The 105,509-nt window shown below is 42.9% G+C and overlaps 2 protein-coding genes and 1 non-coding gene across 8 annotated transcripts; 2 read left to right on the forward strand and 1 right to left on the reverse strand.

The window, feature by feature from the left end:
- Window positions 1-3,655: 3,655 nt before the first annotated feature.
- On the reverse strand, window positions 3,656-10,691 carry GLRX5 (glutaredoxin 5). Its single transcript, XM_074584094.1, has 2 exons — window positions 10,315-10,691; window positions 3,656-5,040 (listed from the first exon to the last, which is right to left on the reverse strand). The coding sequence occupies exons 1-2, from the start codon at window positions 10,631-10,633 to the stop codon at window positions 4,862-4,864; spliced, it is 498 nt and encodes a 165-aa protein (XP_074440195.1). The 5' UTR covers window positions 10,634-10,691; the 3' UTR covers window positions 3,656-4,861.
- Window positions 10,692-10,912: 221 nt separating this feature from the next.
- On the forward strand, window positions 10,913-94,392 carry SYNE3 (spectrin repeat containing nuclear envelope family member 3). 6 transcript variants are annotated; one of them, XM_074584099.1, is made up of 18 exons: window positions 25,534-25,713; window positions 49,222-49,379; window positions 52,286-52,458; window positions 52,892-53,201; window positions 58,222-58,383; window positions 59,137-59,481; window positions 60,651-60,787; window positions 62,688-62,835; window positions 63,608-63,790; window positions 64,071-64,214; window positions 65,164-65,298; window positions 66,265-66,426; window positions 67,140-67,303; window positions 68,267-68,393; window positions 68,566-68,718; window positions 69,428-69,577; window positions 70,947-70,985; window positions 83,212-94,392. In XM_074584099.1, the coding sequence occupies exons 2-18, from the start codon at window positions 49,236-49,238 to the stop codon at window positions 83,398-83,400; spliced, it is 2,865 nt and encodes a 954-aa protein (XP_074440200.1). In that variant the 5' UTR covers window positions 25,534-25,713; window positions 49,222-49,235; the 3' UTR covers window positions 83,401-94,392. The 6 variants fall into 6 exon arrangements, with proteins under 6 accessions (XP_074440198.1, XP_074440200.1, XP_074440196.1 ...); XM_074584100.1 differs by lacking the exon at window positions 25,534-25,713 and adding an exon at window positions 27,251-27,345; XM_074584098.1 differs by lacking the exons at window positions 69,428-69,577; window positions 70,947-70,985; window positions 83,212-94,392 and adding an exon at window positions 27,195-27,345 and having other exon boundaries at window positions 25,693-25,713; window positions 68,566-69,252.
- LOC141743225 (small Cajal body-specific RNA 13) lies at window positions 12,602-12,874 on the forward strand. The gene has a single exon (XR_012586992.1).
- Window positions 94,393-105,509: the final 11,117 nt, after the last annotated feature.

Genomic DNA, 105,509 nt, shown 5'->3' on the forward strand with positions numbered 1-105,509 from the left:
AAAAGTCACCCTTGAAAGGTTTTCTTTCTTGTTGAGAGGGGAGTGCAAGCCAGCAGCCTGCTGTCCTACAAACTTTTCTGCTGTCTGATAAATAAGAAACAATCTCTGAAATGGCGATGAAATGACAAATGCTTGCTCGTTATAAACAGCACTGCACGTTCCTCTCCACCACACCACGAATTTTTACACAGTACAATTTAGTTTTTCTAACTAAACCCCCCTTTGCTCCTGGCCTACTCCCTTACTTCCAGGGAAACAAGGCACGTGCAAGAAGCTGGATGAAAGGGGGATGTTTATAAATCAGAATCTCGGTAACTTCAGTCGTATTTTCTGCGTAGTTAAAACCTGTTTTTCCCTAAAAGCCATGTCGGGATAGGCCTCAAGCAATTAAATCAGTCAGGGGTTTCTGTAGCCATGGTGAGGCCACGTGAGGGGCAGCAGTGCTGCGAGACAGAACTATTCAAAGAAACACACAGCAGCCCAATAATAAAGCCAAAAACCAAACAACAAACAGCTTCTTCCAGAGCAGAGTTTTCATCTCAACCCTTTCAGACAAAAAGCAAGATGGACCCACCACAGTAAACCATCCAAAACCTTCAAAGTCTCCTTACCTTTCCTCACTGTCTTCCTGCCTTTGCCCACAGAGACTCTTTAACAGGTAACACGTATCTTGTAAACTTACAAGGGTGGTTTGTTTTTTTTTTTCTTACACAATCCTGTCATTCGGATGCTGAAAACCCCCATGTAAGAAGATCTGGCCGCTAAGGCCGGTCCTCGGTGTTGCCCTGCTGGGTGCAGGCCCTGCCAGGGCCTCGGGGGGATCCTTGGTGCCAGCTGAGGAGAGGTTTTCCTCCGTACGATTCTTCCATTTCACCTTCCCACACTTGATTGCTGACACAGTGTGTAGGAAACATCGACAGACTTCTGGAAAAAACCCTGCCAAAGATTTCTAGCCGGCTTCTTAAGAGAATCGCAGGGCTCACTCAGAACATGAAAATCGGCCTCTGTATCGTCAGACCCAAATAAAGGCACTTCAGATATTTCAGGGCATTTAAACTGTATAAACTTCTTTTTTCAGAGTAGACAAGCAACGGAGAATATTGACCATATCCAAACATTTGCTAGCAAAATTAAGGCAAGGAAAAGATCATTAGAGCTGAGAAACACACTTACCTTATGACCCATTCCGATGTCCTGTTGAGCTGTTAACAGCTCGTTTTCTCAGGGAAACCACTTTTGGTTTAACCAATTTGAAATCTCTCAACTCAAAACTAGCAGCACAGTAACAAGTGTTTGTAACCTGCTTCCTCCTGCTCCTGCCACCACCAGTTCAAGAGAGCAAAGAAACCCTCCCTCCTCTTCAGTGAGGGTTTAGGACACCAGATGGGTTTTGGAATACAAACAAGCTCATTTGCTTAAATCAAATGACCTTGCTTAATATGTCAGAGGTGAGAAGTGTTAGAAGATGCAAAGGATTAGCTTGATTTATGATCTGGTGAATAGGTTGGTCCACTCAGCTCAGCCTTTTGCCACAGCAGCAGCACTAAGGGCATCCTCAGAATAAAATGTAAATAATTACGATAATGGTTTTCAGCTTGGCAAACATTCATACTACAACCCTATAATAATAGAATAACAATCACAGATAGTAGTTTACATGCATTCACCTCATCACAAGCCCTCAGCAGTGAAATACAGCCAAAATGAGCCCAGAAGCACCTCACTGGAGGAGCAGCCAGCGAGGGCGCCTGCCTGGTACAACGCACTAAAACCTCAAATAGCAGGAGCTGGAATAAGTGGTATTTTGGATCTGGCAGCTCCATTCAACCAGCCTTGAGCTAAAGAATGGCAATGCTGCCTTGTTCTTACCCAGCAGGCCAAACTCCAAACCAGGCGGCTTTGCTTCTTTCATCACCAAAGATGGCAAGGGCAGCTCCCAGTCTTTGCTGTTGGCTGTCCTTCTCAGCAACTTCAGCCAGCCTTCCCAAGACCCGTTCCTGAGCAATATTACCTTTTCAGTCTCTGTTTTATTACAGAGTCATCAGGGAAGCACAAGCAGTGCCAGTGTTTTCCCCCCCCCCCATCTTTCCCCTCATCTCCTGTGACAAGCTGCTCCTTCTGGGGGGAAAAAAAAGTCACCCTTTGCATCCTCCTGACCAGGGACCCCTCATTGATCTTTCCAGTCCCCCAGTATTCACTCAGCATATCACCGATTGTCACCCCAGACTCCCAATACTGTCAGTTGCCTTCTCTCATTGCCAAAGAGCACTAGAAAAACAGGGGCAAATCTCTCATCAATGAGAGGCATGATTTTTTTCTCCAAAAAATCCGCTCATTTGCTGCAATATCCCTTTTGGATTGGAGGCATGTGCTCCCTTCTGCCTCTAGTTTGAGGGACAGCAAAAGCTGACAAGCAGACTGATGAATACTGCCCATCTTTTAAAACATGTAATATGTAAAACAACTGCTTGTGCACACAAAGCGTGGAGATATGGTTCATAACGGAATTCAGGCAGAGGTCATATTTTATATCCCCATTTTTGTGGCTTTGTCACACAGGCTTTATGGTATTGCTGTTTTTACCTGCTCAGTCACAACACATTCCAATCAGGCAAAGGACTGATATAACCACATTGATATACATGTTATACAAAATTTTAACCAATTAAAAACCTAAAAAGTCTAAGAGGAACGAGGTAGAGAAAGTAGAAAAAGTATTCATAGTTTTGGCAAAAGCAGGAACTCATGCTGGGAGAAAAATGTTGCTGCTTGGAGAAAGAAGAGCTGACAATGCTGAGGTTACATTTATGTTAAACTACTAGCAGATACTACTGAGAAATGTTAAACTTTCGCAGAAGAATAAAGAAGAGAGCTCTATGGAACAGCAGCTCTGGGGTTTTGGTTTTTTAATAGATTTATTTAGTATCCAGACTAAGAGTTAACCATTGAAGCAGAAAATAATTCAATTGTCTTCAGGTTACCTTATTCTTTATTTACTGTGTACATCCATTTCAATAGGTCTTTTGACACAAATTAACAAAGACATTTCTAAACGTTGTTTTACATTCTGAACAGCAAAAACTACTCAGGAAAAGATTAGCCGTAAGAAAGTTTGTTTAATCGGAGTTCAGAGAGGTAACATTGAAATGCTCAGAACTAACCTTGGCCCATACCCAAAGCTTTGCATTTCATGAATGTGATGTGGTATATGAACAAAAAAACCTTGCACTCGTATCTCCATGCCCAACGGTCACAAGTGACTGCCCCCGAGTGTAACTGACTCGCACTCAGTGGCCATTCAGTCACCTCTCCTGGTACTGGCAGCTGTCACGAACAGTGAATGCGTACAGCATGTACTCACTGCATTTAACCCTGGTGATACTGATTGCATTAAAACTATACAGTAAGCTTTCTGTAAGCAGGTTGGCAAATTCTGTAAAGAATGTACCAGTCTAGTTTCTCTACTGGACAGGAGAGATTTAGAACTGGAACTTGCATCAAATCTCTCGTCTACAAGTTCCAGTCCTGGCTCCCACTGACCATTGATAATTTTTCCTTTCTCTAAAACACATTTTCTATCCTATGCAGTGGAAAACATTCCGTGTTTCAAATCAAAAGTGCCATCAGTCATTTAAAATAAAGAGGAACTATTGGAGACAATCAACATAAAATACAGTTTATTTCCAGTCATTTGCCTAATTCACATGCAAACTGGTTTATATTAATAAAAGTAAACTGCATTTAGAAACAGCTTGGTTAGCTTTTAACTTTAGCAGTATTGCTGTACAGGTGAAGCTACACTGGTTAACATAATTTGTGTGACAGGGAAATGAGGCTAGATGAAGACATCAGAGACCTTTCACAAATACTTCTCTCTGCCCTCTCAGCTGCACTTATCTTAGCTACGTGAAGCATTTCATCTGTTAATCACGTTTGAAGACCATATTCTTCAAAGCACAGCACTCAGGAGAAAATACAACAAATATAAAAAGATAACTTAGTAACTAGCAAATAATACAAGATTACAGTAGTAACTGAAGTACTGTCCCCTACTATTTCAAGCTAGAATACTGAAGCCTTCAACAATTCCCATATTTTAGCACTGACACAGAACTGCAATACACAAAGTATATAAGCAGGGGGAAAAGCTGCTTTGCAAGAGGTAGAAAAGGCTTTATAAAATCTTTAGGCACAAGTCTTAGCAATCTCTTAAAACCCATCAGAATGTTATAAAGTAATAATGACCATTATACATGTATTTGTACAAGTCTGTTTATTTTTACCCTTTGGAATAAAAGTATATTTCATGCACTCTCATATAATCTTTTTTCTTCTATATTGTTTGAAGACTATTTTTCTCCTATATCATAAGTGATTACAAAAGTTTTACAGGCTCTCAGGAAGTCTCATCACCAGCAGTTATACAGCAAAACTGATGCACTATTACTTAACACTTCTTCCAGACGAGCAAGGGAATGCAAACACTGTTTGCATAGGTTTGTGTAACAAAGAACAGAGAAACACGCACTCAAAATCCATAAAAATATTTGTTCTTTTGGTTTTCTCCTGCTTCAATCAAGAATTCAATGCTTTTTGAGTGATTTTTTTTTTGTTTTTTTAAACACAATTTCCACAAATGTACGCTTTACAGTGCAGTGGTTATATTCAAATTTTCACAATATCCATAAATCAAAATACCAAGATCACTACATTTACCATGAGCTAACAGACATTCACAGATAAAACTTAGTGTCAGTTCAAAAAGATGCCTTCTTTGAGCTAAAGTACATAAGGCTTTACTGGTAACAAGTTCTTAGCGAAGATTTGCTTTATTCCTATCACAGCATCTTTTTCGCTCGTTTTACTTTTTGTCTTGGTCTTTTTCTGCATCCAGAAGCGCTGAACGGATCCCCAGTTTCTTCAGCTCTTCTACAAGATCTCCGTTCTGATGCATCTGGAGGAGTATATCACAGCCACCAACGAATTCACCATTGAGGTATACTTGTGGGATGGTAGGCCAGTTAGAGTAGTTTTTTATTCCTGGATAAGAAAAAAATAAAAATATTAAAGGGTCTTCCGCCCCCTCTCTAAACAGAATGGGTTTTTAAACAGAATACATTGCTTCAGCCTGACAGAACTACTGATATTTTCATTTCTTCCCCATTGAGGCAAAAATGTATCTATGTAACAGGAGCACTATTAGAAAAACTATATTAAAGCTAGGTTTGGTTCTCATTCCAACTCAAAGATGTGGGCTGAAAGATACGGAGTTGGCTCCTATACTGACTTCAAACAGGAGCTGGAAAAATTTAACGTCTCTTTTCCCTCCAAGGAAACAAGCAAATATGATTTTTCAATCAATTAAAGAAATGAGAAGTCTTGAAAAACATTGAGAAGTGTTTACATTCAGTTATCCTTTGTATTTCCCAAAGGAACTTTAAAATATTTTATGATCTTACTAAATTCTTATACAGTTATACTTACTACTGCAATTTCAATTGCAAGATACATTTGCCCCTCTAGAAGCCTTATGAATTTCAAATTGCTTTATCTTTCATTGCCAGACCTTACAGCCCATGGGAGGGGCATGAAGGTTGAAGTCTCTTAAAAGTACTCACTGAACAAAACAGAGCTCGAGTCACAATTATGAAGTACAGAATTAAAGTTTAAGGCTATACTTCCTAGAAGGCAAAGGTAGGACCATCCAAAAATACTAGCTGATCAGCTGGTGTAAACTGAATCACAACTTGCACTTAAAGACATCACGAAAAAAAATAAAAAGGAGAATAATAACTAATTTGACACTTCTAAAATGACACTTCAAACAAAGTCATTATTTCTGTAGCAGAGGAAATAGTTGAGTTTTGCAGCTGCATGCTCTTATACCAACTCCACCAGCGCTTGCTTAGAATTCAACTTTCTTAAACGTTTTCAATATAGACAGGGGAATTTGCTTTCCCTTAGAAAACACTTTAACCTCTAAAGATTCAAAAATTACCTCAAAATAGAGGTAAAACTCAAAATATTGAAGAGGTAAAAATACCCATATTAGCAAATTATGCCTACTTTATTGGAACTTAAAACACTTTATTTTTTAATAAACATCCATAAGTGCATATATATGCAATGGGATTACAATTTTAATGCATAAAAGATGAAAAAGAGCTGATAATTCCCATTAGTCAAATACCAGTGTGTTTTTAAAATACACTGAAATAATAATAATCTACAAAAAATTTTGTCGTGACAAAGCATTCCTACCTATGAAGTACAACATGATCTATGAGATTCTATTTTAACTCAAGATTTTGTGCATGGACAACGAATGCTTCCAAAGTGTAAAATAGCAAGTTTAGCATACAAATCAAGGCCAAAAAGAATCTATAACCATCTAACCTAGTCTCCAGCATCACCACCTGTAACTTCTTCCTTTGCGTTTCATTAAAACCTCTCAGTTCTTTAGATATGGTTTGCAGAAATTAGTAGTTTTGATGTGAACCTGGGTTTAGCACTTAAACACTCGTTGGCCTTTGAGCACTCAGAGGTGCTCTGTTCTAAAAATCTTTTAACCTACAAACAGTTGCAATGAAAAAACTGAGTCCCAATGCTAAGGCACACTTAAGGATAGCCCTTCTCAAAGAAACCACTGGAAATAAGACATAAGGTTTGATTTTATTAAGACACTGCAATACTAAACATGAATTGAGAAACAAGGGCACTGCATATAAACCTAAGCATTCCAATGCTTAATTATTTACACCAATATTCACACCAAATTATTTACTTCAAGGACCCAATTGCACATACATCTAAGCACTGATAGAACTTTCAAGAATCTATCCAACTTCAGATAAAAATATTAATACAATGAAGCTTAGTTGCTCTGTATGATGCATTTCATGTACTGGACAAGCTGCTTTAAATGCTTGCGTGCACAGGGCTCAACCAGGTAACAAACCAACACCTCCTGAAGCGGCCAACCAATTCCCGGCTTAGTAGAGCAGTTAGTGACAGTATTTCAGCGGTGTTAAGGCAAGTTAGCCTGGGCTAGGCTAGCTGCAGTCAGGCTGCGCGGTGCAGACACCCCAAGGGATCTCCTCCCCACTCCCTGAAGGTTTAATACCTCCCGCTGTGCCTCAGAAGGTTCTGCTTGGAACCACCGTCTGCTTTGTAAAACCCCACTCCACAGATCAAGTTTGCAGCTGGACAGCTGAGCCAGAGCACTTTACAGTGACTGTGAAATCAGAATCAGTGCAAAGTGCTACCAAAAAGAGCATCCAGCGCACTCCCACACCACTTCCCCAACTCCAGTGACCAGTTCTCAGCCTCTCTCTTGCCAGCATTAGCACTAACGAACGATGGGCCACACCAAAGGACTGACTCAAGCAACCACTCTCACTCCCACCACGCTTTCTGCAGAAAAGCAGCGTGTTTTCATTTGTTTTCAAGCTCATTAGTACTGGTGCAAGCATGACTGAGGGAAAGGTAGCCCACGGGTGGGAGGAACGATTAAGACCACCCTCTTGGCAGCATCCCACACTTAGGTAACGGAAAGCAACAATGAAAATAATCTGAGGGTGGACTACTACAACAGTTCAAACCAGTTTAAACCACCACTTTTCCAGTATGTAATGCCAAGCTTCTCTGCCACCTTAGTGACCTGAACCAGCCTAACGCTGTCTATCAGCTGAGGGCAGGATCACTTGTGGCACAGCCAACTCAGAGAAACTTTAACAGCCATGGAAACACAGTCCAAGAGAGGGCTGAGGTCTCTTAAACAAGCTTTAATAATGAAGGATCTGTGTCAGGGAAGCATATCCTCAAGCTCAAGTTTTCAGATAAATCACATGAAGTAGCAATAACTATTTAGTTTCACAGATCTGAGTGCGCTTTTAGCTGAAGAGGCAAGTCGGGGAGTTGTTTTGGTTTTACAACTTGCCATAGGTTAGCGCAGGGCAAGTTTCAGCAGTTGAACTATAACCACCTGAAAATAAGGTGTTTCAATAGATACAGGAAAGAAACCAAGCTGCACTTCAAACGTGCCTGAACCACCATCCCTGCAAACAGCCAGCTCTTAACTATAAATGGTGTAGGCACAGATGTATTCAAACATTTAAGTTATTTTCAGCTAAACACAAAGCTGGTTACCAGCTCACACACAGGAATCTCAACCTTTAGTTGATCAGATCTTTGAGATATTTTCACAGCTAAAGGCTCAGCATCCCCTCGCTAACCCCACACGCGTGCAGTGCAGATTACGTTCACAGAGAGGGTTTAGGAAAGCGTCACACGTTGCATAGTAACTTTTCAGCACCTGAGGTCAGATCCCAGCGGAGACTAAGAGGGCCTTCAGGCAGCCACTGCTGAATCACACTTGGCAACTTACAGAGCTACAGCTTCCAGCGGCCCTGCCCTCTCCTCTGTCAGAGGCTGCTATCCACAGAGAGGGCATATACTGGGTTTTTAGGCTGCAGTAGGTAATACAGTTGCAGTAATATGACAGCCCACTGGCCTTGAAAGCGGCGGTGTTGTTCCCCAACTCTTCACTTCAAGGGTCCATCCCTGCTGCTGGCTCTGGCACTCACCTCACAGTACAAGAAGCTAGTTCAACTCGCACGCCCAGCAATCCAGTTAATAAATGGAGCTGGCTCTCCGTGCGTCGGACAAGTGCCAAAGCTGGTGCATGGAAGAGAACAGAACAACTTCTTTAAGCACCTGAGAACCAGCAGGATATTGTGCAAGTGCACGCTCCGTTACTGCATTCAGCACAGCTTAGCCAAACAGTCCAGATCAAACCACTAATTTTAATTTAATGCTCAGGTAGCCAGGAGAACAATAATCTCAGATGACTTAGCACAAGCCAGAGCTCACGTGGAGGAAAAATTTGCTGTCCTCAGAAGGGAGATGCTCCTGTTACATAGGAAGAAAATACTATATATTCCCATGGTCGAGTCCCCAGAGATTGTAACTGACAAACGTATTGCCTGTTCAACAAAGGCCCATTCAACCAAAAGTGAAATGCTAATGGCTCGATTTCAAAGTTTTGTTTCCTCCCTTTTAGTTTATGAGTTTGTTCTAGTAAACCATAAGTTGAATAAATTTAGATATGTAAACAAAGCTTAGAAAACTACCATGATTTGCTCACCTGCCAAAGGCAGGAGATTTACTTGAACAAAACCAACATTCATGAACACAAAATATCATCATACCCAAATTCCAGTATTTAAGTTTTTATACCATACCAACTATTATACCTGTGAACTGAAAAGCAAGCAAGGATTGGAAAAATCAGCCTTTCAGCTAAAAGCTAATGAAAAACTGAATTAGTCAGATGACACCAGAAATACAGAAGGAATTCACCTGATACATGCCAGCATGTGGATTTAAAGCACATTTTAGCGTATTCTGGACAAAACCTGTTAATGCCATGCACCTGCAACACTAACTACTACATGCTATTACTTTTTTTGTTTGTTTTAAAACTTTCTCAATTAGCCACACAAAACCTTAATAATCAGCTATGCACGTATGCACATCGAAGAGGGAAAGAAGAAAAGCATTATGAGAACAGAGTAACAGCCTTCTACAATTAGCAAATAACCTTATGTAGAATAGCTCCTACCACTTGAGCAGTAATGGTGAAACTATTAATAAATATTTATTGTGCAAATGACTGGCATAATTTTGTACTTTATCCAAAGAACCCTGGCAGGCAGTGCCAGCAGAATACAGTGGTATAAGTCTAAGCCATTCACGAAATTTCAACAGACTGTTGAAAGGCAACATAAAAATCTGACTACATAATGAAGTACTTCAGGGGTCTTTTAATGGAGCTTTGTGCCTACTAACTAGGCAAGGCACCGTGGCACGAAAAGCCTGATCTCCAAGAGTTACCCCCTAAGCAGAGCTGCATTCTGCAGATAACTACACTGCTCTGGGACACAGCGAGGGGACGGGGACATCCAGCCAAAGCCACCTCAACCGCGCATCTCCGTGACACGCTTCAAATTCTGTAAACCCCCAAACCCTGTGATTTAGGCCTGCTTATAGAACGCAACAAAAACAAAGCAAAACAAAAAACCCAAGGAAGGGAGCAAAGCGAGGGGGTGTGTGGTGTGCGCCACCGGGAGGTCGGCGGTGCTGCAATAACCCCCCTGCAGCCCAGGAGCGTTAAAGCAACCCCGACCCGCGCCCCCCGCCCAAGGCTGACACACGCCTCAGCCTCCCGAGGTGAGGCCCGGGACCGCCTCAGGCTGTGAGCGAGCCCCAGAGGCTGCGCCCGAAGGTGACCCCTGGCCCCGGCCCACCGCTGACCTTGGCGGAGGTCGGGGTCCTGCAGGACGTCGTGGGCGCGGTAATCCTCCACGCCGTGCAGCCGCAGGATCTGCACGACGGCGTTGCTGAAGCCGCAGAGGGGCTGCGCCGGGCTGCCCTTCATGAACACCACCACCGGGTGGGCCCGCACCAGCCGCTCCACCGCCTCCCGCGACCCCGAACCGCTGCCGCCGCCCTCGGCCCCGCCTCCGCCGCCCCCGGTGCCGGTTCCCGCCTGGCTCAGCGCCCGCCCGGCCCGGCCCCGCCCAGCGGCCGTAGCCCCCGCCAGCCGCCAGGCCGCCCGCACCAGTCTGCTCATGCTGTCCCGACTGTCGGGCCCCGCCGCGCTCCTCCGGCCCCAAGCCAGCGCCCGCCGTCGATTGGCGGAGAGTGGGGTAGGTGGGGGGGTTTCTCCTTCTCATAGGAGGAGTCACCCGCCAATCAGTGCTGACAGCCAGTAGCGTGGGGACGCAGCGCGCCTTGGCCCGCCCACCAACCCTGAGGCTACCTTGCTTTCCTATTGGTGGAGGGAACCGCGCCGCCGCAGTTGCATTGGGAGGAACAGCTGCCAATCTAGCGGGATTTCGTTAATCCCCGCCCACTCCGCCGTCGCGATTAGTCTGACTCTCCCGGTGCGGTATTTTGCTCGGGAAGCCTTGGGAGCGCGTGACTTCCGGTTCCGGGTAACGGCCGCAGTGATGGTAGCGGAGCCCAGCGCGCCTCAGCCACCTTCTGCTAGGCCGGCGGCGGTGGTGGCGGTGGGATGGAGGTGCTACCCTTACCTGCCCCGCCACGGGGTGCGGAGCCTGCCGATACCTCCCGTTCCTACCGCCGGCTCCGCGGGGTGGCCGGGGTGCAGGCCGAGCGGCATCCGCCGCATTCAGCCGCTCCCCTTGGGGCTGGCGTTTAGTGCTGGGGGAAGAGGCCTGAGTAACCGGTAGCTCTGCGCGGCCTGGAGCAGCCAGCGGGGCCGGCAGCGGGATGGGGCGGGCGGGGTCGGTGCTGGAAGACGGACGGAACCGGCCGCCATCAGCCGGGGAAGCACTGGGTGCGGAGCGTGGTGTGGAAGCGGCCGGGTGTGCAGGTAGCTGCCCCTGAGCTCCCGGGCAGGCGTCGGGTTCTTTCCGAGAATTCAGAGCGGAGCGCGGAGGTCTCCTGCAGCAGCCAGGCCCATCCCGTGAGTAGAAGGAAGCATTGAAAAGTTTTCCTCTGTGCTAAACTACAGTCTCTTACAATACCAAATTAAAGTCTGTTTCTGAGTATTTATATTGCAGCTCTGGCATCTGGGCTTCTGGTGTATTAGTGGCCGTTTGGATGCTTGCATTTGTAAGGAAAAGAATTTTTTTCCACACAATTCCACTCATGGGATCTTTACAAACAAGACCACCTTGACTTCACTGTACAGAAGACTGTTGTCTAGTTCTTGATTTTTGTGGCATCCAGCTCATGCTTGAGTAACAACTCGTTTTTCATTTTCTATGAAACTGCCTTAAGGCATCACTTCTATTGCCTCTTATTTAAATTTAATTAGAACACATTCCAAAGGGAATTGTGGTAAACTTAGTTGTTTGTCACTTCATGTGAATAGCTTATGAATAAAAAAGTGTTGCTGTAGTATTTAAGAGTACATGTATCTATGAAGAACACTTTCTATCATGAATTTAAAGGCAAAGTTCACATTGTTGATGAACATTATGCATTTTGTGTGTAGGTACGTTTTGTTTTCGACAAAACATCAGAAAACAGACACAGTCATGCTAATCAAGACACAGAAAAGTTATTGCTTTCTGTGGTTTACCTGTTGTGATTATCATGGTACAAGATTGTGCAATATTAAAAAAAAAAAAAAGTGCCCAGTTCATGCTAGATAAAATCTCAGTAAATTCTGCAAAGCAAAAGTACGTGTTTCTCTTTTAACTGGTGTGATATACAGAGACTATTATAAGTGTAATAACCCAAGTGGTCTAGTTTGTTGTTTTAATCTAGCAGAAAGACTCCTGCCACTTTAAGATCCTGTGGAGTCAGAGGAGAATTAAATGAACACTGAGTAAAAAGAAAGAGATCTTTCTATTTTTAAAGGCAACTAAATGTCTTCTTTCAAAAAAAAATGCTGGTCTGTGAACAGAACTTTGTAGTATTTGCCTTCCTGAGTTTCATTCCAGCTCTTTTTGCAAGGACATGGTTCATTAGAAATTATAAGTGAAATAAGAACATCAAATTGAAGTGTACTAAACCCCTGTGAGGATGTGCTCCTACCGGAATAATGTAACCACAGCTGTAGTTTAATCCTCTGTAGTCCAAGAGGTGCCCTTGGTTGTTGGTACTCTGGGCATACCAGGCTTGCAGAGAGAGCACCTGTGTGAGGAAGCCGAGGCATGCCTGTAAGAGTCACAGCAGCAACATGCGCAATATTCCTCTAACAGTTCTAATTCTGTTGCCACGGAGATAATGACTTATCCCATGTCATTATTGATCTATCAACAGTAAGAGCAATTTTGCAGTCTGATGTTGTTTAGCAAATAGAGTAACATCTGCTAAACACTGAAAAACTGCTATAAATGTTAGAAAGCTTCTCTGAAGTCTGTGTACTGGGCTAAATAAAAAAAATTTGTAGTTGCTCACTGTACTTCTTGTGAGATTGGCCTGTGAGATAATGTTAAGCTTAACAGAATGCTTTTTAATGAAGTATTTAGTATGTTCAAATGCTTTTGGATTATGCAATATGCAGCACTCTATTAGTGGATAAACACTCTTCCCTTCTGATAAGACAAAACAATTAGCCCATGTACACTCTAGAAACAAAGAGATAATTGTTTGTTATCTGGTCCAGTCTTCTATCAGTCTAAGTGAAACTTCTTGTATTTTCCAGATAATGATTTAAATCATCTGTTCAGAAGAAATATAAATGGGACTTCCATAAGACTCCTGACATTTTGCTGATGTTCCTGTTAGAAGACCTATCGCCTCATTTTGAAAATAGTCATAAAAGCACCAGTATTCAAACTGCAGGGCTTACGTGCTCACAGTTACTTGCAAACTAGGTTACTTACAGGCATTCTGCTGCTGAACAGAATTCCTAGTTATGAATTGGTGAAGTTCTTATACAGTGCAGAACAAGGCAGATGTCTAAGAACAATACTGTCAGCAGAAAGTTTTTAGTTTGGTTTGCTTTTAAAAAGGGGAGGGCTACATTCGCTGGTGAGAAAGATCAGAAGAAAAGTCTTACTTCAGCTTATCGGAACAGGACAGCTCTTCGTGTCCAAGTCTGATATCTGTGTGTGTCTCTGACTTGTGATAGTGCCTGGAAATGAAGTCCCTTATTGTGCCATAACAGTTGAGCTCTACTTAGCTGGTTTTATTGTCTCTTGAAGCTTTTTAGTGGGATGGCTTGAGCTCTAGCTGTTCTGCATGCCAGGTGAATAATTTCAGTATACCATCAAGGCAACATCTGGCAGCACCAGCATACCCTCAATTTGAGAGCATTAAGAATGCTTGAAAGGTACCTACAGTTCTGGACTGCACAGTTAAAATTTGTGTGGGATACCTAAATTGTGAATGCTGAAGAAACGTCTGTGAAAAGTTCCTGGTTATTTTGAAGATATACTAGTTTGAAAAAGTCAAAGCCCCACATTTAACAAATAGAATGGAAGATCATGTTCAAGCTTGAATGTGGACCTTTAAACAAGACACTCTTTAGACTTCAAGCTTGCTTTTAATAACACTGATCTCAGTATATGCCTCTTTGTAGTAACGCTCTTTGTGACTTGTGAAGCTGTCCTGGAGCAAGGACATGTAGCGTGGCCTTTGTAATAGAGGAGGCAAATTATTCTTTGGGATAAGCAAGCTTCTTGACACTATTCTGCCTGACCAGAGTCTGTTAGACCCTTGTTCCTTATTTGCAGATGGTAGTGGTGCATAAGTCTTCCAGTATTACAGAGGAAGCATAATTTTATATGCATCTAGCTTATATGCAGAGCTGAGAAATGTTATCTCTAATGAGAACACCTCTTGCCGCTTTTCACCCAGGAGTTATGAATGCCAGAATCTTTCATGGGCCTGAAAAGAGACTGGGTAAACTCAAGAAAGTTAAATTGATCTGCTGAATATAAAGATGTCGTTATTGGATCAAGTCTTGAGCCACAGCAAAATAGGGACTGGGATTATGACTATATGCATGTCCTGTTCTTTGCTTCCTCTGCATTCACTTTTGACCAGTCTTGCAGAATCAGGGTCCTGGGCTCGAGTTTTTCTGATTTAACTTGGTATGTTAATTCATACAAATTTTAATTTTCGTAAAATGCTGGAAATGTTTTCTGGTCTTTCATAATTGTGGGAAAACCCCAGGGCGCGCTCTGCCTGTAAGAAAGATTCTTGTGCCCTGGTTAAGTTCGACTGGCATACTCTGTGTATAGCTATGATGACAGGAGTGCTTTTGTTGGTGTAGTCTGTTTAATGAACGGGCTGCTGCAGTGAGGCAAGAAAAGGTCCGATGAGTTTTGGTGTCCGGGAGGGGGCTCTGGCGGCTGGTGATCCCCAAGGTAGGCACTTCACTAAAATGGCAGGCTGTAGTGACTGAATGCTTGTTGCCTCTGAGAGCGACTACATCTGTTCTTCTTCAGCACTTTTGAATTCCCTTATCTACTCTATATAAAGTTAAACAGAAAAAAATATTAAAGTAAGGTACTTTTCTGTCTCATTTTGAGGAGTGCATCTCGTGTTACAAAAATTTTCCTCAACTTTAATAAACAGCACCAGCCATTTGATCTCCTCTGGCTGAAGACAGGTAGTACTGAGCAGGTATCATCACACGTGAGTTTCGACTGTATGAGGTATTTCTCCAAGTAAAAATTCAAGTCTTACACACATCAATGTATTTATAAAGTAGATGGAATTATTGTGGAGTATCTAAATTATAAGATCTTCTTAAAATCTTAGTATTTTTAAACTGGGTACTACAATATTTCAATAAAGATTTTATTTTTTCATCACAAAGCATTTAGTCTTTTTTTTTTTTCCCTAGGAATGCATGTACACATTTTAAGGCATTTTTAAGTTCTCATAACGTTCCTTTGAAAAGGAACTAAAGTTTAGCCAATGCTGTGACCCTAAATCACGTGAATTGCTGTTGCTTAATCTTTGCATGACAAATCTGTATTAAAGAAATTCTGGGGAGCCTGGAAGCTTTTTGTTAAAACATTAGTCTTCAGTTGCTAGTATTGTCAATGTAATTTTATATTAGATGTAGTATAAATAAGCTGTCATTACTGTAAAAATGTTGAGGGTAATTCTCAGCTATATACCACATGCTTGCGGAAATGCAGAAGTGATATTTTAAAGTGGGGATGAAGAAGAGCTTAAGTGAGTAACTAAAATAAAACTAGTCATTGCAATTAATGATACTTGTAAAAAGATGTTCCTACTCCCACTATTAATAAAGTGATATGCAGAATAAATTGACCCTCATCTCACTTGCTTACATCTTTTCATATGGATTGAAGCTTTCAAGTCTGTATGCCAATTGGAATTGTTTGGAGTAAAATTTCCCACAGGCTTTGGGTAATGGTTTATGCTCTACTAAAGAGAACCTGAATGTGGACGAGGCAGATGTAAAGTGTGATGCCTCACAGAAGACAGCTGTGGTGCGGAATTTGAAACTTTACTGAGAACTGAGCTTTGACAGGAATGTGCATGGAAATCTGCCCATGTTTGGCTGTGGTATGAGGTTCAAACTCTTATTTTTGTATGTACAAACTAAGTTGAGCTAAAAGTATGTTGAGATTTTTCCTCACTGTATGTGATACTGTCCCCATATTTCTGAATGTTTGTGGGCTGGGCTAAAGTCTCTGCCCAGTGGTTAAGAAGAGGGTGAACAAAGGTGTGGGAAGCTGGGACTCGGACAGGCGGAGGGGAACTGTACTTCGCATCTGATGCAGATAGCTATGTGGGTTGCTCCTAGAGATGGATGGGAAGGTGTCTTCTGTCCAAACCTGGTCACTGTCCCTCCCTTCAGAGTGGGGAGATTCTCAGACCAGACGTGTAACCTAGCAAGGGACAGTGAGTATGGAGGGGAGAGGGAATTGGACTGATTAGGAACATGGGTAAGGCTGTAGCAACTAGGTCTGATGGCACAGACAGCAGAAACTGTTGGGGCAATGCTGGATAAGATTAAGAATAGAGGAGTTCTGGGTAAAATAAAAATTGGTCCCTGCCATGAATAAGATGGAGGGGGATAGGACTGAAAGGGCTGAAGTTAAGTGGCGCATGCAAAATAGTCTTTCTGAAGAGCACAGAAATGAAACCTCAGAGCTCGTAGGTGAGAATCTAGCAGCAGTATGTCTCAGTCTCTGTGCTGCTGGTCACCTTAGTGACCACCTTATGGTGATGAGTAACTGGCTTTTGATCTTTCAGTCACATTCTGATCCAAGATGGTTTGTGCAAGGATCAATGTGAATTTGCATTGTGAAGATTTTTGTTGATTGATTCCTAAGGAAATAAGCATGAATGCGTGTTGTTAAAGGAACACTCTTAAAGTTGCAAAGTCAGCTGCTCAAGAAATGTTAGATTTAGGCTGAACAGCTTTCAAAGGCATGTGCATGGGAAGTCAAACCAAGATTTTCATTATGACATGAGATCTTTTTCCACAGAAACCCTGCATATTCAATGTATAGGCATTGGTTTTCTTGGTGTGCTCTGAGGCTCAAACAAAAGAGGGCTGCTTGCAGGAAGACAGTATCAAAGCCTTTAATGTGCTGTGCTTAAATAGACATTATTTCAGTCTCTACTATGGAGGGAAACCTGGAAATCTGGTTAAAGCACAGTCCTCAACAGTGCTCACTGCTGGTGTGTTTCTCTTTGAGCATTCATGCTGATGTAGTTTGAAGGCTGACTTGGAAAAATTCTCAGCCTTTGCAGAGATAATTAAAATTAATAAAGCATAAAGTATGTGAAGTTGGAAAATACAAAGTACTGCAAAAACTATTGTGAAAAGTTGGGTGTCTTAAACTGGGTTTCTGAAATAAGTGGGTGCTTTGAACTCACTGTGTTTTAAATCCCTGTCTGCTAACCACTGATATTGATGATATAGGTAAGTTGTGAGCTCCTATATGTGAAGCTCTCCGAAAAAGTGTCCATGACTAAGTGTGGTAGGAATATTTTGGATAAGTTGGTTTTCAGAGGAGTTTTTTTCTAATGTGAAGAAAACTAGACCCAAAGTACTAACACAAACTTCAAATGGGAGAGGAGGATTGCGCGCTGGCATACTTGCATTTGTAATATATGGACTAAAAGCTGAAGAACAGACTCAAAAGTATCTGTTGTGGGAGGTAAAAATACAAATTCTTAAAGGAGAGGCCAGAAAATTGAGACTTTTTTAGATCTCTACAGTTTGCTTATTTAATAAAACGAACAAACAAAAAACCCCGTAACAAACCTACTTGCAAAGCCAGAAATACCAAAATAAAGATGAGGGAAGTTTTGAGGGGGTTGATGTTTGGAAATGTTTTTTCTCTCCTTTTGTAAAGTATGAAAACCTGTATCTCTTGAAAATCTGACTGTTCTGAGAATAGGAGAACTACTGAGAGAGCGCTGCCAAGTGCCCCAGGTAAATACTGCGATTGCCTTGATTCTGACTGTTGACGTGCAGTGTTTTTAATGCTCATATTGCATGACAGAAACATACAGGTTGGTTTGGTGGTGGTTACTAATCGTGCACTTCTAGAGGGCAAGCAGTTCTTTCACAGAATTAGGTAGCTTCTCTACCAATAAAGATGTATGCGCCTTTCCTAATTCCATGGAAGCTCTCCCTAATTTTAATGCTTACCTTTAAGTTAATTTCTTGCGATTCAGTGATTGAAGTTTCAGTGCTGCAGTGCTCTCAGCTCTTCCTCTGAAATTCGTAGTAGTCTTCTTCCCTTGCTGATGTCCTTGGCAGCTGAGATTGCTCAGTACTGTACTGTACTTGTACTCTAAAGTTATGTGCCATTTAATTGTAGCACTTGTTGGGCTTGTACAAAGGCCTGTTTTATAATCAGCTTGACTTCATTTAAAAAAAAAAAAAGGAGGAAAAAAAAAAGGCTCATTTGCACCCTGTGAACAAAAGCCTGAGAAAAAGCTCTGAGTTTTAGAACAATCACTTTTCTTGTGACAGCGTGGCACAGGTCACTCTGAATCATCCTTGGACTCCCTTCCCTATCAGTAGCCCTGTTGCTCTTTGTCCAGAGATTTGTTAGGATACTAGTTTTCAATTGCTGCTAGTCCTGGGAAGCATGAGGAGACAAAGGTACATCCCACCAGCTGCTTTCTGTCACTGAACTTCACTTTGAGACACTCGATCGGAGGAAGCTGATCTGCACTCTGATGCAGTTTCATGCTGGACTACTGTGGTGAATGATTTAAGGTCCACATGCCATGGAAAGAGGAAAGTAAAACTAAAGACTTCTAGTGTCTTTTAAACACTGGCATACAAGGGTTGTTTTGTATAGCGTGTGTTTCCCAATCCTTAAAAGACTAGATGCAAACCAATAAATTGTTTCAAAAAGCTGGCATATGTAGAAGCAGGGAGACTCACATAAATGAAAGTGTAGGTCCAGACTAATGAGCCTCAGGGAAACAAGGATAGCAAAACCGCATTTGTGGTGTGAAGGAAAGCAAGGAGAGTCACGTGTAGTCATGTGTGGTTCATTTTCATAGTAGGAAGTTCACGGAATGTTATATTTCAACAGTTGTCTTCGCTATTTATCCAAAGGACTCCAGAGAATAATTTTTTTAAACCAGTTTCTGGCATGTCCTTCTGTGACTTAAAAAAAAGAAAAAAGAGTATGTGGAGAGGAGCAAGGAAGAAAACTGAATCCACTGGAGTTGGGCATAGATTTGGCTTCAAATTGAAATTTTTCAATGGGCTTTGGCTTCTCCTGGCTTGTCTCTTGCTGATGTCAATGGGGGCATTATTCCTAAACCTTGCATTTTGTTGCTGCTTCCTTCACGCTTTCAAAGCAGGAGTCAACATAACCCTTCCGTCCTCCGTTTTCTGGTGTGGCTAGATTGTTGCTGCTCCAGAACATCTAGTCTTTTTCAGATTCCCTGGGAAACTCTGCATCTGCCTGCAGTTGGAGGTCTCCGGGTGCTACTGCAATACAGTCAGTAAACCTTTTTCAGTCCACAGACCATTCACAGCGTAAATCAATAATTGTATAAAATGTGAGTCTTCTTCACCTGCTGTCTTAGAAAGGATTAAAAATGCTGCTTATATGTAGGACTATTCATAAATCTAATTTTCATACTTTTTTTTAAAAAAAGTGGATGAGTGTTGATTCTTTTTTTCCTGTTTAAATACAGTATAAAACTTATGCAAAACAGAGAATATCTTTCATTTCAAAATGTGGGGAGACATTTGGACTTGTCTTTATTCCTATACTAGTTTACCATGGATGTCAAGGCTGTGTTCTTTCATTCACTTTAATATTAATTAATCAAATTCTCATAGATGAGTAACATGAAGATTTGCTGGTAAGATTCTGGGTTTAATATACCAGCTATAATTCGTTTGATTTTTAGACTACCTTTCTTGGCATGCGTAGGCTTGCACAGGATTCACAAGTGGTGTGTGTTCTGTAAGTGCAGTGCTGCAAACCACACAAGCCTCAGCAATACCACTGTCTTATCTCATCTGGAGGGAGACACGTCATATAAGCAAGCTTCTCTATTTCTATTTACAAGTGGAGGAACAGTTATCTTTTTTTTTTTTTTTTCCTCTCTCTATTCTTAAAGACACTTTTACACTCTACTTGTTTGCAGCCTCCTTCTATTTCCATGTTAACTTATCTTCCTAACTTAAATAGGCCACAGAGGACTGTAAAGACACTTGGGGAAAGAGAGCTATGCAGAATAGTGCACTTCAAAATATATTGTGAAGAAGGTAGCTGAAAGCCGGGGAGATTTAAAGAAACAAAATAAATTCAGTCTTTTGTTCTAGATGCAAAATGTTGACAAGTTATAAACTGTATTTCCTGCAGAGCTGATGCCTAAGTGTTTATCCTGGATTGAGTGACACAGGACTAACTTCTCTTCTAATGCTTGGGAAAACTGCACTTTTGGAAGACTCTAGTGTCTGAATGTGTGAAAATATTTACTTCATAGCCAGCTATGGTATGTGGGTTTCAAGGTCTCTGTTTTTGAGCCTTGCCAGGTGTGGGGATGAGGAGGAGCGAGACCCAGGCACTTGACCCAGGCTGGCCAACAGGATTATTTCATGCCATGAACGTCACATTCAATATAAATTAGAAAGTTTACTGAGAAGTTCTCTCTCTCCTGTGGTGGTGGCAATACTGAGAACTTCTTGCCCCAGTGCCGGACCCCTGAACCCTTCCCGTCCTCCTGAAGCCGCAGTGCTCGCGGTGTCCCACATTTGCTGTCCCCTGCTGGGAGTGCACAGCTTCTGCTGAGAGAATGGGCTGAGTATAATTTTTGTATATCTTATATTAGTATCGGGATCGATACTGGTTCTTTAGTATTAATGTTAATTATTTAGTCTTATCCTATTAAATCTATTTATATTTCAATGCTCGTGTTTCCTTGTTTTCCCCAAATCCCCTTCCCGGTGGGGAGGGGTCATCAGGTGATAGAATAATTGTCTAAAGGACAAGAAATTGTTATGGGTTTTCTCAAACCATAACAATGTTACAACTTGAATTAAAAAACCCCCACCCAAACTCAAGTCACCGTGGGGGATGGGGACACAGAGAGTATGGTGTGGGACTTCATAGCCTGCTAGTGAAGATGCTCCTCCAGGCAAGGAGAGTTGTGGCTTGGGGTTCTGCCCTTGCCCCATCCATGCCTCCGACTTGCTGTATGTTTAGTTGTTCTCTGGTTGACACTTTTGCTTGAAGAGTATTTTTTAAAACAAAATAATTATATTGTACTCAGATACATAGTCTTAATTTTCTTACATATAGAAGCAGTATAAAAAAAAGCTTCCTTTTAATAAAGCCAATATAAGGACTTTCAGTACTGCGGATGCATCAGGAAAACTGCACCAGTGTGATTAAGTCTACAACAACCTTTTACTATTGTTTTTCTGTTCACTAGCTGTGAAGTGACACTGTCTCCAAAGTCAGAGTCTGCTCCCTTTATCAGCTTTGAACACCCCTAGTGTATTCTGTTGGGCATTGAGTGTTTCTTCATGTATTTTGGGAGGAAAAAAAAAAAGCTTTCTGAGTGCTTTCAGACTGTTAAACATGTGTAGGCACCACAGTGAGAACAAATGAGAGGAGCCTGCGAGAACGTACAAAGAAAATGGGTAGAAGAAATAACCATGCTCAGGAAAGGGAGAGTTAGGAGTGTTGCTTTGCTCTGGAGACAAAAATTGTTTGATATCAACATGGAAGTTGAATGTTATTTATGAGTCTTTTGATAGCGCTGGAGGACTCCAGTATCATCAGTGACAACTGTTCCTTTAGAGTGCGTGTTCCAAATAATGGAGTGTGATTCGAGCAAGTGTTGTTTCCATGAAGAATCCTGATGTCTAGAGTGTGTGATGCAAACAGTCTGGTTTGCTCATAAATAAATGGAGCGGTGCTGGTTCATACTGGCTTAAGTCTCTTTGAATTCAGTGGACTTATGTCAGTTCTTGTCTGCTAACTTTGCTCCCACATTCTTTTCACTTGCTTCTATCCATTGCAGCAGCTGCAGAGGCTTCTTTGGCAGTATCTCGCACCTAATGGGAAACTTGAAATAAATTTCCTCTGCATACGCTTACTGCAGTTCTAGGAGTGATACTGGGAGTTTTAAGTCCAGATTTAAATACCTAACATGCTGAAGGCTCCTATTCTCAGAAAGGTATATGGGTGTGAAGGACTTGGTTTACAATAATTGATTTAACAGATGTTGTTAACGCTTTTTGTACTTAACATTGTGCAAACTCTATTTTGACTGCACAGCCTTCTGTGATATTTGTTAACTTCCAGTTTGAGATGAAATTCCAAATTTAAAAGCTAATAAATAAGGGGCACCAAGTATCACTGTTCTTATGTTTTCATAGAAGCATACTGACAGACAAGTATCCAAAAATCAATTCATTTGGAATCTGTCTTGTAGAATCTGTGCTTAAATTTCAAGTGTCCTTGGAGGGTTAAAATACCCAAGTCTGCCCACGAGTCGGAACTCAGGTGAATAGTAAATGTTTAACTATGGGAGAGTATTCGGGCCATGGGTGTCAGAATTGACCTGTGTGTAGCACAAGGTCCCACTTCAGTCTGCCTCTGCCCAGGATGTGGAGCATAATTAGACAAAAGGTAAATTTCAAAATGTGCAGCAGGGAGAATGTGAAATGCCAGTTTAAGTCTATATGATCTCCACATGAACGCAGGGCAGGAAGTTAGCCTGGTTTACTGGTGTGATCCTTGCCCTAGCGCTCCTAAAGATATGCTGGTTTGACGTTAGTATTTAGAGTTTATGGCTCTTCAGGAGAGAGTTCTTCTGTAGCAAGTCTTACCACGACCCACAGAAGCTTTCTGTCAAGCAATGTGCAACTCTTATTAGCTATAAACAAACACTAAAAAAACCCCCACAGACCCCTGAGAAGCCCTAATGTTGAAACCTGTCATGCTGAAGACATATGTCGCTGGTACGCTGCACCCAAATGTTACTCTGCCAACAAGTGCTGTTCCTCCCACCCCACAACTGCCATTTGACTCATTTGAATAATAATTTTACATTGCTGTACCCAAGCAAACATAAAGGGAGACATCTTGTAATACTTGTTTGTCATCGGTTATGAGTGTGAATAAATGGGTATGCGACACTAATAAGAGAGCAGCTGCCCTGCAGCATTGTAAGTGCTTCTCTATTACCCTTAAGATGTCGTGCAAGTCCTCCTGTGGAGTAAACATGCCAACACCATTGTTACTTTTGTGGTATTTGGTGCTTTCCACCCACTCTCTTGGGTATTCTGCTCATCACAGGAAATGTCTGAAAACGCTGTATGTTCACTGACAAATATTCGTGGTTTGGTTTAGAGGCTGAGCCAACTGATTCTAAAAATACATTCCTTCCTTCCAAGGAAAGAGAGGTAGAGCTGCTGCTCTTTCCTTTTCAGAAGTTCCTCCACCCTTCCACGCTACTTGCAGTCATTCCAACCTCTCCTTTGTTGTTTAGGTGTGGTGTGTGGGCAGCTTTGTATTGTTTGGATAATGCACTGAATGCTCATTTACTTAATGCCTGCTGTTTGCCTGTGTACATTGGTTTTTCTTACTCAGCATGTACAAAGCTGTTTGAGGTAGTAAAATCACAGCCATGAAAGCTGCCGCATAGGGAAATGCAGAAGAACTTTATGCAGGCAATTTTTAGATACAGCGATGCATTGTCCAACACCAGCAAGCTTTTTGAATACAAGGGGCTGTTTTTATTTTGGACTTAAAAGATCTAGGTATACAAAGTAATTTCCCAGGGTTTCATAAGGAATTAACTGCTGACAGTGAGGGTTGCTTGCATGCTCACTGGTGACTGAGCCACTTCTCCCAATGCAAATTCACAGATAAGATTTCCCGTTCTCTGTCATCTACCTATTCCAGACACATTCCTTTGCAGTCCAACCCTTTTGGGTTGGATCCAGTTCCTCACACTATTCCAAAGGTCATTAAGAGATAATCAGCTCTGAATTAATATGGGGCAAGAGCAGTTGCATAGGCATAGATCCAATTTTACACACTGGTGATATAAACTTTACTCCAAGTAAATAGTCTGTTAAAACTGTGCTAGTGAATAAATTAGATTTTCCAAGTTAGATGATAGGCTTGTCCACAAACAGACAGAGATTACAGCATTCAGTACCGCTCTCAGCAACAACTTTAAAGTTCATAGTCACCCCAAATTGTGCCACTACAGGACTGACTGCGGGCATTCAGAGCTTCAAGATCAGAACCAGCTATAAAAGCACACTCCTCACCATTAAGTTCTGACAAAATTTGCATTTACCTTTTCCACTGCTGGTGAGGGATGGTGAGGAGCCCATGAAGGCAACCCCGGCTGATGCAGCTGGACAACACTATCGGTGAGGGCCAGCCCACCCCAGCCAGCACTGGAGGGTGGAGAGCTGTTGTCCCCTGCCTCCCCCAGGCTCTGGGAGCTCATGCTTTTGGGAGCTCTGGGAGCTCTCCGCTTTTGAACTGCAGCCCTCGAGGGTCTTGGCCACAGTACTGTTATGTGTGGTCAGAGACTTTTATCACAAATGGCCCGTTTTTCTGATCGTTAGGCAGATGAACGGCACAAGTTCCCAGCAGCAGAGGGCAGCAATATAACCTCTGCTAAAGACTTCTTCACATGCTCATTCAGTTTGTTTACATCATATTATTGTTCAAATATGAAGAAGCTGTTCATTCTTTCCTCCTTCCCTCCCTGTGGCTCGACGTACTGGCTTTTCATGTGATTATAACTTTCTGATGCTGCAGATGGAGCAAAAGATGTTGACGACTCTCTGGCTTCTCTCGCTACTCTTGATTCTAACTCATTTTTCCAGAATAACCTGAGCATACGCTGCAAACCTTTTGCTTGGTTACAGGGGAGAGAGTTGCCTGAATCAGACTACAGTGGAAACAAGGTTTTGTTTCTGAAGTTCTTGGTTGTTGCAGTTTTTTTTTCCCCAAGTGTCAGCTACAACACTCCATGCGTCCAAATGAATTCCTGTTTGTACTAACTGGGGTTGATTCATTCACGTATAACTGCTGAAACGCAGGCCACCTTCTTGCTTTCTGGGCTTTCCAAAGAAACGTGAAGAAACTTGCCCACGTGTTGGCATGGACTGCTGGGGCTACCGGCACCTATAAAGATGCTCCGTGGCTCGCCACACACCTCCTTTGGTGACTCTCGAGTCCCCCAAGAACACGATACTGTGAGAAAGTCAACTTTTCCTCTTCTAGTGCGTTTTACCCTGCTAAAAATAGCAGAGTGCCGGTGCTCACCTGGTGCCTGTGGCGGCAGCCTGCCACCGCGCAAGGACAGCCTGCAGCGCGCCGGGCCGAGCCGCCCCGGCAGCAGGGCCAGCCTGGATACTGCCCTCGGGCGGGGATGAGGCCTTGGCAGGGCTCCTGCCCCGCCGCCGCGGCCCTCGGAGGGGTCTCTCCCCTCACGGCGGCTCCGCTCCCTCACGGCGATTCCCCTCAGGGCGGGACGGCGGCGCCGGCCGCAGCCCGGGTTACATAACGCCGCCCGCCGGGCCGGGCCGCGGCGGTGAGGGCGGGCCCTCGGCGCAGCCCCTGAGGTGGCGGGGCCGGTGCCGGGCGGCCCCACCGAGGGTGGAGGAGCGTCCCAACGAGCGAGTGAGCGGCCGCAGCGTTGGGGGGGGTTGCGAAGAGGCACCGCGGCCCCCTTGGGCTGCCCGCGGGGGAAGCGGCGGCGGGTGCCGCGGCGGTGAGTGGGGCGCCGGCCCGCGGGAGGGGGTCTGGGGGCCTGTTGCCGGTGGGAGCTGAGGGGTGGGGGGGAATAACGGTGAGGCGGCGGCGGCGTCCCGGGACTGCGGCGTCCTGTTCCTCCTGTGCTGTCCCGTCCCGTCCCGTCCCGCCGGCGAGGGAGGGAGGGCGGCGCAGAGGAGGCTCGGCTGGGTCGCCTCACTGACAGCCCGCCCGGTGCCCGTTGCCCAGACCCGCCTCCTAGTTGCCCGGCGCTGTGTTCCCCCCTCTCCGCCCCCCCGGCCCGCGGCCCGGGCCCGTTCCGCTCCGTCTCCGGGATCGGCGAGGCGGGCTGAAACGCCGCCGAGAGAGCGGGGCGGCCGGCCCCGGCTCCGGGCCCGCCGCCGTACCCCAAGCTGGCCGTCCCGGGGCCGTCCGCCGCCGCCCGGTGTAACGGTCGCGACGGGTAGATGGAGCCGCCAAACAGAAGGGCTCCCCCTCACCAAGGTAGCTCCCTGGGCGGTGTGAGAGCTCCCTCTCTGCTACTAATATATATATAATAACCTGGCCCCAGTAACTGCAGCATACCTCCCTAAATAATACAAGCTAAATGGGTAAAACCTTTTCTTTAACTTTTTTTTTTTTTTGTAAAAAAGCACATCTGTGAATGGGTACCGGCCTGGTGGAAGTGTTCCACTTGCATTCTGAAACTTTTCCTTCCCAGGTGTCAGTCTCTTGCCAAAGCCGGTTGCTCAGCGTTGCTGTCAAATTCCTTCATCTCGGTCCCCGCTGCCAGGACACTGCTGCAGTTTGCGAGCTCCTTGTTTCTATTCTCCTTCCCCAGCCTCTCTCCCCTTCAAATACATCCTAGCTCACCTCTGATTCCCCTTAAGCAGGTCTGGTATTGTCTCTCTTTTTCTTCTTAAACACTTAGGTTTCCCAGTTTTTCTATGATAAGAGCCACTACCCTCATTTTTAGATTCCAAACAACTTCCGTATGTAAACACCCCCACCCCAATGTGTAGTAATGCTTCAGTTTCTTGTACTCTTGTTTCTGCCATCTCTGTCATTCCCAAATCCTTATTGGTTTGATGTGTATTAATTTAGGTCTTTGTCCTGGAAAACTTTATTCCTAGAAAATAGCTCTACTCAAATAGGTTAACAGACTGAAATCTGCAGGAGTTACAGATGTATATGATGATTAATTGTGAAAATGATGGTTGCAAGACACTGGGGTTTTTTGCAAGTTCATCAGAGCAGGATGCCTGCCTTCTCCTTTGCCTCAAATCTAAGCCTGGCTATCTTAAATCATTAATGAAACACAGTGTCACTATGCTACTCTTAGCAGCTCCTTGCTGCTACTTTTAAGCCCTTGGCATGCTGTGTGCCGTTTGAAAATCTTTGTACGCAGTGGTTGTTTTCTGGGGAAGGAATTTAAAAAATGCAACAAAACTTTACAAGCTGATTGGTTGCCTTCAAATGTTTTCCTTCTTTTTCTAAAAGTGTCTCAAATCTGTGGGTTGTTGAAATGCACATCAACTTGGCACAGTCTTTGTGGTTGCCAAGTATGAGCCAGTTGGATCTCAAGGAAATGTAACTTGCTGCAATCAGTCCCGTGGCGACTTTTATTTCAACGAGAAGCAAACATCTTTTGGTGAGTCATGGGGCATTGTTCCCTACAAACTAGCTGTCAGGAAGTGGAGTCTGACAAAGCTGATGGACTTTATAAAAACAGTTTTCCCCTACACCCAGTGCTGTTTTCACGTTCTTCGTGAATCATCAGATCCAGAGTCCTCTCAAATTCCCAACGAAGGCAGAATTAGCTACCATTCAGAGTGTGGTACTGTGGTACTTGCCTCTCTTCTTGTATTCCTTCTTCTAATAGTTCTAGTTCTTCCCTTCAGCCATGTATTTCACTGCTCCTCCTTTCCTTCCCGTCCTGGTCAAGACTTTTACCGTGCATCCAAGTCTGTTCCTGGTGTGTCTGTCCTCTGTGTGGCCTTCGTGCACCGACCTTGTTGAAATGAGTGCCTAGCCTTTCCTCTTGTGTAAGCCATTTTTCTGTGCCTCTCCAGTTACCTGTGGCTCCCAAATCATCCTGAAAAGCTCTGTGTACACTTGTGGAATGCTCAGCCTCAGGTTGTGGCTGCATCCACAGGACTTTGAAGAGCAATGACACTGGCTGGGGGGATGCTCTAAACCTAGCCCCTGTATCACAGCTTCAAAAAGTAAACTAGCCTTCATCTTTTGGCATTAGCTTCTGCTGGAAACAAGGTTTATGCCATCACGTAATATATGTACACACATGCATCTTGGTATTTGTCCCTTAAAAAATATTTTATTGCCATTTCCCAGTTTCAGCCAATTGTGACACAAGGAGGGGACAGCTCCAAGGTATTTAAGTTCTTGCAAATTTCATAGAAACAGGCCAACAGGAAAAAACAAGTCTAGAGTCAGACACTTGCCAGTTTTCTCCAGTTTTTAGGTTAGTGACTGAGTGATACATTATGTGACTGTCTCCATTTGGCAATAAGATATTTGGTGTAAATGCAGTTGTAAAGAGAAAAGGAGGATTTTCTGGGTGAATGACCCTGAACTGGCATCTCCCTCAAAACTTCAAAGAAGATAAATAACTCTGATTTAATACATCACATTTTGAACATGGAAACAGAAAATCTTAGTATAGTTCAGTGTAAATGTTTAATAAACCAAGGAACACAGTTTTGTAAGACATCTGATTTCCGGAGTTGTGCTGGTCACAAAGCGCTTTGTTTTTATGTCTCTGCATCTCCAGGGCACAGCTCCTGTCTTTGTTCTGCCAGGCACGCATTTGCGCAAGTACATCGAGTACAGAAGGGCTATGATCTCAGCTACTGCCTTTAGATCTATTATATTTTGACAAAATTGGCCAACAGTTTCAAGACTTATTGAATGTCATCACATAGGCATAATTTCCTTGAAACCAAGCAAAAGTGATGATCACTCATCCTGACTCAGAATAATGTATTCCTTGATGCGGTTAGTAGGACAAATCCCGGATCATTTGTAGCCATGACAAGATATTGTTTTTTTGGTTTGGTTTGTTTTTTTTTTTAACTGTTAGTCCTTGTCAACTGTAGATGGGGTTTCATGGCACAGCTATGACCTGTCCTGGCAAACCTGTTCTACCATATATACAGGTGCAATGATATCCTTAGAAAGTGTCCCTTCACAACTGCATTGCATGTGTCCACTTAAGGATTGTAGGATAAGCGTGAATCCTGGCAATTCAGGCATGTGAAAGGCAAAAGCCACACGGTACAGGAAAAATTCTTGAGCTCCAGGGATGTTAACAGAGGGTGTGACTGGCAAAGAAGTTTTTTACTTGGCACAGTTATATGAAAACAAAGGTATTCAGGCACCTGAGATCAACAGGAATGAGTATCGGGTTCTTAAGTATCTCTTTCGAGTCTGGCTAAAGACCTCCCTGCTGTCTTTGGAGCATAGGCAGTGGAATACTTCTATTCTTCAAGGAAAATACCTCTTTAGGTAGCGCTTACTGATGGTCAGTAATGTCTCAGCTTTCTCAGGCTTCATTTGACTGCAATTCTGTGAAATTTAAAAATGCAAGCCAGGTGTTCTGAGTCTTTTGTGATCATGTGGTTCTGCTCTGCAAACAACTGAATGGTAGGATTTGTGCCTGTAATTAATATTGATTAAATAAAAGTACTCTGAAATAACACAAGAAAAAACTGAAAAGTGTTTAAAACTCAGGGTCTAAATGTCAGAACTCAGCCTAATATTTCTTAGTGATAGGCCCCAAACTGCACATCCTTGAATTTTCCTAAATTACTTTTAAATTTACTTTTCGTGTTTGTTCTCTAGTGTTTGACAATTTAGGGCATGGCAGTCAGAGTTTTAAAGAAACAGAGTCTTTTTAAATGCAGGGCAAGCAGTAAACATGCTGTCTGTTAGACATGGCTGTTGGATTCACCCCTTCAAAGTAGCATGAACTGTTGCTTATAATGGTATGTCCCTGTATTGCAAATAAATGGAATCACGAGGTGGTACTGCCTTTTTTACAAAAAAATGACTCAGGGAGTTGTAAACCCTGGGGTAATTAACTTCAGCTATCTGAAGTGGCCCCAGCTCAACGTTGAGATGAAGGTGGTGGATCTGACAGGGAAGGGCATTCTCATTGACACCACCTGTCAGGTTAATAAGCAATCTTTGATAGCTCTGTCTGTGCACACAGCTTAACTGTATTCCAAGGAAAAGTGCGTGGATTTTAAAGATGATGTGGACTCATTTGTTTCCCTTTGGCGGAACTGACTTTTCACGTCTCTGTTGGTACAAGCATCATTTCTATGTTACACTTAAACAGAAGACATGGGCTTGATATGAAGGACTTCATATCAAGAGATTTCAGGGGAATTTCTGCTTTGACTGCAATAGGTTGAGGATTAAGTGGCAATATGAACAGATGCACAAAATACCAGAAGAAATTGAAGGAGACAGCAAGAACCAAGGAGATCCATGAGATTGTAATTTGCTTGTTATTCAGATATCAAGCTGTGGCTTGCTTGTTTTGTTCTTGATTAGTGTTTCTTTAGTGGTATTAAAAGGTGAAATAAGTGTTGTTACAGTTGTGCCATGCGGAAAGCCTTTTCAGAAATGTGACAGGGTGCACAAGATGAATGAGGCCCATGTGGGTTAGCGTGTGCCAGGGGACTTACTGTTATACTTAGTAGACATAGTGCCTGTCACCAGGGAATCCTAGGAACACTCTACATAGGGCTTCATGCTGCTCCCCTTGCAATTATGATGATGATAATAATTGAATAGAATATTTCAGTTGGATGGGATGTACAGTGATCATCTAGTCCAACTGCCTGACTACGTCAGGGCTGACCAAATGTTAAAGCATGTTCTTAAGGGCATTGTGCAAATGCCTCTTGTACACTGACAGGCTTGGGGCATTGGCCACCCCTCTAGGGAGCCTGCTCCAGGGTTTGACCACCCTCTCAGTAAAGAAATGCTTCCTCATGTCCAGTCTGAACCTCCCCTGGTGCAGCTTTGAATGACTCCCATGTGTCCTATCGCTGGATCCCAGGGAGAAGAGCTCACCTCCCTCTCCCCGTCCCCTCCTCCAGAAGGTGCAGAGAGCAATGAGGTCGCCCCTCAGCCTCCTTTACTCCAAACTAGCCCAAAGTCCTCAGCTGCTCCTCATAGGACATGCCTTGAAGCGCTTCCACCAGCTTTGTTGCCCTCCTCTGGACGCATTTGAGTACGTTGACACCCGTCTTAAATTGTGGGCCCCAGAACTGCACGCATTACTCAAGGGGATGCTGCACCAATGCTAAGTACAGCAGGATAGTATAAAAACCTCATTGGCTTTAGTAGAACAGCAGTCAGATCCACAAAAACCTTTGGGTTCCTTTGAGGCAGGTGGATATTACTGTATCTATGGGATAGCTGAGCAAATTGAGGCATGTGTTACTGTGGTGTTTGCCCAGTTGATGCAGGAATTCATTGGCAGAGTCACAAACAGTGACAGAATTCCGACTGCTGGCCCAATTTGCAGGCTTCCTCTCCTTAGGCATGTTCTTCATTGTTGGAGAGTAATAGCACCTTGTAACCTCCTTTCAGTATTGTGCCTTGTGGGACTAAGTAACAGAATATTCAGGAAGTTGTTATCTTTGATGGAGTGAGAGATGTTCTTCAAGGCTCCTTGAAAATACTGGATTTTCAAGAATCAGTGTACCCATAAATATTGTTTTGATCCAGGCTGGCGCATACAACCAGAGTTCTCATGAATTCTGACACTGTTGCGTAGTTTCTGCTGAGTAAACAGCATAGTCGTCAAGGCCTTAATCCATGATTCCCAAACAACATACAGCGCATATTCTTGAGCACATGGTCATCCTTCTTCTCTTCATGTGTTGGACTGATTCAGAAGAGCTATGTTCTCCACCATAGGTTTTCTCTGAGATGTTGAAGGAGTATATACAATCAGAGGTTTAAAATGGGACCAGTGATGTCAGGTACTTTGTGTGTTGTTGAGTGTGGCAACATCTGTTGGAGGCTACGTTTGAAAGATAGGTGCTGCTGAGACCATCAGCGTCTGCGACAAGGGGACACGAACATCTCATCTCATCGGGTACATTCAATGTGTGTGGCAACTGTGTTGTAGGTACTAGGTTGGAGGGTATCACATGTGAGACAGTAAACCACCCGTAGTGGATCTGGATACTTGGGTTTATTTAAAACCCAGCAAGATTGGAGCTTTTACCCTACAAGATTATCTCACATTGTCTCACCCACTCACTCCACTGGACTGATACAACAGCAATAAAAAGACAGGGCTGCGAAAAAATTGTAGGGTTAATTTTGGCTGTTTTCTCTCCACCTTTCATAGAAGTGATATGTAATTTAAAGCATTGCATGCTTGTCTTTTGTTTTCCTGCCATTATAATGAGGCAATCCTCACAGAAAAACACGTGTAGCCTCTGATTGAGGAGTAGTTTAAGAGATGTAACAGCTGGTCTTTATCCAGGCTGTGTACCCCGTTGTCAGTACAGCCTGAAGAAGTTCCGCAAATCCAAAGGTGGAAAGTATAGAGGCACTGGCATACCCACTGCCTGTTAGTTAGGTGGAAAGTCATGGTCATGTGAGGAAATATGCCTCTGCCTTAAAGATTCTGTGAGTAAATAAAAAACAATCTTTGGAGCTGTCAGTTCTTCCCCAGGCTGTGCATTTCCTTTAACTTATATGACTGATTTTTCTTAATGCAGAAGTCTCTATGCATGAGTGCTCTTGAGCCTCCATGGGAACATGGTAGTGGTTATATGAATGGCAGATGACAGTGGTTGACAAATATAGGTGATGTTTCTTATGTAAGTCAGCAGAAATGGTCTATAGCTGCAGCGGGTTAAGCCCAGGCTTTGTGTAAAGTATATAGCTAATAATGCTAGCTCAGTAAACACCAGAGAAGCGCTCGGATTAATTTAGATCTCCAGATAAAGAGAGCACCCAAGGAAAAATTTTCTTCTTACCTTGTCTTTTAAGTCCACAGGAGTCAGGGTAGAAATCTTGGCTCTGTGACAGTATTGCCCTTGGCTTCACCAAAGCCTGTGATTTTCCCTTTTATTCGCGGATTATAGACCTGCCGACTCCATTAGTAGTTCCTGTCAGTGTGTACATGCTGCTGGTGTGAGATATCAATCTACAGAAAATGTCTTCAATCTAAAAGAAAGGAAAAAATTCAGGCTTCTCTGTTTGGTTTGGTTTTGTGTTCGTTTTAATATGCAAGCTTCAAATTCCTGTCTTGTAGAACTTTTACCCCTCTCCTCATGTCCTTTTTCCCTAGTTACTACTTAGGTTTTTTAAAACACTTTCAGTGTAGAATTAATTTCTTTACCCAGACTTTTCTCAAATCGAACCCCAGGTATGACTGCTTCTCCTCTGAAGCACTTCAGTTGGAAGGCAGTGCCATTGGCACCAAGCTCTTGGTCTGCAACTAAAGGTCCTTGTCTAGAAAAATGGCCCCATCACGGAGATAACCAAAATGATTGTTCCCTGCCCTGAGAGAAGCTCATGGATAAGTGTAGAATGAATAAATTATTAGGGAGACGAAGAAGAAGGAAGAGAGAGAATGATGGTAAAGCAGTGAGAGGGAGTTACTGCAAGGAGGTGAAGGGAGCAGGAGCGCGTCCCTGGCAGCTGCTGGCACCTAGACTGTGTGAGGCAACCATAGCCGTGCCGTCTCTAGCTGTCCACAGTATGGCTAGCTTTCATCACTGCCCATCAGCCTAGACCTCGCTGCCCACATCCCTGGTTTGTCTGCAGCACCATGTACCTTCTCCAGTGCCGTAGAAGACAGGTAGGAGCATCTTCTGTTCATTTGCAAAATATCCCTTCTTCAGACACTCCCTTGGAGGCATCCCTTGTCATGATGCTTGTACACCATAACCACCTGATGGCAGTTACCTAGGCTCTACCAGCAACACTAAAGATATTCTTGCCTTCAGCATTAGTTTATTTCTCCCCTCAGCTGTTTGCTTGCCCAGCAAATGGTTGTGAGAATACATAATCATAGAACCATAGAATCATAGAATGGTTTGTGTTGGAAGGGATTTTAAAGACCATCCAGTTCCAGCCCCCCTGCCCTGGGCAGGGACACCTCCCTCTAGACCAGGCTGCTCAAAGCCCCATCCAGCCTGGCCTTAAACACTTCCAGGGATGGGGCATCCACAGCTTCCCTGGGCAACCTATTCTAGTGCCTCACCACCCGCACAGTAAAGAATTTCCTCCTGGTATCTAATCTAAATCTCCCTTCTTACAGTTTAAAACCATTACCCCTCATCCTATCACTACAGTCTCATAAAGAGTCCCTCCCCATCTCTCCTCTAATCATGGAGGAGGGCTGGTACTGTCATTCTGGTCTGCAGAGCAAAGAAGCATTTGCTGTCTGACGAAAGAGCTGAAGGTGTTTATAAAAAGCATTTTTGTAAGTAATTATATGAAGACATTTAATCCCAACACTTTAAATGTCACACCCTTTTTTTTTTTTTTTTTTTTTTTTAAAGCCCTGCTAGTGTTTAATAGTTGTAGTTAGTCAGTGCTGAGGAATTTACCTGGATGTTAACAGGCTGCTTCAGTGCTGCACGTGTAATTGTTTTCTATAGTGTGCCCTTCCCGTGTCATGTGTCAATCACTCTGGTATTTGTGAAGTGCTTTTAGGTTATTGTTGCTAGCAGGTTACACCTTAGTTTGGTGATTTGCAAACAGATGTTTTTTTCAGTTAAGCAAGTATACCAGCACCTAACCCACATCTTGGTTCTTTTAGTCTTGCTCAAACCAGATCTGACATTTTTCAGGGTTTGGTTTTGCGTGTGGGTTGGGTTGCCTTGGTTTTGTTTTTTCTTAATGCTAACTGGTAAAGCCAAAATACCTTTTTTCTTGTTGAATGGGACAGACCATAATGACTACCTCAGTCTGATCTTTCAGATGCTCAGCTGGCAGGTGGGACACCTGAATCATTAGGCTGTGCCTAATGATTAGGTTCTGCATAATGATTCATTATTTACACAGAGTGAAATTGTACCAGAAAGAGAGACCCAGAACTTGACTGTGCCAAGTCTGTGCCACCCCTGCCAGTACCTCCAAGCCCAGTACTTAGGACAACTTGAATGCTTGGTGTGGGTGTTCCTTTTCTGAAAAGTCCTTTCACAGCAATTCCAAACCAGATTCTTTGGGGAATAGCAATTGCGTGGACAGTCCTTCATACCAATGTTATTCTAATTCAGAATTAAAGTATGGTTAGAAATACGATCTTTCCCAGAAAATGGAAATGTTGATTCCCATACATCCCCAAGCTGCATTTCATTTGCTACTGAGAGAGCAGCTTCCACCTATGGCCAGCCTATGATACCAACCTCTGCTAATCCTTGGTAGACTTCCACCTGAGCACTTTCATCCTTTTTCTCCCAGTCTTGACCTTACATGTAATTCTTCCCAAATCCACATCATGACCATCTCTCAGATTCCATCTTGAAACTCTTTTGCTGCAATGTCTGTGGAAGTTTGACTGTGATTAGACAGCTGCTGCTCTGCCTGTGGTTTTTCATGCTGGCTAATACCGCCTCCCTCCTCCTATTTGTGTCCCCTCTGTCTGTATCCATATTCTGCCTCTTCTGCCTCAGTAGTAACCGTGATAAATTGGGGATGCCACTGCTGTTCTACATGTGCTACCCTGCAGCATGGTGGAGTGCTGGTTCCCAGCTAGGACCTGAGCTTCTGCAGAGTAGTAGGAATATATAACACAGTCGTAATGGTCGTCTTGAAAGAAAATTTTTTTTATACTGCCTCTCTGTTTCCTACCTGAGGGGTTTCGTAGCTCTTTGTCAGAGCTCAGACCATGCTTTATAATTTATAACCCTACTAGGGTGACAGCTTCTGTCTCTTAAACCATTAGTGGTCTGGTACATCATTCAAAGAGGCAGACGATTAGTGAGCAACGAGACCAGTCTGTCCAGAGTATCACTTAAGTACAGTAGGTTAATCGGTGGGGCAATATAGTCATTTAACTCATTGGCTGCACCGGGTTTGCAGAAATATGTTCCCTTTGCTGTGCCTACAGACTGTCAGGTAATCTAAGATCATCCAACTGTTTTTCTTACAGATGTAATTTAATCCGTATTTAAACATAGAAATGTCAGGCTAAAGAAGAGGCCATTCAAATGCTTTCCACTACCACAACAGAAATTATAGTTGGGCTGAAGAGTGGGAAAAACATTGTTCCATCCCTCGCTGAAACTGAAAGTAGTCTTTTTTGTATGGGAAGGAAGGCAGTGGCAGGTCAGATGTTGTGGGAACGTTTGGAATATTTTGCTGAAACTGCAGTTTCCTTTTAAAATATGGAAAAATGTAAAATCAATTTTGGTCTAAAGGGAATTATGCTCAAGTGGTAATCTAGGATTTATATATTTAAAATATGTTGTGATACTAACTCACAGAAAGTTTTATGTGGAATGCTGCATTTCTTATTGTTAGTTTGATCCTTTCATTGCTGCCTCCGGGTTGTGGCTGGCTGTACTCACCAGGGTAGCTGCTGGGCTCCTTTGCTTTCTAGGCTAGTCATCCAAAGGGACCGCTTCTTGCTGTGTTTTAGAAGCTGCTGTGTATAGCTCATGTAGCCATATATACTCTGCTTCCTCAGTTCTACCAGTTTCAGTCTTTTTTTTTTTTTTCTTCTTTTTTAGACAGGATTATGGCAAATTTACAGTGACTATGGGATTTACCACAGGAGAGAGGGAACAGAGGGAAAGTGTATTTATAGGCCTTTTAAACTCCGCCGTTCAAACAGCAACACAATCCTAAAACAACCCTGATTTGACTTTCAGATAGATGGACCACTTTTCAGTTTGCATTTCCCCAGGCATCATATAGTCTAGGCTGCAGGCTGATGTGTTTTGAGATGTTCTTATCGTTTCTAAGGATTATTCATGTTTGCAAAAGGCTAACAAGACAGTTGGAAAATAGCTGGTATATCAGTTCCCTCTCTAGAGGTACTGACAGCATTGCTAACTCCTGAGACATTCCTCCCCCCCTGTCCCTTGTGTTTTTCACCATTGGTGGCAAAATTCTGTGTTCAGTTGGCTGCACTGGGGTCACCATTGCACATGGGGGCCATAGCCTAGTTAAGGCTACTGGTCTTCAGTTAATCGTCTGTATTAGCAACTTCACAGGGTTAGCTTGATCGACAGTTAACCATTCCACTCCTGTTCTTCCCTAGAGTTTCATCCCATCTTTGTTCTTCTCATCAGTTCTTCCCCATGCTGTTCACTTGCTGCCTGATTCTGAAATGGGTGGAGAGGTTCATAGTTTTATCGCTGTTTGTATCTGTAACTTCATATTTGGAAGTAGAATTTGAACAAACTTTTTCCCCCATGTTTTCTTTTCACTAATATTTCCACCTTTCCTCCTTACTTTTATTGTAAGCCTAGAAATGCTGCTCAGCATAGTACAAATTGTGATACACAGCAATTGTAAAACTAGAAAGATTGTTGGCCATATGGACTTGCTTTAGATTTACACTAGCCTGAGTGTAAGTGGGATCTGGTTTGGTCCTGGAGCATATTAACTAGATTTACACCATTAGGATGATGCAAATGGCAGTGGGTGGATAGACCACACCAGTGTGTTTCATTGAACATCTAAGAGCAGACATACCCAGCAGAATCATAATTAATTGAGGGAGAATGCTGCTTTATATTTTCCAATAGTTTGAGGGAATCGGGAATGGAGAATTCATCGTGTGCTCCATCATGAGAGACAGCTAACGCCTACAAAGTGTATTCCATTCAGCCAAATTGTGCAGCAGTGGTATTGCCCGAAATTATCGGCTAACCTCTTTTTTTGCATTGCATAGTTGTAGCTGAGAGCAGAATCCAGATTAGCGTGTCAGTCTGTGAAGCGGATCTCCTGCTAGAGAGCTGAGAGTAAAAAAGAAATAGAAGATAAGGTGGATAGAAAGGAAAATTATAATGTTAGAGGTCGAGCTAATGATTTCTAAAAATCTTGGCTCTGACATGTACCCGTCTGCAGTTCTACTTACTGGTTTTCATGCTGCGTATTCTGGACTAATTCCTGTTCAGCAAACATCTGTCAGGCATTATAATTTCAAGCATTAATCCTTACAGGAATTAACCAGCTTGTCAGTTGACGACCTGAACTAGATAGTTTCTGGGGATTATTGCTATTTAAATCTTACCTACCTTTCAACAGCATGACGTGCTGGTTTTATCTCTTTTTTTTTTTTTTTAATTATTTTTTTTATTTTTCTGGGCTGATATGTCTGTAGATTGTCATCCCCTTTTTCACTCCTACCATGCCGTAGGAGGCAGAGAGGAAATCCTGTGCTGCCTCGCACATGTGTAAGGAGGAAGCCGCTGGTTTCTCTTCGCGCCAGACTTGCTCGTGCTGCCAGCCCTGCTGAACCGCTGTCCTTACGCCCAGCAGAGGCCGGGCTAAACTGCACTTGCCATGCTGGAAACCCATCAGGGGACTTTGGTGAAATCGCTGTAGACTTTTACCTGCTCTTTTTTTCCAGAATTCCCAGGATTTTGGTAAGGTTTTTGCAAGGTTTGTTACTTTTATTTCATAATGAAGTGAGGTGGTCATGACCATGCAGTCTGTGTTTGTATCTTTTGGCTTCTAATAACTTTTTGAACTCATTTCCTGCTTTCCATTAAATTTGCCAAAGAGATAGAAGCATCAAAGATATTAAGTTCCTTGAAATTTCAAGGATTTGAATTATAATGAAAAAGAAATAGAAACTAGTGCCCTGCTCGGGGAGGGCAATGACCGAAGGCTACGGCAGCACCCGGCTGGTTGCTGGTGACATGCACAGACCGGCCCATTCGCGTGCTTGTCTCTGGAGAAAGCCCTCGCCTTGCCTCCTGCTTGGTGCCTGTGCTGCAGGGGGGTGGGAGGATGTGGGGGCGAGGGCCCTGTGCAACAAAATAAAGCCTGATGAACTGTCTTGTGAGCAGTGGGTCAGGATGAGGAACTCCTTCATGTAAGGCAGGAAAAAAGAAGTGAAAATATCCCTACCATGGTGCTCACCACAAGGGTTAGAGATAAGGGGCAGCCAGTGGAGTTAACAGGGAGAGTGTCTGTTGGGAGTGTTGCTGGCACTCAAGACATGATATCAGCTTTTACAGCCCCAAAATGTTAACCAAATTGGGACTGCTGAGATCTCTTCCCTGAAGTTTGTTAAATAGTGTGGGTTTAAGGTGCCATATACAACTGTTGAAACATGACCTGGGTGTATACAGCAAGTTAAAAAGAGATTAAAGAAATTCAGTTGTGGGTGGTTTTTTTTTAAGTAGGGGTTATAGGTTGTAAAAGCATTGCTGCTTGTGTCGTGCTCATTGAGCCCAAACGCGGTCGTTGGAGGCTCCGTTGTGCCGTGGTTTAGCAGTGGTCCCCTATCACAGAGTTGGATGCATTTTCCTTTAGGAAGGTGATAACCTGCTTCTCCTGTTTTCGGAATCAACCTTTAGCAAGGTGCCTGCTGAGCCCTGACCTACGAATTCAAAGGGGAAATAACAAGGAAAAATTCCAGTGACATGAAATGCCTTTAAAATATAACAAGTGTTCATGGTATCTTTAAAAGATGGCTTTGGAGACTACAGAGCAAAGATTATTCTTTCTTTTAGATCAAAGTTAAGTTTGTGCCATGATGTATATTACTCCTTGTAGAAGAATGATATATTACTTGGGTTATAAGAATCTATGTCTCTACACCTTTTCCTTCTTTCAGGTCTTTGAGAATCATTACTGCTAAGACATATCTGTCAGGAGATATTTGTCAAATATGCCAGTGTGTGTGTGTGCAAATCCTCAGCTGATATAAACCCCTGTTGCTCTAAATGTATCTCTGTGTTAGCTCTCTGGCACCCAGCAACCCTGCGATATATCCCATAATATTTAGGGTGGGATTTTCAAAATTGGTGAGAAGAAATAGGCCCTGAGGTCTCATTGGGCTCTAAATAGAGCTGAGCTGCCTGATCTTTTTAGGTGCTCACAGGAAAGAGCGAGCTTTGGCTTTTTTATAGTATTCCATTTCTAAAAGGTAATTAAAAGTGGATGATGTAAGAGTGAGAAGAATAAGCATCGGCTTTACTCTCTCTGCTCAGCACGGTAATTATCTGTGATCACAGCTTTAAATAACTCACTAGTCGTCCCCACTGGGGGTGGACTGCTGACAAACGTGGCTTACTGTTGGGCCCTGCTGCCACTTTACTCTTGTTTTAGTTTTTATCAGTCTCAGGAGGAGGAGGTTCAAATCCCCTTCAGCTTTATAAACTGTAGGACTTCAGTCCTCAGTCAGGCTGAAAAGGCTACTAAGAAGGCAGTGCTGCTTCATCTCGGAGGCATTCTTCATCCCTGTTGTGAAATCCTGGGCTATGGGAGCACTGGGGTTGTGGCCATGCCGGTCTCTTTAGAGAACTGAAAGCGTTGCTGGTGCTGCAGCGGCTGCTGGGAGGGGTCTCGGCAACTGAAAGCAGAGATGCGATCTTGCTCTCCAGCCCACAACGCCTGGCGAGCACGCACAGTGGGAGGGTGACGAAGACGTGGAAACTGCAATAGTTCAGGCAAAAATGAGTCACGAGAAAGCAGCCTGTTTTATTCAGTTCCAGAAATGTTCTCAGCCACTCAGAATTAATTTATATCCACCACTTTGCAGTGGTCTACTTTGTTTCTCAGCTTGTGGATGAGGTTGCTGGCAGTTCCAGTAGTGTATTTTGTTGGGACACGGGCAGGCCTTGTTTGCCCACAAGTTTGTCTGAACACAAACCAGTGCCGTTTTGCGATATAAAGCCTGGCATTATCAGCTTAATGCAAATATTACTTAAAATTATGTCCAGAGTGCTGGATGTTTAGGTCTAGCTTTACTTACCCTGCTGTATGTTTTTGACAGCATTTCAAGTGTTTAGCTCTTGCAGTGGTCGCTTTTCTCTTTATTTATATAAACAGATATTTCCGTTCTGTACAAATTAAAATATGCTATTTTTTCCCATAATCATGTGTTTCACCCCATGAAAATAACTCTTATTTTAACCAACAACTTCAAATTAGTATTTTCCTACTTGCTAACTACTTTTTTTATCAATTCCAATGAGTCTTGCTTTCACCATATAAAAATCTTATTAGTATCATCCTAGTGATAATGTTTTGAAAGATGTATCTGGGAAAGCTTATGTTTTGGGGGGTTAGTCCTTCAGCTGTTCTTCTAAAGGGGACGAAAGATACTGTGCCCTTAGAGTACACTTGTTACATACTTGCAAATGACTTTATTTCTAACAAATATTTCTAGAAAATACTTGACTTAAAAGGTTTATTAGTTTAGTTAGTTTAAAAGCTGTGTGCCTGTGCTCCCATGTTGCATACAATTGCTCACTCGGAAGCATTTGACTGATTTTAACACTGGTTTTATCAGGGGAAAAAATTGTATGAGCAAAACCCCCCTAGATCCAAATGTGGAAACAGTGATGTGGAAGAGGAAGGGTTGCAGACTTGGAGACAGATTGGCATCTCGTAGCCCTGAGCACCCGTGTTACAATTGTAGGCCCCTTCAGGACATGGGATTCTTGTAAAAGGCAAGCTGTCCAACCTCTGGCGTGGATCCTTGCTTGGAAATGCCCCTCTCTCGCACCGAGAGCCTGAGGTTCAGTGCAATGAATCCTCTCTCCGGGTGTGAGTGACGCTTCTGAGTCCCGGCATGTTTGCAGACCCTGTGCTAAGGCCACGTGCTGTAGCAGGGCTGGAGGATCTCTTTCTGAATATCTCTGGCTTCAGGGGATGGGCGGAGGACGTGGGTGGTGGAACCACCACAGCTTGCACAGAGCACTGGAAATGCAGCTGTGGTCTCTAACCACCCTTTCTTCTGTCCACCGCTCTGTCTCCCCAAGTACACGCTGACGATTTGCTTTCATTGCTGAACCCTTTCTGACATGTTGTCTGTAATCTCTTTGGGACAGAGGTATTATCCTTTTAACTGTAGGGCACTTGTGCTCAGCGCAGAATGCTGTGAAAGCACTCTCTACGTACGCGGCTTAGCACGTTGGGGTCCAGATGATGAAAATGGCCCCCTCGGGAGTTACCGTGGGACAAACTGCGCACAAACGAGAAGAGCCGCTGTGCCAGCCAGCCGGGGAAGACGGACAATTTCTTACTAGGGTTGTGATGCCAAAACCAAAATTAAGCAGCGCAGCCAGGTTATTAAGAATCACAAGGAAGAATTTCTTGGGAATAGTCTACAGAGCAAAAGTCATTTGCAGAATATATTTGGCAAATAGTTAGGAATAACCACACCTTTGAGAAAATGAGATTGTCCGTACACAATATATGACCAGCAAAAGAGGATTGATTTATCAGATATATTATTCACTCTGAATTATTCACTGATCTCTAGCCAAGAGGCAGATACCACAGAGGTTTATTAGCCAGTATATCAGCGCTGTGACCGGCACCCAGTGCTGAGGGATCATACAGTCTGTGGAGGACAAGCTGGAGATAATTGAATACATAAATTCTGGCCTCCAGAGACTGTGAGACTAATACTGTTGGCTTGCAGTGCTTTCTTGTTGGCTGATTGATGGTAGAACTCTCAGGGAGCTAAGCAAAGCTGAAACCCAGCCTACTTTAGCAGCTGGGACAAGTTCACGAGGTGTAGATTGCTGGTAAGCCCGCAGGTACCTTTCAGGGGCAATTTCTGAAGCAGATTCCCTGGATGTGAAGAATCTCTGCTGAAGTTGTACAGCAGAGGTGTTTAACCTGTGATTTCCCAGACTAAAAAGTCTGTGAATGATAACTAGGAAAGGGAAGCCTCCTGTCATTAAGTTTAAAGTCACTAAACAGAGATCTGCATCTCTGTAGAGACACTTGAAAAGGGGTATGTATTAGAAGAGCTTGAAAATCACTCTGCAGTGTTTATTAACTGAATTACCAATTTTGTTCTTGTCCTTTCAAGTATTTCATTAATGCCTAGAGGCAAGAAACAAAGTGCCTTTGAACCTGAGGTGTTACCTAGAAAGAGGATAGAGATAGCTTTACTTCCTGGGGGGGGCGGAGCTGAGTGAATAAATGCTCTAAAGGTTGTTTAATACCTCAGTAACGTGGGGACAGAAGAGCAAATCTAAACCAGACAGATATCTAATATAGATACTCTGTCTGCATGGTGGTTAAAAGGAATTCTAGACCAGTACTAAAACGTGCACTTTGCTTATCTAATTGAATCATGGTAGACAAGTCTGTCTCCTACAGTGACCTGGAAATGTGGAAGTGTGTGTGCGTGGAATGTATGGAGTGAGGAGAGATCTGTAATTAAGAGTCCTCACCTATACTTTCTACTTCCAAATGAGTTGAAGATTGAAATATAAAAAATAAAAATGCTGCGGTCAGATCTACTGATTGTCATTCCTGATATTAAAAGGGAAGATAACCCAACTCTGCCTTACTTGCATATGAAGTTTCCATTCAGATAAAGAACTATTTTAAAATTTAAATCCCTTTTTTAAGGAAATGTACTTTTTAGACCTGGGAATTATATATTTTTCACAGCAGTCTTAGAAAGCAAAAACATCGCATTTGCACTGGCTCATGCTAAAGTCTGAAGTTAATCTTTAAACAAATGTTGAGAGTTAGCCTGTGCAGAACACATCTCTACTTCTCACTTTTTTTGTATCAAATAGATAGAAAATTGTCATGTGTGATCATGTTCTGGCAGAATGTCTTGCATTAGTCATAGGCTTCCTATGAATTGTTTGTTCTGTAAGGGGAAAAAAAATGATTATGATATGCATGAGTGCTATATGTACCCATGATGTTAGCATTCCTTGGTTGAAGGGGATGCTTGTAACTAGGATATGGATGTGTTTATTAAAAAAAAAATATTTATTCTCTAGCTCATTAATTAGGGCAAACAATCTCTGACTGTCATAAACATTGACTGCAAATAACACAGGAAGAGGCTGTGTTGGAAGATGGCCAAAGTGATAGGATTAACATTTTGAGCCTCTAAAAGATTATGCTGGAAACAACTACACCTTTCATTTGAAACCTTGAGGGCTTCTGCACCTACTCGGGCAGTTTAACTCCGCTCTACGTGTGTGTGGCTTCCCTGGAGGCTCTCAGTCCCTCGGCTTGTAAAGCATCAGCTACTAGTAACGTGATTCACAAGTGCTCCTCCTGGAGTAGAGCAAGAATATTCAGCTTTATCCGCTCTATGATCTGTGCCAACGACCGACCCTCTGCTGCAGTCTGAAGCAGACGGGTCAGAGCTCCCAGCTCTGCTCCTTCTCAAAGCTCTCTTTGCAATATCCAGGGAAGCTGAAAAGTTATTAAATTATCCCAGATACAATTCCCAGAACCAAAATTGCTTCCACACTCATGCATTTGTATAAAATTTGACACAGTCCAGTGTTTTTTTTTAAAATCTTTTTTTTTCCACATTCAATCCCAGAACCAAATGGAAAGGGTTATGAAAAGTTTGAAGTATTTCAATAATTGGAAAATGGGCTCCCAAATGATGAATGATATGAATTTCCTGGAGCATTTTTGTACTTTTATTTTTGTAAGAACTGGGTTCTGGAAACTAGTCAAGTAGTATATGAATATGGGAATCCAAGACATATTGAAACCATTTAAAAGCCTGTGTTCTATAAATGTAGTGTTTAAAAGAATGTGTAAAATGGGAGTGGTTGTGAGAAACATTTTAAGAAGGTATTTTTTCTTAAAACAAAAAAAAAAAGGCAGGATAACTTGGCAGAGAGGAAATAGTACATTAGGAAACATTGCAAAACAATAGGATAATCCTAACAAAAAGACACTGCACTTGCAAAATAACTTTAAAAGTTCTTGGTAGTGCATTACAAATATTTAATAAGTCAATCTTGCAATGGTCTAAGGGGAGTTATTAGTTGCACTAGAAAGACTGCTGTACTTAAGGAAGAAGTGCTCAGAGAAATTTGGCCCCAGGAGTGCTGGGTGGATCACATGGAGGTGACCTGTGCCTTTCACCGTGTCAGGGTCTGCTGTGGAGACCCAGGCATCTCCACGTCCCTCACAGCACTGCTACTGTGTAATGGCTCCAAGAGCTATAATGCAGAGCAGTTAGCTAATTAATTTATCTGCTCTTTCACAGCAAGACGGCTCCAAGACCACAGCTGATGCAAGGCTGTCTCTGTATCTCTTCTCTGCAGCCCACCCCGACACAAACAGGGCACAGCTGAGGAGCTGAGCAGATTTTATAAGCAAAACCCAGCTTGCTGTTGCTTTGGATCTCATTAGTTTACGTTGGGGTATTCAGCCCATGGGCAAGCTAGGGAGACAGTGTGCATGCCCCCAGCGCCCTGTCAGCTGCCCCTTCCCTCAGGGAGTTTGGGTCACAGTCCTCTGGCTTCCCTCCTCACTAAATGGTTTTGAGCTGGGATGAGTGAGGGGGAAAGGAGTGATGCTGACTTGAGACAGGTGTGTGTTGCCGCAGGAGTTCATCTTCCCCTCTTACAAAGGTGCAGATTTCCCACACATGGTAACCCAGCCGCAGGCAGCCCAGTACAAGCCCTGGATCTGGCAGAGCAACTGGGCAAGGGCTGTGGCATCATGCCCTCTGTGGTACTGAAACACATGTGCCTGCCCAGATACTGCCAACCAGTGTTTTTGAGGCTGTGGATGGTGATTCAGAGAAGGTAGGAAGGATACTATTGTGGGAGAGGTTCAGCTAAACGATTCTGGAGCTAATCTGTGTCTTATATTTTCCTGTTCCTGAAACATGCTTTTTATAACCTTTGGACATGCTGCAGGAGCTGTCTTGGGTCATTTATGCACAGCACCCTGAAATATGCTCCTTCCTTACCTCTACTATGTTATTGCATTTGGACAAATAAAACTTGGTTATACTCAGCATCTCATTTTCTATGCCAGAAATTCTTCTGCATAGTTATTACCCTTATTTAGTAACATATGTATAGAGATGCTAAATGCTTTCTGCAGTATAAATACGCCTTCCACGGTATGAATTAATACACCAATTCAAGTGAGATTAAAATTGAAAGACACGAAAAGCATGAAAAGCTGTTTTGAACAGCTACATGCATTTGAAAATGACTATGATAAAAATAATTCTGCACAAATTGCTCAGAGGATCACACCTGTGATTAAGTGGAGGCTTTCCCTGGCACAGTAGGTCCTGGTGACTGAGTCTGTGGCCTGGGACGGAGGGCTGTCACACCACAGTACAGGTGGCCCTGATTGTCTGCTGGAGGTTGGTCTGTGAATGCTGGATTTGCACAGCTGAGCAGCTCAGGTCTGTTTCAGGAGCTACTGTGTCTCTTTGGTATTTCTTGTACTGATCAGAGCCCTGTGTTTCATGTCCAGAAGTATTGCTCAATCATTTAGTCCCAGTGATGCAGCAGAAATGGGGTAAATACCGTTGATTCATTTACACTTATCCAGTGATCATTTATCCCAGCTTTAGGAGTGTTTGCAAAGAAATTACAGATCTTGCCAAATTTCAGATAGTCAATGGCTGTTCTTCCTCCCAAGCAGACAATAGGTCAGAAAACACACTTTTTCCTTGCAGACTTTTTAGCAGGGCCTGTTGCGATAGGACAAAGCGTAATGGTTTTAAACTAAAGATTTGAACTAGAAATAAGGATGAAATTTTTTACACTGAGCGTGGTGAGACACTGGCCCAGGTTGCCCAGAGGGGTAGGAGATGCCCCATCCCTGGAACCTGATCTGGTTGAAGGTGTCCCTGCTTATTGCAGGGGTGTTGGATTAGATGACCTTTAAATGTCCCTTCCAACCCAAACTATTCTATTTGTGCTAAACTTCATCATCTTTATGGTGCTAGGTATAGGAATTACTTGGTCAAAGTCAGTCAATGATGTTATGCAGGCAGTTGGAGTAGCAAAGTCTTTCTCTTCCCTTGCAAACTGGTGATCTTAATATTGAAATAACATTTTTTCATGGCTTCCTGTGTTAGTTGCTTAGTTGGAACACCTGTATGTGGCATGGAGGTCTGTGTATCTGTGTGTTTTGGACAGAAAGTCCTTGTGCTTAGAGGAGAGCAGCGTGAGGGCAGAGTGTGAGTGAGGTTTCCTTCATGTTAGATGACAGTAGGTTTTCCACTGCTTGTTAACCATGTTTGATTGCCCTCTACTTTTTGTAAGAAATAGGACTAGGATCACGTAATGTTCTGTATTGGCTACTCCATGACTGGAGTTCTCAAGTAAGTTTTAAATATGATATGGATGTGCCAGAACAGAAACCTCTCCTAGGGAGTGAATGCCACTTCTCATCAGAGTTTATCCAGCAAATGTACCGTGAGTTTTTGTTTCACAATAGTGTAATTGGAATCACTACAGTTTACACTTGTGCATTCAGAAACTATTTGCCTAGAAATGTATGTATGTAACAAGGAAAGTTCTAGGAGACAGTCCCTCTGCAGCTGCCAGATATAATGAGAAATGTTAATGTGAAAACACGTTGATCAGTCAGCTGCCGACATGAGTGCTGTTTTCTGAGGGCTGGATTATTATAGTTCAGAAATGTCAGTTCTGGACCAGTCGTAATTGGAAAAGGACACAGCTGTCTAGCAATCCACTGAGAATAATGTTACTCCTTTAGCTGGCTTTATCCTTAGGATGCTTGTGATGTTGGTCAATGATTTTAGCTTTAATTATATATTCTGTCATATTTTTTTATATTTGAGAGAGGGAGTAGCTGCCCCGTGCCGCACCACCCTTGCTAAATCCGGTACATCCTGGTTTATTCTTTAATCTTTCCAAGGTGAGGTCACACTTTTTAAAAGTGCCCTCTAACTCTGGATCCTGCCCCATCTGACATCTCTCACTTAGGGAGGAATTCCCTCTTCCATGCAAATGCAGCTTTGCTTGTCTGCACTTGGAGGTCTGACCTGTCCTCTGCTCCAGTAATCCCTGTGGGTAGTGCAGTAGCTGCTCTGTAGCCGCAGCTCTCGCTCTGTGCTGGGACCTGTTGAGCATAAAACCTGCTGAAGGCTGGAAAGCAACAATTTAGACTGTTTCTGTTGCCAGACATCAGTGTTGTGAACATCAATGTCTTGTTTGTCTGGTCTGATGCGGAAGAAAACGCACTGGGAGCTGCAAGGGAGGACATCTAATATTGCATGAATCCATTTACCTCACGAACAGGAACATCAGCAGGATGGTGGGAAGCTTTCTGCCAGTGGGCAGGGGAAGGATGGCTCTCCCTTGTAAAGACTAAGCTGCTGAGAGTAAAGTGCTTACAAAACAGCACTGGTCCAGCTTCGCCAAGAGCCATGCTCTGCCTCTCACACTGAGCACTTTCTTCCACATGAATCGTCCCATGGAAACTGAGGGGGCTGCCGTGGAACTGAATTCTGTGCAACAAACTTGGGTCCAGTAATTAAGCCTCAAACTTTGTGCTGCAAAAATATTTCAGTGATGAGTAACAAAGAGGAAAAGTATTTTAATTTACAGGAGACTCTGACAGCTTGGCCGGCAGTAGTTGTAGGATGTGATCCAAAACCATTTAATGTCAATGGCTGCTCACTGCAGTGGAGCTGACCTACAGGGGGCTTTGTTATGATTCATCCTTATTAGTCAAGTTTTAGTAAGCAGTGCCTAAGGGTGGGCGTAGGATGGCTGTTCTCTATTGTACGGGCACAAAGGAGGCCATCTGGGCAGCAGAGAGCTTACATCTAAACAGAGGAGACACAAGAGCAAATCAACAGAGCAACCAACCATCATACCCTCCTGCTGATTGGGAAGGGGCAACAGGAGAGAGGGAAGGGGAAAATGGAAAGCTTGGAGCCTGGTATGTAATAGAAGAGGTGGCAAAAGAAGAAATCCATCAGTGTTGATATTCCCATGTGATGGCTTGTGAGTGGTTTGTCTTGGCTGTTGCTGGCCAGTTCCCATTCTCTGTAGATTCCAGTCTCACTGCATGTGCAGAACTCACTGCAAGTTAACTGAGGGCCTAAGCATCTGATCTCACAAGCTCTAAACGGTTTCTGTACCTCTAAGTTAAGCACATGCTGAAGTGCTCTGCTAGTCTGGTGTCAGATACTCAGTACGTGAGCCTGGAAAGGCACAGGGAGAGTTTTGTACTGACTAGGCTCTGGGAAGAGACAGAACGTGTTTGTGATTGCTGTAGTCAATCTGGAATACACCACAAACACCAGATTAATCTCATTTGAAAGCTTTGAATTAAATCTCTTTACTGTAATGGAGCCTCCCACAGTTCCCCACCTTCTTTTTGTTTCCTGGTATGTTTTCATCTGGGGAAAGATGCAGTGTGAATGTGCTCTCTCTGCTCAACTGAATTGTGATACTGCTACATTTTTTGGTATTATCACTAAAAAGGAAAGCCACAACATCATTAGCTTTTCTCCATTGTTCCCTTAGTTTGCCTTGAATGCATTCCTGTTCAGGTCTTAACCAAAACCTACTTACTTTCCCATTTCTTATCCTTTCAGCTTCTTGGAATGCAATGACTCAGAAGCTACAGGATGAATTTGACAGTAGCGTGGAGAATGCAGAAGCCTGGATGAAGGCCATCCAAGAGAGACTGAGGATCAATGACAACACCAATGGACCTCGATCTGCCCTAGAAGCCAGACTGAGAGAGACTGAGGTAAGGGAGGAGTGATGTAGCGGTTCAGAGGTGTCTGTCACTGCAGCCATTGTTACAGCAGTTATTGCTGTGAGCTCTGGAGTTTTCCATTAGGAATGTGTCAGCTGCCCCTTCTTGCTGGAATATTTGTCCTGTGTGGATGGATTGCTATCAGTATTTTTTCTAATTTTTCCATCTGTGGTATGTTTACAGACGTAGAAAAAGAGGATAGCAATTTGATATCCCAGGCTTCCAAGTTTTTCAGATTGATTTGGAAGACTAGCAGCAGGTTTGGCAGGTTGACATGTTTATACTCTCTTATGAGCATGCTCAAACCTGAAACAATTGAGTCGCTGCTTGCAAGTACCAGATAGTGACGTGCAGATGTGCAGAAGTCCAGCGTACAGTACAAGAGAATCAGATCATGTTAGTGTTCTATTCCTGATAGAGAAAGATTGCAGTGTCCTAGTAATGGGCTGTCCTAGGGTAATCCCCTTGTCCTTTTCCATAAACCTTGATGATAAAACGGTTTACAGCTCTCCTTTATAATCTGTCTAATGAAAAGGTAAATGTTTTCATTTTTTTTCTGGTCTTACTTAATCTCTTGTGTAACTCTTCTCACAGAGATCCCGTTGCAGATTGTGCCTGCTTTCTTACTGTGATTTCACATTCATTAACTTCAGTTTCATTAGATGTTATCATGTTCTTGAAATATCAGAGAATGAAACACTCCTGTTTGTCCCATCTCTACCATTCCTGATTAGAAGGAGCGGTGATATTTCTATGATTAACATTGAAACTATTTTTATACTTGTATTACCTTTAATTCCAACTAGTCTGTTCTTTAAATTAATTGGCCAAACCTTTCCCATCATTATTTACCCAAAAGTCTTTCATTTTGTGTGTCTACTCATGTTTGAACTGCCTTTTCTGAAGTCTAACAACTCCAAAAAAATATTGCACGCTTACACGGAGGACGAGGTAGTATACATGATGGCACAGCAATATCTTCAGCCTTTTTCCTTAACTGTGGCTCACTGCAGGATGGATCTTGCCTCTGGCATAATATAGAGACTGTTCGTGGAGCGATGGATGGTGGCCAGACTTGCATGTCAGTCATGAAAATCTGAAGTATTTCCTCTTGGTCTCTAGATTTATTTTTGCCTTTAAATTATTTTCGCTCTTTCCTTTTGTCTGGGAAACTATGATATGTACAGTCTCAAAAAAAAAAAAAGTGAGAAACACAGGAGCTTGAGTAGGGAGAGTGCTAGTTTGGCAAAGGGTGTGCGTTCATGGCAGAGCTAACAAGATGTAAGGGTTAGAGGTTTGCGGTGATTTAATATGGCCTGAACTGAAGCCTGTTGACTTCTGTGGGCTTTGGAAGAGTCTATAACATGCAAAAAATCATGTTAGAAGATTTTTTTAATTCAGACTTTGGAAAGTCATCATTCTAAAGAATAACAAGTGTCTGTTCTCTCTTCCTGTATGTACCTTATCCACCTCCTGCTCCCTCATCCTGCCTCCTTTCTGGGCCTGGCTTCCCTGTCCAGCTCACGTCTCCTTGTGATGTGCTCACTGCATCACCTATTGGCTGTTTTCAAATCCAGTCATCGTTTTTCAGTTCCTTTTTTACATCTGGCTTGCCTTTTTTTTTTTTTCATGCTTCCTTCCTGTGGTTTATTTTCTGTTAATTTGTTAATGAAAATGCCAGCCAAAGATAGCAATCATTTAAAAAATGGATTTGAAAAAGAAAAAAGTGCCTGTACAGCCACTGCTTTCTCTCCAGGTGTTGTTTGCTTTCACTTGCTGGAAAAATGTCAGGCTTAGAATACAACTTTTCTCTTAAATTTTTCCTGTTGGGTAATAGCTATGGATTTCTATTTTCTTTCTCTGCCCTACCCTTTCCCCTGCTTTCATGGATTCTTTTAATCACACTTTTCAGAGTAGATAGTTTGTCCAAATGCCTGTTTGGACGTCACATGCAGATATGCTGTGTACATGCCAAAAGAGCAGTCTTTTCTCAGAACATGAGACTGGAAATCCAAAGGCCTGTGATTTGGTCTCGCCTTTGCAATAACTGGCGTGATTTTTTTGAACAAATCCCATGGGCCTAATCTTTCCAAAAGCTGATTTTGAACCTCTCAGAAGCCTTTTTCTTCAAACTTGAGAGCAGTTTGCTAGGAGTTTGTAGAACAGCAAGAAAACTGATGGTGTCAGAAATATGGATAAAGTAATGCTGAAAGCTGACATGCAAATCAGGACATAATTAATCTGTTACATTTTACAGAAGTTGTGCTGGTTTTCATCCCTGGGTGGAGGAAGAGAATCTCCTTAAAATTGTATGGCTTAACTTTCAGTCACTGGCATTCCAGTTGGTGCACAATACACGTTTTCACCAGTTCATAGCTTAGCAGTTTACAGTCAAAGCAAAAGTTGGTAGCAGGCAGAAATTCCACCAGGTAATTTCTCTTGGCTTGTATTCTGAGCCAACTTTTATTTGCAATAGAAAGCCTTTTTAATATCTTTCATGATTTCTTATAGTAGAGCTTAAAACTGAGATGTTGCAGTGTACCCTGTGGAGATTGCTTCTACGCGCTTTGGCAAGTCGGGGAGAACAACTGGCATGCGTCAACATAGTACTGTAACTTTATAACCACAATTGAAACGCAGCCACTGATATTTGATAGAAGACGATGTGGGTTTTGTAGCTAACTTGAAATATTTTTCAATTGCTACATGGTTTTCAATGCAATTCAGTCCTTTAGGATGTTTAACAATAAACAAATCTGAAGAGAAGTTCATATTTTCTATTCAGGAGAAGCTTTGCAGCAGGCACTTCATGATTTCTGGGTAAAAACAAAGTTTAAATGGCAACAATTATGCTTGCTTTCTTTTCATGCTTTCAGTCTCATTTGTTTTCCTCATAGGAAATACGTGCGCTGGAACCAGAAGGCAACTTGAAAATGGACTTGATTCTTGTGAAGGCAGATGCTGCTCTTCGTAGCATCGGTGAGGATAAGAAGCATGAGGTACTATCTAAACTGAAAGACATTAAAGCCTTGTGGGAAGAGACAGCCATATACATTACTCACTGTCACAGGTAAGACAAAGGTACCCTGCACAAGAGTGCTATTTGGTGTGTTGAGGCAGTTGTCCCATCCTGTGCTTTCATAAAGTGCTTTTTGCCTTTCTCTGCTGCGTGGGTTGTAGATGGCAATCACTGCTAATCCCAGTGCCATGAGCATGGGGAGGACTGTGCGGGGAAAGAGGGCCCGTGGGACCTCAATGTTGTCTGCCTTCACAGCCAGCCGGCTTAATGGTCTTGAATGATGAGTTTGTCCAGGCACAGGGTACAGGATATTTCCTCCCCAGAGCAGGGAGGATGTGGGAAGTGAATCTGGACCAGCTGAAGTCAGAGCAGCTTAAAATTGCTGAGAACCTTGTCCTTTGTGTTGAAGGCCTTTTGAGCTTTCCAGTCTCAACTGCTCCCATCATAATTTTATCTAACTCATCTCTCTTGCTCTCCTCAACAGCCGTATTGAGTGGGTCTGGCTGCACTGGAGTGAGTACCTGAAAGCTCAAGATGAGTTTCACGCATGGATTCACCACATGAGAGTGACCTTGGAGCCTGACATTGAGTTGCAGCTTGGCTTAAAGGAGAAGCAGTGGCAGCTGAGCCATGCTCAGGTTCTGCTGAATGATGTCTTAAATCAATCAATCCTGTTGGAAAGGCTCCTGGAGGAAGCTGATTCCTTGTTCAGCAGGATAGGTGACCCCAGCGTTGATGAGGATGTTCAGAAGAAAATGAGGATGGAATATGAAGGAATCAGGGAAGAAGCTCAGGTACATGTATAAAGAGTGGGAGGTGTTCAGATTTCACCAATATACAGTGCTGTTTGCTGTCTGCTTCTTGAGTGATGGGGCTTCCCTGGTAGGACTGCAAAAGGAAGCACAGCCGAGGATCTCCATTCTTTCAGTCAGTGGGCTGTCTGCAATAGTCGTTATGTCCCAAAATAAGCTGTTAATTGGGATGCTCTTACACTGCGCTTTATAGTATGTTGTTGTAAAATAACTGCAAGCTGCTTACTGTGACCCAGTGAATATTGGTTTAGGTCATCTCTGTACAAGGTTTGAATTGTTCCTGATCTTTCAGCACATTAGTGATACTTGTATAACCAGATCCAAAGCACCCATTCCCAGAGCCAGAGAATACTACATGCGTGCACCCTTGTTGGGCTGTGATTAGTCCAGATCCAGAGCTGCAGTCCCTGCCTGCAGAACTGGGAAACACAGAGGTGGGAGTCAGCTGTGGCCCAACACTGAGCTTAACCAGCAGGTTCCAGTATCTGAAAGACTTTCACTGCACTTAGATACTAGTTCTTGCCTGATGCTAATCTTCCAGCTTGAACAGTTGTTAGAGAGGTTGGTGTAAGACTTCCTAGTTCATCTCTCAGTGCCGGGGATTTCGTTTACCCTGTTCCTGGGTAAAGATTTCAGATAAGGCTCATACTTTCCACTTCTAAACCTCAGGTCAAGACAGGATTGGACTATGTGACATGGCTGAGGAGCAGACATCCATAGGTGGGCAAAAGAATTCAGTTTCTTCCTAGCCTATATCAACAGAAATACTCAAAGGGATATTTGAAATATATATATGCACATCTATCACAAACATATAGAGATTAAAATCTACTCTTTGTCTCACAGTGGCTTCCAGGAATTCTATAGGCTGGAATTACCTGGTGCAAATACAAATAATTTTCATTACATTGGCTCTGCTGTCTGCTTCTGTCATAATGTTGCCTTCTGTTTGTTCCCACACCTACATCTCAGCCCAGAACTGGAGCCCGACAGTGATGTATGCTCTTTCTTGCCCCCGGGTGCTGTCGTACAAAGTTAACTTCAGATCACACTGGAAGAACAACAACATTGGGATGCTCATGCTATTGCTCTGCTTGCTCTACAGATACTTCTTCTATTTTTTTTAAAAAAACACCCCAAAGCCCAAAACAATGAAAAAACTGCCAAGCCGGCACCTTTCATGAGCATGAAATTCAGGTATTTTTTAACCATAAAGATAAAACTGCTGCTGTAAGTCTCTCCAAAAAACAGAGCATATTTGGAAATTCTGTAACTGCAGCTGCTGCAGAGAGGCTGTAAAGCCACCAACAGACTTGCGCCTTAACGTTGATTATTTATTTTTAAAGGTAGATCTCTTCATTACAAGGCAACTGGATTTACAAATAAAGGTTCCTGGGAATTCAGGTGTTGTCTATCTAGATTGCCGTTTAAAATTTTCATTCACTCCCTTCTAACCAAGATTAGTCTTTGGTTTTGAAGCAGGAGACAGTCATTAGCTTTTTTAATAAGGCAGTTCTTTCAAACAAGTAATTTGAATACTCAAAGCCAGAATGTGACCTCTCTGAGACTGGTTTTACGTAGTGCAATTTCTCTAACTGAGTTGGATACATGCTGCTGTAAATGAGATCAGGAAGTGGCTCATAGTACTTAGATAAAATATGTCTTTATGTCTCCGGCCAACTGAGATGCTAGAAAAAGCTTTTCTTTGGCATTGGTTACAAATACCACATTTCATAGAAGGATGGAGTGAGAGAATCCAGCTAAGAACTCCCTCTTTCAGGAGGTACGGAACAAAAAACCTTGGATTTTGCAGCCGAAGTAAATGCAGAGTTCATTAGCTAATGCCAAGGTTACAGGCACCTTGGGAATTGTCTTGGAAAGTATAACGCTAGTTAGAGAAACCCTGCCACCTTTTCCAACGGGAGGGAGGAATGAATGAAAGAGATGCAGGAGTTGTAAGGCAATTGCTCTGGCCCCTTGCATGAAAAGAGGCCAGGCTAAATTGAGTTGCAGATGCCAGCTGAATGCCTGAGCTGCCTGCCAGAGGAGGCTCGCTGGTGTTTGTAGGTTACACTTGTGTTTGAAGAGCATTTTTAGATCCTGTGCAGTTGTCCAGCTCTATCAAAAGGCAAGCTCTTGGACAGCGTTTCTTAAATGGTCTGCTTGTGACATTGCTTCTTTGGTATCAGCAAATGGTGGATTTCTTTTTTTCTTTCTTAGTGCTAACATGTGTCCTTATCATTCCTAAATTTTAAAAGCACATAATCTTCTTTTAATTACATTGACAGGGATATATTTAGATGTGGTAGCCATTTCCTACGTGCTTTCCCTTGACTAGTAAAATAACAATATGGAGAGGTTCTGCGTTTTAGCATAAATGATGACTGAAGATGGTAAGAAAATACGGCATGTTGCTATTTAGTCAAATAGATGAAATATGTCTGAGCACATCAAATGAATTTCAGACCATGTTGTCTCTGTTAACTGAAGCCTAGTTATTTATAATGCCAACCCTCACCCAGATGCTAAAGCTAAGACTAAAAGCACCAGGAAGGGCTACAGGAGCTTTCTGGACTCTACTTGAGATGCTGCAGTGGGATTTAAAGCAGGAACTTCTTTTATGTGCTCTAGATTGCCTTCCAGAGAAGGTTTATTTGCCTTTGCTGACCGTAAGGGGAGGTTCGGGGAGAGGGTTTCCTATGCCTACATCCACCCTGCATGAATACCCAGGGCTGGGCATATCCTGCCTGGACACACCTCTTCCTCTGCAGCCAATGGCAAACCCATTGCTTTCCTCTTGGTGCTCTCACTCTTTCCAAGGCCGTGTCCTTGCTTAATATCTCCTTGCACTAACCAAGTGCCTGTGCAGATGGAGTTTAACAGCATCCTGTTCCTCAAACAGCTAACCTTACAGTGGCAAGTGGTACTATATTTTCCATCATTATAAAGTTTCCCTGCCTAACCTCTCGGGGCAGGGAGTGCTCAGCCCACTCTTGGTAAGTCTTTTGTTTGACAGCAAGCAGCCTGTCCAGAACCATGGCATCTCTTCCTTGACCTCTTAGACCAGCAGGAGGATCCAGACTGTGTGATCCTTTGTTTTTGCTGAATAGCCTGGCCAGGGGTGGGTCATTTTGACTTCCTTTTTAACCCTCTATATATTAGCAGAAGACTTTGGAGTTTAATAATAACTCCACTTTGTTTTTCTGACTTGCTCCCTTTGGAGCTTCCGTGAGTGCAACAAATTAGCCTAAACCTAATCCATAAGCTTGGGCTGACTTGTTTCACTTCAGTGTTTGGCCCATTTACACTGCTATAAGATTGCATTCTTCAAGTCCCTAACTTGAGGTCAAGGTGAGAATCATTTAACCTGTATGCACCACTGTGGATTGAGAATCAAGGCAAGGTGATTTAGCAAACAAGTGAGGTGTTCTGATGGATACGTCTTGGCCACAGAAATCTGCAGTCACAATTCTACTTTTTGGTCTCATCCAAACCCATGTTTCCATAGGTGGTGCTATTAAATAATAGCCCTAATAAGTGGGCAGCATTTCATCCTCCATGGGAGGCTGTTGTCCCTTTGCTGTCCCTTTTTTGTCCCAAAGCAAGTCAACTAACTTCAGGGGAGTCACTCTTTATTTGCACAAGTCAGCACAGATTGCAGTGGTAGTGAGGAAAACAGACTGGTGTGGTGCCATGTAGAATGTGGTGGCTTTGTACTGCACCGTGGGCACAACCTGTCCCAAAGGTAACGGGCAAAGTCCCACAGGGACCACCACCCCACATCATACGGGAGATCCCATGGTGACTGATGCTCATGCCACCCTTCTGCTGGCAGGACAGTGATGGCTCACTGCTACCTCAGGCAGGTTGATGGCTGTGAGGACGTGCCCAGAGCCTCACAGACACAAGGGAAATGCAGAGGGGGCTTTAAAACTCTGCCCACCATTGCAGCGATCATCCTGCTGTCTGTGGAGGGCAGCTGGGATCGAGCTCAGCTCAGAGGCACGGGATGTGTCCCGTATTATGCAAAATGAAAGCCAGCCTGTTGTCTGCGACAGCAAAGCCTTTCAAGGGGGCTGCAAGTGCTAAATGGATTGCACAAGTAACAATTTTTTTTCAAATGTAGCTATAGCGTACCTTAGTTTTTCTTCATGCCAACTGGTGAAGGGCAAGAAAAAATATCATTCTGATTTTGTAGGAAATAATACTTAGGTTGGATATTATTTTATTTGAAACAACAAAACCAGGATTCCTCGTGATTTGTGTAAAATTTCCAACAGCAAGGTCTAAACTACAGCTGACAAACAAGGGTAGCCAGAGAAAAAGTAACTGCCCTGTGAGGGGTGCCAGACTGGATCGGTGGGGAGCAACTCAGGATGCACAGGCCCTTGTAGATCAGGGATTGTTCGTTACAGAGTGCACAAACTTGGAAATGTAACTTGGAAAATGAAGCCTACTTCCCATAGGCTTAAATTTGCATCCAGGGGAGGTTTAGGATGGATATTAGGAAAAATTTCTTCACTGAAAGGGTTCTCAAGCATTGGAAAAAGCTGCCCAGGGAAGTGGTTGAGTCGCCATCCCTGGAGGTATTTAAAAGATGTGTAGACGTGGTGCTGAGGGACGTGGTTTAGTGGTAACTTGGCAGTGTCAGGTTAGTGGTTGGACTCGATGATCTTAAAGGTCCCTTCCAACCTAGACGATTCTATGATTTTATTCTGTGATTCTAAGTTTTGGAAAGGGGAGGCTAGAAATTCACCTGAGAGGACCTTGCAGTTTGTCTCCTCAGAGACTAGCCACTGAGAGCCTACAGCGTGACCCAGACGGGGACAAGTCTTTATGCCATCTTGTGTCCTGTTTCTTGAGGTGAACTGTTAATGCCTGTGGAGGAAAACTGCTATCGGGGCTCACGGAAGGGACTCTTGTTTATAAATTCTGGGTTAGTGTAAAGGAAAAAGAGCCGGATAAGCACTGTCCTCACGGCTTCTGATGTTTCTTGTTACAGAGCAGAGTGAAACTGCTTGAAAAGATAACCAAGGAACACGAACAGTACAACGCTAACGTCAACCAGTTTCAATTGTGGCTGAACAGTGTGACAGAAAGATTAAACTGCTGCATTGGAGAAGCAACCAAGTCTTCAGCAGAGGACAAGTTAAAGGCACTGAAGGTCCTTAAACAATGTAATTCTAACCGGGAGCTAGGATTTGTGTGTTCTTCATGCCTGTATATGTTTCTCAAACCACACAAGAGCGTACTTGAGAAATGAATTACACAAACAAAATAAGTTGGTGATTGTATGATTGTAACATAGGCTAGAGGAGAAGAATTGTATCAGGTCCTAAAACTATTAGTTGGTTCTCCCAACTGTGGCAGGAGTCACAGGCTGGTCTGTTTTGTTTTTCTAAAAGCCTGATCTCCTACAGTTATGTGTTTCTTTGAGAATCTTGCCCTTTAAACTCGTTTAAATGAATGATATTTGGTAAACACGATCCAAATAGAGCCTGAAGGCTTACAGGTTTTGAGAGTTTAGAGCTGGTGATAAAAATACCAGTCTTGAGAATGGTGTCCAATATTTTGGTGCCACTGCTTAAACTGTTTAATTTTAAATCTCTCAGAAATCTGACTATTAGTATTTCTTAGTGCCTGCAGCTCCTGTTTTCTTTGTCAGGGACCTCAGCTGACAAGCATTTATGAAAATCGAGCCAATATTTTCAGAAACATGGCAGTTAGTATTACTCAGAAGGCAGTCAGATGACCAACCCTGGCTTCTGATCACTTGAAAAAGGACGTACTTTGAAATAGGAAGTGAAGAACAAAATATGTATAACCAGGAGAGGCGGTATTTTTTTCCTACAGCTTTCAGCTGTTCCCCCAGCTTCCCATTCCTGCAGCTAATTTTTATTTAACTTCTTTTTTTCAGGAAATTGCCAAAAACATTAGAAGTGGTGGAAAGAAATGGAAGCACCTTGAAATTCAGTGTGCAGAGGTGATTCAGAATACTTCCCCACTCGGAGCTGAGAGAATGAAGGATGAACTCGAAGAGCTAAGAAAAGCCTTGGAGATGGTGAAACTGCTGAGTAGTGAGGAGGAGGAGAGATTGCTCAAGATCCAAGAGTCAGAAAGTGCCTATGAGTCCCAAGCCAGGCAATTAGAAGCAGATGTACAGGACTTGAGAAAAGATCTACAGAGACTAGAAAATTACCTGGAGCCTGGGGAAGGGGAAAAGACTGAAGATGAGTTTGTAAATCTGTGGAGAAAATGCAATGTAAGTTGTCACCCTTCGTATGCCTAAAACCAGCAGGATCAAGTGCAGTCATAGATTGAACACACATAGTCACATCCAACAGGTGCCTGTCCCATTGGTTAAAGGTGAAAAGGAAAGAGTACGAGTGTGTATGAAACAGACTGAGGAAAATCTGAATAGCAACAATGGAGTCTAACCTGTATCTCGCTCTGCACAGAGGGAGCAGGATTGGAGGATGTGTTGGAGTTTGTGTCTTGAGTTCAAAGGGACCGTATGCAAAAAAGAGCACAATACAGAGCAAACACCACAATTTGTTCTACTTAAAAAGAAGCAGAAAAAAATAATGCTTCGCTGTATATACAAATACACACACACACACATATATATACAAATACACGTATTTCTGGGGTATTTGGTGAGACCATTTTTATATTATATCCTTAATCCATGTAAGATGGGTAGCTGTTGTCCTCTACCATCAAACACATCTTCACTCCTAAGAAGTCCCAAGTTTTTAGCAATTCAGTATTTACACTAAAATCAATCTGTGGCAAAAGCAAGTGGAAAAGGTTGGTCACGCATACAGTAGATAAGAATTTTTACCATTCATTTCCTCTTGAGGGTTGGTTTTGCATTTATTATCTCTTCTCAAAATGCCTTTCATCGCTATTTGTATGTCTAGAACTCAGCAGGACTAACTGGGAAAAGTATATGCAAAAAGGATGCACGAAATACAGACTGGTTGATTCCGGCTACATTTGCATGGGTTTTGTTGGTTTTGTTTCCCTATGTCACCCTAGAATTAACATTCTGTATATGTGAGTCTTTGAGAGAGATTTGTTCATGCAAAGAGATGCAGTTAACACTGCTCAAAAAATGCATCTCATGTTATATACTGCAATCAGTGAACTGATGCGGGGCCTGTTTGTGATTCACTCTGTTCAAACTGAACCCTGCAGATCAGATGCCTGCAGAGGGTAGGCAGTGGGAGAAGAGGAGAGAGGGAGCCTGCAGGCACAAAACTGTTCCTGGGAATGTTTTCTGCCTTAGCAAAATCCATATTCCTTACAACCAGGAAAAAAGGGAGCAGAAAGGGCACTTGTGAATACCCTGAGAGACAGCCTTATCTCTTCATTTTGTGTGCCAGACACTACATAAGGTGTGATCTGTTCATTATTTTCATGATTAAGGCAACAAGAGCAGCTCTGGCTGCAGAAGAGTCCACGGTTGAGAGGCTGAAGGCTCAGCTTAAGGAACTGCTACGGTTTTCCCCAGATGTGCAGCCCCACGCTGAGAGTGTTGTCTCTGCAATACAGCAGTATGAAAGGTAGTATCTTCTCTCAGACACTGAAGGGATTAACAAGGGCCTAAGAAAAAAGTGGTACGCCATCCGATTGTAAGTGACGGGTAGAAAAGAAAGGCTGTTGCTAATCTCATCCGCCTCCACATTTCAGTAAACCTGTAATTTCAGCCATTTGCTGGGAGCTGTAGGCTGCTGGCTATTTTCAAGCAATGATCTTGCATCATTAATGTTGTGTATGGTTCAAAGAAAATTAGATTGTTGGCAGCTAATTTGATCTTCTTAGCATTTTATACTAATAACTTATGTATTTTGCTTGCCTTTCATGACAGCAACTAGAAAATCAGGACAGGAGCTGTAGTAGTAAACGGTTCAGAAGAATTAGGGCCGTCCCTTGTCGAGTTTGTTGTGGTGACTCATCAGCCGTAGCAATTACTTGGCAGAGCGTATTCCCCTTCTCCTGGTGGCATATATGCATGATTCCTGTTTTCAACTTGCCTTGGGTTGGAAACTCTGAAAGTTTAGCCTCTCCCCAGACTTCAGTGTTTCCGTTTCCAGGCTGCCTGGAATCAGGAAGTAAAGAAGCAGCAGCAAATTTTGCAAACTAGAAGAAAGGATCTTTTTTTTTTTAAGGAAAAAGAAAGGTCAGTTTTTTTACGGTATCCAAGCTTATTTTCCTCTGTCCGGTGCACAGTATGCTGTCCTGCTGGAAGGGTTATAGGTCATTATGGGAAAGGATTTCAGTTTAAAAACTAACAAGTAAATGATGTCGAAAGAGCAGCAGAGAAGGCAGGGGACTTGCCTCTGAGTGGAGAATGGCAGCTGCTCTTTTGCTAGCTTCTCTGTGAGGTCTGGCAGCTTCACGCTGAGCCTGGCAGGGGCAGCAGAGCAAATGGCAAAGGACATGTAATGTCAGAACTTTCTATTTATGGAGCTTTTGGCCTCTGCAAGCTTGCCTTTGTTTAGCGTCCCAGTGGCACAGGTAAGATGATTGTTTCTGTTTTTATAGAAAGGCAGTATTAATCTCAATTGGCATTGCTCTTGCCTAACTTGTGAATTTGCTGTTCCTGTATGAACTTCTAGTTTGGGCTGCGTTCTGCCACATCAAATAGGATTCTGCAAACTGGGAGGTCAGGAAAGCTGAGAAAAACAGGAGGCAGCTGCATGGGGTGTGTCACTGCTAGGCCATGTTACTCAGCTGAATTTTGGATAGGCCTTTCTAAGAGAAGCCTGGATATATATAATGAATGTGTGCTGATTTTATTTATATTTTTTTCAATATATATGTACACATACGTGCAGAGCTATGTATGTATGTGTGCACATATATATAAATACAAAGCCTTTATCAGAATCACCTATATATTAGTATAAATGCAAGTGGTTCTGCAAAATTTTAAAACTTTATATCTGAAAAAAACCCATGCATTTTCCTCTTTTTATAGGGAACATAAGGAGATCAGAGGTTTCTAATGTAATTTTTTAAAGGAACAAAGACTCGGTAATATGTAAAACAATACAGGCAACTGCAGTTAAATTCTAGACACTTTTGGATTGTTTCTCCCTTCAGTCAGTGAGGCTGCTCCGATAATAAAATTTGTTAAATCATGCTGGTGATAGCAGCCAAGAAAGATCACATACAAGGGGAGACTGCTGGCTGCTGGAAAGGCAAAGTAATTCCTAATACACAGTTGCACAAGAGACAAATGTGTCTTAGGGCGTCTAAATAAAGTTTTGTCGGACGTCTCTGACTGACAGAGCAGCTGTCTGTACGCAGCACCGGGCGCAGGCAGTAAGAGAGACTGAGGCTTTTGTGTTGGATACAGTTTACACATGAATATTGTGTTAATTCATGCCTTGATGAATAGGATGTTTGGACTTGGATTTCTTCGTAATCCTTCCCTTGGCTGTCACTTTATGCTTGCAGTGTTAGAGGCAAGACATCTAAAATGAGCGCCGATACAGAAACCCAACTGAGAGGACTCTTCCAAAATCCCCTGCAAGATTTTGAGCAGTGGAAGCCATCGGTCCAGATGCTCCTGGAGACTCCGGAGCCAGCGCTGGCTCACATTGAGGTAGAAAACCTGTTACTAAGTTCAGAAACTGATACTTGGTTTGTGTTTGCCCAAGCGATGCCAGCAGCTGCCTGCACACGGCTGCCAGACAGCAGCAGCTGGAAGGACCTTTCCAGTATGGCAGGAAACCCCCCTGGCTGGAGGTCAATACTTAACTATAGCTGTAACAGATCGTCATATTTTCTGCCCTTTGTTTGGTTAACTGGAGCTGTCAACTGAGTAGGCTGAATTAAAGTGATAGATGTCTTTAACAATGATGATAATATTGTTTAGCATTATCCCAAATCTCCCTGGATGGGAAGTCTGTGGACTCTGTTAAGAAGTGTGTAGTAATATAGTTGTGGGATTAAAACGCATGATTTCTGCATGCGCCCAGGAAGGTGTTTGTTACTCTGTCATCCCTGTGATCTCCAGAATAAATGTGTCTGTGAACAGGGATGGAGTTTATCCTCGGGATGAGCATTCAAGCTGTCCTTTCTGTTGGTTGTTTAGGCCTCTCCTCTGCACAGACAACTCTTTCCATAGTACAGCTTTCCTCTATTTCTGTTCACAAAATGGATGCAGCCCTGGTGCTTCTAACATTATCAGGAAGACTTTTCCTTTAACTGGGCACTGTCCAGGTACCTTCTGTTACCCCTTGTCGGCCCAGCATGCTGTTTTTACCTGACTTTGTCATACTGCTTTGGTTGTGTGACTTGTGTGAGAATAATGTGGTTATATGATTTTTATTTTTTTGATATGATTTCAATGCAAGATTTTTTTTCTCCTTGAGGCTGCTCTAGCTGAAAGCTCCCAGTTCAACGAGAAGTTGATGACATTACAGCTGAAGAAAGATTTGCTAAACAATATCCTTGGTGAGGAAAAAGCAAAGTCTTTCCTGCAAGAAGTAGCTGAAGCTTCAAAGGAGAGAGAAATTATACACACAAGTCTGCTGCAAAGCAAAAGCAAACTCCAGGTGAGCTTCAAAGCCCATATACAATCTTTGCCTGTGAAAAAGACAATGATCAATCTTTTACTAAGCCACTTTCATAGATAGAAATTTAGTATTAACCATCTGTGCCCAATCCATTTTTCAAAGTTGATCAAACATGCAAATAAACTTGTGGTCTGTTGCATAGTGGAGCTTGGTGTTTGTTGTGAGTTTGAAATGGACATTGACAAAAGTTAATGCCAAGGGTTATGTATGTTGAATGCTGGAGCATTATTTTTCTTTTTCTTTTTCTTTCTCCATCTAGAATTTGATAGCGCAACATAAGGACTTTGATGCTGGTTTCGCACCTTTGCAGAAGAAATTGTCTGCCATCAAAGCCAAATTAGATCTAGAGAAGGAACCACAACCTGACCTCTTGGGTAAAAAGACACAACTCCAGAGACTACAGGTACATTACAGCAGTGCTTGACCGTGATATCCTCAGTTAATTGTGGTCTCGTTTGTTCATATTTTATTAGCATTAGGAATTCATTACCTTGTCCCCTCAATTAATTGTGTGTTAGATAATTTCATTTGGTCCAGTTGGAGCATGGTGTAAATGAAATTGAAGCAATGCAGCTGAAGAACTGGCAGACTGGGCTTGAGGGAAGGAACAAGCAGCTGGAAACTGTTGGTGCCATGCATTGGGCTAGTTTTACTGCTAAAGAAAATGTATCCTGATACTTCCCACTGGGAGTGAAACTGCACAAGATAACCTGAACCAATATAACTCCCTCCAAAAGCAGAGAGTTCCCATTGTCCCACCTCCTTCTGCATCCCCCCCGTCCTGCTCTTTACCTTGTCACAGCTTTGACATGCACTGGATTTACTCCATGGGCCGATTCAGCTGGCCAAGATGAGACAAAAATAATCAACAGGAAAAGATGATCATTTTCCACTTGGTTAGTGGTTCAGCAAAGGGTCCATCATGCAGTAGAGCCTGATCAAGGTTGGGCCAGGGGTGAGAAGAGCAGGAGGGGAAGAAAGAGGGGATGTGACTTTTCGCCATGGTAAGCTAAAGTGATTCAGCTACATGGTGCCACTTCACCCTTGGTGACTGCAGGGGTGTTATCAACATAGTTCTTTGTAGTACTTAGCTGTTTATACTATGTCTCCTCTGGCTGCTTCTCAGCAACTTACCTTCTTTGTTATCAACTGGTAACATGTAAGGACCTACAACCATTTCTTTCAGAAACATTTACTCCTAGATGTCAAAACAATTTTCTTAAAGATGGTGATTGTTCCTGGGTTCTTTTGTCCTCACACTGTCAAATGAATCTACCTTTAGTGTGTGTTTTGTGGAGGTCCGTGCAACATCTAGCACGTTGCCCATGTGGAATCCGTCTTTTTCTCCGCAGATGATCCGAGATGACTTGGCAGAGCTTGGCATTCAAATGGAGGCAGTAGAGAAGCTTGTTCAGTCAAATACCACACACAGGCATGAGATGAACCAACTTTCATCTGACTCTCAGGCTCTGAAGAGGTCGTTGGAGGTAACATAAGGAAGAGTTTTTAGTTGCCTGAGTTGTCGTCAGTTCCCACTATTTAAAAATATTTTAAAAAATCTTTGAGCATATGAGATTATATGCTTTGAGTGACAGATGTTTTCATTTCAGGGGAAGAATTCTTATGAATTTCATAACACTTCCAGGATTCTCTGGTTATCTGTAATGTGATTTCCTTTTGGGATAGGATACCATCCGCACAGATTTTATATCTGTGTAAATTATTTCTGGAGTGGGCCTGAGATTTCCAACCAAAAGACCTCATAGTTACATTATCACAGAAGTGCTTGGACACCTTCACGGATTCCCGAATAGTGGTTTTGTACCAAACTGTTGATTATTTTTTTTTTTTTTATAGCTTTGTGACTTAAAAGTTAATGAGAGAAATGAGTTGCCATTGGATAAGTACTTGTTTTGACCTGAGGCATTTTCTAGTTTAAACATTGCTATAAAACGACCTTTCAAAGCAGTTTCAGAAGAAGAGCTTGTAAAATTACCTTAGTTATGCAGGTCACCATGAAAATACTTAAGACGAAGTATTACCCTAGTATGCACTGTGGAGTTCTAGTTTCAATCTCAATAATTCCATTTATTGCTGAACTGGACTTTTGCCAAAAAAGTCTGTACAGTCATTTCTGATTCAGGGAGTATATGGTGTATTTAATATTGACTGGGGTATAAAAATACAAACATATTCTTTATTCTGTTTCATCTGAAGAGGAAGGGAGCTATTCTAGTGCTTAATGCCCCCCCATGTGGTTGAATTCAGGCCTGCAGGAGCTTGTAGGTGTTTTCTATGCCACTGATGCTAAAGGATAGGTTTTTTGCGTTTCATTAATGGCTGTTTTTTTCTTTTTTGACCATGAGATTCTGTGCCAGAAGTCACGGCGTTAGATCCCGTAATGAAACTGCTTTTTGTCTGTGTTTAGTTGCTGACATTTTTATCATTTGTAGTTGATGATAAAGCAGAGTGAAGAGTACGTTCAGAAGCACTGGGCGTATAACGACAAACTCTCTGACCTCCAGCGGTGGATCACAGTAACCACGGAGAAGATTGACTCCTACCAGGATGTTGATGGAGAGCAGAACACTGAGGGCAGGGTGGCAGACCTGGAGGTGAGAAAAGCATCTTAGTGTAAGATGTTAATTATTCACTTTGCGGCATTCAGACATTAAGGGCAGGGGTTTTCTAGTGAGGGTTTCCTGGTTGGGGAGAGTAATGATGGTTTGTTTCTCCTGCGATAACTGTTGATTGCTGCTGCCTCCCTGCTTTGCCCTGTGTTGTGGGATGCGGAGCTAGGTAAAAGACAAGAACAGCAAGAAATAGCTAAAAACTGTTGAGATGGATAAAGTATTATCAAAGGGATAGGTGGTTTTAAAAAAGCTCTTCCTGCCAGGGTGATATCTCTGGACAACACCTACCTTTGCCTGTCTGTACTCATTGATACATTGAATGTTATTACCCTGTTAGCTAACCTTATACTGTGTTGAACTGAGCTGTCCCACAGCTGCTAGCTTTTCCCTTTGTAGCAGTATTTTGCGTGCTAGATTCACTCTGGCACGCCTTCATATGGGAAACCAAGATATCTCATGGGAAGGCTACAGAAGTGGTGCATTGACAGCTTGTGCCCTTTAAGTTCTGCCATCAGCTCTTTGACCTATGTTGGCTCTTTGCAGGAATCCACAGCATATTTTTTTTTCCGCTAGGTATGTTCTAGCTAGTGCCAACAGAACCAGCATAGTCCTGGACTGAACATGGCCTTCAGTCTGACATAGCCTCTGCTTTACCCAGGATACGTAGAAGTAACTGTAAGGACTGTACGTTTCAGAGATGGCTAGCTGAGTTTCCAGATAAGGAGGTCCAGCTGCACCTTGTGGAAGCTCATGGCCAGCTGGTCATGGAGAATTCTTCCCCAGAGGAGACTGCCCATGTCCAGGCAGAGCTGGATCAGCTGAAGGAATCGTGGAGATCACTGAAGGAGATGGCAACTGGGTAAGTGTTCATGTACATCTTCCTCGTGTCCCTTCAAGGGGATGCTCTTTACTGCCATATGACCAGACACACTTGATGCTTTGTGCTCTGTGCTGTGAAAGTGATCAGTTATGTTACAATGCAAGGAGCAAGGTGAGGTTTTATTTAATTGTTTATAAACGGGAAATAATTACTTTCAAGAGAACCATTTCAGAGAATCCGGGGATCAGAGCAGCCTATGAAGCTGCCTTTTCCTCACACTCAGAGCAGGCAGTGTCTCGTTAGGATGCAGCTCACCCTGGTACTGCCAGTTCTTGTCAGAGGAAATAGGACATAGACTGGGTGACTTCTGCTCTTCTGCCTCACCTTCCTGTTCTCCCCACTGTCTGATCTGGAGATACGTTCAAGGAAGCTGTATCTGCACTGGGATTTGTGCCTTTTGCAAACCAGCAAGAGTATAAACAGAGTTAACATCTTCTCTTAGCTGGCAAATGTGGACTTAATTTATTTTACCCTCACTGTGCAGTGTCAAACTGCTGCTCATATTTGCTAGTCCATGTTAAAATTTAATACTGTGCCACTTGTGTGAATATATCCATAGATAGTGTCAGAATAGGCATAAAAATGAAATGACTAAATTGAGGAAGGCTCGATTGTACTGCCTGCTGTTACCCCACAGGAAGGTATGTTGTCAAGGTAATAATTTTCAGTTCCCCGAATAAAAGAAAAAAAAAAACCACAAACCACTTGGAAATGTTAGAACTAGAGGACAGGTGCTGCTTTGAGACACTCCTGTCTTGATCTTATTTTGTTAAAAAGATGTTGGAAATAACTTTAATAGCAATAGTGCTATTAATAGTAATAATAGTATAATAATAATAGTGCTATTTCACCAGAGGTGTCCCCGATAGCCCCGCTCAAAACATGAATGTCTCATCATTAGATGCTTCACTGCACTGATGTCTCTGGTTTTGTGTTTTCAAGTCTTCTCAAAAAGTGGCAGTTAAATAGACCAGTGGCTGATAAGAAGAAGAAAATAGCATTTGTGGACAGCAGATGGATGTCTGGACCTACCTTCTGTCATTTAGATACATATCCGAACCATAAGCAGGTGAGAGGGGGACTCTGTATCTGCCTTCGTATCAGCTTCACAAGAACAATTTTATTGGCTTCATTTGATACTATGGGTTACAAAGTTGGAGGTTAAGATCTTGCAATCAGGCCTTCAGAGGAAACATCTGACATAACAGTAAGGACTTTTTTGTTCTTGTTCTGTAACCTAGGAGGAAATAGAAGGGCAACACACGAGCAGCCACCTGAAGCTCCTACACGACTTTGAAGAGTGGTTACAAGGAGAAAACAACAAACTAACTAAAATTCTTGCTGTGACTTCATCTTCTGCAGAGGAAATTAAGGCACGTCAGAGCAAACTGGAGGTTAGTTTTCAGGGGATGAAGATGGAGACAAAGATTGCAATAAGTGCAAATCCTTCCAACACAACACCAACCAAAAAAAAATCCAAAAAACCAAAACAAACTAACCAGCCAACAACAACAAAAAAAAATAACAAAAAAACCCCCCACAAAACAAACCAACCTCCCCTCCCCCCCCCCCCCCAAAAAAAAACCCACACCCCCAAACCCCTCAAACACTGCACTCTCTGCTTTAGGAGAGTCGGGGACTCTGGAGTAGATGAAGCTCAGGAATTTAGGACAAGTATTTCACCCCTTCTACTAAGAAAGGTCTGCCAGAGCTGGCGTGGTAGAAGGGCAGGAAGCAGCCTGGCTTCTAGCTGTTGGACTGGAAATTTCTGGTGTGGTATGGCAAAGGTGTTCATTAAAAGAAACTGATTAAAATCAGTGTTTGGTATTTGGCCTCACTCTCTTTGTTGAGTATAGCCAGAGGCAATGACAATGGATGCTGTAAGAAATGAAACAAACAGAAATATCCAAGGCTGCAGGAGTCCTTCAGATGAGCTGGCCCTTTTATAGCATTTCAGTCCAAAAAAAATGCTAACAAAAATAAAGGCGCTATTCCAGAGTACCCAGTAGTTTGATTTAGTACCACTGTTCTTTTGAATGCTGGATTTTAAAAGTGGGGCCTTCTTGAATTCTGAGTTGCTGCTGACCTTGTCTTTGCCTGCAGGAGCTGCAGTCTCGTGTGCCTGAGGGTCAGAGTCTCTTTGAGGACCTTCTTGATCTTCAGCCTGTCTTTGGAAATTCTGAGGATCTGGAGGACCTGCGTTACCGATGGATGCTCTACAAATCTAAACTGAAAGAGTACATGAGCTCACCGGTAGGTGACAGCACTCAATTCACAGCTGCTGATCTCTGCCATCGCTCTTTTAGTTGCTTCACATTGCTAGTCATAATTCAACAGTACATGTGTGTGTCTGCTTAATTAAAACCTCTCTTAGTAAATGCCATCAGACAGAACAAAAATAGCCATGTATTTATAAATATGAGCACAAATATTCTAGTATTAAAATAAGAGTTGTGTGCTATCTTTTTCCCTTTGTAAGCAATGCTACGAGTATTTCTCAAAATGTAAGATTCAAAACAGAACACAATTGGCTGTTGTCAAAGATGCATGCAGTTGAGGTCTGTGAGATGTTTGTGTGTAAGAGTATTTTGGATATACACCTAGTTCTGGGCACATAGATTTCTAATTTTTTGCCCATTCTCCACACAACATTCTCCATTGAGTTATTTTTTTTCAACAGTTCCTGTAGTAAGAAAATATTCACTGTTCTTTATTTGTGTCTCCTGCTGTGAGGCAGAGTGATAAGAGCGATCACTGACCGAACTGACTCAGAAAGTAACTGTGCACAGAAGGACCTAGTCCTTTTTGAAACTGTCTTTATTATCTAAGAATTTGGAATTAAATAAAGAGGAGGTATTTTAATGCAAGAACCAAATGATTAAAGAAATTACTGAATTGTATGTAAGACATGCTAAGGATGGCAGAATTCATCCCCATATGTAAGATATTCCATGGCATGCTAAAGATATTCCCACGCTCTTAGCATAAACATACATAGTTATTAATTAAGATATTTCTAGCTTAACTACTTACATTATGTGTTCAACTTTAAGATACCTTAATCAGAGGATTAGACTTTACAGGTGTGAATTTGGTACTTTCTGTGTGCAAAGTGCTTTGGAAGGTATCTGAACTCGAACACGTAAAGTTTGAGGCACCTGAAAATTTTCTGCTTTGGGAAACCTTATCTTCAAATCCAAAGCTTACTTAGAATACAAATCCTTGAAAGTGCACGGAAGGTAAGCATGACCTCTATTAATAAAGAGCATATTTCTAAGAATTGTTTGCCATTGATTATAATGAGTTATACTCTGTTGACCAAAACCTTGTGTAAGCATAAATATAGTCAATAGGTGTCAGTAAAGTGAAAGCTATTGCTGAGAGAACTGCTCATCTGATTCAAATGGTCAAGAATCAGAAAACATTTCAGCTTTCAGCCTAATGTGTATTAAAAAGCTCATTAAAATAAAATCTCCTGCTGGTTCACTCTATCCAGGTGACCATGAATTTGAAAGAAAATCCCCCGTGAGGTGAATACTCATTTATAGGCTCCACTGGGATCTTAAATTCACGATATTATTTTTTTTCCCTTTTTTTTTTTTTTTTTTTCTCTCTTAAACAGAGTCCTGGATCTTTGGAAGAACCAGACAGATTCAGAAAGGTATGACAGTTTCCTATCATTAAGCTAAAAAACGTTTGATAAGACATTTTGCAGATAATTATTTTAAATGACACTTCTCTAAAGATTCTTGAGATTAATTTGTGTACTAAGAGCCTCTCTTAAAGAAGTTTATTTCTTCCAGATTTTAAAAGGAAAAATATTACAGAGTTTTTATACTGGAGCTATGCTTACCCTATCTCTGTAAGCTAAATAACCATCTCCTGGGAGAGTAGGGGAACTCAGTTTTTGTTCCTCTACATGCTATATGAACTTAATTCATTTTTCAAAAGAGACTAAGGAAGAGCCGAAATATCTCTCTAAAGGATTTAGGGGTCAAGTGCATAAAATAATTTTGAAAGTGGTACTTCTGATTCTTCAGACGCTTCTGAAAAAATTGCTTTGGATCATTCAGTCCACTTTCTTTCTAATGCAGAAAACCAGAGAAAGTCAAGAGATTTGTCTAATGTTATTAGACTAAATCCTTATTCTAAGCAGAAGAATTCCTCCTGTGAAGGATTTTCTTTTGGCAGTGATGACATAAGAAACAGAAGCGGTACAGGAGACGATAAGGAGCAGCTTAAAGAAAACAAAATGCTGCCAGTTTCTTATTGAACCCAAGCAGCATTTGTCATCCCATTTTCATAAAGTTGTCAAGTTTTTCTGTTGACCTGAGCAGTGTTGAACTGAATCTTTTCTCTCTCTCACGATTTGCTTTGTTTAGAGCCACTCTTAGCTTCTGCTTTGTACTCTCATCTCACTTTCCGTTTGTTTCGTGAAGGAATAGAATAAGGCTTTATTTGCCCAACACACAGTAGATTGGATGAATAACATGTTGCAGGAATATAATCACGTAATCTTCTTAAGCTAAATCAAACCCTTGATTTTTTCCTGTTGCAACATCTTTTTAGAAGAGACAAATATTTAAAGGATGCAGCGCGATGCACTTCTAGGATGGCCAGAAATCAAGACTGTCCCCGTTCCAATGAGAGATTCCTCTGGTACTCAAATGTGGAGTAGCATCTCCATTATGTTCCCCCCCGTGAAATACTGTCCCATTTAAGGTAGTTTTCGCACATCCCCTGAATAGTTTTGGCCACAGTTCAGCCTTCCTGAAAACCTCCAAAGAGTTTCTGTTCTTGCCTGGCTGGTTGAGCATTAATTGTTTGGTACTGTTGATCATCCTGTAAGGTCACCAGAATTTTTCAGGCTGGAAAAACAAAGCGACATTTTAATCCTTGGTGTAGAGGCAGCCAAACAGTTATTAGTGCTGCTTTTCCCTAGAACAGGCCTAAAGGGATATTCCAGCAGACTGACCAAGGTATTCTCTGCTTTCGTATGATTTGGTTGGGTCAAGTTGTTTGTAGGGGAAAACAAAACAAAAGCTTTAAGCATAAGCCCATCTCCACTGCACAATTAGATACCATTTGTTAATTCATCTGTCCTGCCTGCCTTGGGGTAGGTGGTATTTATTCCTCCTTAACTTCTCTGAAGGAGACTAACGTCTTCAGTTAATTTTCAAGGATATTAGAGTAACATAATGGCATACAGCAAATGTTTGTCAATTAGGCCTACAGCAAGAGCACAAAAAAAGCCTTCTATGAGTTTTTAATAGCTACTGAACACAAACAAAGAGAAACAGCTCGGGGTAGGAAGGAGCGAAGAACTGAAATACCTCAAAGCATGATGGAAATGGCTCCCATTGCACCAACAAGTGATTTGCAGTTTCCCTTCAGCCAGTACACGTGTTGCAGTAACTTGCACCTTGCTCACTTTGTGCGATTTTGCTGATTTGAGAGCATTCTTTCTCTATTTAAACAGTATCACTACCATGAGAATCCAAGTGCTGTAAGCAGAGGTGTCTCTTTTTTCATTCAGGGAAGGGCTTTTACCAGGATGTGAGCCTGTGTTGCCATAAGATTGCTGAGCACCACTGAAGAGAACCAGAAAATAATGTTGATCCCTTTTGGGTGCATTGCTGTTCAGGCTGAGAGAAGAGGAAAAGCAAACCGACTGCAGAATTTGTGGCTTTGCAGTTTATTTTAGATTCAGTTTAACACCTAAAGTGTGGCTAGCAATGAAAGAAAGATTAGGCGAAATATTTTTGTATGTTTTGAATATCCTTTGGAAACCATGGTGAAGGAAACCAAGTATGCTGAGAGAATGGCCAATCTCGAGAGTTAGTATCTGCAGAAAGTACACGTGGTTGTGGGCTGCATCACGGTATTTGCAACATTCAGTGAGTTTGCATGCAATGGGATCGGGTTATCTCTAATTTGTGAGCTCCCTCATGCTTTTGGGTGGCACAAAATTGGCACAGGTGGCAGAATTTCAGGTTTTTTTGGACTGGTCTCTGCTTTCTGCAAGACAAGGTGCCCCGTGACTCTGCTTGTCGCTCTTGTTTGAGCTGTGAACGTTTTCTAACAGCAGCAGATCAACCTGGAGAAGGGGCAGACTGTGGCCAGTCTCCTTCCATTGCCTTCTGGTTTTATTCCATTTCTAGACTGCTTGGCTAAATGTTGGATAGAATACAGCCTGCTCCGTGTATAGTAACGTGCTGTTTTTCTGATCATTCATCCTTTGCTGAGGACATGCCCCAAGCCACTGGTGCCCTTAGGAGCAGTACAGGCTAATGATTGCGATGGGAGCGACTTCTTGTTGATTAACAAAAAACAGTTGCAGGAAATTGCACTGGCTGCAGTGAATTTTTAGCAGGTGCCAGTGACAGGGCGATGTAGATGGAGATTTCTGCAGGGCACCTAGCACACCCAAGGACATAATCAAGAAAATGCTCAATAATAACTATGATGAATGTTACTTTCAAAGGCTGGCTCCCAGCTACCTGAAAATATTCCATGAGCATTCTTAGCATAAATAGGAAGTCAAAGGCTCATTATTTACAGGTCTAGGTAGCGCTGTTTGATTTATTTTCTCGAGTGCTCAGAGTAATTACACTTCCTTGCTAAACAAATGCTTCTGGCTTTATTGTTTGTACAAACAAAATAATTAGGATTCATTACATCAGTGGTCAGCTAATTGCTTCCTTTGAGATTCTGCTAAGAGTAATCTCCTGTAACACACAGACAGAAGGAACGTGTAATTTAATCTTATTTAGAAATGTCATTGATCTGGAGTCAATCAAATTAATGCAGTCATTCAGGAAACTGTGCAAAGCAAGAGCTGCCACAGCTTGCCAGGAAGAAAACAGAAATGTGCCCAAGTGCAGATATGACAGGAGTTCTTCATGGCAGGAAGTCACGTTACAGAAATGCACAGCATCGTGTGTTCATGCCTGTGTTAGTGGTGCCCCTCTGAAAGTATGTGGCCCGTTTATTTTCCTGAAGTCCTGCTGGGTGTTAGCCACTTGAAATCTTCTGTACAATTACATTCTTAGTAAAACGGAAAAGACTCATTAAAAGGTATCTTTCCCTCAGTTTTCCATATCTCTTTTATAGATAGAGGTAATATCTCTCCATATTTTTTTCATCACTGTGCCTGTCTGCTTTAGGAATTATACCATGGACCAAACACAGAAGATGGGCATCTTACCATTAAAAATTAGCAGATAAACTTATTTTCCCACAGCAGTGATATTTGGTCAGAAAGGAGACTTGGGGGGGGGGGGGGGGGGGGAAAGGCAGCTGAAAAATCCTGATTGCCTCTTCCTAACTCTGACCCCCTGTTAAGTATACTGTGCCAGACAGCATCATCCCCTTCTTTCTGCAGCAGACCCAGGGACATCCCTTCACGTTACTGCACCAGTGAGACTGCCTGCCAGTCTGCTCTTACTTCTGTAGGTTTCGTGTTGTTCACCAGTCTATATTACAGCTTTCCCAAATGCTAGACAACAGGGACTCTTTGTTTATGTTTCATCTGGTTCTGCCACTTCTGTGCCTTGCTGATGCTCTCCCTCTACAGCAGTGCTGGTGCAAGATGGAGATGACCTCTTGCTTCCCAAGACAACTGGTTCTTACTTTCTGTTAATGTTAACGTGGTATTAGCTAGGTATGTGCTTGGTGGTCCCTGCTTGCCTTGTTGAAAAGATGTGTCCTTTAGTAGCCTACCATGTTGTGAAGTATTAGCAGATTTTCAGCAAGCAGATACCTTAGAATGATTTTCTCAGCAGATATAATTTTACCTCCTAACTGAAAAGTAACGAGAGAGAGATTTGTTGACCAATAGCAGAATGAAACCAATTTCCATTATATACTTGAAAAATGTTTCTACTGTAAAAAGCATGGTAGAAAAAATTCTTGTAACCAATACCTCAAATTGTATACATATTAGTTTTTTAAAAGTAAGCCGTCACATTTTAAAATTATTTAAATAAAAATGCAAATAATATTCAAATTATGCATAGTGACTGCTGAAATTTAAGAAAAGTTTAATCTTGGCTTGAGAGAAGTCACTGGCAAAGCAGCTGGAAACATACTTTGTTGACATGATAAGCCGTCTTTTGATATCAGTAGCGTCTCCTACCAGTTCCAGAACATGTTGTCTTTATTTCAGCTTTTATTCTTTCTATGCTCAATTTAATTAGTTTATTTCAAATCGCAAGGCTGAGTGGGAGTTGGAAATTGAGCGAAGTAGTTCTACTTCTCTGTCTTCCTGAAAAAATGTAGAACACTGATATCTCCTACTAAATTTCAGATACACTGACTGAAATGTCATCCAGCTACTAGCTGCCGATAACTCTCCTAAAAGTAGTACAGCATTGCTCTTAAGTACAAAATATATTTATTGGAATAAACTGTATTGCTTGAAAGTGTATTTAAAACTAGTGGAGTATTCCTGTGCTAAATTTTTATTGCTGAGCATGTTGTCGTATGGTAGGAAATATCCCTTTGGTCAGTTGGGGTCAGCTGTCCCAGCTGTGTCCACTCCCAACTTGTCGTGTCCCCCCCCCCATCCTACTCACTGGTGGGATGGTGTGAGGAGCAGAGAAGGCTTTGACGCCGTGTACGCACAGCTCAGCGATAACTAAAACAGGGGTGTGTTTTCAACGTTGTTTTCATCACAAATCCAAAACATAGCCCTGTACAAGCTACTCTTAAAGAAAGCTAACACTATCCTAGCCAAAAACCAGTACAACTGGTTTAAAAACCTCTTACCCTGTTCTGAACCTTTGGCAAATACTTCACTTGTGATACTTAAGAAACTAAGTCTAACTCACTGCCTGCTGTTGGATATGAAAATGTTCTTCAAAATTACCTCACCGGAAGTTTGACCTTCCGTATTCTTATAACGTGGAACTAAGGTATTTTTAACAACCCATCCTACCTACCACTTTTCTAATCTTCCACACGGCTTCCTAACTTCTATCACATATCAAACACTTTCCAGATAAAAAGAAAGTAGTTTCCACAGCTGTGATGAAGATGGGACCAAACCACGGACTTTTTCTGCTTGCTTAGGCCTGGAGAATTACAGAAATCAGTGCTACTTTAACAGATCAGGCTGTAGCCCTTGTCCTGTGTCATGCTTTCCCTAAAAGCTTGTCATGTTGTATATGCACGCAGAAGCTAACCTTTATAAATCTGTTTGTATCACAGTAGCATATGGCACAGTACTTAGAACTAAATGACTTTGCAGCAGAAATTCTGAAATATCTGCTATATGTGACTTCTGAAACCTCAGATGCAAACTGCTGGCTTTTCCTTGCTTTCTGTTTCTCTTAAATGAAACCTTCATCAAGGATTCTAGCTTATCATCCAGCTGTGTTGAGGTAGTCCACAGAATCTCCCCTAAGGGAGAAAACAAAGCCTGTAATTTGCCTGTATACTTACTTATTTATGTACATACAGTTACGCTCTTCAGAATTGAAAAGACTGTTAGGTTGGAAAGTAAAGCAATCTGAAGATAGAAAATGTCAGAACTAAAATTGCTTGTGTGACCTTAGTTAACCGCCCTTCAGCACATTCATTCTAGTAGCTCTTTATGACATGGAGAATGATAAGCCCAGGGCTCAAAGGGGTCCCAGCCACCCTTACTAACTCCTCACTGCCGGTTCCCTAACCTGGGCAATGTTTGCGTTTAGGAAAGTACAGTTCTGAACCCAATGGCTCACTGTCCTTTTGCAGAGGCCACATAACCTCTGATTGACAGTATCCAGCTCTTAGTTCCTGCTGTGGTGTATGGGAATGAGCCACAGCTTTGCCCAAGAGCATGTTGGACACTCAGTTCTATGGCGACAGTAGTATCCAACTCCCACAAATTATTTCCCTCTTGAAAAGACCACCTGGGATTTACAATATGTTGCTCATCTTAGAGAGGGATTCTTATGGCTCCAAGTTGAGAAGTGATGAGGAGCCCAGCTCCAAACTATCTCACACTGAGGTAAAAACCCAATTTGCTTTGGTTTGAGAGAGCAGCCTGTGCTCCCCTCAGAACTGATCTCCTCTTGTTGGCAATAACCTGCCTCTGTGAGTGGCAACCGAATTAGTACCTGGTGGGATCTCAAGTGTCAGAAACCCAGGGCCTCTGAGACAAAATATCACTGATAAGGCAACTGCTTTACCAAAAAAAAGTGATGGTGCTTGAAGATGGCATGCTCCTGTTCAGAATGAAAGGGACGTATGGTGAGCTGCTGTTGCCTGGCAGCTCTGTTTATTCTCAGAGGAATAACGAAGTGGTAGAATTGATACCTATGTAGGTGATCCTTTCCGAGGCCTATCTGTTCTTTCTGTTAAGATGTACTTCCTCTGGCCCTGTTGCTATAGCTTAAGCCCGTTACGTTCTGATATTCCCACTGTGGAGATAGCCCTGGATTCATCCTGTCTAAGCGTTTAACTCAGGGGTTTACAAAATCATGCGTGGTGCAGAGAGTGTAGATGGGGTTGACTCTCCATCTCTTCCACAAGAAAGAACTAGGAGACAGGTTCAAAGCTAACACAAGGGAGCTGCTCTTCATGCCAGTTGGTTGACCTGTGGAACTCCTTGCTAAAGGATATTGAGGACTTTGTATAGTTTGTATAGGCTCAAGGGGAAACTGGGCAAGTATCTGGAAGAAGGATTCACTGAGTGTTAACTAGATGGAGAAGCTACATCAGGCTCAGGAAATGGCCTGAGCTAAAAGCAGTTGGAGGCTGAGAATGTTAAGGAGAAATTATTTATGCTTGCCTTAGTACCTTTGCATCTGCCCAGGTTGCTGCAGAATATAGGACCCTTGGGCTGGGAACAGCACTGGCATGAAGCGACATTCTGTGACGTGGCTGTTGGCGTCTTTGTCTGTACAGTGTCTGTAGGACGCTAGGGCATTGGTCCCTTTATCCATGGGGAGAGGTGGGGTTTTCAGACAGCAGTGCATTTCCCAGGATACTCCCTTGGTGAAATGCTCTAAGGTAAGAGGAATGAATACAGACTAAATCTTTTTTCTCTGCTGGCTCACAGTGCAGTGGTGCAGGTATGATTTTTGTCAGGCACGCTGGTGACATACAAGCAGCAGCAAAAACCCACTAATGAGCACAGTATAAGATGCTATATTCCTCTGCTCCCTCAAATAGCTAGATTAACTGTGTGTTTTCATATATCCTGGAATGTGGTCAATAGCAAACCAGGGAGTGCACTGATTTTTAGTAAAACACTTCAGCAACTTACACAGGAATATTATGTAGCAAGTTCTAAAGTGCTTTTCTGCTGTTTCCCATCCAAGTGATTTTTCACGGTGCATTTGGTAAGGAGTTATTAACTGCAAACAGATTTAAGTGCTGAGGACTCCCTAGATCTAAACCGATGCTTGTCATTCAAATGCCCCAACATGAATCAAGTACAAATGTGAATGTTCACAGCCAGTGCAGTTCATTTGGTAACAAGCATGCATTTAGCATTACACAAAACACAGCCGTCTACCCCTTGACAGTCCTTGCTTGTCCTGGAATTTTGAGGGAAAAGAGGTAGGACATTTATCCTTGATGGTGAACTTTGAAAGTATATTTTCTTTTTAAATGTCAACCTATTCCTTTTCCATGTGTGTTTCAAAAATGTCTCTGACACTTTGGCTCGATACCCAGGTATTCCAGCTGTTATTCTAAGATGGTGGAAATTAAAGTTCTGTTGACTTCACTGGAGCTTTGCCAGTTTTCCTCAGAGGAAGATTTGATTTCAGAATATTTTGTGGAGCCTAGATCTGACACACGCACTGCAGGCACTGTGGGTGCCGGGTAGTAGCTGTACTGATGCCAGTAGCTGGAGCGATGGGGGAATTCCACTGTGTAGCAGGGGTTGTAGTTCCCACCTTCTGATCTCACATGGAAATGAAATGTTCAAACTGTCTTTTGCAATGGTGGAACTGCGTCAGACTGTCCTTTTCTAACCCAGAATGATGTGCTAAAGGGTTGGGAGCGTGGTTCTGACTTCAAGTAGACTCATACAGTCCTGATCACTCTTGCAGAGCAGAGGTTTGAACCTTGGCCTCCTGAATTCCCTGTTGGTGCCATAGCATCAGGTCCTCCCCAGCCTGAAAGCATCTCTCTGCCACAGCAGAGGCCTAAATTGAAGTGTTGCTTTTTTCACGCTCAGAGAGAGAGTCAGTGCCTGAAACCTTCCCTGCTTTTTCCAACTGTGTCATCTCTCCTATTAAAAGTTACTGTGTCCCCTTCAAAGTTTCCATCCTTTAACTTCTAACACCTCTAGTAGTACTATCACCAAAAAAAATAAGTGTCCCATCACCAATTGTTCCAGCAAGCACAAAGCAACAGAACTGCTGTAGGTTTCATGTGTGCAAGAACACCAGAACCTGGGCATATGAGTAATGTGTCCATTTGTAAGGGTATCTGCTGAACTCCATGAATAAGTAGTTCCCAGTCCTGACTTTATTTAGTTGTCTCTGTGCATAATCCTGCTGCAGACACTGAAGTTAATGGTAAATCTCCCATGGATTTCAGTGTGTGCGGGTTGGGGCCCTCATATATTAAGGGCTTATCATTGCAAATTTGCTGAAAACACCAAACCCTCACAGCTCCTGTGTGCCTCATCTTCAGTCCTGCAGAGACATCATAATACCATGTTTGTGATACCAGAGTCATCCCCATGGCAACAAATGGAGTCAGAAATACAAGATTCTGACCTTCCTGTGTGATCAAACAAAACAGAGAAGCTGGGCCACAAAGGCAAAAGTTCATCAAACACAAATGCCTATAAACCCAGCAAGCAGGTGGGAGAGAAGCAGCAGATAAAGACAAAATATTTTGCCTTCTCTGAAGTTTTGCCCCCAGGCAAAGGTCCTTCCGCAGATTTTTCTAAAGCTAGGATCTGCTATGGTTAGCCTGAGTATCTTACCCTGCAGAAGGCTCCAAGGAGAGCAAATGATAGCTTGTTAATAAAGCCATTTCACACTAAGTCTTTCTAAAGGAAGAGCTTTGAGAAGCAATACTATTTTACAGCTCCTTCCAGTAGATCTACAAACAAGACACTTAATAAATAACATTTCAATCTCATCCCATTTCTTAGTGTTGCATTAATAGCCTTTGCTTTAGAGATCAGGGTAGAATCAGCGACCTGCTCTGAATCAAATACTGGATCAGTAAAAGAACTGGTGTTGGAAAAACACAAGTGGCTGATTAGCAGGGCTGTGGCAGGAATAGAGGTGAAGCACAACTGGAAAAGCACACCATTTCCCACCAGTTCATAGGCAGAAGGAGGCAACTGGGAAGACAGGTGTGGCAGCTGGTCTGGCAATGAAAGAACAGTTTCAGATTGAAGCAGCTTTCAAAACCAGCACTAAAGGATCAACAGCTGTAAAGCAAAACTTTTAGATGCTGCTAGGAAGACTGGCAGGCGTTCTCACAACTGTGTCAGAGAGAGGTGGACTTACAATTCCCAGTTGGAGTTTGTCAGAACATTTTTGAGACTTACAGCTATCACGAACTATTTAACAGTCAGTCACAGGATCCTCCCCTTTAATAATATCAGCATTAAGTCTTATTATGTCTTAGTGGTAGAAGAACGTGGTTTGAATTGTCCCAAGGTAGAGGTATCTCTAATCTCATCTTCCACCAACAGAACTACACCTGTTAATACATACAGACAAACTTGTCCATGACTTCTGGAACCTGGAAAAGGCTTTTTTCCTTATAGATGGGACACTATAATAAACGTATTTGTCATATTGCTGCACATTATGGATGCAATGGAGAATTAAGAATGAGAAATGGTCAGTGAAAAGAGCAGCTGTCAGTGCCACTACTGATTAGGCCAAGGAGTGGCTGTTTCATGGCATTGCAGAACCAAGCCTAGAAGGCTCTGACCAAAAGTTGTGGCTGCTGACCTTACACGTAGCGGTTTTAGCATTTACTATAAACACAGAAGCCCTGCAGGTTTTGTTCAGCCCATGGGCTGATGAAATCCAGGGGAGATGAAGGACTTCAGGTCTGGGCTCCAGGGCTAAGGAAGGGAAAGTCCCGTTAGTACAGCTACTTACCCCTGGTACTTTGGCTTGTGTTTGAGAACAGGTCAAAGCATGTGCAGATGAGTCCTGTGATGCAGCCAGGTTGGCGAAGCTTTGATGTGGAAGGTAAATGCTAGCTTTACCCAGGGAAGGTGCTTAAAGTCAGAGATCCACTTACAAACTGACATTAATTTGTTGCCCACTAACTACTGACAGTTCCAGTGTCCCGGGACCTGAGTTTTCACTGGCCTTAGCAAGCAAGTTACAACTCTGATACTGTGGGCCAGAAATGGTAGGAGCAAGCAGCTGTTGCTCTGCTGCCTCTACATCTGCCTGAAACAATAATTAAATCTCATCAGCCATTTGGCTTGATGGAAGCAAACCAACTACAACAGAAGGAGGATTTCACAACACAACTGTCTCATGATCTGTAACTGCAGCTGTATATTTGCCTTCATAATTAATTCTGTAAGCATTTACATAGAGCTGCAAGAGACAGAAATTTAGAAAGCAGTAGAAGAGAGAGACCCTTAAAAAATAGAAAAGGGTAATTACTTTTCTCCGCCATCATTCTGCTCTGTATTTTCTCCGCTGATGTTTCCCACGGACTATTAATGGTGGTGCTGTAGTGGGACAAAGGCATTGTCTGTTAAGTCAGGCGTCTAGCAGAGCCCAGAAGCCCTAGTTTTGCTGCAGCACTAACATCGCCCGTGGCTTGAACATCACAAATTAACTTCTGCTTGTGGAAAACATGAGTCTCACTTCAGTGGATGTTCTGCGTTGATTTTTGTGATGTAAGTTGGCACCTAACACTGTAGCAGCATTAAGCGTTACTTCAATGTTCTGAGTATAAATCCACGTTTGATGAAATTAATGGATTATTGAGTCCTCTTTTTCAGGACTCCCTTACAGATAGTTGACTTGGCCTTTTTTTGTGGACCACACATAGTTCAGCTCATTGGCAGGAGATATCCCGAAATCCTGACAGTGGAAATCTCACTTCTTAATTAATCTTTCCTGAATTCTGTAGCCCCAGATATGTTCTGTCCTGTTTGTACTAATCCATATTAAATTCATAAGGTTAGCTGTGCTACTTTAGATTTGCACAAGCATAAAGAAAAGCACAATGTGACTTTTTTGTGTGTTGCTTCTGTGGCTGCTCAGCAATACATGTGACTTTAACGTCCTCTTTACTGTCAGTGTTGTGCTTTCTCTCATTCTCTTCCATCACATAAGTTTAAGATGGGCGTGGTAAAGAGGTATGGAGGCGAGCTGCACTGCAAGGCCTTTTTTCTGGCTTGCAGCCCCATGGACCTCAAAGTCAGGGTCGAAAGAGCCCATTGCAGCTGGGGAGATGGCTGTGAGGTGGATGAACTGCAAGCTGAGCTCCTTTCTGCTGACGGAGAGCAGAAGGCTGGCTCCTCTCTTCCAGGCATCGGCTCTCTCATTTTACTGACAGGAGAGTTACTGGTGCTTCTGTGCCGTATGCTGATGGTGAGGCGACCAGTCGGCAGCTTTGGCATGAGCATTTGCAACCACCACTTTATAACTGCAAAATGGACTTGGGGACAATTGTTTTCTTTTGCTGGAAAATCAGCAGTGTTTTCCTTCTAGAAGACAACAGTTTGCAGCAATGAATTCTTGAGGAGAGTGAAATATTCTCCTAAAAGAAATTGTTTAAGCACCAGCTTCAGTCAGCTGCAGCGTACCAAGCACCCAGGCTGGATCCCAGGGCAAGGACAACATGGGTTGTTCTGCCCCTCTACCTGGCCTTTTGATGTATTTGAAATGCACCTCCCCGGGTCTCTTATTTTTCTGAGTTGCTCTTTGGTTTGTGTCTTTCAGAAGCGCTCTGGAGGCGTGTGCTCGTTCCTGCGTCGAGTGTGCTGGGCAGCACTACCATTCCAGCTGCTCCTCTTGCTCCTCCTCCTCCTGGCCTTCCTCCTGCCCCTGCCCTACAGCTGCATGCGGGCCAACAACTTTGCTCGGTCCTTCAACCTGATGCTGAGATATGAGGGCCCACCTCCAACCTAACTTCTTGGCGTGGCACGAGGTGACTGTCAGAAATACAGACTCTGTTTTTAACAATTGCAAGTATCGTAGATTTTAGGGCTTCTAACAAGGCCGTCATACCAACCAGATAGGTCACATAAATGCAACATATGATTAGTCCACGTTAATCAGGTATTTGAGCAAAATTAATATTTTTACAATATTTTATTATTATATTTATAATGTGTATATAGAGATTGTGTATGTGTATGTATGTACATATATATATATATATATATATATAAAAAAATGCATATCTGTGGTCATTCACCATCCACTGTTTAAGGGTAATCCTGCAACGTTTCTGTTTCTACCATCTTTCAGCCAGGAATACTGAATGATGGTTTTGTTGTGAGGTTTTTTGGGTGATTTTTAAAATCAGATTGTTGTCGATTACAACTGAAGTCAGAGCACGTATGAGAAGATGTGGGCACGCACCAGAGGGCAAACTGGAGAGCAGGCACAGTAGAATCACATGGTTGACATTCAGCCCAAGGAAAATTGGGACTATTCTATTGGAAATCTTGAGCTGTTTTTTCAGTATCTGGATGCAGGGATTGCAGAAGGTAATGGAAATTTTTCTACTGACTTCAATAGGAGTGGGGGTGGGCCTCTTCTTGTTCTCATTTTTTACCAGATTTCTTCTCCAATTACTGTGTTCTCCATCCCACCTGAATCAGGAGAGGCAGAATACAGTAGAAAGAAAGCTGGGGAAAAAATGAACATATCATTTTTAGCATCTCTATAGCAGGAGAAATTTTAAAATCAGGTCAACAAATTTGTGAGCACCGAACAAAACCTTGTATCAGTGATCTTGTCTATGAAAAGCAGTGAGGTTTTTTTTGTTTGTGGGGTTTTGTGGTTCGTTTGTTGGGTTTTTTTACTTTATAAAGAGGCATTTGGTAATGGATCATAAAGCCTGAACAGCGTGATACAGTCTGGAAGTATTTTAGTAATACAACCCTGTAAACAAGATTCCTTCCTAGGGTGTTTTTATATTAATGGTTTGTTAAACTGATGTAAACTGATTGTATCAAAGACAGTCAAGCATAGATTTCTATATAGTCTAAACTCTAAGATGATGACAACTTGTCATTTATTTACCTAACCTTATGCCTGATTTATCCAATTTCTGAATGTACATTTTAACACTGCCTTTTCATGTAAAAGCAATTCTCACTTTACTGTGATGAAACCATTCTTAGTGGTGTTTTACCTAATTGACTCCTGAGAGAAAAGGTAATTTCTAAAATTTTGTGCTGATTCTGAGAGATAGCCCTTATTGTCTCACGTTTTTAGCCACAATAGTAATCATGAAAAAAAAACCTAACAAAAGAAACAGTTATTTTTCCCATCCTAGCTATGTTGCAGGAGGAACTTGTCTTCTGGGTATCAGAATGGTGTATTCAGTGTTGTTTTCCAAATAAGTTCCAAAATAATATTAAATCTGTTATGTGAGTAAATAATGTAGTAGCTGAGAGACTGAAGGAGGAAGTCATACTTCTTTAACAAAACCATGAAAGTTTTGCTAAAGAAGCAAACTTGTGTGGAACAGGGAAAGGCGTAGCAGCAAGGAGCTCATTATAGGCACAGAATGAGGGAGAACAGGCAGATGTGAAAGACAACCGTCTAAAGATAAACAGGGGCATCCGACAATTTATAGACCCTAAGAAAAGGAGTCACAATGAATGCAGAGGACAAGAATACAGGCTCTATGGAGGAAAAATCTCTGAATCTTTTTGGTTCCCTCTTCCTGCTGCAGTATTGGTACTATTGCATATTAAACGGCTTTTCTTCAGTAAGGTGTAAATGAGGCAAGTAACAGGGACTCTACCAGTGTTCTGAGGAGGGTCTTCCACCGCCAGGACTCTGTCGCTGTCTTCATAATAATACTTCCAACTACACTGGCTTTGCTAGAATTGGATAAAAATGCCAAACTTCTGCTGAAATTGAAAAGGAGAGTGGAAATTAAAGGAGAAAGAACGGGGATGGTGAATGTTTTCAGGTAGACTGAAAGGGGAGCATGAGGAGGAGCTGAACTGATGCGGATGAAAACCTGACTGTCGGGAGGTAGCAGAAGAGCTCTAGAGAGCAGGCAGAGCGGGGCTGAAAGCAGAAAGGTGAGGAGCGAGGATGTATGCTGAGCGATAAGGCATTCACATCTAAACGGGAAGCGAAGGAAGGCCTGTGAGTTCTTTCATGAAGGAGCCAGATGGAGAGGAGCTATAATTCGGTAGAGAATGGGGCAAATTAATTCCTCCTTTGCAACAGTTCTTTCAGCAGAGGACATACCTCCTTCTCTCCTCTGATGAGCTGTGCAAGAGCCATGCATGTTCCCACAATGTTCCTCTAAAAATTGCTGCCAGCCCTGAGGGAAGAACCCCCTGTGGCTGCGCAGCAAGGAGCTGATCATCACACACGTCTCCATTTCAAATTAAATGCGCCAGTAGAAAAGAAGTGTAGGGGAAGAGGGGCAGTAACAAAACCCACTGTATGTGGCTGTGGATGTGTGTACTCGTGCACACACTTTTCTGTGGCGTAGCTACATTGCACTTCTCCGGGTTTTGCTGAGCTGTTTCAGGTGATGAAAGTAAAATGCCAGTGAGAAAGTAAAAATAATGAGGAATAGTATAGCCACAAGTGAAAATCAGTAGGGAGATAGGCACTTTTTTTTCTATGAAAGCACAAAGTCTCACATCAGATTTCTTTTTGCCCAGCCTTTCTGCTCTGGATGATTTTTATGTGTTCACAGAGGCATTTGACAACACAGGAGTATGCAACTGGGGGAAAAAAATTTTACACGGAGGACCATAACAGAACAACTGCATCGTCACCTTGATGTTTCAGTGTTGTGGCAGGTTTAAAAAAAAAAAAAATTAGAAACACATTTTTGCTGCTGGGTTTGCATTCAATTTATTCTCTAAGTCCCCTGTCTGTAATCTTGGAATTTTTTGCTTTAAATCTCAGCAAATCCATTCTCATTAACTTAAGGAATCTAAATATCTCACACAAGTGATGAATCTTTCTACTTCTTTGCAATGGAAACTATCCAAAGCACAGGACTTTGATGTTGATCTCGCTTAAAGCAATTTAACTCTTCCATAATGTCATTGATCTCACCTGTCCAATGCAGGTGTGAGATTTTTCTAAGAAAGAAAGAATAAAAAAAATAAGCATATAATCATAGAATAGTTTGGGTTGGAAGGAACCTTTAAAGGTCATCCCCCCTGCCATGAGCAGGGACATCTTCAACTAGATCAGGTTGCTCAGAGCCCCGTCCCGCCTGGCCTGGAATGTTTCCAGGGATGGGGCATCTCCCACCTCTCTGGGCAACCTGGGCCAGTGTTTCACCACCCTCAGTGTAAAAAAGTTCTTCCTTCTATGTAGTCTAAATCTTCCCTCGTTTAGTTTAAAACCGTTACCTCTTGTCCTGTCGCAACAGGCCCTGCTAAAATCACAAAAGTAGTCTTGAAATGTAAATCCAAAATTTACTTTTTTTTTTATTCTCTTGGGTTTTTTTCTGAAAAGTTTGTGATACTGATTCCTGGAAGTGTGTGTATATATTAATCAAGTCAGTAATTGGAATAATGAAAACCAACTGGCTCGGTCAACTTCCAGGAAACTGAACAAAGCTCAGATTCCCCAAAACACAAGCTAAATCATACCATTTCCAAATCAGTCCTTAAAATCTTGAGCACTATTCTTCATGCCTGAATCTTTGCTCACACATGATTTGGGGGTTACCCCCTCGCTTTTGTGCCTATAAAATCCCCAGCACGTACATCTCTCAGATCCAAATGTAACCAAGCTGTGTTTAGAGCTCAGCTATAAAAATCTAGGATGCACCAAACAGATAAGCGTCCACAACTGAGGACTTTGCACTACTTGACTCTAATCCAGATCCAACCACTGTCAAAGGGTGCTAAAACCTAAAATAAATTGAACATGTTTGAGCTTGTCAATTATTTGTGCATCTGGCTCAGGCCACGTAGCCTGTACTGCATGCAGATACCCAGCCTGTTCACAGAGCAGAGCTCTCACGTGTCTCTCCAAGCTCTTTTGCCTGCACTGTTGGACCAGTATTTGGTTGACCACATTAATGACCCTTCAGTGTTGAAGGCAAAATCCTGCACTCCGGTGCCCATGCATTAAAGTAAGAATTCTGCACAGCCCAAAGGCACACTTCAAACCCAACCTTTGGAGTGAAAGCAAGCCTAATTTATAAATTGTAATTGATTCTGTAGCCAGATGCTTTTAACAGAATTTTCCATGACTGCAATACAGTGAGGTAGAAAATTGCTATCGTGCCACGCGTCTATTAATAGCCCTTTCTCTGATTTAAGCTAGCAATTTAGATTGTATTGCATATTATTTACATATGCCCTCTCCAGAAGTCTCCATATGAGAAACGTGTTCAGTTCTATGCACACACATTTAAAACATTGTATTCCCCTGTTAGTACAGAATCTCCAGGGCAATCATGATTTCTACCAAGTACTAGCTTATTATTTGCCCTGAGTGAGATATTTACTAAACTGAAACATTTGCGGCTGAAAAGAAAGCTACTAGCCTAACTAATAAAACCACCTAATGATCACTGAATAATTTGGAGAGCTTTTAGAATGGCTTTCCACTACTGCTTAATCCTTTTCATTGGGACAGCTGAAGACCTGGGAGAGAAGAAAGGTCTCCAAAAAATGGCCATCACTAGACAGGTAGATGGTAATCTGTGCACGTCAGATGAAATCGTATTTTCTCTTCAGTTGCTCTGGGACCTCAGGATTTTGCTCTATCTGATCTCTTCTTCAGTATTAAACAGGAAATGTTTTACTTTGAATGTGTGCATACACATCTCATTAGCACTAAAGACATTTGAAGACTGAGTTCATGTACAGGAATTATTTTAACTTGTGTTGACAAGAGAGTACATTGTCGTCTTTTCTCCAGAAAAAATAAAACCCCTATATGGCAGAGATTCCCAGAGCAAACAAAACATTTTAGAATAACTGAAGATTGCAGACTGAAATTAAATTATCCACCCTAGTAAACTGGAGAAATAGTTTTTCCTTTCAAGAAATGCTGGTATAAATACCCCAATAAACATATCTTTGCCAGGCATCAGAGGTGTCTTTCAGATCATAGGTTATGTACCCAGCTGGCTGTAAGAACTGCTTTTGGAGACTTTACTATCCGTTGGATGGTATCAGTTGCTAGTCTACAGCTGAAAACAGACCCTTAACCCAAGGAACTATATCAGCTTCTTCCAGAGTCGCTGGGGGCTGTCGAGGATATTCTTAGTAGTTCTCAGATCATTGACCTGCTCTGAGCCATTACAAGTTTATTGCATTAATCTATCTGTCAGTGGTTGGCAACTCTCAGAAACCAGTTTATTAAAATACTAAAGATAATATTGTTGGCGCAGGCATTCATGATTCATTCAGAAACCAATCTTATTATTTTTGCCATGTTTAAACATAATTATCTATTGGTAAAACTAGATTATAAACAGCTTAGTCGTAGGTGTTGGGTAACTGTGTGGAAAGTTTTAGGCACAAGGCTTTTTGGCTTGCACACATAGGTTTAAGAATTGTGGGTTCATTTTGCACTTGATCAATGATAAAAATTAAATAAATAAATTCTTGAGTGTTGCATTTTCCAAAAAAAATATAAAGCAGGATGGAGTAATCTGCCATACAGTTGATTTTTTTTATTATCCCTTGTCTATCCAATTTAAAATATGAATATATATCTACCAGAGAGTTATTAGTAGATGTGGAAAGAAAAAGAGTATCTATCAGGAATATACCAATTCAAGCAGTAGCCTAAATGACACCTCTGTTACCGAAGTGCCACATTTTAGCTCCTTGATAGCTGTGATCTATCCACCCTCCTCCTAGTAAACCGTAGGCAAGATGAAACTGCACAGGTGAAGGTACAGCATCCCAGTGGAAGCAGCAGGAGGCGTTATCTCTTCAAAAGGCAGTCTGATGTCTCGATGCAAGAGACGAACATGGAGGTTTGGCAGAATGAGAGCAACCCAGGACCGATGGCACAGCAGCAAGGGTTGGCCGTCCTGCTCTGCTGGACATAGTTTTGACAGTGGCCATCAGCAATGTGCGGTTTCACATCCCTGACTGTGGAAGGAGGCTCCCCTCAGGGTGATTCACTCTCGCTGAGAGCTGAGCCTTGGGAGTTTTTTCTTTCCATTAAATACAGAAGAAACTGCTAAATCAAAGCCCTCAGTGACAGATTAATGGTAGGTGGTAGGCGCTGATGCTCCAGGAGAAGATGCAGGAAATGCTATTGTAGCTAGAGAGACAGTCATGAAGGTCTCTCTTCAGTCCTTAGGAATTACAGGTTCATTATAGAACTGAAGTAGGAGGTTTTCTGCTCCTTTGCAAGTAAATGCCAAGCATTGCCTTTAGTCTTCTGGATTTTGGGGGTGAGCCTGTTCAGTGCCTTAGTGAATGCTAGGGGCTTTCTGGCTTCAGAGCCGTTCACAGCAGTGAGTTCCACATGCTTCTTACGAGGTATGTGAAAAAGGTATTCCCCTGAATTGGCTTTGAATGTTTGATTTTCCTTCTTTGGCCCCGTGTGTTGAATCCAAGGAAGGAGAAAGACCTGCACTACCCTCTCCAGACCATTCTTTGTCTTTCCTTCTTTTATCAGAGCAGGGGAGACTCGGCTTTGTCTCCTTCCTAAAGTAAATGATCCCAGTCTTTTCTGCTTCTTTTCGTGTTATAACTCTTCCACACCCTTGATCATTTCTGTCACCTTCCTCTTAACTGTTTCCAGTGCCAGTTCTTCCTCCATACATAGAGCAAAAAATCTAGTCCTGTTTCAATAAATTGAAATTCAATACATTTTTCCCCTGTTGCAGTTCCTCCTGCACATGCTCTGCCTGTTTCTGCTGCCCCCTATGTCAAAACAGCCTTCATCACTACCTGAGGGGACTCTGGTCCTTGCCAGCCATTTCTTCCAAGTCTCCTGGCCATGTCCTGCCCTCATCTGCCTTCCGTGTTGGCTCAGGGACTGCCCTTAATATGCACATCTGCAGATGGGAGTGCAAGGGTGTCGCTTAACAATTATTAATAATGAAAGCCTTGCCATTAGCATTGCTCATAGCCTGCCCAGCCCCTTTTCTCTTCTTCTCTCTAAGCAGGTTTTGATGGGTAATCCAATTACTGCATGCAGAAAATTGCCCTTTAATCGGTGAGGAGGGCCCGTGTTTCAGTCTCAGCTCCATTATCCTCGCACGGCCCGTGTAGGCACTCCTGTGTGCTGTGTGCTGCTGGCCCGGGGCTGTGTGCACCATGGTGTGCACCCTTGAGCTGCTGGGAGCGTTTGAATGTCGCTGTTATACACACTAACAAGCCAGGACTTCTTTTTGGGCAGGGGGGGGTGGAGAAGGAAAAAGAAAATGGTCACTTTTAACAACGTGATTTCACAACTCATTTATCAAGCCCTCTAGCAAACCATTTATTTTAGCTCCTTTTTGCTCCATCAAAAGCTGTATGTTGAAAGGGAAAGGTGAATTTGGAGAGGCTGGAAACTGAAGGCAGGCTGCAGTGCCACCCGCCCTCACCAGCGCTTTGCTGGGAGGCCTCCAGCTAGAATTCAGGGGTAGGAGCTGTTATTTTTCCCCGCCTTCAAAATCAAATTATTTCTTTTGTCAAGTCCAATAAGCATTGAACACCACAGGCTTGGTTTCACTACAGATATGAATGAACGCCTCTGTACAGTACTTTCCATTGCCATGAAATATGTGTATGTGTATATATGTAATGGGGAGTGTAATTATTGTTCTGCTTAAAGAAAGGTGACATTCCACTTCAATGTAACTTTCAAGTGCAGCTTTTAAGAGAAACCGTGTCTTAAAGGGAAGCTGGAAGAGTTTAGAGGTATGTGTTTTAACGAGCTTTAATGAGCTTTAATAAGCTTTGAGTTAGGGCTTTGGTCTCTACAGCAAAAAGCACCCAAGCTGATTTTCCCATCACCTCCCAGATCAGCCCCTGTAAGAGTTTGACCCTGGGAGTCACTGCTTGAGCACTGGCTGTTCCTGAAGGTATTTTGGATGCTGCATGGACTAACTGTGTCTGTCGTCAAACACCAACCTCCGTTTTGTACATGTGCTTGACTGGGAGGTGAAAGACACATCTTTGTCTTGCTCTCCAAGACCCTGACTGTCGTTTTTGTCTCAGCGGATGTATTCCTTTTGATTAGTGTCACTCTGTCCATTTTTTTTTCTCCTTTTAATTGAGTTTATCGGGTGATTCGGGGAGGGCACGCTCCACCTGCCCTGCCTCAGAGCTTCCCTTGCAGCAACAGACCTTCTTCTCTTTTGTTTACATGGGTGTACTGGACCACTGTGAAGCAATCACACAAGCAATAACGCGGGTGTTGCATTTTTCTGTCATTGCCTTTTTTAAGATGTAACACTCCATTGACATTGAAATGTGGTAGGAGACCGAGAAGCTGCATCGTTGTTTACTAGCGATATAACCCATGTACAGTGCTTCTACGGGGGACCTGTCCTCGCTTCTCAGAGCAGCTGGCTGTCTCAGGCCCAATTTAATTAACAAGGCTGGATTATAAACAATCTTGGATCCCTTCACCAACACTCCATCAATCTTGCTTCCATCCATTTTTGTGCTTTTGTTTAGTTTCAAGCTAGAAGAAAGTTTAAAGAACGATGCTAAGACTCCCATGTAGGGTGAGTAAATATCCCATATATTTCACAGAAATTACAACAAAATGAAGGGATTTACTCTCTCATTGAACAGAATTAATAAGTTCTAATTTATATATTAAAAAGTTATTAAGAACAGCCTGGAGTGAAGTTTCTGCAATCAAACTGTTCTCTGCTTTTGATTTAAAAATGAGCAAATATTGACGTATATTTTGCCACCTTCTATTAGAAGTGACCTGGAACTAAAATGCAAATCCTCCCAAATGAGAGGTTTATTGATGCGGATCTAAATTTCACCAGTATGTCCCATGTTAGATCACCCGCCTCTGGGCAGAGAGGAAACCTAAAGCCATTCACAGGAGAAAGTCATATTGTGAATGGTTTTAAGCTTCTTCAGAGCTCCTATCCACTTCCAAATGTCCCTAATAGGGAGGATAAAAAACCTTCCCGTGAACCCTGTGCGTTTTGCATGTTGAAATCCTGGCTTGCATTCAGGTCTCCACCTCAGCTTCTTGTAAATGTTAATATTCAAGTAGAACAAAAACATTAGAGGCAATTACAGCATGAACATCTCTTCTTGTTTATGTATAGTAGCTGATAGCAGGGTCTGTAATAATAATCTTTGCTCATACATGTGCTGGTCAATGTAACAGTTGGGTACAAAATACCTTTTAACTGTCACAAGAAAATAACTGGATTGATGTCACTTCTTGCTTGTATGAATATAATTATTTGCCTTGCAGGGACCAGTTCCACTTTTGTCATGTTATTTATGATTTTTAAATACATTTGTGATAAATTAGGCTCGTTTCTAAGGTAAACAATACTGGAGCCAAGCAGCTGTCTCTGTACATGTGCATGTTATCACAGCTGATATCAAGTCCAAGTCAGACTCCTTGTCTTGCTTGGACCTTGCCTTGACCTTTCTGGCTTTTTCAGGGGAACGCGGACCACTCTATTTTCTTATTAAAAAGGTGGCTTTTTGAAAAGCTGAACTTATTTTTTAAATCCTTTCTTTTTACAATTATTGATTCTGAAAGACTGTAACAATCATATTTTTCTAAACTGCCAATTGCTTGTGTTGGGAAATGATATATAGATATATATATTTTATTCTACAGATTTCCATGTAGTTTTGAAACTTTGTTTTCATATATATCCTCCTGTTTGCTAGAATTATCTCAAAAAGATGTAAGCTTCTGTGTACTGACTCTATGAAACTGTATGAAAATGCAGCTGCATAAAAAGACTGACTTTGTTTTTGATTTAAATTGTTAGAGCTAAGTCATCCTTAGTGTTACGTCACACAAGATGTATGGAAAGAAATCAGGTCATTGTTTCGAAAGGCTGGACAGTGTTACGTGACACTTCCTAAAAAGTCTTGACTGAAATCAGGAGAATTCACCCTAGAAATGGTGCCATTTTGGGGCCTGACTCTATAGTGTATTCACACTGTGTAGGACCTTATTTCACAAGTGCTCCATGAAATTTCACGGGAAATATTAAAAAGAAGAGCCTATGATGTATGAATAGCAGTGACAGAATAAGGCCCTTCTGTAATGAAGAATGAGGCCTTTTAACTGGGGAAGAGGTTACATTTTGTGTATTTCAGGACAACATTTTGTGTTCTCTTCTGCGCTGTGGACTCCTCCTGTGTCCTCTGGATTTATTCCAAAGCTGAAATGCCAGATTATATCGATTGAAGCCCCCTGCACAGAGGAACGTAATACAAAGTTGCAGTGAAATATTGCAGAAAATGGCCTGATTTCAGTCTTCAGAACAATAGTTAAAGTCACTCACAGCTTTGGCTTCTGCGCACCTGTGAAGCAGAGGCCCTTGGTTTGTACCTTGGTCGTGGTGTAACATGGAAGGATTTCTGCTCGCTGCCTGGAAAATACTGTCTATTCCTCAACCTTGTCAGAAGCATAATACTTTCTCAAGTAAAAAAAAAAATCTGATTCTGCAAGACTCATCTGGGAGTTAAGGGCAGCTGGGACCTTCTGTGATCAGGCCACATTATTCCGAAAGTTTATCCCTCGACGACAAATAAAATATGATGTGGCTTTGCTGTTTGCAAGTAGGATAAAGAGACTGGAAATTCATCACTCCAAGCCCTAGCCTTGTGACTGTTTTGTGACGCTCCACTTTTACCAATTAACTGTGTTGAATCGGATTATAAAAGCAGAGTATTTTACTGCATGTGTCCTTTTTTGTAATGAAAATATAGTTGTATTTGATGTTGCAGTTGTAATGCAGTAAATAAATACATACGTATTTCTTTTTAAGGACTTTTAAATTATTCTGGGGGGTGCTTTCACATTTTTGCCGTGCTTATTTCTTACCATCAGAGTATTTGGGCTGACCTAGAAACACCCAGAAGAAGTAAAGCAAGGGTAAAATTTGCTGTTGCCTGCCTCTTTGCTTATGGACCACTGGAAGAAGGTTGTGCTGAATGTACCCGCTTCACTCTAGCCCTGTAAGATTTAGTAGAAAATGTCAGCCTTTCTGTAAGACCATGCAGTTGTTTGAATAGAATTCTACCGCGCATTGCTAAATCATATTACGATTCAGTATGATTTCTTACGGTGTTGGCCTCTGACAGCTCTCTCTCTGTGGGGTTGCCCTCAATCCCAAACCTGCTAAGTCAAAGGGGAGTGTTTTGAGGACCTCAGATTTGAAGTTAACGCCAGTCACACGTAGTGAGGGAGCAGTGTGTTAGTCTAACCACTATTTACTTCTCTGAAGAGTAATCACTGCAGCCTGTATGTGCGGATGCACAGCTCTCATTAGCATCCAGGTAATTGCTGGTTTCTTTCCTGAATCTTTATGAGACAGAGTCTGCCAGGATCTCTGACATCAAAGGGCTCCACAGGCAGTTATTTCTGGAGGAGTGGAAAACCACTACAGTTTCTTGGTGAACCTGTGGGCTATGTTCCCTGTTGCTTTTATGAACACACTGAGCTTTATCCAGGTCTTTGACGTCTCTCAGGTATTTGGAGCATGTGGTCCTGTGCCTCCCTATGAGCTGTCTCCCGCTAAGCCCCAAAAGTACAAATGCAAACCCTTCAGCCGATCATAGCTGTGCCAAGATCAGAGCAGCAGCTGGAATCCCTCCCAGAAGAGAACGGGGTAAAACCAGTGTGGGGCTGTAGGGACAGCAGGCTATCATGGTGGGACAGTTACATTCCCGTAAGGGTTACAATCGGTGCACAAAAGAAGTTTCTGTTACTTTTTTTTTTCTTTTGCAATGCATTTTTTCAGCTTGCAGTTTATTTTTTGTGGAGCCAGAAAGTAGGCTTCTTTCTGTATATCAGGCCTGTTCTGGAACTTGCAGAACAAATTGGGACTTGATTTTGTCACAGATGCTATACATTAAACCAGGAAAAACTGTTTTCCAGCAGGGACAAGAGGAAAGTGCCTAAGAATAGATAGAACAGCTCATGCTTGTAGGGTGAATTAATATTTTGTTGACCAGGTTCAGGCTGCAAACAACTCTACAGCTGATCAGTGGGAGCTTGAGACGGTCAATGAGAATTATTATAAACACTTTTAGAGGACAATGAAATACTCTGGGCAGTTATAAATCTCTTAAGCCATATATTACTGGAGAAACACCTGTTTTAGATAGCAGCCCCGCTGCTAGAGGATGGAAGTATCTGTTTAGGTTGTAGCAGCAAAAGGTGGCAAGTTCAATAAATAAAAATAATAGGGTAAGACTCTCAAGTGGAGTAAATCAGTGTAGCTTCATTGAAGCTGCTGGAACTAAGTCAGTTTACAGCAGTAAGAATCTGGCTTGTAGTCAACAGGGATTTTACAGAATGCTTAAAACCTCTCCATTTAGAGAGTTCTCCTTTGCCTCATGCCCGTGCACTAAATCGTATCCACACAAAAGTCCTCGCCGGTATAATGAGGTCATTTCGGATGTAAGCGTTCATTATACGCTTAGGTAAATTAAGGGGAAAAAAAATACGTCATTAGCAAAGTCTTAAAGGATGGAGGAAGGTTAGCGAGTGAGAACTATTTAAATAAAATCAATCTCAGCCCTGGCGAGTTAACGGGGCGAGGCTTTCCACGGAAAAGGGCTGATGGTGTGTTGATGCTGCACGTAGAAGCCGAGTCTACGGCCATGAGAGATTAAAACCAGGGACTGAGGGTTTTTTCTAGGTTAATATTTCAAGCTTTCTAAATTTCATTCTTTGACATACCATGAATGCAGCCTCGGTTTCCAACTGCAGAAAAAACCCTCTCTGATAAACACATATTGCTGGAGCAAATGAAACTGAAGGCTCATCCGGTTTTACCGTAGCACTCGTGGTATTAAGAGGGATTGTAATATAATCCTCTTCAATGAATAACCCTAACAGATGTTATCGGGGTTGCTCCGTATGAGCCGTGGACCTCTTGCTAGAACTCCCTCTGTGGAAGTCCAGTTCATAAATTGTCCTAATGGGCTGCCTGCCTCGTCCCACTGCTGCAGCAGCATGAAAGGGAGCTGCTTACCAGCGGCCTTGAAAGCCGGCATTATTCCCATCTGGTTCACATTACAATGCTGCTAAATATTTCATGCTTTTTGTTTTACAAACAAATAAGAGCAGAACTAATCTTTTTTTGTTTAACGTTCCTCGATTGACATTTCAGTGAGGGGGGTCGGGGGGGAAAAGTATGGGGGTTTGTTTTGATTTTTTTTTTCTTGCCTTCGGATCTTAACGTGGCTCTGCAAAAGCTTTTAATGGAAGATAGAGCAGATCGCGGTCGACTTTTCTGGTGGGCTTTTTATGGCACTGTCGATACAGGAAAAGATGGGGGGGGGGGAATCCAGATGATGGATGTGCTGTTCAATCAGCTGGGATTTCTGTGCTTGCGAGGAGATAACTCGATGAAGTGCCAACAGAGACAGGGAGCAGACGTTGACTGGATGTCAGCTCTAGACAGAACTCCCTCTGGCTGGGGCCGCTGGAAAACATAGCAGCTATTAGTCCCCCTTTGCCCTTTCACAGCGCCCTGTCAGGGGGTCCCCGAGCACTGCAGCCGGAGCCATCCATTAAACCAAAAAGCCTGTTTAATCAACCCCCCTGTTTTACGGGGGCCCTTGGGGGGGGTTCAGCCGCCATTTTAACCTCCCAGTTCCCTAAACTCCTGCTGAGGGGGGTGAGCGAAGGCGTCCTGCTGGGCATGTCCCAGCGTAGGGCGGGCGGCCCACTTCCAGCAAGGACTTTCACTCAGGGGAGAAGAGGCCATGGGGGGAGCAGGCGTCCTCCACTCCTGTGGAAATGGTGGCCGAAGGTTTGGGGAGGTTTCCTTCCCATCCCAAGCAAGGCCTGGCACAGAGCGGGGCCTCTCGGACAATACTTCTCCGCTCAGATGGTTGATGTGGCCTTTGGACAAACACCTTCACAAGGGCGCCCACTGGGCTGTGTTAGCCATGAGGCCTCATCAGAAGGTGTGAAATGTCACTCGGAAAGGGCTAAATGTTGAGAAAAGATAAATATCCACTCCCTCGGCCTGCTGCAGCTTGGCCCTGCAAGGGGGTGACAGTGTGTTGGTGCGGATAGTTAAATCACCATGCCATTTTTGACTACGTAGTAATCTTTTTTGATATCATTGCACAAACAGAAACGATTTTGTCCGATGCACTCTCAAGAGGAATCCTCGGCAGTCATTGCAGGATGGATTTTTCCCCCATGGTTCATCCATCCCTCAGCCCATCCCTTCCTCCCGTAACCGCTGGCCTGAACTCAGAGGCAAGAGCGAGTCTTGGGCACTGACCGTAACACATCCCTGAAAATAGGCTTTATGACTTAGGCTGAACAAGACACCCAAGCAGTAAAATTAAATACTACCTTCTATATTACCTTTCTTATTTTCCTAGCATTTTCCTCCCGAGAACCTCAAGGCCTGCTGCAAGGTTTAACTAAGTCTCAACATTCATCTGTGAATTAAGTTCTTTTTGCTAATTACAGCTGAAATGCTATTGCCAGAGTGGAAGATTGCTGTCCTTCAGCATCTCTTTACAATAGCACACGATAGTTTCACTCAGGATTGTAAAAATAGTTACTTGTAACTGCTGCGGTTCTTCCTTGCACTCAATCATTTTCATTGTGGATTTTGACGTTCCACTTAAAAAATTTCAAATCCAGGAATAGTAAATGCCGAGTCATAAAAGCTTAGGAAATGGGTCGAATACAGAGTGCAAGGCAGCATTACAGTGTCTGATCTGTCAGTGTCTGTCTCTGATAATACCCTCACAAGACAAGGGTCTCTTTTTTTTTTTTTTTTTTTCATCCCTGAACAAATGAATTGCAGCATGTATGAAATCTCCGGAGGCCATCTGTGACTGTAATTCATTTACCCACCGAATTATGGAACAGATTTTCCAGTGAGTTCAAAACTCGGGAAAGGGGGGGGGGAAGGGAATAGTATGATGAGAAGGATCTGTGATCCATATCTAAAACTAAAAATATTATTCAATCGTCATATTTGATGGATAAAGTGTCTGACGCACCAGGCGAAGCCATAGCAACTAGATAAATATGTTTAAAACATTTAATTTTGATACATTAAGAATGAGTTGGAGCAGGGGCTTATCGATGCTGAAATTAAGCAGACGCTTCTAAGTTCCTAAAAGCCTCTGATTTTGTTTAGCTTGGAAGAAATTTTCCCGTAGATAACTTGGAAGTGTAAGGGGAAGTTGGACTTGGTGCACAAAGGAGCAGCTCTGACAGGTCAGGACCAGCAATTACCTTTCTTCTTCATCTGTTATTTTCCAAGTGCCAGCAGCCCCTACCTGATTTGCCTTAGACCGCACGAGGCCCCTCGGCAAACCTACAGACCCTTGGCTTCTGCTTTTAAATTTAAATTAGTGCGTTTCATTTATGACCTTAGCCGCTACAAAAATATTTTCGTATATAGGGCCCTCTCAATATTTCTGTAGTGCTGTTAACATTCGGTAATTGTAATTAGTAACACATCTTCATGAACAGCCAATTAGTTATGTGGCTGTAAGCGTCACATTTCATCCCCGAGTAATTCCAAGGAGGTCACTGAAGTTACAGCAGGAATGAATTGAGCCCACGGTGGCTGGCAGGGTTAGTGTTTACGCTGCATGTCACGTTGGTACCCGCTGCAGGGTTTTACCTTCTGCGCCAGGTGCTGTGTTTCTTCATAAAACGATACCATGCAGAAGAGGAAAACGGTGCAAACGTGTAAAAACCATTTTCTGTAGACATCTGCGAAGCAGTTATGGCTGAAGGAGGAAAACATTCACTTCCACACAGTAATTAGCGGTCTGTGTCTGAGCAGAGAGGGGTGGAAAGAAGGTGAGAGAAGGAGCGACACCCAGGAGGAGCCATTTATCTTGCCATCCGTCTGAAATCAATGAAAGGTGCTGCACCGAGCCTTTCGCCCGCAGCCCCTGACGCTTGTAAGCACCAGCGTCAAATTTTTCCTCCTAAGGCATCAGGCCCTGAAATATCTTTCTTCTGAGCCAGTGCGGAAGTGAAGACAACACACGCAACCGCTTTCTTGTCGCTCCTCTTCAGAGGACTGCAACCGCCCTCGTCTCACCTGACTCGCGTGGGTGCTGGGGGGCACGGACCGAGGGGAGGCCGGGGAGCAGCAGGTCCAGCTGAGCACCAAGAGCCCAGCTGCCAGCCTCCGGACAAGCATTCGCAGCTCTTCCCTTGTGCTCAGCAAGCCACGCGTACGTGCTCGGAGGACGAAGGTAGCCCAATACTGCTAATACAGCTGCGTTACTGCTTTCAACGTGACCCTCACAGCCCAGTCCGGATGAAGTAGCTGCAGATTGCATTTCTTTTTTGCTCACGCCTTCACCCATGTCTATAGCAGATAAAATGCTAAGTGTGGCTTTTTGACTGTGAATTATACAACACTGGCAAAACAGTCAGTGACGGGACATGATTTATACCGGCAAAACTGCATCTTTTTAACAACATTATTTTTCCAGTGGAGAGCTAAGACATATTGGCAGAAATATGCTTTTACTGGTACAACTATATCTATGCAACAGGCTTTTATTTACATACCTATATATATATATATGTTTATAAAATGATATGTGTGATCAGCAACATTTGTAGTGTCGGGCCTGCCTTGGTGAATGCCTTGCCTAGGCAAGAGGCTGGTAAATAAAAGCAAGTTTAGGCTCCCCTCTGTCTCAGCTGTGTTCGTCACTCTGCAAAAAAGCTGAGGAAGATGATGAGGTACGTGACCGCTTTGGCATTATTGCTTAATTTGCACAGGGTGGCAATTTGATCCCAGAAAACTGAAATCAAATTCAAAGAAAAACAAAAATCAATCAAAACCCAGACTGTCCAAGGCAAAACCAAGGACATGGAAATAGAGGAAAGATGCGGCACCAAGGCTAAAAAAAAAATAATAGCATTTATGTATGGAAAATAAAAAGGGTAAATGACAAATTAAGTGACAGCTTTCTAACAAAGGGAAGGGGAAAGTGGGGTGAGCCCAGATGGAAATGCTGCACCAGGGGAAGAGGAAGGAGTGGGCAGGGAGCAGGCATGGGATCAGGATCAGGTAGGAAGGAGGGGGCTACAGACATTGTGGAGCGCAGGGCTGGCCCAGCGGGAGGGTGACACGGAGGTAACGGCTCAATGCCACAACAGGCCTCTTGCGGAGGCACTGGATGGGCCTGAGATCTTTGTTCTGCCTCCAGCTGGGCCACGGGTGTCCTTCGGTCACTGGGGGAACTGGGGTGAAATCCTTCTGTCCCCAGGAAACCACTGCCAAAACTCTTGGCTTTCGTTGATTTCACAGCACAATGGCAATTTTGCACTTTGGGAATCTGTCTCGCAGAAGTGCAGAGGAAACTGAGGGGGCTCGATATTTTCCACAACCAGCTGTGGGTACCCGACTTGAAGGCACCTAATCAAGGGCGCAAGATGGATGCAGAAATCGGGGTTGGAGCAAAGGGACGGCCTCAGGCACAGCCACGGTCTCCACAGGGCACGGGAGCCACATCCTGCTGCTGCCGGGGGATGCCGGTGTCACCTCCCATCCACTCCGGAAAGCTGAGGTGTGGGAAGACCTCCAGGAACTGATCTGGAAAAAGGGGATAAACAGGACTCTGTAATGCTTCTGACGAAATTCATTCCCCAGCTATGTGCCCTGAAGCAGTGCCAGGTTTCCCAAGAGGAGCAGAGGCAGCAGGACAGCATCCCAGGCAGCCGGGCTCCAGCCTGGGAACAGCCTGGAGGGGCACGACCACGCTGGGGACCTGCTGCCCATGCTTCAACCTGTTTCCTCAGAGCCCAGCAGAAAAGCAAACTGCCTTCTGCTAAAAGTTATGTCTAGAGATACTTTTTAATAACATTTCCAATCAGGAGTCATGTTGCTCATGGTAGGAAATTCCAAACTGATCTTCTTCCACATTGTCGCTGTCTTGCTGTGTTTGGCTCTCCAGCTCCCTTTGGGCAGCAAGCAGGGAGGAAGAGTGCTCCTGGCGCAGGGGGATACCCAATCCCCCACAGAGGAGCCGGGGGCTGCACAGCAGCCAGTCTTGGCTCCGCTCGCCGCTGGCAGGCAATCAGCAAGGCTGGTCTCCATCAGACATTTGGCAGAACTAACCCACACCCACAGGATCCTTATAACCAGCAGTTTTCTAATGGCTCCATTTTGCCTCCAAAACCATCTCGATGGCCAACAGAAATCAGCTTCCAACCATGCCCACTGCCACATGGCACCGACAAGCTCTGTCTTTGCCTCCTGGGCTGTCTCCAGCCACCTTGGATGGTCCCAGCCTTTCCTTTAGCCCCTGCCATGGGGTGGTGGGAAGGGGCCGCACAGCGGCCCACCAGCAGCACAGTCCTCTCCAGAGGACACCTAGCAAAGCTTGAGAAAAGCTAGAGGGAAAGGTTTGTTGGCGAGTAAGGTTAAATTTCTGCACGAACGCACTCAATCTCTGCTAGTGCCTGCCAGCCATGCTGGAAGGGCAGCTGGTGAGTCTGGGTATCTCCTTTCGCTTCAGAGCAGCCCTGGAACTTGAGGTTTCATCCCAGGATAAGCAAGCTTGGCTGGTCTTGTCTTCCTGGGGCCGAATTTTGAGAAGAGCTATTCCTGCTCTTGTACATGGGGTATTTGTCCTTGATAGAAGCCTTGCCTTGCCCGAGCTGTTGTTATGGTATTTTAACCACTAAGTCATCCACCTTGGTTTTGCTGTGGGAAGAGCTAAATGCGGCAATTACCAAGAACTTGCACAATATGTGCCACAATATTTTGTGGTGCGTTTGGCGGCTCTGTCCGCTACCCGCCTGACGTGGCAGAGTGTGTTACCCTGTGAGGTGGCAGGGGTACTGCAGACAGGAATGGCCAATATATGCATTGCTGGCCGATTCCTCCAGGACAACAAAAAGGTGTTTCATTTCTTATGGCAGAAAACAGGGTCATGAGAAGAAGACTCGCATTAAGCAGGAGGAGGAGAAATGTAAGCATTTCCTTTGGTGCCAACTAGAAGTCAGCATCTCAGAGAGCTGTGTTGGATCAAGCTGGTAATCCAAGGTAGTACCGCACTACTCTGAACATAGGTTTCATGCTTTCAGTATCGGGAGCTGGATATCACATTGCTCTGGATGTCTTTGCCTAAACTTGGGGAAAAACTTAGATTTAATAAAAATCGACAGTAGTTGTGTTAGGGCACAGGAAGTTCTTGCTTGCATTTGTACAAATCCACTGATATTGGAGAGAGAAGAAAGACAGAACATTTCTACTGGCACCTAACCAGTACCTAACATCTAACAGAAATCCCACTCAGGCGTGCATGCCACGCTGCTCACGCTCTGCTCAGATAAGCACAGGCAGAAGTGCCAACAGCTGCCCGAAAAAGGATCACTTCTATTTTTAAACCCATTCGTGTTAGCACCTTACCTGTGAGGAGCCTGGGCGTCCAGGCGGCAGTGAGAAAAGCCGGGCAGAAGTCCAAGAGAAGAGAAGCCCAGGAGGTCTGCGGGCCAGGGCCACCCACCCGGGAGCCCAGGACCCTCACCGAGAGGTGTATTCCCGTCCTGCTGGACACACACTCAGTAGAAAGGTGCTGGATGAGAGTGGCTGGGACTGGACTATGATCTGCAGAATGAGAGATTATCTGACTGACTGATTGATTGATTGATTGATTGATATTTTTTGAGGACTTGGCCGATAAGGCCCTCCTTGGAGAGCCCGTGTGCTGACTTTGGATGTGATCACATTCTTAGTTTCTATCTCCAATTTGCACTGTTGCCGTGGGAAGCTCTTTTGAGGGCAGATGTGTGCCCGCACACACGAGGCTGGGCATGCTTCTCAGGGGAAGGTGGCAGGCTCCATTTCCTCTGCCCCTTTCATTCCACAGCCCAAAACATTTGTGTTTAAATTCCATCACATCGTGCAAAACCCCTTCTTCTTCAACTGGCCAAAACCAGCTGCTATTTCTTCTTTTTGTTTGAAATAGCGAATGAAAACAGTGTTTACTTTAATTCTTGAGAGTGTCACAGATAATCTGTGGGATGGAGTCCTCATTTTCCATGCACTCCGAAACCAGCAAGTGTCACGCACAGCTGTCGGTAGTACGAAAAATGAAATCAAGTTGCTCAGCTCAGACAAAAGCAGATAAAAGTTCTGTAAGAAAAAAGGAGGAAGGGATGAGGAGAAGAATCTTAATATAAAAGAAATGTGAGGATTTTAGAGACTCACATGAGGATAAAAGAATCTGAAATCTGCCAGTAAAGAGGGATCTGTTGCCTTCCTGAAGCATGGGGATCTAATTACTCTTTTTTCCCCCATCTTCATTATAAAACAACTATTGCAGAACATAAATGACCTTGTGGACTCACTAGATATTCCTGCCAAAAAGCGTATCCATTATCAAGTAATACATTTTCTGCTTGCTTAGCTCCAGTGTGCTCTTTTGAAAAGCAGTAAGTTCTCTTCTGACTCCCTTATCACATTTCAGGATGCCTTTAGTCATGGACTCTGCTTATTCAGTAGTTCATGTCAAATTTACCTCAGCAAGCAAAACTCAAAGTTCTTTGAGAGCTGCTTTCCTGTTCCCCAGTGAAGGAGGTGTTGGGCTTGCTTCTTCTCTCACTAAAATACATTTGAGGTTTGCTATTGATTTCATGGAGGCCGTGAAGGCAGAAAACAATACTTCTTGAGACCAATTCTCTTTGGAGTTATGCTAATTCACACCATCTGAAGTGTCTTTTTGCAAGAAATCAGCAGCAAAAAGAAAACTGGTGTTTGGGACAAGCACTTCAAAAGGTAGAAGTGACTGTGGAAATGGGTCTGCAGAATTTTAAAATGTATCACAGTTCAAATCATCCTGGGGCTGGCTGGGTTGGTACACAACTTGCACATCATGAAACCTGGGTCTCTGATAAGGAATAACTTTAGACTGAATGATAGAATCATAGAATCATAGAATTGCCTAGGTTGGAAGGGACCTTTTAGATCATCTAGTCCAACCATCAACCTAACTCTGACAAAAACCATCACTAAGCCACATGTCTACTAAGCCATAAGACTAAGCATTATGTCTACCCATGTTTTAAATACCTCCAGGGGTGGAAGTTAGACAACAATAATTCTTGATAAACAAAAAAAGCCCAAACACTAGAAGCCATCTGACATGGGGCAGCTGCACCCCAGTGCCTCCAGGGGACAGTCCTGGCCAGCCCTCCTTCTTCAGCTCAGGACTGTGCTACTCAGCATCTGCTGCAACCCAACCATGGACCGTCCCAACAGGCTAACCACAGAGATGACCACGCAGTGGGAATGGTCACTGCGAAAAGCAGTAATATAAAGTCTTAGAGTCACAAGTTCAGGTAAGTACGTTGGCCTCTGATGCTGAAACCTGGATTAGAGTGCTTTGCTTCATCGTACATTAACTGCCACAATAATAAAAGATTGTATTTTTGTTAAGAGTGAAAAAATATCCACTATTTTTGGCTTAGAGAGGGAGCCTTTTGTTTGCTCAAAATAACTCATAAATGGGAGCCGTGCCCTTAAGAATATATCTACTTGCTTTCATTTAAGAAGAATTAATATTGCTATTGTTACTGTGTCCCACATTGTAGTCAACCATAATGGCTTGGGTTTTTATTGTTATTGTAAAGCATTCCGGTATTTTGGTCCCATGGGGGATGAAATACCAACCATCCGTGTGTGATGCATCTTCTAACTGCAGGTTTGCAACAAAAGGGGGAAAAACAAAAGAGGATTTGCAATAAAAGACTCACAGAAATGCAAAAAACTGTTCTGATTTTTTTTTAAGGATGTTTCTTGTTAGGATCTGTCCGTTATGATAGCCTCCCCAGCCGTGCTGAAACACAGCGTGTCGCACATTCACACCAGGGTCATTAGTGGCTGTCCCACACGCTCTGTGCACCCAGGGGCAGGC

This window comes from Larus michahellis, chromosome 4, assembly GCF_964199755.1.
Source record: "Larus michahellis chromosome 4, bLarMic1.1, whole genome shotgun sequence".
Taxonomy (NCBI): Eukaryota; Metazoa; Chordata; class Aves; order Charadriiformes; family Laridae; genus Larus; species Larus michahellis.

Bases quoted from the DNA above. Each gene is read 5' to 3' on its own strand.
- GLRX5 (XM_074584094.1), bottom strand. From the start codon at position 10,633: ATGAGCAGACTGGTGCGGGCGGCCTGGCGGCTGGCGGGGGCTACGGCC. The intron at 5,041-10,314 runs GTCAGCGGTGGG...TTTCTTATCCAG, and splicing joins GGACCCCGACCTCCGCCAAG to GAATAAAAAACTACTCTAAC.
- SYNE3 (XM_074584097.1), top strand. From the start codon at position 49,236: ATGACTCAGAAGCTACAGGATGAATTTGACAGTAGCGTGGAGAATGCA. The intron at 52,459-52,891 runs GTAAGACAAAGG...TCTCCTCAACAG, and splicing joins TACATTACTCACTGTCACAG to CCGTATTGAGTGGGTCTGGC. The intron at 67,304-68,266 runs GTAAGTGTTCAT...TGTGTTTTCAAG, and splicing joins CTGAAGGAGATGGCAACTGG to TCTTCTCAAAAAGTGGCAGT.